At 46.3% G+C, this 119,784-nt stretch overlaps 1 protein-coding gene across 2 annotated transcripts; it reads left to right on the top strand.

The window, feature by feature from the left end:
* The first annotated feature begins 10,626 nt into the window (after nucleotides 1-10,626).
* ARK2C (arkadia (RNF111) C-terminal like ring finger ubiquitin ligase 2C) lies at nucleotides 10,627-101,721 on the top strand. 2 transcript variants are annotated; one of them, XM_083155327.1, is made up of 8 exons: nucleotides 10,627-11,032; nucleotides 63,624-63,933; nucleotides 65,491-65,610; nucleotides 70,585-70,714; nucleotides 77,203-77,307; nucleotides 90,596-90,691; nucleotides 91,887-91,993; nucleotides 94,413-101,721. In XM_083155327.1, the coding sequence occupies exons 1-8, from the start codon at nucleotides 10,834-10,836 to the stop codon at nucleotides 94,528-94,530; spliced, it is 1,185 nt and encodes a 394-aa protein (XP_083011453.1). In that variant the 5' UTR covers nucleotides 10,627-10,833; the 3' UTR covers nucleotides 94,531-101,721. The 2 variants fall into 2 exon arrangements, with proteins under 2 accessions (XP_083011453.1, XP_083011454.1); XM_083155328.1 differs by lacking the exon at nucleotides 77,203-77,307 and having other exon boundaries at nucleotides 10,629-11,032.
* The last annotated feature ends 18,063 nt before the right edge of the window (nucleotides 101,722-119,784 follow it).

The following is a 119,784-nucleotide window of genomic DNA, read 5'->3' as shown; positions in this document are numbered from 1 at the left end:
CTCCGTGTTCGGTATCATTCTATGCAGCTGAGTATAACTGTGTAACCTGATTAGTAACAGCCGTCCGGACCACACCACAGTGCGCCTTCACATGACGCTTCTACAGCGGAGACATCAGATCAGGCTCAGAATTACAACAAGATAGAGCAGGAATCCTGCCGGCCTATAAATATTACTGGACATGTTTCTGCTGATTTAACAATTATCGGGTTTTAGAGCATTATTCTCGGCAATAAGAAATTGATGTTCCATCCAAATGTGTCGAAATACACATGTATTCGCCGACGCTCGGCAAGAGCCCGTCCTATGTGGATCGGAGCGATGTTTGGGGGGAATACGGTCGTAGGTCGACACAACATGTATTGGGTCGACCACAGAAGGACGACATGGCTGAGGTTGACAGGGTTGGAAGGTTGACAAAAGCATTAGGTGGACAATGGCTAGGTCGACAGTCATTAAGGTCGACATGAGTTTTTCACTCATCCTACTGTCCTACTATCCATTAGGGCATGGTAGGAGATTACAATAGTGTGCCTGAAGTATGGCGAGCGTAGAGGTACATGTTTGAGTCCATGTCGACCATGCCGACAGTCAGGAAAGCCGCCGTCGACCTAATGCTTGTGTCCACCTTCCAACCCTGTCAAACTTAGCCATATCGACCTATTTCACGTGTCAACCTAAGCTTTGTCAACCTTCTGTGGTCGACCAATGCATGTCAACCTAATATAGGTTGGACCCATACCCATATGGAGCACATCATTTAGGGGTGTGGATTTCCATTGACTGTTGACAGTGTCTAGGGTGCCAGTCAATAGGCAGCAGGTCGACATGTATTAAGTCGACATGGTTGAAATGTCGACAAGCAAAAGGTCGACATGGAAAAGCTCTCTACTGCTTTATGAGCAATGCTCTACTTTCCAGAGTCAGTGACCCCACCCTTTAGGTGTGTTGTCATGACATCACTGGTTTAGGGGTGGGGCATGCAAATAGCGTGTTGCGGTACTGCACATTCTACCTGTATTATTGCATTGTGCAGCTTTATATCTTTATATATAATTTTTTTTATTTTGTGTATTCTAACGAGATCTTGAAAACAAAACAAAACAAAAAACTTAAATGTAAAACAATGAATGCGAAGCCCCAATCTGGGGCCTGAGTGATATCGTTACCTAGAGAACGCTGAGTAACTCGGAGAAGTGTCGTGAAGGCATTGTAGGAACATTACGTCTTAACACAAGAGAGCAATCAATAACGTTTCCCACTGCACCGTCATCTGGAAACGCTGCAAATGAATTGGAAAGTCTTCAACAGAGAGAAACAAGAAGGAATATTTTACTGAGCGTAGAGGGGGCAGCGTCTGTATGTGCCTTTTGTCACATGACCTTTTCCCCCACCACTGCCCCCCCCCGCACTGTCACCAGTTGTGCCGATCCGGCTACCCCCTCCAGGAAAGGGCAGCCCAGGGGTAAAAAGTAGAGATGTGCAGGCTCTGCTTTACTCTGATTTCAAAGCAGGATCTTATTGGCTATCCCAAATCGCATGACCGCTGTTGACAGTTGATAGCCAATAAGATCCTGCTTTGAAATCAGAGTAAATCGGACCCTGCACATCTCTAGTAAAAAGTGGTCCGGAATGGGGCAAAACTGAGTTCTGTCAGTTGTATTTGGTGGCGAAACGCGTTTCCTTCTCCGCCGGCCCATATTTCCTGCTGTGCCTTCTCAGAGCAACCTTGCATATGCAAGCACCTTCCGCATCTTTCAATGGTCGGCTACTATGGAAAAATGTGGGAGGTTCCCGGTGGCATGCGGATATATGCTTATGTAAAACATCCATTCACAGCCAGTGCGAATGTACGCGACTTGCGAATGGTGGTCTGGCGTACCACCAGTCGCAAGGTGGGATCTGGTTGCGAATTTACATCCAAGCGAATGAGCCAGAATACCCCACTGTGTCATCAATTCAGGATGCTCATGTCACCTGCTGATCAAACCGACCACTCTTCTTCCCCACTGGGCGGCTAAGAGGGGAAGGTGGCCGTCTCTGGAGACTTGCCCACTTTTTTATGGGTGCATCATTTTCAGGGACCTCCTCAGGGGCAGATTTATTAAGCTCAGTGAAGTGATAAAGTGTCTGGTTTTAATCACCGGCCAATCAGCTAAATGATCGATGTAATGGGGCGGGGCGTGCTAGATGTCGGTCAAACTGTGACTTTTTTTTTTAAAGGGGCAATCATTTACAAGACATGGTTTTGCCTTGTTAATAATTGTAATTTGGGATGGCCAGCATCCCGCATGGCGGTCAATTACATCTCGCCCCTAGACATCAACATGGGAAATGCTGATCGTTATTCCTGTGAATTGCACCAGTTTCGTTACAGTTACACACAAAACAGAATAAAACAAGGCTGGGTACTAATAACCCCACAGATGGTAATTGGGCACGCAAGCGTACCCTCTATAGGGCAGATGTGGCAGAACTATGGCATGCTGGCCAATCAGAGTGCAGACTGTAGTGTTGTGCGAGGACTCAGCGGAAGCACAGGACTTGGACGCAGGAGGGGCAAGTAACATAAGGGGGGTTTAAATAAACTAAAGGTGGGGGCTTTGGGCTGGCAGCTATGGGGGGGGGGGGGCTATAGGATGGCACCTAATGCAGGGGACTCTGGGCTGGCTTATAAGGGGGGGAATACCCTTGGCTGGCACATAAGGAGGGGCTCTGAGATGGCACGTAACAAGGGTATTATGGCGTGGCATATTCGGAGTTAGGTCCTAATTTATGTTTGTACACAACAGAATTCTATACCTACCTCGCAGCCTGACAGTGAGCGGCTGTCAGTGTGCTGATTGGTGGATGGCTGGAACCCTGCACCAATCAGAGTACAGTATTATCTACCTGCCTCCCAGCCTGCAGCCTGACAGTGAGTGGCTGTCAATGGGCTGATTGGTGGATGGCTGTAACAATGCACCAACCAGAGTACAGCATTCTCCACCTGCCTCCCAGCCTGCAGCCTGACAGTGAGCGGCTGTTAGTGTGCTGATTGGTGGAGGGCTGGAACCATGCACCAACCAGAGTACAGCATTATCTACCAGCCTCCCAGCCTGCAGCCTGACAGTGAGCGGCTGTCAATGTGCTGATTGGTGGATGGCTATAACTATGCACCAACCAGATTACAGCATTCTCCACCTGCATCCCAGCCTGCAGCCTGACAGTGAGTGGTGATTGGTGGATGGCTGGGATCCCAGTGCATTGCTTTGTCCTTGGCCTACAATGCTGCTAAGATATCTGTGCACGGCTGTCTGGCACATGATGTATTTTATGATTATAACTGAGAGCAAATCCGAAATCCAACATCATTCAAATACAATATTTATTTCAAGATATATTTATTGGTTTTAGTGTTTCTTAGAAAAAAAATAAACAAAACCTGATTGCTGGGAGTCAAAATTGGATGCCCTGCTATGGGGTAACAGCATTATTCGGATGGTACCTGTGGTAATGTATTTTCCTGTCTGTGTCCCTTTAATTCCTAGACATGAGCTGTCAGCGGAAGGGGCTATAGCACCAGCAGCTCCGGGTTCTATTAATGATGTGAGTACAGAACCCTCTGTTCCTTCCTGCATTAATATTCTGACACTGTGGGAGGAGATCTGTCGTCTCTCTACCCACCGGTGCTGTGTTGTGTCTGCTCTGCGATGATGTCACACTCGGCAGCGTGCATGTTGCTGGCACATTGTACCATGCATTCTTATGGTGCTTTGCTTCCTTGACCTTGGATGTGACACTGAACCGGTTGTAAGCTGCTCAGTAGGCCAAGTACTGTATATTGCAGGTGCTATTACAGCAGCGCTGAGTCCCCAATTACAGGGGGTGTGGATAATCTATTAGACCACACTTAGGTTGACAGTCATCAGGTCGACCACCTTGGGTCGACATGAGCCAAGGTCGACATGGGTCAAGGTCGACATGTGTTTAGGTCGACATGGGCCAATGTCGACATGGGTTTATGTCGACAGTTGTTAGGTCGACATGGGTTTTTCGCTGTTTTTTTACCCGAATGTCGACACGGTCGATATGGACACAGTTGGAGGTGAACAGCAGCCCCTCACATCGCTCGCCCTGCTTCGGGCACGGTGCCTCGCTGCGCTCAGCACACTATTTTATTCTCCCACCACGCCCTAGTGCATACCTCCCAACTGTCACGATTCCGTCGGGACAGTCCCGATTTTCGGGTCCTGTCCCGACGTCCCACCCGCGGCAGGCATTGTCCCGCTGCGGGGGGTGGCAGTTGGGAGACCCCCCAATCTAGTAGAATAGACGCTGTGCGCATGCGCACAGCGTCTATTCTCGTATGAAAATGAGGTCGCGCGAGTGTCCCTATTTCATCCGGACACAAGTTGGGAGGTATGCTAGTGGATGGTAGGGCATGAAATACCGCCTGTCGGCACATGTCGGCTCAAAAACAGTGAAAAACCCATGTCGACCTAACGGCTGTCGACCTAAACCCATGTCGACCTTGGCCCATGTCGACCTAAACACATGTCGACCTTAACACATGTCGACCTATAACCCTGTCGACCTTGGCCCATGTCGACCCAACGTGGTCGATCTAATGACTGTCGTAATGTGGTCTAATAGATGACCGTTTCCCATTTCAGGACCTTCCCAGCAACCTCAGCTCTTGTTACGAATTTATCCATAGATATTAGGTATGGCCATCGACTATCGATGTTCCCAAAACATCGATGGTCGGGACCTAGTGCTCGATGTTTTGGGCATCGATAGGGGAGGGTCGAATAGTTTGATGCCATCAATGGATGGCATCCGATGTCGATATATATTTTTTTTACCCTGCTGGCCAGCTGCCCAGCTACTCCGATTCCTAGACTGGAGTGTGACTCACTTTCTGAATTAGAATAATGTCATCATGCGGTGCAGCCACAGCGGCACTGGTCTGGGAGTCGGGACTGTCTCTAGTGGATGGACTCCGGAGCAGGACACAGAGCCAGGAGGAGGAGTCAGCCGAGCCGGCCAGTCTCGATGGTGCCCATCGTCTACTACTTGCGCATGTACAGAGGAAGCCCGGGCCGGGTGGCCTCCGCCAGGTGCGCACATGCGTGATAGAACTAACTAACCTGACGCGCTGATAATAATGTTTTTCTGCACATGTGCACGCCGCCCGAGAGCGGTGGCCACCACGCTCTTCCTCTGTGCATGCGCAGGTACACAATGGTGGGAACCATCGATGGCTGCCGATAGAATGGTTTATAGCCATCGATGGTTCCTTTATAAACTGCGATTGATGGTCACCATCGATGGAAGATGCGTCGATGGCCATCCCTAATAGACATTTAAGCAACCTGTGGCATTGTTGTAGAACTACAAGAACCAGCATACCCTGTCAGCCAGAGTGTAGGGAATGCTGCCAGTTACCAGTCTCGCTCCTCCCAGTCAGCAACTGCTGTCATTGTCAAGGTCGACAAGACAGTGAAAAAGTTGACATGAGTTTTTCACTCTATTCATGAGCTACCCTCCACTAGGGCGTGGTGGCAGAATAAAATAGTGTGCGAGACACCGTGCCCAAAGCTTGGTGAGCGTAGTAGCCAGGCGGTACACTTAGACGGTGTCCATGTCGACTGTGTCGTCATTCTGGACAAAAACATGAAAAACTCGACCTCTTGACTGTCGACCTTGCCATTGTTGACCTAATGTTTGAGTCGACCTTCCAACCCAGTTCACCTTAGCTATGTCAACCTATTTTATAGTCAACATAAGCCCTGAAGACATTCAGTGGTCAACCCAATGACCCATACCAGTCATTTATTCCATGTGCTACAGTTGCCGGCGGCTGTTACCGTCTCTATGGCGGCGATTCTCCTACTTAGAAGCCTGAAATGATTATTCACATGTGTTATTTATACATATTATTCATTCTCTGTTTCTGGCCTTCGGGATTTGCCTGGAGATTTATACGTTACTGACGGCGCTATGTTCTAAAGCATCTTATACTCGGATGGAAACTATTTAATAGCTGGGGCTTTATTGCATATTGAAAGTTAATTCTAATTCATAGCTTAATGTTAATTGCGCCATAAAAGGGCTAATTCAGAGAATGGAGATTATCGGGTCGGGCGAAATACGAATCCACGCAAATTTTGGAGTTGAGGAAATGCAAAAAAAAATGTACACCTTGCTGAAGCCTGTTACATTGCTGATGGGGGCTGATGGCACATGTGCAGAAAGTGACATTTGGGGGCTGTCCAGCGTCTGCGGGCTACATGTAAAAGCAGTCAGTATATTTACACTGCATGCAAATAATAAATGGTGACTCCATTGCATCGCCATGCCCCCAGCGCCACCCAATGGGCCACTACCCCATTACACCCACTCAGTGCCGGCCTCCTTGCACTCCTTGCTTTGCAGCCCGTGTCCCTCCTGTGGGGTCTGGGTCATTGGGTGGACCCAATTTAGGATGACAGGGCTTACTTGTCCAGGACCACTTCAGGGCATCGCATACCTCCCAACAGTCCCGATTTCAGCGGGACAGTCCCGATTATTAGGGCCTGTCCCACTGTCCCTCCCGCGGCCGGCAGTGTCCCGCAGTGAGGGGGGGCTGTTGGGAGCCCCCCCTGTCGGCTGCTAAGCAGCGGGGAATGAACGCTGTGCATCTATTCCCGCAGCCAGGGGGCTGGGGGCATGGCTAGAGGCTCACAGAGCCTCTGGGTCATGCCCCCATAGCGGCAAAATGGGGGCGTGGCCTCGCGGGGGAGCCGCGTGTATAGACCACGCCCCCAAAATTTATCACTATTAGTTGCTTACACATACCCCACATTCTATGACACTTTACACTCTATTACACTTCACAGCTATATTTTATTTATGTGATGCCCTGGGGTGGTTTTGCTGGACTGGTTTGGTGGTGCCCTGCACCCCAGGCATGAACCCCATAGTGCTAGGGACCTGCTCTAATGAGGAGACCTTAACGTGGTGAGCAGGTAGATATCTTTGGCCAAATGTATGCTAACACCCTCATAAATGAAATATAAAAGGAATATATGTTAACATTAATGAGTGTATAGTGCACCTGCAACCCCCCTCTGTTCTGCATATAGCTAAAAATCTCAGCAAGGTAGCGCCTCTCATTACAGGGTGCGCAGTCTAGGTCCCCCTCTTCCTATAAAGGCTTTGGGAGCTAAGTCTGCAACGGAAGGGATGCCTGCACTCTGGAAGCCACAGAGGTAAGAGGACGCCCTGCTGGCCCACTCATCTCCATATAGTGGCGGGCTGCCCGCCCATGCCTCCACTAGCCGGCGGGCATCTGTGCTGCTGACAGGGTGACTGACTCCCTGCTCCCCTCCGAAGGCCGTAAGCAGGGAGATGTGGGGTACCCCAGCCCTTCATGGCTCCCAGCGCACTTTCAGGTCAACAGTAAATCATAATGGCTGACATTTCATTTCTCCTCTCTGGGGGGAACCCAGAGAGGAGACTTTCAGCTGCACTTAGGGGGGCGGAGCCCTGCATCATCAATCCCCACCCCCTTTACAGAGGATTACACGATTCGCAGGTGTACATGGAGGGGGTGAGAAATGACATGATTTGCACCATTTCAGCCCCGCCCGTCCGCGTACACCTGCGAATGCCGGTATTCGACCATCACGGCAGGAACACACCAGAAGCTTGCCCACCCTCCGGACCCCATTTTCGGGAGCCTCCCGCCCATTCCGGGTAGACATATGTCGACGTAGACACTGTCGATATACGGAACAGATACCATTTCCTATGTATCTCTAGCAGTGAAATAAAGAAGACAGGATTCATGAGCGATCTTTCATCCTTGTGGTATACGGTCATTAGGTCGACAGTAAAAAGGTCAAAAGGCCGATCACGATTGGTCGACAGAAGGTTGATAAGGAAAAAGGTCAACATGAGTTCATCGTAATTTTTTTCTTACCGATTTGTTAATCATTTACCATCCAAGTGTCACATAGAGTTAGATTATAATAGTGTTGCCCGTGTCGACTCTTGTTTCATACGTCAGCGGTTTCTTTATGCGGCCCTCACAACGGCAGCCCGGAGCATGGTGTATGCAACGTCAGGACCCTGCAGTCTCCACAAGCTCAGCAGCCGCTCAGTATAACGTTACTAACACTTGGCCCCAGCAGATATAACATTTCTGAGTTGTAAAGATTATAAATAAGTACAGAACGTCTGACACCACCGGCTGGAACCACTGACTGTCCTCGTATCGCCGGTGACAGGCCCAGATCAGCAGCTTGCTGAGAGACTGTACCCAAGTTATGGACAAACCCTACTGATCCGTCTGGCTCTGGACAACTCTACCCAACTATCTGTGTGTGATCTACATGGATTTTATCATTCACGTCCCCCTGCCCAAATCTACAAGGGGGGGGGGGGGGGGGGAGCGGAACCCGGGTCTGTGTAAAAAGTACCCTCTTCCCCCCTCTCGACGCCACTATTTACAGCTATTCCCTGATAACTGGTGTATTCTGGGGGTAATGCGCAAATATCCTATACAATAAAATCCTAACACAGTTACTCACCTCTATGGGGGGAATTCAAGTGGTGTGCACAGGAGCTCACTAGATGGCAACTGATGGAACAGTTCAAGTGTTCCACTGTTTGGGCGCTGATGCTGAGCCGGACATTACTTTTATTTACCCTGCACAGAAACAAATTTGTGTCAACCATTGTGCCGTGGTACACTAGTGTGACTTGAGCGGTTCTCGAGTTGCCCCCAGATCTAGAGATGTCCGCACCAGTTTACAGCCACCACCAGTTCAACTGTTATTCAATGGTCTTTTGTTTTCACCTGAGGGCCAAAGTATTTTATTTTGTTACCTGTGGGGACCAGTGTGATTGTTTTGTTTTCATATGGGGGCCAATGGGTTCATTTTTATTCCTGTGGGGGCCAATGTGTTTTTCCCTGTGGGGGACAGATGGTGTGCCCTGGCATTTTTAAAATCTTGTTTGGTGTGCTGCGAGTTGAAAAAGGTTTTAAAATCAATGGTCTAGATCAGGCATCAAACTAGGACCATCCAGCTGTTGTAAAACTAAAATTCCCATCATGCCTTGCTACAGTTTTGCTATTAGGGAATGTTAAAACTATGGCAAGGCATGCTGGGATGTGTGGTTTCACAACAGCTGGAGGGCCACAGTTTGGACATGCCTGCTCCAGATAGACAGTCAATAGGTCTACCCCAAAAGGTAGACATGCAATACAGCAGGTCAACAGGGTCAAAAGGAGGACAGAGTCAAAAGGTCGACATGGAACAAAAGGTCAACAGGGTCAACACAGGTTGACAGGGTCAAAATGTCAAGAATCGATATGTCGACAGAAACAGGTAGACACATGACAAGGTCCACATGAGTTTTTCATGATTTTTTTTGTTCTTACTTCACCATCTATGTCGGCATAGAGGGAGAATGTAATAGTCGTGCTGGAACCTGGTTGTGACCTGGGTTGAAATGCCAGGTTGCTCGACCAGGGAATTTTGCTATTGGCAGTTTCACATCGCAGCTCAACAGGGGTCGACACAACAATAACCTGGGTCCCAAGGTGCGGTCTGAAAGGGGTATTAGAGTGTTAGCAGTGTCTTGTGTAAGGTATGGGCATATAATGGATATATTTTGTAGATGCGTGTAACATGATTCTGAGACAGACTGAATGTGGGGAACAAAGGACAGGTCACAGTTACGGATGACCCCTACGCAGCGATCCTGTGTGGTACGATTGATTGTTGAGTTCCCAACAGTAAACACCAGAGCTTAGATTATCTCTTCACCGGTCTTAATGCATCTGCCCCATTCTGTCCCATTACACACAACTTTCAACTCATTCAATGGAAGCCAGAGGTGTGTGCTCCAATTCGCCCAGTGCAAAACTGTCCTGGGGACATAGGACATAGGACCCTCTCAGGAGGAGAAGGGCCCAGTTACTCCCCGTCTGCACAGAGCCAAAAGGCCTCTTGACCAGAGGAACAAGCAATGGCTCATTGCCTACTGGGGGCCTCATTAAGACCACCAGCGTACATGAACATCTACGATTGATCTTAGTAAAAGAGCAGAGAACGATTACACACAACGAATGTTATGCCCACATTATTAGGATCAAGGTCTACTTAATATAATTAAAAAGCAGATACTGCAGTCATTTGAGCTGCTGTGACATCACTGGCCCCACCCCTGGATGTGAATCCACCAATCTAATCACTGCATTTCTGCATCACTTGCCCCCCCTCCCCACCACCACACACACACACACACACACACACACACACACACACACACACACACACACAATAAAGTGTAACAATGTATGTAAAAAAAAAAATAGAAGTCAGTAAATGTTTTTGAAAATTGTCAGCAAATGTCATGTTTGCTTATCACTGGGAAGGCACTTTTACATGGCACAATGACAATCTGCCAACCCTGTGATTGACAGGTGTTCTCAAGAGGGTCTGCAGCAGTTCTGGCAGCTGTCCTGGCTCACTGACCTCCCACTGCCCTCTCCATACACACAAAGGGCACATGTCAGGGCTTGTGATGTCATGCTCATGTGCCCAATCAGTGCTGCAGCCTGGCACAGAGGGCATGGTGCCACCAAGCTCAGGGCCACTGACTCTTTGTGTGTCTCCCCTAACAAATAAGGAAAGGCGAGGACTCAGAAGAAGCAAGCTGCCATGCTGCTACCCCCAGACAGGCTGCCAGTAGCCTGCCCTCCCCCCAGCCTGGCACTCATTGGCTGGCCTGCTTTGTCTTAGGGCTGGGAGATAGCTCCATGCCCCCTCCCTTTGTGTCAGGCAGCTGCAGCAGCACATGAATGTATATAGGGGAGGGTGGGGGTGGATGTGGAGGGAACCATCTGTCTCCCAGCCAGCAGTAGCAGCAGGCAGAGTGTCAGCTTTGGGATCAGCCTTCCAGCCAGCCGCAGCCATCAGCGCACTCTCCGCCAGCATGGTGCTAGTACACGTCGGCTACCTTGTTCTTCCAGTCTTCGGCTCTGTACGGAACCGAGGTAGGTGTGGGGGCAGCTGGTGGTGAGCCGGGCACGGGAGGGGGCTGTGGGGTGGGTGGGGAGATTGCAACGTTCTGCTGGGGGGTAGTCCTAGTAATGCAGAACACAACGTTGCAATCGTGTATATACTGCTGCTGTATGGGTGTATCTATATAGGGGTATATTGTAGGGTATGGGTATATCTATATAGCTATATATTGTATACATTGTATATGTACATACAGTCTATATAGGGACACAGTGTACATACAGTCTATATAGGGATACATTGTATATGTACATACAGTCTATATAGGGATACATTGTATATGTACATACAGTCTATATAGGGACACAGTGTACATACAGTCTATATAGGGATACATTGTATATGTACATACAGTCTATATAGGGACACAGTGTACATACAGTCTATATAGGGGATACATTGTATATGTACATACAGTCTATATAGGGACACAGTGTATATGTACATACAGTCTATATAGGGATACAGTGTATATGTACATACAGTCTATATAGGGATACAGTGTATATGTACATACAGTCTATATAGGGATACAGTGTATATGTACATACAGTCTATATAGGTATATATTGTATACATTGTATATGTACATACAGTCGATATAGGGACACAGTGTACATACAGTCTATATAGGGATACATTGTATATGTACATACAGTCTATATAGGCATACAGTGTATATGTACATACAGTCTATATAGGGATACAGTGTATATGTACATACAGTCTATATAGGGACACAGTGTACATACAGTCTATATAGGGATACATTGTATATGTACATACAGTCTATATAGGGACACAGTGTACATACAGTCTATACAGGGATACATTGTATATGTACATACATTCTATATAGGGATACAGTGTATATGTACATACATTCTATATAGGGATACATTGTATATGTACATACATTCTATATAGAGATACAGTGTATATGTACATACAGTCTATATAGGCATACAGTGTATATGTACATACAGTCTATATAGGGATACAGTGTATATGTACATACAGTCTATATAGGGATACAGTGTATATGTGCATACAGTCTATAAAGGGATACAGTGTATATGTACATACAGTCTATGTATAGGGATACAGTGTAAATGTGCATACAGTCTATATAGGGATACATTGTATATGTACATACAGTCTATATAGGAATACAGTGTATATGTACATACAGTCTATATAGGGATACAGTGTATATGTACATACATTCTATATAGGGATACAGTGTATATGTACATACATTCTATATAGGGATACATTGTATATGTACATACAGTCTATATAGGGATACAGTGTAAATGTGCATACAGTCTATATAGGGATACAGTGTTTATGTACATACATTCTATATAGGGATACATTGTATATGTGCATACAGTCTATATAGGGATACATTGTATATGTACATACAGTCTATATAGGGATACAGTGTATATGTACATACAGTCTATATAGGGATACAGTGTATATGTACATACAGTCTATATAGGGATACAGTGTATATGTGCATACAGTCTATATAGGGATACAGTGTATATGTGCATACAGTCTATTTATAGGGATACAGTGTATATGTACATACAGTCTATATAGGGATAAATTGAATATGTACATACAGTCTATATAGGGATACATTGTATATGTGCATACAGTCTATATAGGGATACAGTGTATATGTACATACATTCTATATAGGGATACATTGTATATGTACATACAGTCTATATAGGGATACATTGTATATGTACATACAGTCTATATAGGGATACAGTGTATATGTACATACAGTCTATATAGGGATACAGTGTATATGTACATACAGTCTATATAGGGATACAGTGTATATGTGCATACAGTCTATATAGGGATACAGTGTATATGTGCATACAGTCTATGTATAGGGATACAGTGTATATGTACATACAGTCTATATAGGGATAAATTGAATATGTACATACAGTCTATATAGGGATACATTGTATATGTGCATACAGTCTATATAGGGATACAGTGTATATGTGCATACATTCGATATAGGGATACATTGTATATGTGCATACATTCTATATAGGGATACAGTGTATATGTACATACATTCTATATAGGGATACAGTGTATATGTACATACAGTCTGTATAGGGATACATTGCATGTGTACATACATTCTATATAGGGATACAGTGTATATGTGCATACATTCTATATAGGGATACATTGTATATGTGCATACAGTCTATATAGGAATACAGTGTATATGTACATACATTCTATATAGGGATACAGTGTATATGTACATACAGTCTATATAGGGATACAGTGCATATGTACATACAGTCTGTATAGGGATACATTGTATATGTGCATACAGTCTATAAAGGGATACAGTGTATATGTACATACAGTCTTTATAGGGATACAGTGTATATGTACATACAGTCTATATAGGGATACAGTGTATATGTACATACAGTCTTTATAGGGATACAGTGTATATGTACATACAGTCTGTATAGGGATACATTGTATATGTGCATACATTCTATATAGGGATACATTGTATATGTGCATACAGTCTATATAGGAATACAGTGTATATGTACATACATTCTATATAGGGATACAGTGTATATGTACATACAGTCTATATAGGGATACAGTGCATATGTACATACAGTCTGTATAGGGATACATTGTATATGTGCATACAGTCTATAAAGGGATACAGTGTATATGTACATACAGTCTTTATAGGGATACAGTGTATATGTACATACAGTCTATATAGGGATACAGTGTATATGTACATACAGTCTTTATAGGGATACAGTGTATATGTACATACAGTCTGTATAGGGATACATTGTATATGTGCATACAGTCTATAAAGGGATACAGTGTATATGTACATACAGTCTTTATAGGGATACAGTGTATATGTACATACAGTCTATGTATAGGGATACAGTGTAAATGTGCATACAGTCTATATAGGGATACAGTGTATATGTACATACAGTCTTTATAGGGATACAGTGTATATGTACATACAGTCTATATAGGGATACAGTGTATATGTGCATACAGTCTATAAAGGGATACAGTGTATATGTACATACAGTCTATGTATAGGGATACAGTGTAAATGTGCATACAGTCTATATAGGTATACATTGTATATGTACATACAGTCTATATAGGAATACAGTGTATATGTACATACAGTCTATATAGGGATACAGTGTATATGTACATACATTCTATATAGGGATACAGTGTATATGTACATACAGTCTATATAGGGATACATTGTATATGTACATACAGTCTATATAGGGATACAGTGTAAATGTGCATACAGTCTATATAGGGATACATTGCATATGTGCATACAGTCTATATAGGGATACAGTGTATATGTACATACATTCTATATGGGTATACGGTGTATATGTATATACAGTGTATATAGGGATACATTGTATATGTACACATATTCTATATAGTGATACATTGTATATGCACACACATTCTATAAAGGGATACAGTGTATATGTACATACTGTACATTCAATATAGGGAAACATTTTATATGTACATACAGTGTATATAGGGATACATTGTATATGTACATACAGTGTATATAGGGATACATTGTATATGTACATACAGTGTATATAGCGATACAGAGTATATGTACATACAGTCTATATAGGGATACAGAGTATATGTACATACAGTCTATATATGGATACATTGTATACTGTATCTACTTGCATTCTATTTAGGGATACATTGTATATGTACATACATTCCATATAGGGATACATTGTATATGTACATACAGGCTATACAGGGATACATTATATATATATATATATATATATATATATATATATATATATATATATATATATATATATATATACATACAGTCTATACAGGGATAAATTGTATATATACTTACATTCTATACATGGATATATTGTATATGTATTTACATTCTATATAGGGGTACATTGTATATGTACATACATTCTATATAGGGATACAGTGTAAATATACATACATTCTATATAGGGATACATTGTATATGTACATACATTTTATATAGGGAAACATTTTATATGTACCTACATTCTTTATAGGGATAAATTTTATATGCACATACATTCTATATAGGGATACATTGTGTATATATATATATATATATATATATATATATATATATACACACATACATGCATACATACACAGTCTATATAGGGATACATTGTATATAAACACACACATACATTCTATATAAGGATACAGTGTATATACATACATTTAATATAGGGATACAGTGTATATATACATACATTCTATATAGGGATACATTGTATATATATACACACATACATTCTATATAAGGATACAGTGTATATACATACATACATACATACATTCTATATAGGGATACAGTGTGTGTGTATATGCATACATTCTATATTGATATACATTGTTTATATACATACATTCTATATAGGGATACATTGTATATTAACACACACACACACATACATTGTATATAAGGATACAGTGTATATATACATTCTATATAGGGATACAGTGTGTGTATATATATACATAAATTCTATATAGGGATACATTGTATACACACATATACATTCTATATAAGGATACAGTGTGTGTGTGTGTGTATATATAAATACATTCTAAATAGAGATAGAGTGTGTGTATATATATACAGGATACATTGTATATGTACATCCATTCTATATAGGGATAAATTGTATATGTTCCTACATTTTATATAAGGATACAGTGTATATGTACATACAGTCTATATAGTGAAACATTGTATATGTACATACATTCTATATAGGGATACATTGTATATATGAATACATTCTATATAGGTATACAGTGTATGTGTACATACATTCTATAACGGGATACATTGTTTATGTACATACAGTCTATATAGGGATACAGTGTATATGTACATACATTCTATATAGGGATACAGTGTATATGTGCATACATTTTATATAGGGATATATGGATACAGTGTATATGTACATACAGTCTATATATTGACACATTGTATATGTACATACGGTCTATATAGGGATACATTGTATATGTACATACGGTCTATATAGGGATACATTTTATATATACATACATTCTATATAGGGGTACATTGTATATGTACATACTTTCTATATAGGGGTACATTGTATATGTACATACATTCTATATAGGGATACATTGTATATATGAATACATTATATATAGGGATACAGTGTATGTGTACATACAGTTTATATAGTGACACATTGTATATGTACAATTGTATATGTACATTCTATATAGGGGTACATTGTATATGAACATGTAGTCTATATATAGGGATACAGTGTATATGTACATACATTCTATACAGGGATACATTTTACATATACATACATTCTATATAGGGGTACATTGTATATGTACATACATTCTATATAGGGGTACATTGTATATGTACATACATTCTATATAGGGGTACATTGTATATGTACATACATTATATATAGTGACACATTGTATATGTACATACATTCTATACAGGGATACGGTGTATATGTACATACATTCTATACAGGGATACATTGTATATGTACATACATTCTATACAGGGATACATTGTATATGTACATACATTCTATACAGGGATACATTGTATATGTACATACATTCTATACAGGGATACATTGTATATGTACATACATTCTATACAGGGATACACTGTGTACGGATTCATCCTATACGTAGATACATTGTATACGTAGCTAGTGCTATTGGGGTTGGTCTATGCAGATCTCGTACATTATGGCCTCTATATCCCACCAGCCACCATCCCAAGCAGCAGATATCTGTCTCTATGGTTTTATTTAAGGCAGATCAGCTCCTATTACCCCCCCCCCCCCTTCCCCATCCGTTCCCTTCTCCCCATCATGACATCAGCTGCTGTTTCTGCTACCGATTTCTCCTGCACAAGGTGGCAGCTCCTGGGGGCAGGGGGGTTATTCTAGGAAGGGGTAGTAGGCTGGTTACACCATAGGCTGGTTGCTATGATCTATCAGGTTCTGTAGTATTGCAGTTGACCCATTCACATGTGAAATGTGCAGACAGTACCAGATCCCCCTCTGCAGATGAATGTAGATCTGATACACTTAACCCTTGCTGAGTGGATTTAAAGCCTTGTCATAGCAGGGTATTTGTCACCGAATCACAACCTAATCTCAGCTGGAGACCAGTTTTAGGGGTTAACGGAGAGTGCGGATTTGGGGGGTGGGGGAGGTGTTTGGTCCTGTTGAGATTTGACCCTCTTGTCTTAGGTCACCACAATGCATTAAAACACAGAACTGTCCTTCCTTATTTGGGGGAGATCAGCAAATCATTGCATCTAATTGTTTCCTGGCCTCTGCAGCCGGGGGAGTGCTAGGGAGGTCATTGTTTATGTTTACAGAAGATAATGTAAATATTATGTGTATTAATGTAAATACTATGTGTACATTCCAGTGCTAATATTATATTACATACAGTAGCAGTGTTACTGCCACACATGCACAGACACACACACACATATAAAACCATCTGCCCTCCCAACAATAGGCATTGTCTATCTTGACTGTAAGATATAACATTTTGCATTTATCAATTGTTTTTTTTTTCTTTTTTGTTTTGTTTTCTTCATTGTGTAGCACAGTGAATGAGCCAGCGTGCTGCTCTGTGGTGTGGCCCCTTCTGCCTCCTCTGCATTTAGCTGTATTGTGAAACCCTCTTAACCATTTCCTGTTTCCATCTGAAGAAAAAACATTGGCCTTTATTTAAGCTGCAGTATCCCCTTCTTTCATGGCTGCTCCCCCTTTTGTTTACCAGAAAGGATTACTTTGCGGGTAACCCTTGTGCTTGCATGCAAAAAAAAAAAAAGGCAATTAGACCCCCCTTTTTTGAACGCTTCAACGACACCATCTGGTCCGCTGTCTCATGTTTAGAAATCATTATTAGACTACACGCATATTTTTATTTATTTGTATTTATTTTTTTCACAATTGCACTAGAACGCCCAATGATAGATTTGCAGACCCCTAAGATTAATTGGCCTTTATAGCTGCGGAATCCTGGGTATTACCCTCAAACCACGGCAAGGTCTTCTGCAGATAATATAGCCCTGAAAATAAGAGGATACTGAGGCTTTCCAAATGGATTTCCTAAAATCATATTATTTCTTGTTAAAACTGTAGAGAATGTATCCCTTGAACCTTGTTTTATCTCTCTCTTTCTCTCGTGGTAGTCTCATTGTAGTAACATAGACCAACCATTCAGTAGGCTGTAGACAATAACAGTCATCTCTTGTATCTTCATCTTGTTTAGCTAAGTGCATTACACTGTAAATTTCTGTTAAGTGGATTTATTTTGCTATGGGGGGGGGGGGGGGTCTAATAAGAGATTGCAACAGCACACAATATATGACCATACGCCAAAACCTTTAAAACACAGAGAGGGCGAATTTGGCTTCCCCTTATAGATTACAACCACGGGGGTTAATCTTTTGTCTGTTGGCGGAATCTGGACGTATCCTATGGCGTGCAATAGTGTCTGGTTCCGCGTTAGATTCAATGGTCATTGTTCCACCATTCTAGCCTCATTTAGTGCTGTTCTCGTTTAAAACCAAAATTGATTTTTTTTTTTAAGCTTGTTGGCAAAATGGATTTCCATTTAACAGGAATACTGTTTATTTTCTGCTGTGCTATAAAGTCAACTACTTCTTGTTCTTATTTTTGTGGTTAATACTCTGTATCTTAAAGCCTTTAGTCGTGGGCCCTGCCACTTTTATTTATCCCATGTTCTAGGACTAAAGCATGTTCTCTGTATAATTTTCCATTACCTAGTTTCTGATGTAAATCTTTAGACATTTGCCCTGCTGAAAAATGTACTGTGCTATGAAACATTCACCCATTGTATGCTGCTTGTTTTGTTGTTATTCCCTCCGAATGCATGGTGGGCTTGCCTCTCTGTATTGTGTGCATGGAAGTTTTTTCACTAATACTAATACAACAATCTTTCAATAAAGAAACTAGTTTTCCTATCATTAACCTAGTCTGCCTTTTCTATTGCTGTTTTCCCATTTATTGTACTCCTATCTCTGTTATAGACTCTATACTCCCTCATTACTGTATCACTACTTCCTTCCTGTGAGACCAGAGTGAATGCTTTCACAATCCTTGGCCTATGGGGGTCTTTGTATTGGTATCACAAGCCTTTTTTATTATTATTATTATTATTATTATTATTATTATTTTATTTTACATTTCTACACAATTAAAAAGAAAATAAATCTGCTCCTATCCTGCTGAGATACATTTTCACATCGTATATTCTGCGTTAGAAGGTTCAGTTAAATTAATATATCAAGATATTCTGATTGGGTTCTAGAACGAGGTAGATTTCGAATAAGGTGAATTCCATTGTCCGGTGGTAAAACGGTCACATACACAGCGTCCGTTTTGGTTCCGGCATAAAGAGCACAAAACAGAAGGGTTATATCACGTACACATGGTGGAGGTAGACATTTTGGATATTCGTTAGAACCGGTGACATCACTAGGGTGTTATGTTCCCAAGTGATGTCACCTGCTCCTGACATAGCGATAAGCTGCAGAAGCAGTGATATCACTAAGATACAATATACTTGAGTGTTATCACCGGCTCCTTGTGATAGGCTTAAAAAAATCATTATGTAGTAAAGTTCCCAAGTGATGTCATCAGCTCCACATGAAACTATAAGCATCAGGACCAGTGGCATCAACAGGATATAATGTCCCCATGGGATGTCAACTGCTTCTGTTGATGTAATAGGCTGCAGAACCAGTGACATGAATGGAGGTAATGTTCGGGAGTGATTTCACCATCTCCTCATGAATCCAATGACTACAGAATCAGTGACATCACTAGCACATACAGTAAATGTTGTCGAGTGATGTCACCTATTCCTTTTGAAGCGATAGGCTGCAAATCCAGTGACATCACAGGGATGTAATGTTCCCGTGTGATGTTCTGGGTTTCCCATGAAGCAAAAGGCTGCAGGCCATTGGTCACGTAGCTGGTCATTACAGTTCCTTTGTCACGGGAACCACACCTCCCCATTTATCTGGGCTTGGGACCGGCTATAGTTTCACATAGGCTAGGTTCCCACACGACTGAATGGATGGAAAATAGCATATGATGCACCAAAGAATTAAGTTCAATAAACCAGAACCAGTGACATCACTTGGATTTAATGTTTCCGAGTGATGTCACTTCCTCTTCATGAAGTAATAGGCTATAGAACCAGTGACATCATTAGGATGTAATGTTCCCAAGTGATGTCACTTCCTCATGAAGTAATAGGCTACAGAACCAGTGACATCATTAGGATGTAATATTCCCAAGTGATGTCACTTCCTCATGAAGTAATAGGCTATAGAACCAGTGACATCATTAGGATGTAACGTTCCCAAGTGATGTCACTTCTTACTTATGAAGTCATAGTCTACAGAACTAGTGATATCACAAGGATGTGAGTTCCCAAGTGATGTCACTTCCAACTTATGAAGTAATAGGCTAAAGAACCAGTGATATCACAAGGATGTGATGTTCCTAAGTGATGTCACCTGCTTCTCATGAACGCATAGGCTACAGAACCAGTGATAACACTAGGAAGGTATGTTCCCAATGATGTCACTTCCTCCTTATGAAGCAATAGGCTGCAAAACCAATGACATCACTAGAATGTAATGTTTCCTAGTGATTTGACCAGTCCCTGGTGAAGTGATAGGCAGGGAAATGGAATCAGTAACTTTACTAGGAAGGAATGTTCCCAAGTGATATCATTGTCTCCTTATGAAGGGTTAGACTACTGAACCAGTGACATCACCAGGATGTAATGTGCCCCAGTGATGTCACTGGCTCCTGGTGAAAGAGATAGACTGCAGAACCAGTGACATCATGTGATACACAATGGTGTCACTGGTTATTAGCTAACGGATGAGCTTTATGCTTATAGATATTGGACTGGACCACAATATGGCTGCCTCCACTGTGTTGTTTAAGGATGCTCCTTACCGTACTCACCCATGAGGTACATCACGAATACAGACCTGCTGTGCTATATCGCCCATTACTATAACTTCCAATAAATTATTTCTGTACAGTTCAAAATCTGTCCTCTACATCCGGACATAAATGACAAAAGTCTAAGGGGTTAATTTATCAACAGGCGATAAAACTCTTTGTGAGAGTTAAAACGTGCTGCGTCTGACAAATGGCGCTCCAGTTAATCTGCTCCTGTCATGTGTTTGAATAATGACAGTTGGGAGCTGACTGGCTGGAGTAACCAGATTTTCGAGTGTTATAAAGCATATCACGTGTCCACATTATATAAATTGGTATCTAAAAATAAAATATCAGTAATATATAACACGATGAAATGAGACCAATTTTCTCGTTCTCAAGGCACCTTGAACAACCCACCCTTCTACATACGTGTAACATGATGGCAATGTTTGCAACAGACTGTCTGCTCATATGTAGTATGTAATGCGTATTAGAGGCCTATCCCCTGTGTCTGTCTCTCTCTCTCTCTCTCTGCGTTATGACATGTGCATCCCCTGGGTGTAAACAGTGTACACTCCACCCCCACTCCCATCCCCATTCTGCTCTCTCCATTCTAATCTGGATTTGCAGACTAAGCTGATAGTGGAAACATATGCACACGCACACACACATGCACACGTGTTAGAGGAGGGAGGGACGTGCTTCGCCTTGCATGAATGAAAACATGCATGTCTTATGAGGCTGCTCATTTCAAATGTGATTTTTTTCTTTGTCACAATTATTTTGTTCTCTTCACTTCCATAAAAAAATAATAATAATAAAACACACACAGACACACAGACACACGCACACGCAGACACACACACACATTGTGGTTATTTTCAGAATGCAAAAAGACTCTGGTAGATCATGTGACCGAGCTGTCATGAAGAAGGATTCGTATGTTTTAGGGCCGTGTGCTATAGTGAACCGAATACCAGGCAGTAAAATGTCAAGTAAGAGCCCAGAGAGTTATTTGGGGGCCTGAGAAGTGTTTGGAGGGCTGCCAGTTGGGAGCCGTGTCATATGACTTCTGAAGATGATTCTGTAGACAGACGGTGTCTGCAGAGGGTATCAGTGTTGTCCATACATGTGAAGGTCAGGCGAAGGGCGTTCCGCAGGGCTGTCGCTGGCTGTTGGGAACCATGGTGGGTGGTCAGATGCCCATCGGCTGGCATAGGACGTGGCAAGGTTTGTCCAGCTCATGGTTATACATCATATTTCTGTGTTCCTTCTGTCTGACATATACAGTTTATATAATACCTGGCTACCCACTTGGAATGGCCCGGGAGGTTCCCGAAAATCAGATTCCCCTCCCGGCCCAACGGAAAAGCCTCCTGCATGCCCCCCCATCTCCATTCCGCTGTTTACCGCAATTTCCAGCCCTTCGTGGAGGGGCTAAAAATTATGCGAATCGCAACATTAAGCCCCACCCCTTCCTGCAGAGAGAGATGTTTCCCATAGCAACTGATTAGATTCTAGCTTTTATCCCCTTAGAAGGTTCAAGGCAAATGATCTGATTGGTTGCTGTGGGCAACAACTGTGTCATTTTCAAACACAGCATGTAACATGACAGGAGCTGACTGATTGGTACTTTATCCAGGGTTGCCGACCCTCCTGGATTGGCCGGAGGGTCCCAGAAATCGTGTTCCCCTCCTGCCCCCCCCCCCCGGAAAGCCTCCCAGATTTCACCGGGCCCACCCACTCACCACCTCATCCCATCCTTTAAATTCCCCGACTTGGTGTTTAAATGACGCGATTCGTGGCTTTTTCGGGAGGGGCTGGCTAAAATGACATCATTTTAGCCCCACCCCCTCCTCTGAGACCTGTGAATCCCGGCATTTGCAGGGATATCAGGCCCCGTCCTCCACAGTTCTGCTGACAGTCTCCTCTCTGGGCATCTCCAACATGACTTTATCCCTCTCCGCTTTATCTTTCTCCAAGCTTTGCTAAGTCTGACCCTTGAGGCTCCGCTCCCCCAACATCCTTAGAATCCTGTAAAAAAACAGGATAGAGGGACTATAACCAGGAGAACTAGTCACATATCATATATCATACCCCCAAATCCACCTATACCCCAGTTCCACTGGTTAAAGTTAGGGAATTACATTGATTGGCTGGTTCTGCGTTACAGAACTGGCAGAGTCGGCATCCTCTGATCTAGGGGGGAGGGGGACTTTAGAGTCGGCATCCACTGACCTCGGGGGAGGGGGACTTTAGAGACCTCTTTCTCTACTAGTTGGTAGCACAGCTTTAGGCAATTCCATATGGACCATTTATTGCAGAAGAACATATGACACTATGTAAATGTCGGCCGCTGGGTCACTGTATTGTACTTACACGTGCAAGGCACTTAGGTAATTAGGTGACCAGCTGTGGGGGAAGCTGTATTAGGTGGCATAGCCGGGGGGAAATCCCTTCAGGGTCTTACTTACCCGGCAGATTACACACATTGGGGGGTGTTTAATGTTTTTTTCTGATTTTTTTTTTTAATTTATTGTGGAAATGTGTCGGACCTAGTACAAAGGAGATATTTAAACATACTTAGGCAAGATGTGGAACTGCAAGTCCCAGCAAGCTACCAGCCACTGTAAATGTTACACTCGGAGTGCCACAGGTTGCAGACTTCCCTCCTTGGCTTTGCTGGGTTTGGTTCATTAAGTCAACAGTTAAAAGGTTGACGCTGTTTAGGTCAACGCCAAAAGGTTGACATAAAAACGGTTGACACATGGAAAGGTCATGGTTTTTTTTATATTTTTTTTTTGGGGGGGGGGGGGGGATTTTGATCTTGTAACACATGGACCCCCAATTAGTGTACGTCATCAACATGCATGCTTTGAGCAAGGTTACCGCTCCAAATCGTAGTCCACGTCAGAGGCAATACCACCATTGGTGCAGCAGGGTCAGAGCACCTGGGCCTCTGGGGACTAATACCCCTTTCACATTACAGCTAATGACCGGGTACAAGCCGGTTTCTTGTCGGTTCGACCCGGTAATTAGTGCAATGTGAAAGGGGTTACCGGTTACAGCTAACCAGTAACAACACGGCAATCCGAACCGGGTAAAAGAGTTCTTACCAGTTCATTGCTGTGTTGTTGAGTGACCGTTTCCTGCTTACACTATGGAGGAGGCAGCGGGATTCGGACAGTCATTACCCCGACCCCCATAGAGGGAGAATAAAATATGCCCGCAGCGTGGCAAGCACAGCGAGCCCACAAGGGGCTTCATTGCGGAATCCCAACTCTCACACCCCATGACGTCAGTGGTTGCCGGTTTGCTGCTGCAGTCTGAACAGACCACTCAAGCAGGGTCGCACCAGGACTGAACCGTTTAAAACTCCAGGTACAACCCTGCATTTGCGGTCTGAAAGCAGTACCTGAGGCCTACTGCTGCCCATGTCACCAGATGTATTCCCCTGTCCCACTCTGCCTCTCCCTGTCACTGCCCAGTTGCATATTGTGAACTAACCTGGGTTGGGGTGGAGGAGGGGGGCCCACATGATATTTTTGCACCTAGACCCGCAACCCACAAGTCCCACCACTTGTCCACGTAGATGGTTTATTTAAAAAAGTTCCAAAAAATTTAATACAAATCGTGAGAAAACTCAAGTCGACCATACGCTGAGATGACCAGTGTCATGTCGACCTTTTGACCATGTCGAAATATAACGGTGAACCCGTTGACTGCCGACTATTGAATTTTGCTGACGTTCTAAATTATTATCTTCATGTTTTCTTTTCTTTCAATTAACCATAGTATCACAGAGGCTTATTCTACAAGTGAAAATGGTCCTTTATCATATTACGACTTGCGTACGTCTGTAGGATCCTGCTGCAGCTGCTGCTGATCCATTGTGTAGGGGCGGACGCTATCCGCGCTATTGCCGTAATTACTACCGAGAACTTTCTTACTCTTTGATAGCTCTGAACAACCTACAAAATGTATAAAGCAGTCTTGTATAGCCCCCCCCCCCCCTTTTGTCTCCATGGCAGTAGTGATAGCTCACCCCTCTGAGGCCAGTGACTCAACTATCAGCGCCCAGCCCATATAATTACTCCACACGGCACTGTACAGGGAAATGTGTATTGTATCCGGTTCCAAGGGGGAGATTTTATCAACGCTTGGAGAGAGAGATACAGTCAGGGGTATACGGTCATCCGGTCGGCCCTATTGACTGAAGGTCGACAGGCCTTAGATCGACACCTGAATTAGGTCAACATGGGTGAGGTCGACACCAGCATTAGGTCGACAATGGGACGGTCAACAGTCAAAAGATCAACATTACTTTTTCACGTTTTTTTCTGTGCCGACATGCCGACAGGCTGTATTACAACAGCATGGCGGGGAGAATAAAATTGGGTACTTGTGTACTTTCACGGCTCCCATTTGCATGCCATCGCATGCCATATTGTAGGGCATGTGATGCGATGCGATTTCCCCGTGTTTTCCTGCATTTTTTATAAAATCGCATCGCATGAGATCGCATGTGATCCTGATGCGATGCGATGTCATTTTTTCACAGAAATTATGGACATGAGTTGACATCATGTAAAATGCACCCCAAATGTCATTTTTCACAGCTGTCCGTGTCCCCTCGCTGCGCTCGCCACGCTTCGGGCTCGGTGGCTCGCTGCGCTCTCCACCTCTTCTATTCTCAACTCCACGCCGACATGGAGTTGAAAAGGTCGTAGGACGCGTACCGCCGCCCCTTTCAGGCTCGCTGCGCTCGCCACGCTTCGGGTTTGGCGTTGATAGTGGGGGGTGGTACAGTGTGAAAAATGACATTTGGGGTGCATTTTACATGATGTCAACTCATGTCCATAATTTCAGTGAAAAATGACATCGCATCGCATCAGATCGCATGCGATCGCATGCGATGCGATTTTCCCTGCACGATGCACATCGTGGGAGCCATGAATGTTCACAAGTACCTAAAATTGTGTGCCCGAAGCATGGTGAGCGCAGCAAGCCATACGATTGCATGTGGTACACTAAGACGGTGACCTTAGACGATGTGCCTGTGTCGACATTTGGGTAAATAAATGTGAAAATCTTATTTCAACCTTATGACTGTCACTGTCGACCTTAACTGACTCGATCTAATGTAGTGTCCAACCTTTTTCAACCTATTTCAGGTGTGGACCTTAGGCCTGTCGACCTTCAATGGTCGACCCATTGCATGTCAACCTAAATTTGGTCGACACAATGTCCCATACCCAATCAGGGGAGACTCCAGAGATGGGGCTGTATAGCAGTTCAGAATAGAACAGAACAGGGGAGGTACTTCCGGTGCCACCAACTGCCACTCCAAACTTACTTATTGACAGTTGGTGTGTCTCCCCTATTTTAATTTTGAACTGTGCTGCACCCCCCCCCCCCCCCCCCCCCCCCCCATCCCCGGAGCCGTCACTAGATAAAATACAAACTAATCCGCTCCTAACTGTCACCTTACATTCTATGGACCTTATTCAGGTCCATTTTCGGCGGCGTTGCGTTTGCACGATGTTTGCGTTATTGCGGGCGGAGGCCGGGGTCATTAGCATATGGGAACGCCCAGCGTTTCATGGGCGTTCTCATGCTACTGAAGCCGTGACGGACATGCGGTGGGTGGGCAACTGTCATCACCGGATGTCAGCAGCCCGCCCACTTCCCCCCGAGTGTACACGCATATGTAAGGCTGCTCAGAGGAACCTCACATATGTGCGCACCTTCCACGTCTTTCGATGGTCAGTGATGTGGGATGGTCCCAGTGGCATGGGAACCGATGTTTATGTAAAACATGCATTCGCAGCCAGTGCGAACGTATGCGCCGTATGAATGGTGGGCCGGCGCAGGATCTGGTTCACTCGCAAGGATGTGAATTCACATCTGAGGGAATGAACCAGAATGAACTCCCTATGTCTGAAAAAACACAGGAGCTGATTGGTGGATACATTATGTCTGTCTCTTTTTTTTCAAACACTAGAGGGTTAGCGTTAGGCTGAGAGGAACACTCTAGTCTTGGTGAGTGGCCTGGGGATACTGCGCTCTATAGCTGGTTAGCGTTAGGCTGAGAGGAACACTCTAGTCTCGGTGAATGGCCGGGGGATAGTGCACTCTATAGCTGGTTAGCGTTAGGCTGAGAGGAACACTCTAGTCTTGGTGAATGGCCTGGGGATAGTGCACTCTATAGCTGGTTAGTGTTAGGCTGAGAGGAACACTCTAGTCTCGGTGAATGGCCCGGGGATACTGCGCTCTATAGCTGGTTAGCGTTAGGCTGAGAGGAACACTCTAGTCTTGGTGAATGGCCTACGGATAGTGCGCTCTATAGCTGGTTAGCGTTAGGCTGAGAGGAACACTCTAGTTTTGGTGAATGGCCTGCGGATAGTGCACTCTATAGCTGGTTAGCGTTAGGCTGAGAGGAAGACTCTAGTCTTGGTGAGTGGTCTGGGGATAGTGCGCTCTATAGCTGGTTAGCGTTAGGCTGAGAGGAACACTCTAGTCTTGGTGAATGGCCTACGGATAGTGCACTCTATAGCTGGTTAGCGTTAGGCTGAGAGGAACACTCTAGTCTTTGTGAGTGGCCTGGGGATACTGCGCTCTATAGCTGGTTAGCGTTAGGCTGAAAGGAACACTCTAGTCTCGGTGAATGGCCTGCGGAAAGTGCACTCTATAGCTGGTTAACATTAGGCTGAGAGGAACACTCTAGTCTTGGTGAGTGGCCCGGGGATACTGCGCTCTAAAGCTGGTTAGCGTTAGGCTGAGAGGAACACTCTAGTCTCGGTGAGTGGCCTGGGGATACTGCACTCTATAGCTGGTTAGCGTTAGGCTGAGAGGAACACTCTAGTCTCGGTGAGTGGCCTGGGGATACTGCACTCTATAGCTGGTTAGCGTTAGGCTGAGAGGAACACTCTAGTCTTGGTGAGTGGCCTGGGGATACTGCACTCTATAGCTGGTTAGCATTAGGCTGAGAGGAACACTCTAGTCTTGGTGAATGGCCTACGGATAGTGCGCTCTATAGCTGGTTAGCGTTAGGCTGAGAGGAACACTCTAGTTTTGGTGAATGGCCTACGGATAGTGCGCTCTATAGCTGGTTAGCGTTAGGCTGAGAGGAACACTCTAGTTTTGGTGAATGGCCTGCGGATAGTGCACTCTATAGCTGGTTAGCGTTAGGCTGAGAGGAACACTCTAGTCTTTGTGAGTGGCCTGGGGATACTGCGCTCTATAGCTGGTTAGCGTTAGTCTGAAAGGAACACTCTAGTCTCGGTGAATGGCCTGCGAATAGTGCACTCTATAGCTGGTTAACATTAGGCTGGGAGGAACACTCTAGTCTTGGTGAGTGGCCTGGGGATACTGCACTCTATAGCTGGTTAGCGTTAGGCTAAGAGGAACACTCTAGTCTCGGTTAATGGCCTGCGGATAGTGCACTCTATAGCTGGTTAACGTTAGGCTGAGAGGAACACTCTAGTCTTGGTGAGTGGCCTGGGGATACTGCACTCTATAGCTGGTTAGCGTTAGGCTGAGAGGAACACTCCAGTCTCGGTGAGTGGCCCGGGGATACTGCGCTGTATAGCCGGTTAGCGTTAGGCTGAGAGGAACACTCTAGTCTTAGTAAATGGCCTGCGGATACTGCACTCTATAGCTGGTTAACGTTAGGCTAAAAGGAACACTCTAGTCTCGGTGAATGGCCCGGGGATACTGCACTCTATAGCCGGTTAGCGTTAGGCTGAGAGGAACACTCTAGTCTCGGTGAGTGGCCCGGGATACTGTGCTCTATAGCTGGTTAGCGTTAGGCTGAGAGGAACACTCTAGTCTCGGTGAATGGCCTGGGGATACTGCGCTCTATAGCTGGTTAGCGTTAGGCTGAGAGGAACACTCTAGTCTTGGTGAATGGCCTGGGGATACTGCACTCTATAGCTGGTTAGCGTTAGGCTGAGAGGAACACACTAGTCTTGGTGAGTGGCCCGGGGATAGTGCACTCTATAGCTGGTTAGCGTTAGGCTGAGAGGAACACTCTAGTCTCGGTGAATGGCCTGGGATACTGCACTCTATAGCTGGTTAGCGTTAGGCTGAGAGGAACACTCTAGTCTCGGTGAGTGGCCAGGGATACTGCACTCTATAGCTGGTTAGCGTTAGGCTGAGAGGAACACTCTAGTCTCGGTGAATGGCCTGGGGATACTGCGCTCTATAGCTGGTTAGCGTTAGGCTGAGAGGAACACTCTAGTCTCGGTGAATGGCCCGGGGATACTACGCTCTATAGCTGGTTAGCGTTAGGCTGAGAGGAACACTCTAGTCTTGGTGAGTGGCCTGGGGATACTACACTCTATAGCTGGTTAGCGTTAGGCTGAGAGGAACACTCTAGTCTCGGTGAGTGGCCAGGGATACTGCACTCTATAGCTGGTTAGCGTTAGGCTGAGAGGAACACTCTAGTCTCTGTGAGTGGCCCGGGGATAGTGCACTCTATAGCTGGCTAGCGTTAGGCTGAGAGGAACACTCTAGTCTTGGTGAGTGGCCTGCAGATACTGCGCTCTATAGCTGGTTAGCGTTAGGCTGAGAGGAACACTCTAGTCTTGGTGAGTGGCCTGGGCATACTGCACTCTATAGCTGGTTAGCGTTAGGCTGAGAGGAACACTCTAGTCTTGGTGAGTGGCCCGGGGATACTGCGCTCTATAGCTGGTTAGCGTTAGGCTGAGAGGAACACTCTAGTCTTGGTGAGTGGCCTGGGCATACTGCACTCTATATCTGGTTAGCGTTAGGCTGAGAGGAACACTCTAGTCTTGGTGAGTGGCCCGGGGATACTGCGCTGTATAGCCGGTTAGCGTTAGGCTGAGAGGAACACTCTAGTCTTAGTGAATGGCCTGGGGATACTGCACTCTATAGCTGGTTAACGTTAGGCTGAGAGGAACACTCTAGTCTCGGTGAGTGGCCTGCGGATAATTCACTCTATAGCTGGTTAGCATTAGGCTGAGAGGAACACTCTAGTCTTGGTGAATGGCCCGGGGATACTGCACTCTATAGCTGGTTAGCATTAGGCTGAGAGGAACACTCTAGTCTCAGTGAATGGCCTGGGGATATTGCACTCTATAGCTGGCAAGCGTTAGGCTGAGAGGAACACTCTAGTTTCGGTGAATGGCATGGGGATACTGCGCTCTATAGCTGGTTAGCGTTAGGCTGAGAGGAACACTCTAGTCTTGGTGAGTGGCCTGCGGATAGTGTGCTCTATAGCTGGTTAGCGTTAGGCTGAGAGGAACACTCTAGTCTCAGTGAATGGCCTGGGGATACTGCACTCTATAGCTGGCAAGCGTTAGGCTGAGAGGAACACTCTAGTTTCGGTGAATGGCATGGGGATACTGCGCTCTATAGCTGGTTAGCGTTAGGCTGAGAGGAACACTCTAGTCTTGGTGAGTGGCCTGCGGATAGTGTGCTCTATAGCTGGTTAGCGTTAGGCTGAGAGGAACACTTTAGTCTCGGTGAGTGGCCTGCGGATACTGCACTCTATAGCTGGTTAGTGTTAGGCTGAGAGGAACACTCTAGTCTTGGTGAGTGGCCCGGGGATACTGCACTCTATAGCTGGTTAGCGTTAGGCTGAGAGGAACACTCTAGTCTTGGTGAGTGGCCTGGGGATACTGTGCTCTATAGCTGGTTAGCGTTAGGCTGAGAGGAACACTCTAGTCTCGGTGAGTGGTCAGGGATACTGCACTCTATAGCTGGTTAGCGTTAGGCTGAGAGGAACACTCTAGTCTTGGTGAGTGGCCCGGGGATACTGCGCTCTATAGCTGGTTAGCGTTAGGCTGAGAGGAACACTCTAGTCTTGGTGAGTGGCCTGGGCATACTGCACTCTATAGCTGGTTAGCGTTAGGCTGAGAGGAACACTCTAGTCTTGGTGAGTGGCCCGGGGATACTGCGCTGTATAGCCGGTTAGCGTTAGGCTGAGAGGAACACTCTAGTCTTAGTGAATGGCCTGGGGATACTGCACTCTATAGCTGGTTAAAGTTAGGCTGAGAGGAACACTCTAGTCTTGGTGAGTGGCCTGCGGATAATGCACTCTATAGCTGGTTAGCATTAGGCTGAGAGGAACACTCTGGTCTTGGTGAATGGCCCGGGGATACTGCACTCTATAGCTGGTTAGCATTAGGCTGAGAGGAACACTCTAGTCTCGGTGAATGGCCTGGGGATACTGCACTCTATAGCTGGTTAGCGTTAGGCTGAGAGGAACACTCTAGTCTTGGTGAGTGGCCTGGGGATACTGCGCTCTATAGCTGGTTAGCGTTAGGCTGAGAGGAACACTCTAGTCTTGGTGAGTGGCCTGGGGATACTACACTCTATAGCTGGTTAGCGTTAGGCTGAGAGGAACACTCTAGTCTCGGTGAGTGGTCAGGGATACTGCACTCTATAGCTGGTTAGCGTTAGGCTGAGAGGAACACTCTAGTCTCTGTGAGTGGCCTGCGGATACTGCACTCTATAGCTGGTTAGTGTTAGGCTGAGAGGAACACACTAGTCTTGGTGAGTGGCCCGGGGATAGTGCACTCTATAGCTGGCTAGCGTTAGGCTGAGAGGAACACTCTAGTCTTGGTGAGTGGCCTGCAGATACTGCGCTCTATAGCTGGTTAGCGTTAGGCTGAGAGGAACACTCTAGTCTTGGTGAGTGGCCTGGGCATACTGCACTCTATAGCTGGTTAGCGTTAGGCTGAGAGGAACACTCTAGTCTTGGTGAGTGGCCCGGGGATACTGCGCTCTATAGCTGGTTAGCGTTAGGCTGAGAGGAACACTCTAGTCTTGGTAAATGGCCTGGGGATACTGCACTCTATAGCTGGTTAACGTTAGGCTGAGAGGAACACTCTAGTCTCGGTGAGTGGCCTGCGGATAATGCACTCTATAGCTGGTTAGCATTAGGCTGAGAGGAACACTCTAGTCTTGGTGAATGGCCCGGGGATACTGCACTCTATAGCTGGTTAGCATTAGGCTGAGAGGAACACTCTAGTCTCGGTGAATGGCCTGGGGATACTGCACTCTATAGCTGGTTAGCGTTAGGCTGAGAGGAACACTCTAGTCTCAGTGAATGGCCTGGGGATACTGCACTCTATAGCTGGCAAGCGTTAGGCTGAGAGGAACACTCTAGTTTCGGTGAATGGCATGGGGATACTGCGCTCTATAGCTGGTTAGCGTTAGGCTGAGAGGAACACTCTAGTCTCGGTGAGTGGCCTGCGGATACTGCACTCTATAGCTGGTTAGTGTTAGGCTGAGAAGAACACTCTAGTCTTGGTGAGTGGCCCGGGGATACTGCACTCTATAGCTGGTTAGCGTTAGGCTGAGAGGAACACTCTAGTCTTGGTGAGTGGCCTGGGGATACTGTGCTCTATAGCTGGTTAGCGTTAGGCTGAGAGGAACACTCTAGTCTCGGGAGTGGCCTGGGGATACTGCACTCTATAGCTGGTTAGCGTTAGGCTGAGAGGAACACTCTAGTCTCGGTGAATGGCCTGGGGATACTGCACTCTATAGCTGGTTAGTGTTAGGCTGAGAGGAACACACTAGTCTTGGTGAGTGGCCCGGGGATAGTGCACTCTATAGCTGGCTAGCGTTAGGCTGAGAGGAACACTCTAGTCTTGGTGAGTGGCCTGCAGATACTGCGCTCTATAGCTGGTTAGCGTTAGGCTGAGAGGAACACTCTAGTCTTGGTGAGTGGCCTGGGCATACTGCACTCTATAGCTGGTTAGCGTTAGGCTGAGAGGAACACTCTAGTCTTGGTGAGTGGCCCGGGGATACTGCGCTCTATAGCTGGTTAGCGTTAGGCTGAGAGGAACACTCTAGTCTTGGTGAGTGGCCTGGGCATACTGCACTCTATAGCTGGTTAGCGTTAGGCTGAGAGGAACACTCTAGTCTTGGTGAGTGGCCCGGGGATACTGCGCTGTATAGCCGGTTAGCGTTAGGCTGAGAGGAACACTCTAGTCTTAGTGAATGGCCTGGGGATACTGCACTCTATAGCTGGTTAAAGTTAGGCTGAGAGGAACACTCTAGTCTTGGTGAGTGGCCTGCGGATAATGCACTCTATAGCTGGTTAGCATTAGGCTGAGAGGAACACTCTGGTCTTGGTGAATGGCCCGGGGATACTGCACTCTATAGCTGGTTAGCATTAGGCTGAGAGGAACACTCTAGTCTCGGTGAATGGCCTGGGGATACTGCACTCTATAGCTGGTTAGCGTTAGGCTGAGAGGAACACTCTAGTCTCAGTGAATGGCCTGGGGATACTGCACTCTATAGCTGGCAAGCGTTAGGCTGAGAGGAACACTCTAGTTTCGGTGAATGGCATGGGGATACTGCGCTCTATAGCTGGTTAGCGTTAGGCTGAGAGGAACACTCTAGTCTTGGTGAGTGGCCTGCGGATAGTGTGCTCTATAGCTGGTTAGCGTTAGGCTGAGAGGAACACTCTAGTCTCGGTGAGTGGCCTGCGGATACTGCACTCTATAGCTGGTTAGTGTTAGGCTGAGAGGAACACTCTAGTCTTGGTGAGTGGCCCGGGGGTACTGCACTCTATAGCTGGTTAGCGTTAGGCTGAGAGGAACACTCTAGTCTTGGTGAGTGGCCTGGGGATACTGCACTCTATAGCTGGTTAGCATTAGGCTGAGAGGAACACTCTAGTCTTGGTGAGTGGCCTGGGGATACTGCACTCTATAGCTGGTTAGCTTTAGGCTGAGAGGAACACTCTAGTCTTGGTGAATGGCCTGGGGATAGTGCACTCTATAGCTGGTTAGCGTTAGGCTGAGAGGAACACTCTAGTCTTGGTGAGTGGCCTGGGGATACTGCGCTCTTTAGCTGGTTAGTGTTAGGCTGAGAGAAACACTCTAGTCTCGGTGAATGGCCCGGGGATACTGCACTCTATAGCTGGTTACCGTTAGGCTGAGAGGAACACTCTAGTCTTGGTGAATGGCCTGGGGATACTGCGCTCTATAGCTGGCTAGCGTTAGGCTGAGAGGAACACTCTAGTCTTGGTGAGTGGCCTGGGGATACTGCACTCTATAGCTGGCAAGCGTTAGGCTGAGAGGAACACTCTAGTCTCGGTGAATGGCCTGGGGATACTGCGCTCTATAGCTGGCTAGCGTTAGGCTGAGAGGAACACTCTTGTCTTGGTGAATGGCCCGGGGATACTGCACTCTATAGCTGGTTAGCGTTAGGCTGAGAGGAACACTCTAGTCTTAGTGAATGGCCTGGGGATAGTGCACTCTATAGCTGGTTAGCGTTAGGCTGAGAGGAACACTCTAGTCTCGGTGAGTGGCCTGGGGATACTGCACTCTATAGCTGGTTAGCGTTAGGCTGAGAGGAACACTCTAGTCTCGGTGAATGACCTGGGGATACTGCACTCTATAGCTGGTTAGCGTTAGGCTGAGAGGAACACTCTGGTCTCAGTGAATGGCCTGGGGATACTGCACTCTATAGCTGGTTAGCGTTAGGCTGAGAGGAACACTCTAGTCTTGGTGAGTGGCCTGGGGATACTGCGCTCTATAGCTGGTTAGCGTTAGGCTGAGAGGAACACTCTAGTCTCAGTAAATGGCCTGGGATACTGCGCTCTATAGCTGGTTAGCGTTAGGCTGAGAGGAACACTCTAGTCTCGGTGAGTGGCCCGGGGATACTGCGCTGTATAGCTGGTTAGCATTAGGCTGAGAGGAACACTCTAGTCTTGGTGAGTGGCCCGGGGATACTGCACTCTATAGCTGGTTAGCGTTAGGCTGAGAGGAACACTCTAGTCTTGGTGAGTGGCCCGGGGATACTGCACTCTATAGCTGGTTAGCGATAGGCTGAGAGGAACACTCTAGTCTTTGTGAGTGGCCTGGGGATACTGCACTCTATAGCTGGTTAGCGTTAGGCTGAGAGGAACACTCTAGTCTTGGTGAGTGGCCCGGGGATACTGCACTCTATAGCTGGTTAGCATTAGGCTGAGAGGAACACTCTAGTCTTGGTGAGTGGCCTGGGAATACTGCACTCTATAGCTGGTTAGCGATAGGCTGAGAGGAACACTCTAGTCTTGGTGAGTGGCCCGGGGATACTGCACTCTATAGCAGGTTAGCGTTAGGCTGAGAGGAACACTCTAGTCTTGGTGAGTGGCCTGGGGATACTGCGCTCTATAGCTGGTTAGCGTTAGGCTGAGAGGAACACTCTAGTCTTGGTGAGTGGCCTGCGGATAGTGCGCTCTATAGCTGGTTAGCGTTAGGCTGAGAGGAACACTCTAGTCTCGGTGAGTGGCCCAGGGATACTGCACTCTATAGCTGGTTAGCGTTAGGCTGAGAGGAACACTCTAGTCTCGGTGAGTGGCCTGGGGATACTGCACTCTATAGCTGGGTTCCCACCTGAGTCACATGTCTGCCCTTTAATAAATCCTGAAAGGGGAGTTTCCCACTGACTGCTGCTGAGGACAATGTGTGTCCATGCCTCTGTCTGCTCCTTTGTCCTGCGGCCACCTGTCAGCGGTCCGCCTAAGAAAAGGATTTATTTTTCCCTGTATTGTGCCAGCCTGACCGAGCTGAGACCCTTTCTATGTGTCGTGGGAACCGTCTGCTTATATATATTAGTGCGATGGAGCAGAGAGCCCAGCCCCCACCAGGATTTACACAGCAAAAAGGACTGGGGTGTCCCCAAAACGTCATAGTACGGCATAACTGGTATTACAGGTCATGGGTTTTATTAGCCAGAGAGTCTTAAGGTGCATACACACTGGACAATATACCGATTGAATGTCTGATATATCGACGGACCATCGGCTAGTGTGTACCATTGATATATCTGTGAACAGAGTCTTTTATAGATATACCATGTCGACTGTGCATCAAAGAACAGAAAGTGAAAGCAATTTTTGCAGGGACACTGATCTGTTTCAATCTTGCTGGTTATGGAGAGAGGGGGCTGGGAAGACAGATTGGAGGTAGGAGCCGATGGGGACTAAGGTGGGGTGGAGAGTTTGTGTGCTCAAAACTGTCACAGCTCAAAGTGAAAGAAAAAAACTGTCACAGCTCAAAGTGAAAGAACATGGCAGAAGCCGTAATGTAAAGTGATTGTTCCATTGTTTTGGAATGACAGCTAGATTATAGGAGCAAAGCACGTATGATGGGAGATGGCGGTTGAACCACTGATGATGTCATCATGATGTGATATCATCATCACTGGCATGAGGGACTTCCCTAGCTCTCCAGGAAGCCACGGAGGACTTCCATGTTTTCAGGTAGTCTCTGGTAGTCATTAATTATGTCATTCATATAAATAATTGTTTGGATGACTTGAGGGTAATTAATCGGACACGCAAAAGCCAAATACATACACAGTAAAAGCATCAGTGCCACTATCACAAAAAGCACAAGGATACCCAGTGTGTTATTGTGAAGGATCTGGGTGCTTAAATGTGTCAGTAATATCAGCATTCCTTGTGCCACAATGATGTCATCGTGTCACGCCCTGGACTGTCTTCTCTACTCAGTCCCGCCTCCCATAGGCACCAATTCACGAAAAATGTTAAGCACTTACCAGGCCCCTCAGCACGTCAGACAAGACAGCGCAGGGCGTAAGGGAGCGCGTGCTGATGTCAAACCGCTCAGAAGTACAGCCTGTACAGGGCAGAGCGCAGCGGGATGTCGGGAGGGAGGTAGCTGACCTCACACCGTGAGCAGAAGTACAGGGCAGAGTGCGGCGGGAGATATCACTGTATTGGTATTATTTTGTGGCCACACCCATTCCCCATATCACTATATTGGTATGCCCCTTCCCCATGAAACCACTCCCCTATATTTTTGGCTTGAGCACCCACCAGCAAAAACATAATTTGGCACCTATGCCGTCTCATCTGCACCGCTCTCTGTTGCACCTCAGTGGGCATGTGCAAAAAAAAGCAAGGTGTGCGTAGGAAAACACAACCATTAACCATTTTAGGGGAGGGTGTGTGACTTCAGCAGCAAGCAGAATACACCTGTTTTTCATGGCAACCACGGATTACGTCTATGGGTACTCTGAGCCTGAGATGACTGGTGAGCGATGGTGTGCCAGTTATGATGGGTTTTGACCATATGTGCACCACTGTGTCTCGATTCGCAGCCGCACACATTGGGATTTAAAATGCTCAAAAAAAAAAACAGCCCATAGCAATCAAAATAAGCTCTTAAAACACAATGTAATGATGTCTCTACATATCTATGTACTATTTAATATGCAGTTTTTTTAGCATGCAAAAAAGGGCCACAGTAATATGCAGCTATTTATCTGCATGTCGCTGCCCACAGAATTGTACAGCAGCTTTGTAAAGTGATGTATTTCATACTCAAGGATGTACTTGTACAGCAGCTTTGTGAAGTGATGTATTTTAGACTGAAGGCATGTGAATACCTTCTGTTATAAGGGGGATGTTTCTGCATTAAATAATCACTGGTAAACATAAGGGTCCCAGCTGCTGCGAGTAGCAGGTGGAAGCAGCCATGTTGGTCCCCCCATCATTCCCAGGGTGCGCAGACAGATGGTGCAAACCATCTTTCTCTCTAATCTTCCCAAGAGCCAGAAGGGAGAATTTGCTTCACAGCACAAATTCTTTTAGTGACCTACTAATGTCCCCAGTCCCTCTATTGTCCTTCGTAGAGAAGTGATGACGCTCCGAACTTGCTAAAGCCTCTGTGAATGGCTTTATATATCTCTTTTGAGACTTATCAGGACCGCCAGATGGCTAATGGTACCCTGTAATGCTAGGCCTCATTGTGAAGCATCTTATCCTGGAGGCAGCCCTCGCAGACAGCAGATGTTCACTTTGTGTAAAGCGACTCACTACTAGACGCTGGTGCACCCTCAGCAATAGTGAAACTCACTTATTCTTAGACTTTTGTTGCGGCGTTCCTCCTGTATCACGTTCGTGGCGCACGTTGGGTGAATAATTAATGAAGATGAAAAGAAAATCAAAGTAATTACTGGGGGATTCAATAATTGCAATTTGCAACCTTTAAAGCAAAGTTCTACTGAAAGGGGAAAACGTCTGAAGAATACCGTAATAGGGCGACGGCGGAAGGAGGTGAAAGGACATGTTTTGTTTACAGTCTCAGTGTCATGGGACTATTTCCGATAGTTTATAATCCGCACCATCTCATACCTTTTTTTCGGAATAACTGAAATGATATATGAGGACGATTTATATAAACTTGGAGAGAGATAAAGTGGGAAGAGATAAACTATCGGCTTCTGCCTTGTTACTGACTGTGGGGCAGATGTTTGTCCGGCCCCAGAAATACTCACCACTGAAGCTGCAGCCCCTGATCTTCTGCAGCAGCACTTGCTTCCCTGGGGATGCTGCTGCCGCACCAGCCAATCAGCTGTGTTTGAGAAATGACAGTAAGGTGCGTTATCACCTTCCACTTTATCAGAGTCCCCAACTGTCCCACCCAGGGATGGCAGTTTCCCACAGTGGGGGGGGGCAGTTGGGAGCCCCCCCCCCCCCCCTGCCTGGCGCTGCTCTGCTGAGAACTGACAAGGCATAGGAAGCATATGCTGTGTATGAAGCAGCCTCGCTGTAGCCTGGAACTGATTCAGCAACAGCTGGGCTCGGGCCTGTGGGGACAGATAATTGCTGGGTAGCAGGATGTACAATACACCTGCTTTGTTCTTACAGAAGGGGACACTGGCCACACACGTCGGCATTTCCAAGCTGCAAAATCCAGTACAGTTACATCACGTTTAATCGACTGTAGCAACCCCTCACCCCACTCTCCCCAAACAGAAGTTCTGTAGTTAAAATTTCAGTTGATATTGGCGTGCAGGTGGTGGGAGGGGGCAGCAGGTGGTGGGAGGGGGCAGCAGGTGGTGGGAGGGAGCAGCAGGTGGTAGGAGGGGGCAGCAGGTGGAGGGAGCAGCAGGTGGTGGGAGGAGGCAGCAGGTGGAGGGACCAGCAGATGGTGGGAGGGAGCAGCAGGTGGTGGGAGGGAGCAGCAGATGGTGGGAGGGAGCAGCAGGTGGAGGGAGAGAGCAGCAGGTGGTAGGAGGGGGCAGCAGGTGGAGGTGGAGGTAGCAGCAGGTGATGGGAGGGGGCACCAGGTAGAGGGAGGAGGCAGCAGGTGGTGGGAGGAGGCAGCAGGTGGAGGGAGCAGCAGGTGCTGGGAAAGAGCAGCAGATGGTGGGAGGGAGCAGCAGGTGGTGGGAGGGAGCAGCAGGTGGAGGGAGGGAGCAGCAGGTGGAGGGAGGGAGCAGCAGTTGGTAGGAGGGGGCAGCAGGTGGAGGTGGAGGGAGCAGCAGGTGATGGGAGGGGGCACCAGGTAGAGGGAGGAGGCAGCAGGTGGTGGGAGGGGTCAGCAGGTGGTGGGAGGGAGGGAGCAGCGAGCTGAATTTTTGTCTAGGTTGCCGGAACACCAGCCCCAGTGAGAAAGGGTATGGATCATTGGGTCAAAGATGGTCGACAGTCATTAGGTCGACACCGTTGGGTCGACATACTGCAAGGTCGACATGGGACAAGAACGACATGACATTAGGTCGACACAAGCATTAGGTCGACATGGTCTAGATTGACAGTTAAAAGGTTGACATGGGGTTTACCCGAATGTCGAGACAGTCGACATAGACACTGGATTAAGTGCTCCGCATCCCCTCGCATGGCTTGCTGTGCTCGCCCTGCTTCAGGAACGGTGCCTTGCTACGCTCGGCACACTATTTTATTCTCCCACCATGCCCTAGTGGATGGTAGGGCATGAAATACCGCCTGTCGCCACATGCTGGCTCAAAAAACTGTGAAAAAACCCCTTTTGACTGTCGACCTAGACCATGTTGACCTACTGCTTGTGTCGACCTAATGTGATGTCACCCTTGACATTAACCTTATAGATGGTCTATAGTATAGGCTGTATCAAGCATTTAAATAATATTAATAAGTGGTCAGGAAAAGGTAGCAATACCATAATAAAAAACTACACAAATAGCGAGAACAGTACTGTACTTTCTAAGATCATATTTCTCCCACCTCGTGGAAAGGCTACTGTCCCTTCTTCCTGGCAGATGCTCTCTGGTCCAGTGCACTGTCCCTTACACTGCATGATGTATTATATACCATTGTAATTGTTGTCATCATTTGAACCACTAGCCAAAAGGGGGGGGGGGGGGTTCCAGGGCAGAAGATGCTCCCACTCAGGGCCCAAATAAATCTTTACATCGCTGTATCCAGTTTCAAAGCACGAGACGCTTGGGCAAAAATCAATATTAATTCTGTGAAAGAGAAATTAGCGCAGGGCGGCGCGGTGCTCATCTCCCGGGAGGTAACCGAGTGAATTATTTGCAATCTATTAATGCAAAAAGTAAAGCCTTCAGCAAAAGAGCCACAATGAGGTTCTGAGAACTGCAAACCTACAAGGGGGGGGGGGTCAATAAAATCACAGTGCTGCAATATATCGCACGTTAATATCGGTTTAAATATATATTTACTAAAGCTTCTATAAATGAAAGAGATGTTGCCGATAGCAACCAACCAGATTCTGTCATTTCCCTATTGCAGCGTAAAAAAATAATAAGACAGAATTTGATTGGTTGCTATAGCAACGTCACCTCTTAATTTTTGGAAGCTTTGTTCAGATTACAACCGGAGCTGATGCAATATTTACATTTTGCATAGATGAAACGCAGATGATGCGCCATCGCGGCACGGTGATTGGACAGTCACCTTATTTGTCACAGAATAGACCGCTGCCATATAATAACCAGAAGGATTTCCAGTTATCTAGTCCGGAGAGTGCTTTCTCCATTGCAGGGTCTGGTATGTGGCGTGGAACGGAATGGGGGTTACTGTCTGTCACTAGACGCCCTGATCCTGTTAATTGTCAAGTACGTCAGACCCCAGATTAGACGCAGTGAATCATGGCTCTCGTCTCTCCTCCGTCGCAAAATAACCACAGCCTGGCTTCTAGCCTCCCCAACTGTGTAATTTGTCTTTTGTCTTCCCGCCAATCTATATATTTAGCCTGCGTGCACATGAAGCGTGTCCTGAGGGAATGTGTGGCGTGTTCTCCTTCTGAGATGATGTCCCACATCTGAGCCACAGGGGACCCAGCGCATAGCACAGAGCACCGCTGCTAATTCGCGCGCCGGCTGACATGACACTCTGGTTTTATAAGCAGAGACGAGGGCCTCACAGACGCAGAGAAGAACAGTGAAACAGCGAAACAGTCGCCTGGTCAGGTCGCTGGCATTATTACCAAGAGAAGATTTACCAGCGATATATATGCTTTAACCGAGTGTTGTGCTTACAAATGGTGTCCAAGATGCACTAAGCTTCAAAAGTGATAAAATGGAGAGTGATACACAGCCAGCCAATCAGCTGCTACCTGCCATGTCACAGACTGTGTTGGAAATATATCAGGTAGGAGCTGATTGGTTGGTTGTTTATCACTCTCCATTTGATCACTTTTTAAGCTTAGTGCATCTGGTGCGGTATCTGATAACATCATTGTAAACCTCTAATGACCAGAAAATCTCTAGTTACTCCATGCACGCTGCTGAGTGACTTGAATCAGGGTTGCCTACTTTTAAAGTCTCTTCTCCGGGAGAAGCCTAGAGAGGAGACTGTCAGCAGCACTTTGGGGAGGGGGGGAGTTCTGGGGGGGGAAGGGGGGGGCGGGACTGATGTAGATGTCATCAAAACCCGCCCCCCAGTACTGCAAATCCTTGTGGGTCTTCAAGGAGGGTGCGGGGCTGAAATGATGCGATTTGCATCTTTTGCCCTGCCCCTCCCCTGAAAAGCCGGCTTCTGCAATGTTCTTTCACTTTGAGCTGTGACAGTTTTTACTTTCATTTTAAGCTGTGACAGTTTTTAGCCCACACTCTCCACCCCATCCCCAGTCCCTATCTGCTCCTTCCTCCAATCTCTGTCCCTCCTCTCCATATCAGGCAAGTTTAAAACAGATCAGTGCAGAGTTGGCTGGGAAGGTCCCCAAAATCGGGCATCCCGGAAAAGGGGGGCAATCCTACAGAAGAGTCTTCCATGACCCACTGCTCGGCAGGGGGGTCTGTGTGTGAAATAATGCAGATTGCGTCATTTTAGCCCCGCCCACCACGGCGCAATCCCTGAAATACTGGCATTGCACGGTGGGGTGTGTGGCTAAAATGATGTGATCACTCTGGCCATGCCCCCAAACAAGTTGCCCCTCCCATGGCTCCGCCCCCCTGCTTCACTGGGAAAGTAGGCAAGCATGGATCAGTGTCCCTGCAAAAAATACTTTAATTTCTGTTATGACATCTTTTAGCACAGCCTTTTATAGATAGATAGATAGATAGATAGATAGATAGATAGATAGATAGATAGATAGATAGATAGATAGATAGATAATAAAATGTAAGGTACAAACCTTCTAACTCGGCTTTAGCTTTTCAGTTCGTGTAATGTTTCATTCTGTGTACAATGTATTGTTCTAATGTGTGCCCTATGTATGGCGCTGCCAACCACTTGTGGCACCTTAGAAATAAAACATAAACAATATATATATATTCCTCCCCCCACCTCTATCTCCTATATCAGCACCACCCCCTCCCCTTGGATGCTTTAGGGGGACATACTGGTCTCGTATCAGACATGTTAGATAAGGGTGGAGAATGGGTGGTGGAACTGACCCCCAAGGACCACCTACAGTGTACACAACTCAATGTCTCTGCCAGAAATATCTTCCTCCACATCTTGTACTGTACATGTAACTTCCTCCCAGCACAACTATCAGAACAGAGATTTTGAGGTTAGTGTCACTTAAACTGTAATTAAAATAATTGCAGCAGGTACTATTTACTAATTACACAGATTGCAGATCATTGTATTATATCACTATTTTTGTTGTAGTCCTTAATAACAAAATAGTTTGCCTGATATAAGCTGCCTGCAGGTCACTCACGGGGGCCAGATTGCAGCACGGTTTCTCTCAGAGGGTGGGATGTACTAAACTGATAACAGGGTTTTTACCGCATTTTCATATGCATTAAAGCGCCACCACCGGGGTTTCACTGCACTTGTTGGCGTAACCCCATAGAAGCCTATGGACTTCTATTCACATACCCCACCGCCCTGCGCTGACCCCCAACACCCAGCACCGGTGCCCGGGCAGCCTCCTGCTATGCTGTATTTAAGCTGGAATGTGTACTGATCTGTGGCGCTCTTTATTTGTACTCTACTTTTGTAATTTATTCAATGTTATGCCAAGTTTTGTCTCCCTGTATTGTTCCTTTGTACGGCGCTGCAAAACACTTGTGGCGCCTTATAAATAAAATTATAATAATAATAATAATGCTGGCCAGACCAGTGACCTCCTCCTCCTCTCTGCACCTCTTCCGGGTGAAGGGAGGAAGAGGAGGAGCCTGGCAGTCCCTGCAGCTATCTGAGCAAAGGGACCCACTCACCCCCGCAAAGGGCAGCTCTTATCGCAAGTGCTGCCCTTTGCAATACTAATCGCATATGTTAGTACATATGCAATTAGTATGATTGCGATGTGTGGCGGGTTGTGCCGCAACTGTTTGGCACATCCTGCCCAGAATGCGGCATGGGTTCTCTCAGATTGCGGCCTGGTTACTCTCAGATTGCAGCCTGGTTACTTTCAGATTGCGGCCTGGTTTCTCTCAGATTGCGGCCTGGTTTCTCTCAGAGTGCGGCCTGGTTTCTCTCAGAGTTCGGCGTAGTTTCTCTCAGATTGCAGCCTGGTTACTCTTATGGCCCCCATACACTATACGATTTTGGGACGATTTCATCCGATTTCGGCACTTTGGGCCGATAACCAGATGAAATCGCCCCAAAATCGCAGGTGTGTGATATATGATCCGATGCGCGGTCCCGTGCGCATCGGACCGGATCAGGGAGGTCGGACGGTCAGCACATAAGATCATCCGACCTCCCTGTATGCTATGCATATGCCTGCCCACCTGTCAGGCATATGCATGCAGACACCGGGGGGCGGGGGTGCACGGCGGGCAGACACACTGACCTGGCCGGCTGTGATCACAAATAGCAGCGGCAGTAGTAGGGGCGGGCGGCAGCTCACAAATAAGTTCCCGGCGGGTGATGCTGACCTGGCCGGCATGCTGTGGTCTCAAATACAGTAGTAGCGCTGCCGCTGCGGGACGCACAGTGGCGGCTATTAGATTTTCAAAATAGCTGTCAAATGACCGGCCGTTCTGGTTTCCTTCCGATTTCTTTCAGATTGCTGGCGTGGTTTATCTCAGATTGTGGCGTAGTTTCTCTCAGATTGTGGTGTAGTTTCTCTCAGATTGTGGCCTGGTTTCCCTCAGATTGTGGCCTGGTTTCCCTCAGATTGTGGCGTGGTTTCTATAGAGGCTTCTGTGCAGTGGATAACGGAAACTATTACTGGTGTTACTCTATAGAGGCTTCTATGCAGTGAATAATGGAAACTATTGCTGGTGTTACTCTATAGAGGCTTCTATGCAGTGGATAATGGAAACTATTGCTGGTGTTACTCTATAGAGGCTTCTGTGCAGTGGATAACGGAAACTATTACTGGTGTTAGTCTATAGAGGCTTCTGTGCAGTGGATAACGGGAACTATTACTGGTGTTACTCTATAGAGGCTTCTGTGCAGAAGATAACACAGAAACTATTACTGGTGTTACTCTATAGAGGCTTCTGTGCAGTGGATAACGGAAACTATTGCTGGTGTTACTCTATAGAGGCTTCTGTGCAGTGGATACCGGAAACTATTGTGGGTGTTACTCGGTAGAGACTTTTGGGCTTCTTCCTTTCTAATCGGATCCCTCCCAGTATGCCCGCCGCATCTGAGTATGCGAAGGAATAGGTGGCAGCGTAACTATGAATTGGGCGAGAGAATACGAGGCGTAACGCGCACGGCGGTGGAGAGGTCTCACCTCAGCTTGTCTGAAGTACGATTATACAGTCCTGAAGCTTTTCGTACATTAATAAAAGATTAACTGGAACTTGTAAACAGGTTAATTTCTCATGCAAGATCAAAAGAGACTGGAAGCGGAGTCTGTCGGTGTTCTAGAACGTGTACAATTCCCACCGGCACCAGGTCGATGAGTCTCGTACTCCTGCAGTAGTACTGCGGTGGTTCATTCACTCTAACAGCGAACATTTTAATTATGCCATATTGGAACCTCTCATCAAACCACCGCCAGCTCTCGCATACTGCGCCCCGGCTAATTAATCCGAGCCCCACCAGTCCAGTGTGAATCAATGGGTTATATTACGGCAGGCCTCGTCTGCTAACACAGGCCTCGCCCTCCCTCACAGACGGGGTCATTCCAGACTACAGGCCCTTCTGCAGAATGCAATTCTTAAGGCGCCCTGGGAAGCCTTTGTCCTCTGTCAGACAGCCGGCTTCTCTGTACTACAACATGACCTTGTTCTGCAAGGTCCCGGATGGGAAGACGTTCACAAGGAAGCGTTGCCCCAGGTGCTAAAAAGCATAAACTACATACTGCACTTGCAGTCATGCACATAGGGGGAAATATTCACCATCAAATGGATTACTCCCTGTTCTCAGCCACCGACAGTCTAGACCTGGGGTAGCCAATTTCAGTCCTCGAGAGCTACCAACAGTGCATGTTTTCCATATCTCCTCACAGATTCACAAGTAAAGTAATTAGCTCCACCTGTGGATCTTTTAAAATGTGCTAGTGAGTAATGAGTGCACCTGTTCAGCAGCTAGGTTGTCTGGAAAATGTGAACTGTAGCTCTCGAGGACTGGAGTTGGCTACCACTGGTCTAGACTGACTGGCAACATCGGCCCTCCCTCCCAGTGGCCGGTCAACACATGAGGTTTCCGGGGCACTCCCCTAACGCCCAGCACCTTTCAGTCACCTTGCGTACGACTGGATATGGAAGGTCGACATGCATCAAGATCAACACACCTGAAGGTCGAAATGGGGTAAGGTAGACAGGGACATTAGGTTGACACATGCATTAGGTCGACATGGGCTAGGACGACAGTCAAACGTCGACATGGGGTTTTTCACTTTTTTTTATCCTGAATGTCGACACTAAAACAGTGCACCACGTCCGGTTGCATGGCTCGCTGCCCTCGCCATGCTTCGGGCACGGTGCCTCACTACGCTTGGCACACTTTTTTATTCTCCCACCATGCCCTAGTGGATGGTAGGGCATGAAATACCATCTGTCGGCAGGTCGACTCTAAAAAAATTGAAACAACCCATGTCGACCTTTTCACTGTTGACCTACCCCATGCCAACCTAATATATATGTTGACATAATATCCCTGTCGACCTAACCCCATGTCAACCTTCAGATGTGTCGACATTGATGCGCGTCGACCTTTGATGCATGTTGACCTTCCTATTGTCAACCTAACGACCGCATACCGTATGACCAGCAAAGGCTAGCCTGGGCATGGTCCGTTCGCAAGGGGACCCTGGTCATTCAATAATAGGATTCACAGCAGCTGAATCAGCCCCTATGTAAGATCTATTGAAGATGAGATGTTGCCCATCGCAACCAATCAGAATCTCTTATTTATTTCTAAAATACATTAGATAGAAATTGATTGGTCACCCATAGCAACATCCCAACTTCAATAGACCTCCCATGGCAGTCAATAATCCCCAGACAGTGTCCAGGTCAACAGCCTTTAGGTCGACATCAATAGGTCGGTACGGACTGGGGCGACATTAACAAAAATCCGCCACGCTGTTTTATTTAACAATACATTGACCCGGGAGGGTGCGGTGCAGCTCACGGGCAATGCCTAGGTCGACAGCAAGAGGTCGAGATTGACAAAAGGATAACACAAGAAAAAGGTTGACACATGAAAAGGTCGACATGCATTTTTCATGGGTTTTTTGTGTTAATTTAGACACCTGAGCACACAGAGCCCAAATTAGTGCACCGCGTTGGTTCGACGTGCTACGCAAGGTAAGGTACGAAAAAAAGTCCAAAAAATTAATACATGAAAAACTCATATCGACATTTTTATGTGTCGACCTTTTGTTTGTGTCGATCTCTATCACAAATAGACACATACTGCTGCAGTACTAATCCGAGCTGCATTCTAGAGTGCAGCATCATTGGGCTGCGCAAACGGCACGTCGCAAACCCTGGCCCTCATCCCTCGCCCCAAACAGAGGCACCTCCGCCCCATCGCAGCCCCAGATGCAGTTACTTCTCCTCACACAGTAACCCTGGCCCGGTAATGTGCCCCCCCCCCCCCCCGCACACAGTAACACCCCCCTGCCTTGTGCAGTTGTGGTGAAACTGATCCGGCAGCTGTTGGCACACGCGGAGATGGCAGCTGGGTGATAACCGGAGGTGACCCTCTGACATGGCGCCACTATGTGTATACTGGTTCTGGGGCTATTTTTAGGTTATTAGTATACTGGTTCTGGGGCTATTTTTAGGTCATTAGTATACTGGTTTCAGGGTTATTTTTTATGTTACCATTATGCTGGTTGTGTGGATATTTTTAGGTTATTAGTATACTGGTTCCAGTTTTTTTTTTAGGTTATTAGTATACTGGTTGTGGGGTTATTTTTAGGTTACTGGTATACTGGTTATGGGATTATTTTTAGGATGCCATTATGCTGGTTCAGGAGTTATTTTTAGGTTATTAGTATACTGGTTGTGGGGTTATTTTAGGTGACACGTATACTGTTTCCAGGGTTATTTTTGGGTTATTAGTGGTCATGGGGATGTTTTTTAAGTTACTGGTATACAGGTTTCGGGGTTAATTTTAGGTAATTAGTATACTGGTTGTGGAGTTATTTTTAGGTTACTGGTACACTGGTTTTAGGGATATTTTTAGGTTGCCATTATGCTGTTTCTGGGGTTATTTTTAGGTTATTAGTACACTGGTTGTGGGGTTATTTTTAAGTTATTGGTATACTGATTCCCGGGTTAATTTGAGGTTTTTGGTATACTGGTTCCAGGATTATTTTTAGGTTATTATTATACTGGTTGTGCGGTATTTGTAGGTTATCAATATACTGGTTATTACAGGGTTATGTTTACATTACTGGTATACTGGTTCTGGGGCTATTTTTAGGATGCCATTATGCTGGTTCAGGAGTTATTTTTAGGTTATTAGTATACTGGTTGTGGGGTTATTTTAGGTGACACGTATACTGTTTCCAGGGTTATTTTTGGGTTATTAGTGGTCATGGGGATGTTTTTTAAGTTACTGGTATACAGGTTTCGGGGTTAATTTTAGGTAATTAGTATACTGGTTGTGGAGTTATTTTTAGGTTACTGGTACACTGGTTTTAGGGATATTTTTAGGTTGCCATTATGCTGTTTCTGGGGTTATTTTTAGGTTATTAGTACACTGGTTGTGGGGTTATTTTTAAGTTATTGGTATACTGATTTCCGGGTTAATTTGAGGTTTTTGGTATACTGGTTCCAGGATTATTTTTAGGTTATTATTATACTGGTTGTGCGGTATTTGTAGGTTATCAATATACTGGTTATTACAGGGTTATTTTTACATTACTGGTATACTGGTTCTGGGGCTATTTTTAGGTTGCCATTATGCTGGTTGTGGTGTTCTTTTTAGGTTACTGGTATACTGGTTCTGGGGCTATTTTTAGGTTGCCATTATGCTGGTTGTGGTGTTATTCTTAGGTTACTGGTTCTGTGGCTATTTTTAGGTTGCCATTATGCTGGTTGTGGTGTTATTCTTAGGTTACTGGTATACTGGTTCTGGGGCTACTTTTAGGTTGCTATTATGCTGGTTGTGGTGTTATTCTTAGGTTACTGGTATACTGGTTCTGGGGCTATTTTTAGGTTGCCATTATGCTGGTTGTGGTGTTATTTTTAGGTTACTGGTATACTGGTTCTGGGGCTACTTTTAGGTTGCTATTATGCTGGTTGTGGTGTTCTTTTTAGGTTACTGGTATACTGGTTCTGGGGCTACTTTTAGGTTGCTATTATGCTGGTTGTGGTGTTCTTTTTAGGTTACTGGTATACTGGTTCTGGGGCTACTTTTAGGTTGCTATTATGCTGGTTGTGGTGTTCTTTTTAGGTTACTGGTATACTGGTTCTGGGGCTATTTTTAGGTTGCTATTATGCTGGTTGTGGTGTTATTCTTAGGTTACTGGTATACTGGTTCTGGGGCTATTTTTAGGTTGCCATGATGCTGCCATGTTGCCATGATGCTGGTTGTGGGGTTATTTTCAGGCTGTGAGTCAGAAGGCTAGTGATATGCGAGTTAGCTAATGTCTCACTTACCGGTGGCATATCGTGGCAAGCTGGTTTTCTCGACCAATACGTGATCTGACAATCTATGGTCACAAGAGCCGGTGTGTAAGGTCATTGGCCAGTGAGGAAACGTTGGAACCATTAGGTTGGACTAGACAGCAGATCGTGATCTCGTGGTTATTAGGTTCTGGATTAAAGCATCCACAGTGTCTAGATAATCAATAGGTCAACACCAAAAGTTTGACCTGCACAAGGTTGACAGTGAGAAAAGGTCCACATTTACAAGGTCGGCATTGGCAAAAAGTAGACATGCACAAGGTCAAAACTGACACATTTTTCAAAAAATCCCTAAATACTCATGTCAACATTTCGCTTGTGTCAACCTTTTGTCAAAATAGCGGTTATAATGGATACAACCAATCAGACCATCCTGTATAATAAAAGAATAACACTGCTCCTCAACCCTATGGGGGGGATTTCAAGCATTTTGCATGTTGAAGTCCACTAGATGGCGCCAGAACTGAGCAATTTATTTGTTGCTCCGTTAGGGTGTGCACAGCCACCGTTGCTGATTTTACTGTTATGCTATTCTGTCCATCTGATTATGCGCAGATTCGCTGTGATGTCACTGTGTCGGCGCAATGGTCTACCTGCGTATGACAGTGTCTCAATATAAGAAGCCTCAATGACACGACCAGTCCTGGGAAGCCGCAGTCCGCTCTCGCCTCTCTGTGTAATGTAAATAGACGAGGATGGAAATAATGAGGCAGGTATACCGACAATGACTGATTGGCGGGTAAATGAGATGGTAACAAAGAGCAGGAGATGGGAATCAGGAACGCAATTCCCAGCTATAAAGGCCGCGGTGCTGAGGTGTCAGTATGCTCTGCCCTGATTGCTGTACATCAGTTCTGACTGCAGGGGCGGGAAGCTGGAATCTCTCATCAAAGCCTCTTCTGGCTCCTGAGGCTGAGAACCAGCTCCTGTACAGCAATTATTCTGCAGCCACCAGAATGGCAGCTAATAGCATTTACATTGTTCAGGGAGGCAATCATGCAATTATGTCAGTAGCAGACTTAAGGGGTGTACACACAGGGAGATATTGACTAATTGCCAATTTTGACTAAGCAATATAGAGAGAGATTTTGGCTAGATGCGCTTGAGATTATGACTAAGCGATTTTATCTATGTAATGATAGTCTATGATCTAGTCAAAATTGCCTTGCCTGCGCAGTCAATCTATGGTAAGCAATCTATGCTAGACAATTTTGACAAAGCAGGAGAAAAATCGGGAGATTTTGGCTAACCTTCTAGGAGATTTTGACAATCTAGTCAAAATCTCCTGCCAAAATCTCACAGTGTGCACACCCCCTTATCTCTCCCACACTTACCTCTCCCACATTTACCTCTCCTGCACTTACCTCTCCCGCACATACCTCTCCCTTACATACCTCTCCCACACCTACTTCTCCTGCTCTTACCTCTTCCACACTTACCTCTCCCACATCTACCTCTCCCACACCTACCTCTCCTGCACCTACTTCTCCTGCACTTACCTCTCCAGCACTTACCTCTCCTGCATTTACCTTTCCCGCATTTACCTCTCACGCACTAACCTCTCCTGCAGTTACCTCACCTGCACTTACCTCCCACCACACTTAGAGCCACCACATTTACCTCTATCACTTCCCTCTCCCGTATTTACCTCACTTTCACTAACCTTTCTCATACTTACCTCTCTAAACACTTACCTCTCCTATACCTACTTCTGCACCTACCTCTCCCACACTTACCTCTCCCGCATTTATCTCTCCCGCACTTACCTCTCCCGCATTTATCTCCCTCTCACTTACCTCTCTTGAACTTACCTCTCACACTTACCTTTCCCACACTTACCTCTCCCGCACCAACTTCTCCTGCACTTACCTCTCTCTCTCACTTATCTCTCCCACACTTATCTGGCCTGCACTAACCTCTTCTGCACCTACCTCTCCCACACTTACCTCTCCCCACACATCTCCGGCAGATCTTTCTGAGACAACACATTTAATATACAGGGACAAAATATCCTGCCTTCATGAATAGTTTCGCCACAGGCCTGAGACAGGTTCCCTGAAATGTATTTCCCTGTACTATTTAATGTTAAGGAGACTGACGCTCATGACAATACGGAAATCTACCCACAGTCTGACATGTAGCCGCAAGACGGTTCTAGCCTCAGTCTGAAGGTTGAAACAAGCGCATATATGAAACTATATTCACTGTAAGTCTGTAATACTGACAACCATATTTACATTGGAAGGCATCCATAGTGACTACATAATTGCCGTCTCTCGTGTGACTTGCCGTCTCTTTCCATACTTTACCCGGCGGTCGACGTTCTCCGCTTCAAATGTTCCTGATTTACTATAAATTCCTGGAAGCCTCTCTCATCTCATGGTTCCTTTTTATAGCGCATCCCTTATACTTAGAAAGCAGAAGCGGCAGACCGAGCCTGAAACCACAGAGGGTTTCTTAAAATAGACAATCAAGCCGTAATTTTGGTAAGAATGAGGCGAAGCTGAGATTTTAGAAGAAATGTTAGATGGAAATCAGGCAAAAATGGAGTCGGGGTTTTGTGTCACTGTCCGCACCTGGGGCCTCGCTCGCTGTTGGAGTCCATGTGGATGTTGAAGTATAACAAAGTCCACAAAATTAAGAGAAAAAAAACGTATATCGACCTTTCCGTGTGTTGACCATTGCTGCGTTGGCCCTTTGTCAGTGTCAACACCAGTCAGTGTTAAACTTTCGACTATGTCAACCTTTTGACAATGATAAGCTTGCGTCTACTGGGAAACTCCCAGTGTAAATGCTGCGTGTTCCCAGGTGCCACCCCTTGCACCAACCCCCCCCCCCCCCTTGAATTGCCCCAAAATTTGTAGTACTGAGTATAGCAACAGATGGAGACTAGAACAGATAACAAATCGTTGTAAATTAGGAGATAGACACACAGGTAAGGTCCAACGCAGTTTTATTTGGACATGTAATGAAACACAAGCACGGCCCCTGGGCCGTTGGCGTCCAAAGGCCGTGTTTGTGTATTTTTGTGACCGAGTGCCGCCGCATACTGTATACATTGGGACTACCTTATGCATTGAGGGAAATCCATCGGAGGGCACCGGACGCATGGCCCCTGGGCCTCTCTCTCTCTCTCTCTCTCTCGCTCTATATATATATATATATATATATATATATATATATATATATATATATATATATTTATGAGCCTTTAATGAGCATTTTGTTTTGTGCTTCCATCACTTGTACACTGTGGGGCAGCCATTTTGGTGGATGAACATTCACAGGAGCCAATACTGGCTCAGTCAGTAAAATGGCCGCCTCGGCCCGGGGGGAGGTGACTGACGTACATTGAAGTCTGAGGGGATATAGTATATGGTGATGGAGCATTGTAGCCGCAGCGAGAGGCGGTCTGTCCCGGTGCAGCAATTAGGATGGTCGCACAAAGAACGTTCATGATACCGGGAAGTAAGGAGAGGCCGTCCCAGCGGTTTAATTACACAATATGTTCTGCACACGCCATCACTTTGTACAAAACTTGCTGGGCTCATCTTTACTCATGTGTCCCCTAGTGACGGGCAAGTAGTGGTTAATCATTAGCCAATTACTGTATCACATCCGTCATCGTTACGGAGATCATCCGGTGTCTGCTGGTGTCATAGTAATGCAGGGAAAGCAATACCTATATATTGCCACTGGATGGCAGTCCTCAGCTGGGCCTACCAGCCCCTGTATAAATACATAGGAGGTGTATGGTAAGCTTATCAGCTATATATATGTCTAGTGCCCGTTTGTGTGTCTCCAAAACATTGCCATCTGTTGGCAGCAAATTAAACAACATCTCTTTCTCTCTCACACATACACAAGCACATAGGCATTCACAAGGTAGCAGACTAGCTTTCGAAGCATTTGCTTTGAACGGGCTTACTCGTGGTCTATATGTAATGCCCCACATCCTCCCATCCTTCTTACTGAAAAGAGGCCCAGAACGCAAAGAGGCACCCATTTGGATCACTCCGCCTCGACCGGACTACTTTAAGTGTGTAAAATGTAACTGCCTGCCAATATAAACTTCCGATTTATCAAATCTTGGCGAGAGATAAAGTAGAAAAGTTGCCCACAGCAACCAGTCAGCTTCTAAGTGTCATTTTACAGGCTCTGCTAAAAAAAAGTCAGCTTTCAAATGGTTGTTATGAGCAACGCCTTCCCTTTATCTCTCTCTGAGGCATTTAAAGAAACACAGGATACTAAATAAAACTTACAGGAAAAGCATACCTCTCAAGTGCCTCTGGCCATGCCCCCACAGTGGCAAAAACAGGGCGTGGCCTTGCTGAAGTACAGCAAGGATAAGCACACATCGTTAACGATATAGTAGGTAAATACTGAAGGAAACGCACAATGATATTATTAACAGCATCTTTATCGTGCATATCCTTGGTGAAAATCGTATATTGGGCCTGATTCAGTCAGTTGTACTTTTTGCTAAAGTTCTCAAAATTCAAACGGTCGGCGCTCGGCTGGGGGTGTGGGGGGCACCCAGTACAGGTCAAGGCTGCCCTGCTTGCCAGGTCTCTCCACGGGATGTCACGGTGAAAAATTTCCGGCCACATTGCTGAAGTGCAAAGGCACTGCCAGACCTCCCTTCCACTGTACATGCCCACTGTGGTCCGATATGGGACAGCGTCAGTGCAATTTCATGACACCCATTCATCTGGGCAAAATCAATATGCAATAGGCGTTCTCATAAACCACACCCCTTTCACGGTCTGCCAATCAGGGACAGTTTGTTCTTTAAAGTATGATTTAAAAATCAACTTGTCAATCTTGTGCACGTTGGCCATATTGTGTCTACCGATGATCCGGATCCTGTGTAAGAACCCCGCAGCATTATATACTGTATTAGGCAGGTCGCGTATATAGTTATTATCGCTCACGGTGCACCGGAGGCCCTGGAGAAGCGTCTCTCATCTCACATTCCTCTCATCTGACATCAGAGATATAAAGATTATTTGGTGCCTTTTAACTTAAGTTGATGGATCAATAAGGATTGGGATACTCAGCAGTCATCAGGCAATCCACGGAAGGGAGAAGGGATCCGAATGATACGTCAGCCAAAGCTGATAAATAATTCCTTTAGTGAATCGCCTCTCCGCGCTGTACGCTATCCCTGGCTGGACATTGAAAGAGAAATAAAACTATATATATATATATATATATATATATATATATATATATATATATATATATATATATATATAATACCCCATTTAATTGACTATTAAAACATTTTAATCAGTCTCTCTGTCCCCCTGGGAGGAGAATTATGTCAGTCCTATGACGCAGTCAGGCAGTCAGTTAGGGGGCTGCTAAATCTTAAAATTGTACTTGCCAAACAAAGCAATGCATATTTTTCTATTTTTACTTATGTAGGGGATCAGTTGGGCTGATAGTGTAAGTGTGTACATTCCCACATGACACTAGCCACACCTACACAGAACTGGTCACACCCACGCTGAACTGGACACACCTATGCAGAACTGGTTACACCCACGCTGAACTGGACACACCTATGCAGAACTGGTCACACCCATGCAAAACTGTTCATAACATATGTCTGTACTAGTGGCTGTGAAGGTCCGTTCTAGCGATTAGGAGAGGCAGAGAGATAATTTCTGCCGACACATGCAAAATGAGGGGTTTCCAACTGCGTTCAAGCAGGTTCGCAGCAGTGCCGCATTCCAGCCGCACAGTTCTGCAGTTCCACCAGTTGTGCAAGTGGTTACAAAGCGATGGTCACCTCATCCTGCTGTATAGGGCTCGGATAGGACCGGGAACACTTAGGGGTACATTCACTAAAGGTTCCAAAATGAAAAGAGGTGATGTTACACATAGCAGGACCCTTTATTGTGCTTGTGAGTCGCAGGAAATTTAAAAGCGACTCTTCTCCACCACACAGCCACCCACCCGACGCACCCCCTACATCATAGCAACATATCAATTACCCGCCCAGGGTTTATTAAACTGTGACGGTAATTATCCTTAATATAAAACATATAATGGTTGTCATAACTTACACGCATTAAGGCTTTGGTAGGAGCCACGTGTGTTAGGATGCCTGACATAAAAGATTAATCATGTCCAATTTCACTGCTCGGCAAAGTCAACTTTAATTATCCGCCAGCGACAATAGTGTGCAAACATTTGTAAAGTGAGCAGTTAATGAATTGCCCTCAACGCAGTGATGCTCCGAGGTGGGAACTTGTGACCTACGGGCAGTGTATGGATGAACGGAGGGGGGAATAATAACATACTTCTATGGCAATAAACTGTGTAAAAGTAATTGCTTGGGGGGGGGGGGGGAGGAGTGGAGATTATCGTCAGACTATTTGAACAATAACTCCGCCCCCACCTTAGGCGCTGTCAGTTACTGTAGTTTGTCAGCGTAATTCCCCGCCATAATCTCCAGGTTTCGCACTGCTCACCTATTCTGTTTTACCTTAGTACCGTGGGGATGTGCAACATTTATAACCCCAGACTATATAACCCCAGTTCCCCCCCATCCGGAAAATACCTATTCCCCTATCTAAAGTCGATAGTAATGCTGGGTACACACCAGAACGATTTGGCCTCAATTCCCCCATTTTCGATGCAATTTCGACCGATCTTATTTAGTAAAAGCAGAATCGGGCATGTTTTCAATGCGATTGCGATCCGGTGTGCGTCCCCGCTGGTCATTTGGTAGTTTTGGAATTTTACCCGCTGTAGTAAGGATTTGTCAATCTCCCTTCGACTGGGCACAGATCGTGTGCCGATTCTGTGCTCCAACTGATTGTGCGACCATCGTACGATTTCAAGGAAATAGTCGCACGATCATGGTCGTTCGGGTGTGTACCCAACATAACTTTTGGGAGAAGCCCTGCCCCTTTTCCCTCTGTACATCCGCAACCTGGGATGGTTTGGAGGCATGTGGAATCTCCAGATCAATGCTTTTCACCTTTAATCGTCTAGTAACCTGAACAGGCCATGTTTTCAGAATTTCTCTCTGTTTAAACATATTGATATAATTACTGACTTACAAAAAAAGATGAAAGAACTTCAGAAAACATGGCCTGTTGTAGTAGATCTCTGTTTTGTGTTTTATTAACTAGTCAAATTAACATATTTTTCTCTCTCTGATAATTAATCTCCCCAATATATTTAGATTGCACTCAGTGATGGGTCAGTGTTACTAAACATTTTAAAATCATTGATATTACTATTTTCTTCTGCCTTATGGTTGAAATACAGCATGTATTAACCTTTACCTCATCTCCTGATACACTCTGTGCTGCTCTCGTCTCCTGATACACTCTGTGCTGCTCTTATCTCCTGATACCTTCTGTGCTGCTCTCATCTCCCGGTACACTCTGTGCTGCTCTTATTCTCTGCACTTCTCATCTCCTGATATACTCTGTGCTGCTCTCGTCTGATACACTCTGTGCTGCTGTGGACCCTGCTTCCTGCACCTTCCATCTCTCTCTGTGGCTTCCTCCATTCTACTCCTCATTACACGCTCTCCTGTCCTTACTAACATGGTCGCACGTCTGTGCAAGTCATTGCCTTCCGCAACACGAACCCAGGACTGTCTCGCTGATATGGGGACAGTTTGAAGGTACGTCTCTTTCTCTCTTCTTCATACAGTACAACACCTTCTGCATTGTGTGTTCTTGTGCCGGCATCCATCCTGGCGGGGCATTAGGGAGAGATGTTTGTGTTAATGGACAAACTGCATTGTGTCAGCGTGTAAAAGCTTTGCAACGAGCACCTTTTGTAGTGCTGGACTGTAAGTGCTGTGTGTTAGTGGAGTGACTTATACAATGCATCCAGACATGTACTACAAATATTATTATTATTCTTTATTTATGTGGGATCTGCGCCACCCAATATACATCTGGGACAGCCTGGGAAGTGGGAGAAGCAATTCACCACTTTAATCGAGAGTTGGGTCTTGGTTTATTTACTAGATATTCCCAAAGTCGAAATTCATTTGGTCGCCATTAGAATGCGGACTTGGTTGTCACAAAAAATGTCGATATTTTCATAATTTCGATATTGACTATGTATTTCTGACCCTAACAACAGTAGCTGCAACGCTACTAACCCCAACAGTAACCCTAAACCTAACGGTAACCCCATCCTTAATGGTATACAGCCAGTGGCGTAACTAAAATTTGTGCGCCCCCCCCAAAATTGTTCAAACCCCCCCCTCCTCCTCTCACCGCTAAAGAGACCACTGCCATCGCCAGGTCTGTTGCTGCCCCTGCGCCACTGCCTCACAGCGGACTGCCGCCTCCCTCCTATACTCAATAACTGTCTGCTGTAGGGGAGCAGCCATTTTGTTAGGGGCATTTATAATGGAAACAGGAGGAGGACTGTCACTGCAGATAGGAAGATCTGCTGGTCCCAGCGGTCCGGCAGCAGAGCAGTAACAGACCCAGCAATGGCAGCGGTCCCATTAACGGAGCAGCAATAGCCCCCCCAGACCCCCCCGTGCCCAAACTGAGCTATTGTTACGCCCAGGGCTATTTTTGTGCAGGCTCCAGCAGGAACTGAGGCCCTTATTCTAGTTCACTCTTTCAGACAAAATATTTCTTAGATGGACAAAACCATGTGAACTGCAGGTGAGGCAGGTGTTACTTGTGCAGAGATAATTAGATTTGGGTGGAGTTTTACACCTGCCTCACCTGCAGTGCGCATGGTTTTGTCCATCTAAGAAATATTTTGTCAGAAAGAGTGAACTAGAATAAGGGCCTCAGTTCCTGCTGGAGCCTGCACAAAAATAGCCCTGGTTACGCCACTGTATCCAGCTGATACAGTACTAACCTTCAGGGCTACCATCAGGGGGGAATGGAGTCCTGGGCCCAGGCAGAAACAGGGTTACGGTTAAAATACTCAGGATTTTGAACATTGGGTTGCCGCTGTTGGCATCCTGGCCGCCAGGATCTAGACTGCTAACCCCCGCACACAGATGTTTTGTGGTAATATTTATGTATGACTTCTATGCCCGCGCCTATCAGGTAGATACAGGAGGTGCAGCTGGAGAGAGGGGCCAGCATTACTAATATATACACACCTGTGAGCTGCCGACAGCCAGTAAGGGACGACACAGCTGTCTGACGCATTGCCCCAGCTTCCTCATACAAACAGCTGGGCCTCACTACAGCCCAAGGAGAGAGGAAAGGGTCCTTTTATTTATTTTAAATGTGTTATTAAATGTGGGTGGGTGTCAGAGGGGTACTGTAGACCTGTTTTTATTTATTAGCTCTATTTTGATCTAGGTGGTGACCGGTGCTTCTCATGGGGCACGCGTCAGTCACCCAGAGATCCGGCCCAGGGGACAGTTAACGCCACCAGTGTTTTTAATGCTTAGCAACTTAGCTGCTGCTGTACCTGGACCGGCAGAGGGAAGCATGTGGTGTGGTTTGCATTGTTGTGCCATAGACGTGGAGGCCAGGTACAGCCCCCCCCCCCCCCCCCCCTTCCCTTCCCTATACTGTCTATTGTCTCACAGACTGCAGGAGGCCTCTGTGGCTGGTCTCCCAACAGCTGCCCCAGTGTAGGACTACAGGCCTCACCTCACACCCTGCAGCTAATCCTGATTTACTGTACATGTATTATACCAGTGACTGCTATGCAGCCTTATGTTCTCGCTGCACAATCCCTCAGTGGATCTGCGGAGCGTCAGCTGTGTAACCAAAACAAAGCAACCAATTGTTAACCGTCCAAGTGAGCCTTATATGATTTCTCACTGTGGGCCAGATGCACTAAGCTTCAAAACTGATAAATTGGAGAGTGATTAACAGCCAGCCAATCAGCTCCTGCCTAACATGTCACAGACTGTGTTTGAAAAATATGGAAAACAGATACTTTGAATATCTGAAAAGGGCGCCTGTATGTAGCTGCAAAGGGGGAGTCACCCCCTTTACAAGTAAAACAATGGATAAACAAGGATAGATGCGCTAAACAATAAAATCAGTTAATGCAATAATTTAGGAAAATTAATAAAATAACGTAATTTATTTTAAGATAACACTTTTTACTTTAAAAATAAACTGGCTAAAATAGCCTTTGGGTAAATGTAGGTAAAATAGCTGCTGCAAATTGTGCAATATATTTTTATACATGTGTATATATATATATATATATATATATATATATATATATATATATATATATATATATATATATATATATATATATATATATATAGTTCTTTCACAGTCACCTCATCTCCTTTTGAGACCTTTCCTTTTTTGGGCCCAAAAAGGTGCAATTAGTCCCGATGTGGGGGGTTATGTGATGTCCCATCAAGATACTTCCTCCAGTCAGGATAGGGGGGTGGCTTTCCTACACAGTGATGGAATATCTGATGTCTGGGGGTTCCCTTGATTTTTCAGCAGGCAAATTAGAGAGGTGGCGTTCCTCCACAGCTGTCAGCGTTGCCTGTTTGAGGGTCCGGCGTTCCGGGACAGCTCAGATGGATATGGCTGTCACTGTAGTTTGAGTGAGGCACTTGGAGAGAGGTGAATAGTAGCAGCAGTTCAGGTGTACCAATAGTGTACCAATTTGAAAAATGTCAGACAGAAGCTGATTGGCTGACTGTTTATCACTCTTCGTTTTATCACTTTTGAAGCTTAGTGCATCTGGCCCTGTGAGGGCACAGAGTGGAATGAAGCGTAAGGAAAATATAAAATGATTCTAATATTCAGTAACGGAAGCAGGTGATTTGTTGTGTGCATTGGAAAATAAATTAACCTGTAACTTCTGACACATATTTGGATTCGCTTGTCGCCCCTGTTTTCGGGGAGTGAAGAAGCCCGAGTCTGCGTCTAGTGATACATGTCCTGCTGGGTTGTAACTAGACATTTTGGTGCTGTGGACCAAAAAGGGAATTGGTGCTCACATACTGTGGAAATGTAGGGGCGTGGCTTCACATTGAAGGGGCGTGGCCACATATTAGTACCAATTCACATTACATCATACAGCAGCATACCTCCCAACTTTTGTATTTCACAAAGCTGGACCGGCTAAGGGACGGATGGGCGCGACCTCGGTTATTGGGGGTGGGGCCTAGCACCATGACCCATTTTCGGGGGCGTGCCCTAGCAGTAGTGACTATGATAGTGCCATACTAAAGCCTGAAGGTGCCCATACACGTTACAATTATTGTATACAATATAGCATCTCGCATGCAGCACATACTTTTTGTACTAGATCTCAAATCATCGCAAAACTGAGATGCGATGAGATGCGATATTGTATACAATAATTGTACCCTGTATGGGCACCTTTATAGACAACAGCAATCTAGTTTCCATATCATATTGTTAGTCATTGGTGTATATCAGTATAAAGAATTGACATCTCCTTCAGTCTACAATCTGTAAATCTTGGAATAATAGCTGTCAGAGACAATGGAATCACTGAGTCTGGGACTATGAAGGAGATCCCATTATAGTGTCACAGACTCAGGAAGCGCCTGGCAAATCCTTGGCTGTTTGTTTTCCCGAGCCTGGGGGGGGGGGGGGGGGTTGTCACAGTTAGACCCTGCGCCCACCGCGTGTCTGATTTCATCTCTAGGAGCGCACATGAAGGCGCTGGAGAGGGCGGGAAATGTTTAATGAAAACAGAAAACCCTGTCTATCCTATACGGGTGGAAATCTGAGTGATTTCATCTTCCCGGCTGCAGCACACAGGCGAGATCAGTGCAGGATACATTACAGCAGTGACTGCAGCTCAAGTGGGATCAGATCCTAGGGTTGGACAATCAGAAGTCTAAATGGGGGGTATTTGCACCCCGGGGTCTGCTTTTAGAGTTGGCACAACAACTGTGATGAATCCGCGATGTGCAGCCTATAAGCTACAATGTGCTACCTCTATATTTAGGGGGGGGGGTCATTAGGTTGACTATTAATGTATTGAGTCAACTACTGAAGGCCGACAGGTCGATACCATAAATATTTCGACATGATTAAGTTTGACACGGTTGAAAGGGTGGCACAAGCATTAGGTCGACAATGGCAAGGTCGACAGTCAAAATGTTGAGACGACATGTGCCGGCAGGCAGTATCTTATGCTCTACCATCCACTAGGGCGTGGGGGGAGAATAGAATAGTACATGAAATATGACAAGCGCAGAAAGCCATGCGAGGGGACGCGGTACACTTTGATGGTGTCCATGTCGACCGTGTCGACAGTCAGGACAATTTTATTTAAAAACTCAACCTTTTGACTGTCGACCTTGCCATTGTCCACCTAATGTTTGTGCCGACCTTATCCATGTCAACCTAAGGCCTGTCGACCTAAAGTGGTGGACCCAATGCATGTCGACCTAAATTGAGTCAACATCATGACCCATACCCATTTGGGGGCCACGTTGGTCAACCTGCCAGATGTTGATGAACTACACATTCCAGCATGCCTTGCATCAGTTTCAGCATGGCCACATAGCAAAACTAATGCAAAGCATCCTGGGATGTGTAGTTCATCAACATCTGGAGGGGCCGGTGTTGCCCAGCCCTGCTGCAGAGCCTCAGCCACCCATTCCCAGTATCATCACCCCATCCTAGGGGGTAAACGCAAGATCCGTAGATTGGGAAAGAATGATTCCTTGTATATATGTATGTACGGAAGTGTGCATATATGTGTGTGCGTGTGTGTGCGCGTGTGAACCTGGATAATGTAGATAGATAAATGCTGCAGGATATCATTTAAGGGGCAGGCTCAGACATTTGCATCACTATTTGGGCACCTTTGGGGAGCGGGCGTGAAAAAATGATACGATTCTCATAGAATCACATCCACTTGGCTCCACCCCTAACCACAGGCCTGGGATTCTTGGCGTAATGTCGCAAGGTGGCGGTGTACAATCGCGGGCCATGGTCGTGGTCCACCATAAGAAGTTTCTGGATATTCGGAAAGACTCCTTGAATGCGCCACTGCATCCACCACATCACTAGGAAGTTGCCAGGGGGGTTCAGGTTTTGGGATGAATCAATATCTGCATCATTCCCGCCCTTCTGTCCTCGATGGGTCAATTAGAACCAGCACAATGATGTCCCCTTCTCATTAAGGAGAACAGCAGGATCAAGGGCAGCGCAACTGAGGCGATTGCCGCGGACCCCAAGTTGTTAATGCTGCAATTAGAATATCAATGAGATGAAGGATTATCTCCCAGCTTGTCGCCAATGAGACGAGTTCCCTGTTATTTAAAAGTTGTCCAACCCCCACCGCCATCAGCAAAAGGGGCCACTGAGTGCTTGACTTAAAGGCTATTTATATCTTACAGACCCGCGGCACAAGTGTACTTAACCCTTTAATGACTGATGATACTTTACAGTGTAATTTATTAATCAGAGCTCCGATCAGGATTGACATTTCTGGTACACTTAGTTAAATAGAGAGGAACGTTACTTTCAGTGAATGGAGGTGGAAGGTTCATTTCATAATTGGGGGTTTTAAACTTATTTAATAATATTTGTAAAGGGAAATTTACTAACATGTGAGTATGGGATGTTGCTACGGGCAACCAATCAGAATCTACTACTTATATTTTTAGCACCTTCTAGAAAATAATAGATAGTATCTGATTGGTTACCCATAGCAACATCCCAACTGAAATAGAACTCTTCGTAATTTCCCCCAGAGTTTGTAGCAGAATTAACAGGAGCATTTGGGGGTAAATGGGGTAACAAGGAGGTGGTGGTGGTGGTGGGGGGGGGGGGGTAATTGGCCGAATTTTCAAAAACTGAGACACCCACTCATTTGACGGGGAGTGAATTTAAATATTTTTTTCCCCTCTGCACACAGCCGTTCACAGCTGTGCACAGGGGCGGGATTTCACTCTGGCTGGGAGGAGCCTAACTCATCGGTGGGGTGCAAAAAAGTTACAACACTGCGAACAGGTTTCGTTTGAATCTGCCCAATATCAGGTCATGGGTGGCCCTGCTTGTCCCTTTTCCCCTGAAATGTGATAAAGTGGAGAGTGGTTAAATGCTGATTGGCTGGTACTTTATCTCTCTCCACCATAACTTTGCAAGTTACATCTGCCCCACGGTGTCCCGCTACCCTCACGCTGATTGCATTGTAAATAAACCTTTGTCAACTGTCATCTCTAACTCTGCCCTGTGTTGCGTTCCAGGTGCCCCATTTCAGCGCTCCCAGCATGCCCACGCTACCTCCTGCCGTCACTTTCATCTGAGCCCTCAGCCTCAGCTCTCCGACTTCCCTCTCCACCATCATCCGGTACAGCCGCAGCAAGGAATGGCTTCCCACATGGCCACGGCACACCAGCATAATGGGGCACTGCACCAGCCCCTGCCACCACTGACTGGTCTACAGTTCCAGGAGGTGGCAGGACCCTCCTTCCTACCTCAGGCGCTACACCAGCAATACCTCCTCCAGCAGCAGCTTCTAGAGGCACAGCACCGCAGACTCGTTCCTCACCCCAGGTGAGTCACGGCAGCTTCTACCTGCCATGTTACAGGCTGGGTTTGAAAAATGACAGGTAGGAGCTGATTGGCTGGTGGTTTATCACTCTCCATTTTATCAATTTTCAAGCTTAGTACATCTGGGAGAATGGTGACACTTCCTCTGGGACTCCTGATGCCAAGGCTATTGGAATAAGTACACACTTAGGCGTAAGGCATACATTTGGTCCTTGTACACATGGGATAGTCTACCCCGGCCCCCGTCTGTTGGGGGGCCCCCGGCCAGAGCACAGTGACATCACTTATAAAATAGTTGTCTTAAAATTCTTTTATTTTAAGTCAAATCGTTCAACACAGGTGACACCAATAATATATTATGAGGGAAGTCCAGATAGAAATCACACGGGGCCTAATTCAGACCTGATTGCAGAGCAAATTTTGTTTCAAATTGGACAAAACCATGCTGCACAGCGGGTGGGGCAGATGTAACATGTGCAGAGAGAGTTAGATTTGAGCGGGTTATTCTTACACAGCAATTTAAGTTTCCGTTTGAACACACTCCACCCAAATCTAACTCATGTTACATCTGCCTCACTGCAGCGCGGCATGGTTTTGTACATTTAAAAAAAAAAGGGCCCTATTCAGGATTTCTCTTGACTTCACAAATAGACTATGCAAGTTGCCGAAGCCGTTCGCAAAGGGGGGCTGCACATAATAGGGTATCCGGACTATTGTTAGACAGCACTTACATCGACAGCCATTACATCGACACCATTAGTTCGACAGCTCAATAGGTCGGCATGGTTTTAGGTCGACATACCATTAGGTCGACATGTCATTAGGTCGACAGCTCATTAGGTCGACAGCTCATTAGGTCGACATGTTTTTAGGTCGACACTACCATTAGGTCGACAGTGTCTATGTCGACAGTCAAAAGGTCGACATGGGTTTTTTCACTGTTTTTTGAGCTGACATGTGCCGACAGGCGGTATTTCATGCCCTACTATCCACTAGGGCGTGGTGGGAGAATAAAATAGTGTGCTGAGCGCAGCGAGGCACCGTGCCCGAAGCATTGCGAGCGAAGCGAGCGATGCGAGGGGCTGCGGTACACTTCAAACTGTGTCCATGTCGACTGTGTCGACATTTCGGCCAAAAAACAGTGAAAAAACCCATGTCGACCTTTTGACTGTCGACATAGACACTGTCGATCTAATGGTAGTGTCGACCTAAAAACATGTCGACCTAATGAGCTGTCGACCTAATGAGCTGTCGACCTAATGACATGTCGACCTAATGGTATGTCGACCTAAAACCATGTCGACCTATTGAGCTGTTGAACTAATGGTGTCGATGTAATGGCTGTCAATGTAAGTGCTGTCTAATATCCGTCCCAGACCCACATAATAGACCGTGCACATGCGCAGTTCCCAAATCATCGGGATGGGGCCAAACTCGCTATATTGCGTCAACCAGAATTACCCCCAAAATGTGAGGTAACGTTCTACAAAAGAAAAAAGTGGTTTGTGGAAACGTTAGTCCATCTCTGCGCTGTCTCTGACCATGTTCTATTTCCCGCAGGCGGACTCAGGAGCGAATGTCTGTCCATCCACACCGGTTACGTCCCGGCATTGACTTCAATCAGCAAGTTCAGATGTCCCAGACGTTGGGTCCTAGGTACTTGGCTGAAGGTACAGACTGGTAAGTGGTGGCCGCAGGACACTGTCCCTACAAGTCCCAGAGATCAATACATCTATAGGCTGTGGATCCAGGTTTGGCCCCATCGCCGATGGTCGAGGTTAGCGCTGTTCGCTCAATGGTGGGCGAGAAGGGGGCGGTAGCAGCAGAACACCAGTGTTTTATCGGTATACCCATAAAAATGCTGGGCGTTGGGCAGGGCGGCGTTTACCTGTACAAGGGTACATTTACTAAAGCTTCTAAGAATGAAGAGTGGTGGTGTTGCCCGTAGCAACCAACCGGATTCTGTCTATAGTTTTCTAAGATACAATAGAGAAATGCTAGACAGGATTGGTTGCTATCGGCAACATCACCTCTTATTATTTTACAAAGCTTTAGTAAATTTACCTCAGTACCCTAATGGTAGTGTTTCCCAATCCTCAGGCGCCCCTAGCAGTGCACGTTTTCCAGATCTCCTAGTTGTTGCACAGGTGTATTGGGGGATAATTATATTTCTGGGGATTATCATAACTATAAATCTATGAAAACCTATCTGCGATGTTGCCAGAGTTTATCGCTGTCCCATCGTCATGGCGACTGTGCGGGATTTATCCATGGGCACATTATTGTAGGTTACCTGCAGTATCTGTGCTTAAGCATGGACATGTTAGTGGATGCTGAGGATGTAATTTGGGAAACGGGGGGAACAGTCACAGGCGTCTATGGGACAGGTGGATGCGCACGTTCCTCTGGGCTTGTTTCTGTTAAATAAAAGCAGATGGAGTTTGTGCTGCAAAGATGATTTACTGGGAGCAGCTGTTCTCACCGTGCCGGACGCGATACAGGGACAATGTAGGACACTCCCACAGTCCTTGTTCTAGAACTCAGGGTGATACAGTATGTACAGAGGGAACACAATGTAATACAGGCATGTCCAAAGTCCGGCCCGGGGGCCAATTGCGGCCCATGATGTCACTTTAAGTGGCCCGCAGCCTCCAGCCAGAAGCAGGCTAAGCATTAGAAGCAGGACGCCCTGCCCGGGCTCCACTCCATCTTCCATCTGCAATCTCTCCTCCTGCTCGTGATCACAGTATCCCGGGAGGAAGGAGCAGCATGCAGAGCAGACTCAGCAGAGGAGGGTGATGGCGGGAGCAGGGAGCACAGGCCTCTGACTCCTCTCCTTGTGGTGCCTGCTTGTCCTCTCCATCCTCTGGCTTACAGAAGGGGCCATACAGAGAAGGAGGGTCAGGCAGGGGGAATATACTGTGAAGGAGCAGGCTGGGGGAAATACACTGAAGGGGGGCAGAGTGGGGGACATGCAGAGAAGCAGGGAGCAGGCTGGGGGAAATACACTGAAGGGGGCAGAGTGGGGGACATGCAGAGAAGGGGGGAGCAGGCTGGGGAAAATACACTGAAGGGGGCAGAGTGGGGGACATGCAGAGAAGGGGGGAGTAGGCTGGGGGGAAATACACTGAATGGGGGCAGAGTGAGGGACATGCAGAGAAGGGGGGAGCAGGCTGGGGTAAATACACTGAATGGGGGCAGAGTGGGGGACATGCAGATAAGGGGGGGAGCAGGCTGGGGGAAATAGATTGAATGAGGGCAGAATGGGGGACATGCAAGGAGCAGGCTGGGGGAAATACACTGAATGGGGCAGAGTGGGGGACATGCAGGGAAGGGGGGAGCAGGCTGGGGGAAATAGATTGAATAGGGCAGAGTGGGGGACATACAGAGAAGGGGGGAGCAGGCTGGGGGAAATAGATTGAATAGGGCAGAGTGGGGGACATACAGAGAAGGGGGGAGCAGGCTGGGGGAAATACACTGAATGGGGCAGAGTGGGGACATGCAGGGAAGGGGGGAGCAGGCTGGGGGAAATAGATTGAATAGGGCAGAGTGGGGGACATACAGAGAAAGGGGGAGCACACCTGTACTATTTACTGCAGTTAAGATCTCAGTATCATCCTTCACACTAGAGCTGGTAAGACAAGTTATTTGTTTCGTCTTCTGATGTGATTCATGGTTCAGGCTGAATTGTCGGGCCCCACACATTTTCACCTCACCAAATCTGGCCCTCTTTGCAAAAAGTTTGGACACCCCTGATGTAATAACTCCCCACTGGCGATCCAAATGTTCACTCACTGGTCATATCTCTCTCTCTCTCTCTTAGGGCGAGATGTATCAAATGGAAAATGCGGTAAAACCCTGGTTTTACCGCATTTTCCAATGTATCAAAAATGATACCGCAGTGTAGGGTATCGCCACCCAAAGGTGGCGATACCCTATAGAAGCCTATGGGCTTCTTTTCGCCGCCCGCCTACGCAAACCCGCCGCCTCGCCGACCCCCCCTCTCGCTTACCTTCCTGAAGGGTCCTCCTGGACCCTGGAAGGTAAACCCCTCCGCCACCTAGTGACGCAGCCGGACGTCCTTCCGGCTGCAGGGGGGAGGAGGAGGTGCCGGGGACAGCTTGCTTTGCTGTCCCTGGCGTGAGGGATGCAGGAGCCAGCTGGGAGGTGACGGAGACCCCCCGCACACCACATTCCAGGTATCACGGGGGGCCTCCGTCACCGCATCGCGATGCCAGCCGCATATGTTAGTACATATGCGGCGGCATCGCGGCGGGGGGGCCGCGAAGGGCGGTGATGTATTTTAATACATCCCGCCCTTACTCTCTCTCTCTCTGACTCTCTCTCTGTCTCTCTATCTCTGACTCTCTCTCTCTCTGTCTCTATCTCTGACTCTCGCTCTCTCTGACTCTCTTTGTCTCTCTCTCTGTCTCTCTATCTCTGACTCTCTCTCTCTGACTCTCTCTCTGTCTCTCAATCTCTGATTCTCTATCTCTGTCTCTCTCTCTGACTCTCTCTCTGACTCTCTCTCTGTCTCTCTATCTGACTCTCTCTCTCTCTCTCTGTCTCTATCTCTGACTCTCTATCTCTGACTCTCTTTCTCTGTCTCTATCTCTGTCTCTCTATCTGACTCTCTCTATCTCTGACTCTCTCTGTCTCTGACTCTCTCTGTCTCTATCTCTGACTCTCTCTCTCTGTCTATATCTCTGTCTCTCTATCTGACTCTCTCTATCTCTGACTCTCTCTCTCTCTGACTCTCTCTATCTCTGACTCTCTCTGTCTCTATCTCTGACTCTCTCTCTCTGTCTCTCTATCTGACTCTCTATCTCTGACTCTCTATCTCTGACTCTCTCTCTCTGTCTCTATCTCTGACTCTCTCTGTCTCTATCTCTGACTCTCTTTCTCTGTCTCTATCTCTGACTCTCTATCTCTGACTCTCTCTCTCTCTGTCTCTCTATCGCTCTCTGACTCTATCTCTCCCTCTCTCTGACTCTCTCTTTCTTTCTTTCTTTCTTTCTCTCGTCTGTCCATTCTTGTTGTCAGGGGTTACATACTCGCTGTAGGGTGTTTCATGCTCATTGCAGGAGGATTATATGCCTGTTGCCAGGTGGTTTCTATGCTTGCTGACATTCTGACAAGGGGTTACATGCTCACTGCCAGGGGTTACATGCTCACTGCCAGGGGTTTCATACTTGTTTCCAGGGGTTTCATGCTCACCCCAAGATGTTACACCCCGGCAATGTACATGTAACCCCCATGTAAATTTCCAGGGGGTTACATGTACATTGCCGAGCGGTAACATCTTAGTTGCCAGGGGTTACATGCTCATTGCCAGGGGGTTTCTTGCTCGTTGACAGGGGTTTCTTGCTCGTTGCCAGGGGTTTCATGCTTATTGCCAGGGGTTATATGTTAAGTTCCAGGGGGTCACATGTACATTAACGGGCGATAACATCTTAGTTGCCAGGGGTTTCTTGCTAGTTGCCAAAGGTTACATGTTCATTGCCATGGGATTACATGTTCGTTGCCATGGGGTTACATGTTTGTTGCCATGGGTTTCTTGCTCGTTGCCAGGGTTTTCATGCTTGTTGCCAGGGGTTACAAGTTAATTTCCAGGGGGTTACATGTACATTGCCGGCCGGTAACATCTTAGTTGCCAGGGGTTTCTTGCTCACTGTCAGGGGTTTCATTCTAGTTGCCAAAGGTTACATGTTCACTGCCAGGGGGTTACATGTTTGTTGCCAGGGGGTTACATGTTTGTTGCCATGGGTTTCTTGCTTGTTGCAAGGGGGTTACATGCTCTTTACCAGAGGGTTACATGATCATTGCCAAGGGTTTCAAGCTTGTTGCCTGGTGGTTTCATGCTCATTACCAGGGATTTCTATGCTCGTTGCCAGTGGGTTACATGCTCACTGCCAGTAGAACCTGTCTCCAACAATGCGGCGGCCATTTCTGCAGGGCCGCATTGTTGGAGACAGGTTCTACTGGCCGGTACGCATAGAATCTGTACAGAGTAGACCCTGCACCCTCTCAGCACCAGCTTCTCCTGCCACCGCTTGGGCTGCTGTGACCTAGCTACGCCACTGCTATATATTTATCATTGGTACTCGGGCATTTGGCGACCCCCTGCAAAATATAAATTGACACCTTCCTACAAATATATTTGTAACCCCACCACCTAATATATTTATTGGTTTTCTACTCCCTTATCTATACACCTTTTCTCATTGACCTTGTCTGACTGGGGTGGGCTGCGTTCAGCTCAGTCCACCCAGAGCCCCAGCATTGTCAGGTAGCGTCTCTAGAACCCAGCCTCCCGCTCCTCCTCGCCTCCTTGGGATGACACAACGTCTCATCTTACAGTGACGCTGGTGAATGTGGCGTTCTACGCGCTCTGTACCCTGGGGCAGAAAATGGGAGCCTGGAAGGGGTGGGGGCGTTTTATAGGCAATATGCAGTTGAACATTGCAAACGGTCCAGTTAGCGCTGTGCGTCCTACAGCGATGGCGATTAGCACGTCACGTCTGGGATTGCCCAATGACAAAACTAGGCCCTATGACCGATATCAAAATGCACCCATAGAGTTTAGTTCCAAAGCTCAAACTGAAAACATTGTTTAGTAAATAACCTGTCACCTTTGTGTCCTTCTTTTCCCAGGGACCTCAGTGTGGACGCCGGGCTGACGCACGCCCAGTTCCAGGTCAGACCCGTCCCTCAGCACTATCAGCATTATCTAACAAGTCACCGATTGCACCATTTCCCGAGGACCACGTCACTAACGCAAATGGTGAGTTCCCTTCCCCGCAGCACCGCTCAGAACTTCTCTTTACCTTGGACTGCCGCCCCTAATACATAGCTAGATGAGCCAAAGGGCAGATAGAGCTACAGCCCCAGACCTCCACATAAAAATAGTCCCATCATCACGGCAGCGGGACCAGCTGACCACATGGGCAGCCTTAAATCATAAGTATCAAAGTTGTATTTTTTAGTTTTCTTATAAAATTTTGCAATATTTTTATGTATTTTTGAGAGACAGCAGGGCCAATAGGGTAAGGGCCCTGCAGTCACTGGCTCCTCCTATGTGCCACTGGCCACACCTGTGTATCGCTGGCCACCCCCACACAGATCTGAGATCTGGTCACAGCTCCTCCCCTTTCCGTTATAGGACCTTGAACATTTTGGCTGTTTAGCGCCAGCATATTCCGTTGCACTTTATAACTGGAAACAATACAGTAATACGAGGTATGAGGGCCCTGCACAAAGGCTTACAATCTATAGGATGCTGGGCATTCCATACATGAGGCTATGTGTGACTTATTGCATATTGCTAGGGTAACATTGCATCTCAGGCAGTATGACCCCATCCCGCAGTAATAGAATAACAAGTAGGCATACCAGTTGGTGGCAATACCTCAATATGATGCACCAGTGGAAATGAAATTCTGTTGCTCAGCTGCAAAGGGGCCCCCTGGTGGTCAGGTCGAGATGGAAAAAAGTCAACAAGAATTGTTTATACTTTACCATCCCACTGGGCATTGAGGGAGGATATAACAGGGGTGCCCACAGCTACATCAGGAAGAGTATAGGGCAGAAACTCACGCTGATGTGGCCTAAAAAGCACCAAAAACTTGTGTCGGCCTGTTTTGTGTCGACAATGGCAGTTGGTAGCAGTTGCTGCGCCTCCCCTATTTGAATGTTGATCTATCCTGCAGCCCCAACTGTAGACCCTCCCCTGGCCCCACCCTACGAAGGCCGATGCTTATTTCTGGTGTTATTATTCATTGTGAATGGAGACCTGTCAGGGAACAGATTGAGACAAGGAATTTTAAGTTTCACGGCGCGGCGCTGAGACGTCTGTCACCCGCAGGGGGGTGATCTGCTCCCCGCCGCTATCGCCCTAGCTTGATCGATCTCACTTACATCTTTCTTTAGCAACTGGGGATCTGACTACCAGGCAGCAAACAATTAATAATACAGAAGGAGAAAAACTCCGTAAGACGTGTGTGACATCGCTAAATGAGAATTACTGCAACGATGGTCGCGCCATGCACCGTAATTAATTATCCCGGCTGTCGGCGGCAATTGGATGTCTCAGACTCAGTAGGGATTACTTAATAAAATTGTCATGTAGAACATGTGCTGCAATCCCAACACCCCGATCAGATATAACATTCTATTAGTTGGACTGAGCTAGATTTGATGTTAACTTATTAAATGAGCCCTTATCACAGACGTCTTGGACAACGCGTAGTAAGCGACCCACGGCCATTCAGCTGCTGCGGAACTATACATACCAGCATGCCCTATTTGCTGCTAGACCCTGCTTAAACTGGGGCAAGGCATGCTGGGATGTGTAGTTCCCCACCACTGGAGTCCCACAGGTTGCCTATCCCTCCTGGCCTCTTAGCAGCAGTAAGACAGGTGCAGGATAAGTGCAACTTCAAGTTTGGAAACAATTTTGACCAAAAAAATCTGGCCCACAGGGGTACAGAGTACACCACACTTGGCCCCACTGCCTAAGGGCCCGCCTCTACGTCTAGGGATCAGGTTGCAGACTATGAACTTGAATTATACATTATACTTATGTAAGTTAACAATATACTGCACAGGACTATGATGTATTTTAGGCCATTCCAGTTATTAATCTGGGCACTGTATTATGGCACAATATGCACTGGAGGCTGCTGTAATGTGGCACAGTATGAATTGGAGGGCACTTGAATGTGTTATAATCTGATCTGCTCATTGCAATATGAGGGCACCACAATGTTAGGTACTTGTGTATTATCACGGCGCCCACGATTTCCATCGCAGGGCATTGTACAATGAAAAATGGCGTCGCGTCGCATCGCATGCGATATGATCACATGCGATGCGATGCAACGCAATTTTACCCAATTTTTAATTGTATGGCTTCTGACCATGTTAAATGCCCCCCCAGACCTGATTTTTAATTGTATACCCACCCTCATGGCTCATGAGTATGCGAAATGCCCCCCCATTGTTAACGCCACCCCACTATCAACGTCAACCCGAAGCGTGGCGAGCGGCGGCGCTCCGACCTTTTCATACCCCCACTATCCACGTCGGCGTGGAGTTGATTTAGTGGAGTTGATATAATGTCATTATAATGGCATGCGATGCGACGCAATATTAAAATTGTATACACAGCCCCGGGAAAAGGCTGAAATTGGGTCCATTGCCATCGCATACCTTAATTAGTGGCATGCGATGCGATGGGCGCCGTGATAATACACAAGTACCCAATGTTATATAACAAAAACTTGGGCACTGTAATGTTACACAATCTAAATGGAGGCACTATAGTGTGGTATAATATGAACTGGGACACTAATGTGGTATAATTTGAACTGGGGGCTCTATAGTGTGGCATATTTTAAACTGAAGGCACTCTAATGTGGCACAGTATGAACAGGGAGCATTGTACTGTGGCATAATATGAAGGGGGGCACTGTATTGTGGCACAGTATGAACAGGGAACATTGTACTGTGGCAGAATATGAAGGGGGCACTGTATTGTGGCACAGTATGAACAGGCAGCATTGTACTGTGGCATAATATGAAGGGGGGCACTGTATTGTGGCACAGTATGAACAGGGAACATTGTACTGTGGCAGAATATAAAGGGGGGCACTGTATTGTGGCACAGTATGAACAGGGAGCATTGTACTGTGGCATAATATGAAGGGGGGCACTGTATGACATAATGTGAATTGGGGATACCGTGTAGCATAATGTGTACTGGCAGCTGTACAATGTCATATCGTGTAAACTAGGAAACTACGATGGTTAATAAATCTAGGGCACTACTATGGTTCTGAAGATGATGTAGGGCACTATTATGGGCATGAAAATATTACGATCTGCATAGAGGGGAAGAATTGGGACAGGTGACTGTGCCCCAATATATTGCTATGGGGCCCACACTCCTGCATGCATTGTCAGTGTGTATATATATATATATATATATATATATATATATATATATATATATATATATATATATATAGGTAGAACAGAGGAAAGGAAGAGGGCGCTTCCAGGTGCATTAAAAGAGATTTTATTTTAGAAAATAAGGAGTGACAAACTCCAGGGTACTTCACGGTGATGCTCGTACCAATAGTAAAAGCTCTGTGGGCTTGTTACCACAAGATTCAAAACACATTCAAATAGGCAATAACAGCTCACGCGAATCCTTGCTGGTGTCTATCGGGGCGTTGTGGGTGCGCACGCTGGATTGCGTCGCATAGACAGGGAGTCCCGAAGAACAGAGCAGCCGTCCGGTGAGTGACAAGGTGTACGTAGCAGGTCACTGCGGACTTCGTCAGAGGGCGTGGCTACTGCTTACGTACAACATCTTTAAATAGTGAGCTGCTGTCAATCAGGGGCACGGGGGCTCGACTGAGGTTAGCCAATCATTGGACCTGGCAGACCGTCAGGATTCCTATTGGATATTTTTAGTCAGTCTGATACATAGATCAAGACTAAGAAGTTAGCACTAAGTAATTTACCTCTAATAAGCACTAAATCCATGCAGCGTATATACTCACTACACAGGGCGGCATATAAATATATCAAGCCGAAAGACAGAAACTCACTTTACAACGGAACAATCTTAAAAATATTGCACAAATATTTACATAATAAATTAATAGAGACATGAATAATCATAAAAAATTCATCTAATAAAAAATTCATCGTATTCAAAAAATTCAGAAAAATAGACATATGTTAACTCTATACATACATATATATATATATATATATATATATATATATATATAAAAAACGGTAATTCAAAACCAATGGATGGTATGTTAACACATCTCTTGCTGAAAAGGGCTATTAGTTTAGAAACGGAGTGATCTCGTACCCTTCGTTGAGACCAGCGGGGATGAGGGTGTTAAGGGTCAAGACGCCTGGAGTGCTGTATTTCTCCCCCCCCCCCTGCCTTCTATTTATGCTTTGGAGCGGGCACCCGGCGCAGACCAGCCAAATACAGGGAGAGCCGGATCAACCCCATTTAACTCTATATATCTATATATATATATATCCTGACCCCAGACCATGACTATGTAGACTTGGATCAGGAAGACTCGCCAGTATCCAGTCTCCATTTACCCTTCTGAGAATTATTAATTTGCAATAAGTGAATTCTAAACACTATAAATAAAATATAATTTGTGTTGTGGCGTCAGTAATATACTGTAACATTCATTTCCTTATTGAGAAACGTCTATGTGACCTTTGTCAGTTACTATTCTAATACTGTATGTATATGTACGTGCATCAGACTTGTGGCTGGACCTATTGATAATGGTGGTTTGATGAGGTCATTGGGAGCACACGTATGATGTCATCGCCCTGGGGCCAATGGAGCTACGGATCTTTCTGTGGCAATGATTATTTCTTTGTGGAAATTGCACTATATAGATAAGTCTACTTGGTCATATACGGTTCCGATGTCTTACACGTCAGTATTGCTCAACTGATAATAATTCAGTTTAAACATCTCCAACTTTCAGAACCAAAGAGTTATTTACAGTATATGGGTATCTTTGTGCGTAGCGGAGGGTGTTTAGTTATTGACCATTAAGTATGATCCAGAAGCACCGGCAGATAGGGGACGTCATGCATGGGTTGTTGTTTTTTTCACCAATGGTTTTACATAAAATTTGAGTGCGTCAGGATTGGGGCATCTGTGGGGGCCGGGGTGCGCCATTTTGTGTCTTCTGCTTGTAGGACCTGGATAGAGCTTGGTGGATAAAATCAGGGCTAGATTACCAATGGGGTGGATGGGGCTACAGCCCCAGGCCTTAAAAAAAAATAGGCCCATCATGATGACAGCATGACAGTGACCAGACCCCCAACTGGCCATCCAAGTATTCATTTGTATTTTTAGTTCTACATATATGTATTCAGGGTGACATTGGGGCAAGGCAAGGAGTGTGTGCGTAGTGGGGGGGGGGGGGGGCGAAGAGCGTCATTCCGTCATAGATTTGTGGATGAACATATATCGGTACTTGTGTAGTTTCACGGCGCCACCTAATAGTACGCTGTCAGTGTAGCCCAACGGCAGCCCAGCGTAGTCACCGTACTCTCCCCGCGAGCTGCAGCTCTGTCCCCGGCGTCCCTGACAAGCATAATGAGCACCTCTCACACAGTGCCGGTAACCGCCAGATCCTCTGCGGTGGGGTATGCCGGCGGAGAGGTGATCTTGCAGGCGCCGACGGAGAGGCGCTCCATCTGCCTAAGACGCACGAGCGTCTCATATGCCTGTGCATCTCAGTAATTCTTGTGGCAGGGTACGGCAACCCTGCCTGTGTCCTCTCGGGGCTCGCTGCGCTCGTCACGCTTCAGGCTCGGTGGATCGCTGCGATCGCCACACTTTATAAAAGCAACTCCACGCCGATGTGGATAGTGGGGGTATGAACAGGTCGGGAGGACGCGTACCGCACTTCGGGCTGACGTGGATAGTGGGAGTGTTTCAGGAACACATTCACACATGTCATGTCAAGCAAGTTTAAAATGGTCAATGGTTCCCACACAATGTAATAAGCGCTAACACAACGCTGACTAACTACGCTAACTGCGTAACGCTGACTAACTGCGTAACGCTGACTAACTGCGTAAGCTCTGGTTAGGCGCGAACGTACACACAGTCGCAGACACAAGCTGACTACACTCTGACTAGGCTGGCTGCGGGAACATGACGCTGATGCTGACAGGGACGCTGACTATGCTGGCCGCGGGAACGCTACGCTGATGCTGACAGGGACGCTGACTACGCTGGCCGAGGGAACACTACGCTGATGCTGACAGGGACGCTGACTACGCTGGCCGTGGGAACACTACGCTGATGCTGACAGGGACGCTGACTATACGCTGGCCGCGGGAACACTACGCTGATGCTGACAGGGACGCTACGCTGACTACATAAGTGGCCCCGTGAAACTACACAAGTACCCAAATATCTTCTCTGTGAGTTTTTGCATGTGTATGAGGATGTCATATCAGCCAACATGGCCGCTCCGGATTGGCTATTTGCGAATCATTGCAGAATTATACTTATTGGCTCTGATTGGTATTGGTAAGAATACCTGGCGCCAATCATTGTTCAGGGGCACAGGGGCGAAAGGGACTATACTGGGGCACTGCATAAGTCGTTCAGGTGCAAATAACTGGGCATTCATTGTCAGGCTGGATGCAACATGTTCTCAGTGAATTAACTGTCTCTCTTGTCTGTTTTATAAGGTTGTCCATGAGATCAGAAATTACCCTTATCCGCAGCTCCACCTCCTGGCCCTCCAGGGTCTCAGTCCAGCGCGGCATACGTCTGCTGTGAGGGAAAGCTATGAAGTGAGTAAGCTTCGTGCTTTAAATGAAATGATCAGGATCATTATGGGGTTCCGAAAACAAAATCATAGTACAAAGTCCATCTAACATCTGACTATACGTCCGAAAGGCCATGAAACTGAACGTCGTACTGTGGGGGTTATTCTGATTCACTTGCAAAAGGCACCATCACTCTCTAATGGACAAAACCATGTGCACTGCAGGTGGGGCAGATGTAACATGTGCACAGAGAGAGTTAGATTTGGGTGGGGTTTCTGCTTCAAACTGATACCTATATTGCAGTGTAAAAATAAAGCAGCCAGTATTTACCCTGCACACAAACAATAAAACACCCAAATCTAACTCTCTCTGCACATGTTACATCAGCCCCACCTGCAGTACATATGGTTTTGTCCATTAGACATTCGCAATCACTCACTAGTAAAACTTATCCTCCCAGAAAATGTCTGGTCCCGTCTGCATTTGGCCTTGTCACTCCCAGGAAATGGCCAGGTGCCATCCGCAAACGCCGTCCACCTGTCCATCTACAATCCGTGCGCATGCTCATTTGCTTGATAATTGTAAGCTTGCGAGCAGGGTCCTCCTACCTTTTGACTGTCTGTGAATACCCAGTTTGTTGTATCACTGTCTCCTTTGTAAAGAGCAACGGAATCTGCTGCTATATAAGAAACTGGTAATAAATAAATAAATAATTGCCCGGGCTGCAAATTCTGAATCAGGCCCAAAGAAAAAGCACGCTGGCGCAAGTTCAGTCTACTTCTGTGTGTAATGTGACTTCAGGGCTATGCGCATAGTTGAACATAGACAACCGTTCCTGGAATGAATTTTGCGTTCCTGGAATGAATTTTGCGTTCCTGGAATGAATTAGGGTGTAACGGGGCGTTTTCACGTAGGAAAAATTTCAATGAGGGCGCAAAATAAGCAGGTTAGATTAGGTGCCACCTGGTCAGAAAATGATCAAGAGCATAGTATGAGAAATGGAGGAGGCGTAGCCTATGTGGGGTGGGTGTGGCCAATTCTATGTGGGTGTGTCCTCAACCGCAATATTGGCTCCAAATACCTAATACACATCATTCTGTAATACAGTTTTCATGCTGATGATTTGTCGCTGGTCATAGTTATTCTGTTATGGTGTTGGGCCTATTTTTATGTGGGGGCCTGATAATCCCATCTGCCCCACAGCTCATCTGGATGTGAATGTGTTCTCTGCATTTTTAAACACTTTTCTAGAGATGCAGCTGCTCCGAACCCAAGAAGCACGCCCCCCCCGTATACGGAAATATTAGGATTTTTTTCCCACTGTACCACCGCCTGTAAAATTGCTCGCTCTTCACCCCTTCACCTCATGTCAATCATCTTGCTCTGCAAAATCAGTTGGCGTAATACTAGGCAGGGATTCTCCCCTGGCAACACAGCTGTTTCTGTCTCGCCATACGCTTCCGGCTTACGTCATAAACCGGTGGACTTTGGTGGAGCTCTATACCCATCTGTCCAACCGGAGCTGCACGAAATTCTTTTTGGTTTTGCGCTGTATAAACGAGGCCCAGTGTATCTAGTCCTCATAACCTGTAAGTATCTGAGTTACGCTTCTCTTTCGGAAATGAGACTATTAGAATGTAATAAAATAGTATTATTGCCACTGGTCTGTAATGGGGTACTGGTCATATGGTCCGACAGTAATTAGCTCTATTGAAAAAGGTTGACATGTGTTAGGTGGACATGGTCAAAAAGTCGACATGAGCAATAGATCAACATGGTAAAGGTGGACATGAAAAAGTTGGACTAGTTTTTCATGTTTTTTGGGTGTCTATGTCAACATGGGCACCCTATAAGTGTACTGCGCCCGCTTGCCATGCGATGGGCCCGATTCAGGGGCATTTTCATGTCGACCTTTTCCACGTCGCGCTATTGCTTGTGTCTATAGCTCAGCTGACTGGTCATGTCAGTGGCCCATCCCCTTCTTTATGACGTCACAAGTGCTGGGTTTGGAGAAGGAAGAGGGCGCATTATTGGTCTGTTAGAGCTCCGTGGTCATGTGTCCATTTCCAACCATGGCTCCATCTGTGTGGAGTCTGTATGTTCTCCTCCTGTTTTGTTTGGGGTTCCTCTGGTGCCTCCTCTATTTTCCTCCCACACTCCAAAAAACCTACTTGGGAGCTGGTAAAACGTGTATGTGTGAGTGATGTTACTAAGTAGATAAATGTTCTGTGTGCGACACTGTGTAACATGCTGGCAAGAGAGAAATACAAGATAATAAATATGTAATATACTGAGGTTACTGTGGGGTAATGCTAATTTGTAAAAAAAAAAAAATAGTTTGAATCTTGGTAGACAGTGTTGCACTGCATGTGGGGCAGATGTAACCTGGGCAGAGCGAGTCAGGCAGATGGGGCAGATGTAAACTGTGCAGAGCGAGTAAGGCTGGTGGGGCAGATGTAACCTGGGCAGAGCAAGTCAGGCTGGGTTCACATCCGGAAGATATATCATCTGCAGCCTGATCCGCTGAAAGATATGGCAATTCTTGTAAGCATATAGAAATACCAATTGGACACTTAGGAGGAAAGTTACTAAGATGTGTGTTCTACTTCCCATGTGATGTTGCTATGGGCAACCAATCAGAATCTACGGTACTTGTTTCCTAGCACGGCCACAATGCCCCCGATTTTCCCATTGAAATGCATTGAAAATAGTCAAAATCGCGTCGGTCGCGTCGTATGCGGCTAAAAAAGCCTTAAATGGTCCAGACGCGATGCCCACGATTTCCCCATAGGAAACAATGTTAAATGGCTCAATGTACCCGCGATGCCCCCGATTTCTCATAGGGAACAATGTTAAATACCTCAATTTCACCAAATCATCATAGGGAACAATGGTAAATGGGCCAGAAAGCCCCAAAAAACACCCCAGAACAGTGAAATGTCCCCCCAAAAGTACTTTACGCCACCCCACGATCAACGCGAAACCGAAGCGTGGTGAGCGCAGCGAGCCTGCGAGGGGCGGCGGTACGCGTCCTCCGACCTTTTCATACCCCCACTATCCACGTCGGCGTGGAGTTGAGAATAGAATAGTGTGGCGAGCGTAGCGAGCCACCGAGCCCGAAGCGTAGCGAGCCCCGCGAGGGGACGCGGATACCTTCACAGGTAAACGCGTCCCTTCGCGGGCTTCACAGGTATCCGCGTCCGCTCGCCACGCTTCGGGCTCGGTGGCTCGCTGCGCTCGCCACACTATTCTATTCTCAACTCCACGCCGACGTGGATAGTGGGGGTATGAAAAGGTCGGAGGACGCGTACCGCCGCCCCTCGCGGGCTCGCTGCGCTCGCCACGCTTCGGGTTCGCGTTGATCGTGGGGTGCCGTTAAATACTTTTGGGGGGACATTTCACTGTTCAGGGGTGTTTTGGGGGGTTTATGGCCCATTTAACATTGTTCCCTATGATGATTTGGGTAAATTGACCCATTTAACATTGTTTCCTATGGGAAATCGGGGGCATCGCGGCTAAATTGAGGCATTTAACATTGTTCCCTATGGGGAAATCGCGGGCATCGCGTCGCGACCATCGCACCCGATTTTTTAGTGCTTGCGATGGCCGTGATGCCCCCGATTTTTCCTCACGATGCCCACGATCATGATCGTTGTGGCCGTGCTAGGAAACAAGTAACGAATCTACTTCTTATACCGCTTTCACACTGCCAAAACATTTAAAGAACCGGTATTTTTAAACAGTATTTAAAACGGGTCTGAGCCTTCACATTGCAGTAGATTAACATTTTAAATACCGTTTAAGTACCATTCACATCAGTCAACCCGTTTAATCCGCTGAAGACGTTTCAAGGCAAAACGCAGGGGACAGCCTATCACAGGTCTGTAATCTGTTTTTACTAAATACCGTTTCAGAGCCATTCTCACTGCATAAAAAGCGGCTCTGAAACGTGTAGGACTCTGCTTTTTAAACGTGTTGAAATACCGGTTATCTTTAACCGGTAAATCAACTCTGGCTCTTTCCCACTGCAGCCTTAAACGTTTTAAAATGGAAAAAAAAATGGCAATATACCGTTTAACAAGTGCGGTGTGAAAGGGGTATTACTTACCTCTAGAAGATAGTAGACAGGATCTGATTGGTTGCAAATAGCAACATCACATGTGAAGTAGAATATACAGTACATCTTAGTACATTTCCCCACTAATATCTTGCTCCATACATTACAACTGGGTGGGCATTTCAATTCAAATGAGCAAAAGTCTATATATATCAGGTTGGTATATACAATCTCAGGTGCCAGCAACTTGGATTTAGTGTTAGGGGCCCACCAGATGAAGCCACCATGATGTTTTGGGCCAAAAAGGTTTTTGCTCTGCTTGATTGCAGTGTTCCTTATAATTTATTGGTAGTTAGGAGGTGATTCAGGTTGGAATTCGAAAGCAAACTCCTTCTTTAATGGACTAAACCATGCTGCGCTGCGCTGGGGCTGATTTAACAAGCAAACCAACCTGAATCACCCCCTTGGTACAATAGACTTTGTATTATGTTTTCTGTCTGTGTGATACCATACTCAGAGCGTTGTCATTCCACGCTGATCAATGAATGCAAGGGGAACTACTGTAGTAAATGCTTAATTCTCTCCCAAAAAGCAGCAGGCAAAGTTAATAACACGTTGCAGGTAATCTTATTATCGGTTGGGGGTGGGCATTTAAAACCCCTTTCATCTAATGAGTGTCTCCCCGTGGGCGCCAGTGTGTATTTGCCGTACAGTGGTATAATGCAACCTTGCACAATTCCTAGTTCCAAACAAGTGACAGTATTTATGTTGCCGGTTCCAGTTCCCAGAGGGCAGAGATTGGCGATCTCAGTGACGGTCAGGGGCGGCTTCTGGTATATTCCCCATAATATGCGTATTAGGGCATTAAATAAAGTGGGGCATTTGTAATGAGAATTATGTAGGGCTTTATGTGTATACGTACATTTAATAATGTGGGGCATGTGTAAGGCGTTTTATCTGTGTTATTGTGTGTATAAGGGCATTTTGCACCTTGAGTGCAATCGCATCAAGGTGCGATTGCACCTTGATAAAGGGGCCACTTGGCTCTGAAACGTTGGCTTGTAACTGTGCCTGGTGTCCTCTTGTTTGCAATTGCCACCGATTTATAAAACTTCTACATTTGGTCAGTAACACCACGTTATTTAGTTTGAAATACAACATTTCTTTGCCTGCTTGGAGTGCCGCCCCACAGACTTGTATATATATATATATAAACAATAGTCACTGGTGGCAGTATCTTGGATACTGTCTCTGGTGCCTCTGCGGAGCGCCGGCACTCGGATTAATAATCAGCCAGACACGCAGTCTAGGATCCTGAATTTGCTAACGATGAGTTACTAATCAATGTAAATTTACAATTAGCGGCTAACAAGCTATAAACCTCTCTCTCTTGACATTACTTTGCTGGAGTTGTCTCTATGTTGCTGTATGTGCTGAGATGTAAGCCGTATCCTACACTGATGAGCCCCTGCACTCACTTGGCCTCATGTCTACAGTGGTGCTGTGCAGAGACTGCTTTGGTAATGGCTGCAGCTTGTACGCAGGCGCCACAATACGGCATCCTGATTATTGCACAAAGGGCCCGATTCAGCCTGTTAGCTAGGCTGGTAAACGCCAACCCTGCCCTTCCGAATGTCACCCCCCCCTGAATCCGTCCGCATACACATCCCCTCACATGCACCTGAACAGGAGAGAACTCATTTTGTGGTCAAATGATTTCTCCACTGTTCGCTGAAGCCTGGACTGACTTTTCCAGCGAACGCTATCAGCCAAATCCATCCGCCGCTCGCCCCAAACAGGCATCAACACACCTGCATCCACAAGGGTATGTTCCCATGCTTCTGACCCTCCTGGAGGGACCGGCCCGCGTTCGCTCCCAGGATTTGTGTTTTCTCATATTCGTGCATGAGAAAACCCCGACCATTGGGGCCTTGGACGAATTCGGGCCGTTATGAACTGGGCTGAATTGGCCCCAAAGTACTATTCTTATTCTAATCCAGGGGTGGCCAACCGGTCAGAGGTAAAGAGACGAAAAATATCTTTAGCCAACAAAATGTGCCAAAAAAGGGGCGTGGTCTATTTGGACCCCTGCGGTGGGTGTAATACACATATGCCTCCAATAGTGCCAGATACACATATGCTCCCATGGTGCCGAGTATGCTCCCATGGTGCCAGAAAGCTGCTATGCCCCCACAGTGCCACCATCTGCATTGCCCCCACAGTTCCAAAAAGATGCTATGCCCCCACAGTGCCACTGTCTGCATTGCCCCCACAGTGCCACCATCTGCATTGCCCCCACAGTGCCACCATCTGCATTGCCCCCACAGTGCCACCATTTGCATTGCCCCCACAGTGCCAAAAAGATGCTATGCCCCCACAGTGCCACCGTCTGCATTGCCCCCACAGTGCCACCATCTGCATTGCCCCCACAGTGCCACCATCTGCATTGCCACCACAGTGCCAAAAAGATGCTATGCCCCCACAGTGCCACCATCTGCATTGCCCCCACAGTGCTAATTTACCAGCAGCAGCACTCACCGTTGTTGCTGCTGCTGCCGGGGAGAGGACAGACTTGCGTCCCCCTGCAACCTTGTCCACGAGGGGAGGAGAGCACAGCACAGCACACCGCGCGTCTCCTTCCCCCCTCACTTCCCTGTGACTGGGCCATCCGTCAATCAAAGCTCGCGGGCCGGCTCCTGATTGGATGCCGGCCCGAGAGCTCTGATTGGCGGACGGCGCAGTCACAAGGATGCACAGTGAGGGGTAGGAGAGATGCGCGATGCGCGCTCTCCTCCCCTCAGGACAAGGGAAGTTGGGGACGGGGGACAGGGGGGACGGACGGCGGGCAGCAGGAGAGCCGCACTTCAGCAGGGGGCGAGCCGCATGCGGCTCCAGAGGCGCGGGTTGGCCAACCCTGTTCTAATCGCATAATGATACCCTTGGATATGTCACATGTTCCTAGGTAGCAACCAATCAGATCCTGTCTGCCATTTTCTAGGATGCAATAGAGAATTATAGACCAGGAGGCCTCCTGAGTTGGGTACTTGTGTATCATGTATAGAATACATATAGATAAAATGTCATTGGTTGCTATGGGCAACATCGGATCTCTTCATATTTTTTTTAGAAGTTTTAGTAAATTTAGAAAGTTTGGTAAATAACCCCTCCCTTGCCCCCATCCATGTCCTAGAAGAGGCCTTGGTAGAAGTTGCAGAAACCGTGATATGAGGACAGTTCCCACTTTATACAACAACGTCCAATGAATAAAGGTGCGGGGCCCCCCTAACGGTGTGCTGGGGTGCGCCGGCCCATTGTAGCAGCAGTGCCCCAGCAGACAGACAGCAGCCAGCACAAGCAGTAATATTTACGGTACTTGTGTATTTTGGCGGCGCCCATCGCATCGCATACCATAAGGCATACGATGGTATGCAATGCGACGCGATATCGCGCGATATTGTACAATGCCATACAATTTTAAAATTGTATGACATTGTGTATGACATTGTATATGGCATACAATGCCATACAATGCGATGCGATGCGATGCGATAAAACGTCCTCCGACCTTTTCATACCCCCACTATCCATGTCGGCGTGGAGTCGAGAATAGAAAGTGTGGCGAGCGCAGCGAGCCACCGAGCCCGAAGCGTGGCGAGCGCAGCGAGCCCAGCAAGGGGACGCGGATACCTGTGAAGGCCGCGAGGGGACTCCGATACCTGTGAAGGTATCCGCGTCCCCTCGCCACGCTTCGGGCTCGGTGGCTCGCTGCACTCGCCACACTTTCTATTCTCAACTCCACGCCGACGTGGATAGTGGGGGTATGAAAAGGTCGGAGGACGCCTACCGCCGCCCCTCGCGGGCTCGCTGCGCTTGCCACGCTTCGGGTTCACGTTTATAGTGGGGGGGTGGCGTGGGGGTGCATTTAACATTGTAAGCATCCATTAGGGTGCTTAAAAGCACCCTTTAGGGTGCTTATACAATCTTTCATTGTATAGGGGGCAAAAATCGCGTCGCATTGCATCGCATGCCATCGGGTGCATGGCATGCGATGCGATGCGATTAAAACATTGCACGATGGAAATCGGGGGCGCCGCCAAAATACATAAGTACCATAATTACTTTGTAGTAGTGTTAGGGGGGTATCACCGGAGTCAGGAGGTCCCGGTGACAATAATGCAGATTGTTATTGTAGTGATTGAAGTTAGCATCAGCTGTGATCAGACATTCCGCGCACAGCTGGCGCAGACACAAGATTAATGAGGATGTTTATACAGCTCTGATATAATCCCAGGTGGAGCACTCACCTCTCCCCACCGATATATACACACTGATAAGGAATTGCTGTACTTAGTGTGACTTTGGCCCAGAAAGTGCCCATTGTCCGCATAGTGGGGCTGATTCGGAGCGGGCTGAATTTGGCCGCATGTCCGATGGTTTGCACTTGCGCGTTTATGCCAATAAGTTGATGCTGACAAAATGTCAACATGTGTTAAATTGACATTGACAAACGGTCGACACAAGCAAAAGATGAACATGGCAATGGATGACACATGAAAGGTTTGAGTTTTTTTTATCCTTTTTTATATTTTTTTGGGGGGGGGGGGGATTTTTGGAAAAACACATATCAACGGTTTCCTATGTTAACCTTTACCGGGTCGACTGTTGTCTGTGTTGACTTTTTCATCATGTACATTCAGCTAAATTGCATTTGGAACATACTGAGCATCCTACGTGATCCTGACACCATGTTACCCTTCAGGGCCAGTGTATTAGAGGTTGCCAGACTTCAACCAGTCCTTAATAGAACGTATATAAGGAGCACCATGAGCATGCCCCTGCTGGTATGTGGGCTGGTCAGACTGAGGAGTGACTGGAGGCTGCAACAGACTGAGAGTTATATAGTGGGAGGAGCAGGGTCCCCAGCAGCACAGAGTATATCAGGAGATGGGTGATGTGTCAGTGAGGACAGGGCTGCATGTGACAGGGGCAGTGACATGATGTGAGGAGGGGAATGGTGACAGCAGGAAGCCACAGACTGAGAGTTATATAGTGGGAGGAGCAGGGTCCCCAGCAGCACAGAGTATATCAGGAGATGAGTGACGTGTCAGTGAGGACAGGGCTGCATGTGACAGGGGCAGTGACATGATGTGAGGAGGGGAATGGGGGCAGCAGGAAGACACAGACTGAGAGTTATATAGTGGGAGGAGCAGGGTCCCCAGCAGCACAGAGTATATCAGGAGATGAGTGATGTGTCAGTGAGGACAGGGCTGCATGTGACAGGGGCAGTGACATGATGTGAGGAGGGGAATGGGGGCAGCAGGAAGACACAGACTGAGAGTTATATAGTGGGAGGAGCAGGGTCCCCAGCAGCACAGAGTATATCAGGAGATGAGTGATGTGTCAGTGAGGACAGGGCTGCATGTGACAGGGGCAGTGACATGATGTGAGGAGGGGAATGGGGGCAGCAGGAAGCCACAGACTGAGAGTTATATAGTGGGAGGAGCAGGGTCCCCAGCAGCACAGAGTATATCAGGAGATGAGTGATGTGTCAGTGAGGACAGGGCTGCATGTGACAGGGGCAGTGACATGATGTGAGGAGGGGAATGGGGGCAGCAGGAAGACACAGACTGAGAGTTATATAGTGGGAGGAGCAGGGTCCCCAGCAGCACAGAGTATATCAGGAGATGAGTGATGTGTCAGTGAGGACAGGGCTGCATGTGACAGGGGCAGTGACATGATGTGAGGAGGGGAATGGGGGCAGCAGGAAGCCACAGACTGAGAGTTATATAGTGGGAGGAGCAGGGTACCCAGCAGCACAGAGTATATCAGAAGATGGGTGATGTGTCAGTGAGGACAGGGCTGCATGTGACAGGGATAGCGACATGATATGAGGAGGGAAATGGGGGCAGTAGGAAGCCACAGACTGAGAGTTATATAGTGGGAGGAGCAGGGTCCCCAGCAGCACAGAGTATATCAGGAGATGAGTGATGTGTCAGTGAGGACAGGGCTGCATGTGACAGGGGCAGTGACATGATGTGAGGAGGGGAATGGAGGCAGCAGGAAGCCACAGACTGAGAGTTATATAGTGGGAGGAGCAGGGTCCCCAGCAGCACAGATTATATCAGGAGATGAGTGATGTGTAAGTAAGGACAGGGCTGCATGTGACAGGGGCAGTGACATGATGTGAGGAGGGGAATGGGGGCAGCAGGACGCCACAGACTGAAAGTTATATAGTGGGAGAAGCAGGGTCCCCAGCAGCACAGATTATATCAGGAGATGAGTGATGTGTAAGTAAGGACAGGGCTGCATGTGACAGGGGCAGTGACATGATGTGAGGAGGGGAATGGGGGCAGCAGGAAGCCACAGACTGAGAGTTATATAGTGGGAGGAGCAGGGTCCCCAGCAGCACAGAGTATATCAGGAGATGAGTGATGTGTCAGTGAGGACAGGGCTGCATGTGACAGGGGCAGTGACATGATGTGAGGAGGGGAATGGAGGCAGCAGGAAGCCACAGACTGAGAGTTATATAGTGGGAGGAGCAGGGTCACCAGCAGCACAGAGTATATCAGGAGATGAGTTATGTGTCAGTGAGGACAGGGCTGCATGTGACAGGGGCAGTGACATGATGTGAGGAGGGGAACGGGGGCAGCAGGAAGCCACAGACTGAGAGTTATAGTGTGAGAGGAGCAGGGTCCCCAGCAGCACAGAGTATATCAGGAGATGAGTGATGTGTCAGTGAGGACAGGGCTGCATGTGACAGGGGCAGTGACATGATGTGATGAGGGGAATGGAGGCAGCAGGAAGCCACAGACTGAGAGTTATATAGTGGGAGGAGCAGGGTCCCCAGCAGCACATAGTATATCAGGAGATGGGTGATGTGTCAGTGAGGACAGGGCTGCATGTGACAGAGCAGTGACATGATGTGAGGAGGGGAATGGAGGCAGCAGGAAGCCACAGACTGAGAGTTATATAGTGGGAGGAGCAGGATCCCCAGCAGCACAGAGTATATCAGGAGATGAGTGATGTGTCAGTGAGGACAGGGCTGCATGTGACAGGGGCATTGACATTATGTGAGGAGGGGAATGGAGGCAGCAGGAAGTCACAGACTGAGAGTTATATAGTGGGAGGAGCAGGGTCCCCAGCAGCACAGAGTATATCAGGAGATCAGTGATGTGTCAGTGAGGACAGGGCTGCATGTGACAGGGGCAGTGACATGATGTGAGGAGGGGAATGGAGGCAGCAGGACGCCACAGACTGTGAGTTATATAGTGGGAGGAGCAGGGCCCCCAGCAGCACAGAGTATATCAGGAGATGAGGGATGTGTCAGTGGGTGAGGGGGTAGGGGTGGAGACTACAGGACTCCACAGACTGGGAGTTATATAGTGGAACAGTAATAGAAGACTAATGCTGATGTTAAATAAACTTCTGTAAATGTGACTAAGCACACATATCCAATTGCACCTTTTTATAGCTGGTATATAGACGATTGGTAACCAACATATAAACTGTGGATTTAGAAGAAAAATAACTTTACACCTTTATCACAAATGTCATATCATGTCTGTATATCTACATAATGTGCAATTGTTAGATAACGGGAAGAACCAGGATGAAGTTTTTGGCCTTATAATAAAGATGCTGGAAGTTTCAGAAATGTTTGACCACAAAATGTAGAATGTTTCAGTGTCGGGATTTGTCACGAAGTGTTATCTGTACAACCGTGACCACAGCAGCACACAGCAAGCTGATCTGACCATCATGATGTAGATACATAGACTATAAGACACAGTGGGATTGGTGAGGCAAAAGCAGAACTTGGGGACTGTGCAAGGAACTGTCAAAACTTCTAAGGAGTGGAGAAGTAGAGGAGTTTCTATTAGCAACCCAGCACCTTCTACCTAGCTAGAAGCTGATTGGTTGTCTACTTCTGCACTCTGTAGAGGGTTTGATACCTCTCCCCCTGTATCCGTGTGTCTTTGCATCTCCACCAGAGAAACTCCATTAGTGCGATAAGTTCCACAGCCACATAACCGTTATTACACAATGTTGTGCTGCCGGTGTCGTATGCACACAGTGTTATTCAGGGCTGCTATCAGTAATTTAGGGGCCCGGGACTCATTTCCAGTCCGGGCCCCAGGCCTCCACTCCCCCTCCTCCCCCCCCCTCCTCACTTGACTTACTGTATCCCGGCTCCTGCTCCACCATCTCCTCTTCCACTGAACTGCAGCCCGGAGCGCAGGCATATTCAACCCAGCATGCCGGTGGCCAATTAAAATGCAGCACTGGCTGGTGAGCCAAGCAGAACTCGCATACCGGTAGCCGTTCTGATTGGCTGCCAGTACGCAAGCTCTGATTGGCTCAAAAGCTGGTGCAGCATTTTAATTGGCCGCCGGCATCCTGGGTTGAATAAGGCTGCGTTTCGGGACCTGCTTTGTTCAGCGCACTGATTTCAGCGCAGCAGAGGCAGTCAGGGGGTTGCGGTGGGCAAATGAGGTGCCTGGGCCCTTCCAGAAGCTGGGGTTCTGGACAGCTGTACCCACAGCACCCCCCTATTGGCGGCCCTGGTGGTATTTACCCTAGCAACTGAGCATAGGTGCTGTCTTTGTACAATATTATATTATATTTATATATCACCTGTCATATCTGTAACTTGCCCAGACGCATCTTGCGTATCGATTACTTTACACATACAGTAAATAGCCAATGAGATCGAAGAAGATTTCAGATAACATCAACCATTGATTTCCTTGTTGTCTGTGCAAAACCCATCACATATTGATACATCGATGTTTCAAAGCCGATGAGCTTCTCCTGTTCTCTCTTTGGGGGAAATTTACTAAAGTGTGAGCTTTTGAAAATGAGAGCTGTTGCCCATAGCAACTAATCTGATCTATTATCAGTTATCTAGCGCCTTCTAGAGCAGTGATTCCCAACCCTGGTCCTCAAGTACCCCCAACAGTGCGCGTTTTCCAGGTCACCCGGCAGGTGCACTCATTATTCAGGCACATTTTAAAAGATTTACAGGTGGAGCTAATTATTTTGCCTGTGATTCAGTGTGGAGACCTGGAAAATGTGCACTGTTGTAGGTACTTGAGGACCAGGGTTGGGAACCACTGTTCTAGAGGATAAGAGCCAGAATCTGAATGGTTGCTATGGTTACCATCTCTCACATCTAAAATGTCACAATGTACATGTGATCTCAATCATGTCAGTGGGACACAGGAAGAATGACGGTGTCTCTCCCACTCATTTTAGGAACTGCTGCAGTTAGAAGACAGACTTGGAAGTGTGACGCGGGGAGCGGTGCAGAACATCATAGAAAGGTGCACCTTCCCGCACAAGTACAAGAAGGTAAGAACAAAGGCATTTCCCATCCATGCACTTCACACACACGCATTTCACATCCATGCATTTCACACACACGCATTTCACACACACGCATTTTCAACACACGCATTTCACACACACGCATTTCACACACACGCATTTCACATCCATGCATTTCACACACACGCATTTCACATCCATGCATTTTCAACACACGCATTCCACACACACACATTTTAAACACACGCATTCCACACACACGCATTCCACACACACGCATTTCTCAGCCATACATTTCACACATACGCATTTCCGACACACGCATTTCACATCCATGTATTTCACACACACGCATTCAAAACACACGCATTCCACACACACGGATTTCAAACATACACATTTCCTACACACGCATTTCACATCCATGTATTTCACACACACACACACGCAATTCTTACACATGCATTCCACACACACACGTATTTCAAACATGCACATTTCACACACACACATTTCACACACACACATTTCCTACACATGCATTTCACATCCATTTATTTCACACACGCATTTCATACACATGCATTTCTCACCCATGCATTTCTCACCCACGCATTTCTCACCCACGCATTTCTCACCCATGCATTTCTCACCCATGCATTTCTTACACACGCATTTCTCACCCATGCTTTTCTCACCCACGCATTTCTCACCCATGCATTTCTTACCCACGCACTTCTCACCCATACATTTCTTACCCACGCACTTCTCACCCATACATTTCACTCACACACAAATTTCACTCACACACACATTTCTCACCCACACATTTCACTCCACGCTTTTCGCTCACACGCATTTCACACTCAAGCATTCTGAATTGGTGCACCATAGCAACCAATCAGTTTTCGCCTCATTTTATTGGCTGTCAGATAAATGACAGTTACAAGTTGAATGGTGGCTGTGGTCAACTTAACCACTTTATCTGTCTAGATGGTTTGATACAACTCCCCCATGGTCACAATATATTTAGAATTTAGTCTCAATGATCACTGTAATGATATAGCACCAGTTCTGACTTTGCCATCCTGTAACCAGGCTTCCACACCTATTATTTAATTTTCCCTTTTCATCATGCTATCTATCCTTACCTCGCTCCTTTCACCTCTCCCAGATGCTTGTTCCATGTATAACCCTCACGCTGTCTATTGTACAACAGAGAATACCGCATGAAGGCAAAGACTCCAAGGAGGACGAGGAGGAGGCCGACACAGACGAGAAGTGCACAATCTGCCTGTCTATGCTTGAAGACGGAGAGGATGTGAGGTGGGTAGCGGCCAGCCTCCAGAGTCCTGGGTATTGGAGCTGAAGTTCAGTGCACTCTTCAGTGCCGATATTCTCAGGATACTAGTGACATTGGATAATGGCATTCATTAGCAGCTTCCCCTGACTCCTTACCTCTTGGGGAACCACAAGTCTCAGGAAGTCCTGCCAGTTTTCTGCTGTCAGTGAAGTTGGAAGAGCAATATTTCTATGAGCTGTGCGCAGGTGGCACCTTGTGTCACTGCACATACAAGACCCTATGGCTTTAAGAGGATGAAAGCGAATGGTTGTTGCTAGGGGCAACCAATCGGATACTATCTATTATCTTCTAGAAGCTGCTAAATAAATAAGAGGTAGATTCTGATCGGTTGCTATGGGCAACATCCTGTCTTAGATAGAACTCCCATCTTAGTTAATATACTCCTGTGACTGTAGCCTACAGTATGGCTTATTTCAGGACCCTGGACAGCGACCAGTAATATTATACAGCAATTGTCAGCAAAATCTGTTTTAAAAAATGATCATGATCTTTTAAAAAGCATAACTATCATTCTCTGCGCCCGATTCAGAACTGATCATTGCTGAGACAATCAGCAGAGGCCAGCGATCAGGTAGACATTGCCCCGCTATCGGGAAATCCCGCCTTATGAATCTATGTGCGAATAAATGTGTACGTTTAGCAAGGAATTTGCAGATGAGCAAAAATTACCAAAATTCTGTGCACCAGTCATCGCCGACTCTGATTAGCCAGGGACTTACTCAGCGCCTGTGATGAATATCCGGCCTGAAGCTGATGTCACACACCCTCCCCTAACCGCTGGGGCCCGCCTAGCGGTTTCCCAGACACTCATAGCGGTTTTTCTATGAAACGACCCCCAAACGCCTACTTCCTGTCAATCACTTTGCAGATGGCTTGTAAATAGAAAAAGTAGCAGGACTTAATCCCTGGTCAGCGTTGCGCATTACGGCCCATACGCATGTGCACTTCATCGATAATCAACCGCTGTGCAAATTCCCAGCCGTGTGATCAATAAACTGAATAGGCCCCTACAACATTCCCCTGCTCTCTAGTGTGTTCCAGTCTCTGGAGAACATTAGATTTGGCTCCTCTGTACAATCTAATCATTCAGTCTGATTGTTTGATTGACTGTTCAAAAGGCAGCTTCTGACAATGGACTCAAAATATGAGTAATTGCACATTTTGCAATCAATAAACTTACCTAAAAATCAATTGCAATCAAATAATATAAATAAATTAAAAAAACATTACATTCTGATGCCACTTCCATACTGAAAATATGTCAGCAACTATAGCATACTAGCCCAATCTACCAGAAAGGCCGGCCTGCTCCCAAAAATCGGGTGGCCAGCACTCCCTGTGAATTAGGGAAGCAGGCAAGACTCCTAGAGCTGGCTTACACCTGCCACCGTCCCCTGCAACCACCCTCACCTTCTGATTTGGCTGCCTGCTCACCCCTGAAGCCACCACATACAGAGGAAAAGTGGGCGGGGCGATGATGGGATTCACACTGCATTGCATCAATGTAGCCCTGCCCCCCCCCCCCCACACTTTTCAATGGGAACTGGGGGCACTACTATCTGGCATAATGAAAACTGTGGGTTTACTATGTGTCATAATGTGAACTGGGAACACTACTATGTGGCATAATGTGAGCTGGGTACTACTATGTGCCATATGGTGAAATAGTGGCACTACAATGTGGCATACTGTGAATGGGGGCACTATTATGTGGCATAAAATGAACTGGAGCACATCTGTGGGCATAATGTAAACTGGAGGCACTATAATGTGGCATAAAATTAACTAGGGTAATTCTATGTGGTATAAAAATAACTAGGGCACTACTATGGGGCATAATATGAACAACTACTGAGAAGAGAATTCTCTATTAAAAAGTATTGGGGACCCCATCATAAATTTTACTTATTATTTATTAACAGTTTCTTATATAGCGCACACATATTCCGCAGCGCTGTACAGAGAATATTTAAACATTCCCATCAGTCCCTGTCCCTGCCCCTATATTCCCTACCACACAGACATTCTAGGGTTCATTTTGTTGGGAGCCAATTAGCCTACCAGAATACTTTTGGATTGTGGGAGGAAACCGGAGTACCCGGAGGAAACCCACACAAGTACGGGGAGAATATACAAACTCCGCACAGTTAGGGTCATGGTGGGAATCAAATCCATGACCTCAGCGCTGTGAGGCAGTAATGCTAACCATTGCACCATCCATACTGCCCCAATGTTTTTATGGGATCCGTAAAGTTCAAGCCATTACTCCACAAGGTGCTCTTCTTTTTTTTTTTGTTGGGAGTGAAACGTTTTATCTTATTTAAACAAAACCTGTGTTTGCTTAACTGTTCCCTGAATCTTACTTTATATCCCCCCTCCCAGGAGATTACCCTGTATGCATCTCTTCCACCAAGTCTGCGTGGACCAATGGTTAGTCACCAGTAAGAAGTGCCCTATCTGCAGGGTGGACATTGAAACTCAACTTGGAGAAGACAGTTGAGAGTTGAGGGACCTTCATCAGGATTCCCATGTTCCCTACCAGGTCATGTGGCCATTGCCTGCAGCAAAAACTTTGCCTTCTGAGCCATTTGAATTAGAGGACAGCCTGCAAGCACATTTTCTGTAGATGAATTGTGGGCATGCAACATTATTGGAGGATCCTAACAGCCATAACGCCCTACTGGAAGCTGGCCTTCCTAGAGCCAAAACAGGGGCCGATCGCTGGAGATGAAGACTAGCTCACGAAGGTACTAGTGTGGTAGTCGTCTGGCTTGCCAATCCTGCACCTCAAAGGATTGTATATATACCTCTCAAATAAGTAGAATCAAGTAGGGGTACATGTAGCTGCAGTATTTGTATGTGGATGGCATCTGGAGCATGTTCGCTTATTACAAAAAAATGTTCTGTGTTTGATGCCCTAGTCATCTCGTGGTGGACATTGTTGCTATTAACCTAATTTTGCACCAAATATTATTTCTTACATTTTTGTTTTTATTTATATAATTTTTTTTTTTTTTTAACTTTTTTTTTTTTGGGTTGTTGTTTTGGTGCTTGGATGAGCCATTAAGGTCAATACATCGAAAATTTCCCAACTTCCAAAATACGAGGCCAAGAAGAAGATCCTGTTTACAGATAAAAAGGATGACATTTTTAGCCTCGACTTTGTTATTTTACTTTGCATAAATAATTTATTTATTACTCTTCAATTATGTTTACAGAAGGTTATATAAAGGGCGGAGAAGGCGGAGGTTACGAATACTTTGGTTTAGTCTGCTGCTGCTGCTGGGCAAATTCTTACTACACGCAATGTCGTCCGTTCTCCAAGTTGTTGTATTTCAGGGTCTGTGTGAGAGTATTAGTAAGAATAGGGAGTGTGGAAATACAGCCATAGTTATTCTGGGGCTTTCCGTTTTTTGGTACGCAGCTGTTATGATATTGCTGCTAGCACAAGCCCCATTAAATACTAACGGCACAAATTAATATGGGACCCCCTGCTATAGCACAATATGAATGTGAGAATGGGACCCACTGAATTTATGCGCATTACGGCAACAGTTACGGCTCGAACATATAAAGAAATTCCACTAAATACATAATTACTGTATTTTGGTAGTTTTACCGTTACCGTTTGGTGGATTTAAGAATCAGTATATAAATAGGGAGTCAATTAGTAACCTTTAATTTTTAAAGTGAAAAATTCCTTGTGGAAAAAAAAGGATACGTTTTCGTAAAGGGTGTTCTTGCTGTGTCTTTTGCTTAAATGTAACTGATATCATCCATAAACTTTATAATAGTCTAACTTTTATTTCAAAAGTTTTCATTATTATGATTATTATTAGAACTGAACAAATATCAGTAGCCACAATGCCTCTAAATTTCCTGGTCCATGATAACCCCCAGGATGAGGCCAATTGGCCAAAGTCTACATTTCCCCTAAGAAGAATTAACATGCACAGCCATGGCTCACTCTTACGGTGCTGGAACGTTTTAGTGAATATCGCGGACATTATATATTGATCTTGTTAATTAAGCTGAAGCCAGTCAATAGCTCCGTCCTCCTCTATTAACCTCACTTTCAATTTGTCAAAAATTCTGTGACATTACCAATGCTTGGCCAAAGCTCCGCAGGGATCCCAAGAGCTGACGTTCAGTGACTGAAAAGAACGAATGCCATTAAAAGCCTTCACTAAGAGCACAATTTACTTAATGTTAAAACAGATGGACCGCTATTTGCTTGTAAGCAGTTCACTGGAGAATAGGGAATTGCCATTGTGATACTCGAGAAGGGAACTTTGCGGAACCGCCATGGGCTCCGGCATCCAGCATCAGCAGATCAAACCATTTCCACAGGTGTAAAAAATGCTCTATTAATTGTGATCTTTGTATGATATACCCCTTAGCTTGGAAAGACGCTTCCTTAAGTGCACGGTAGGTAGCCTTCAGCATTTAGGTTCTGAAAAGTATTAAATTATTGCCTAACGAACAAGCACATTTTTTTCTAAAAACGTAAAGTTTTTATCAAGCTGTATTTGTGTGTATGAACCCTAAAAACAGTGATCTGTAATGTCCCAGGTTGTATTGGTGTGTAATGGGTATCACGTGTTTAATATCTTGTGCGAATAGAAAGCTTCTAGAGAGATTTTCGAGTCTGTAGGAATCAACTGTTGATAGTTTACAGGGTTTCGTGAGTTTAAATGCCTTATATTTAACAATCATAATTTATGACTAACTTGTAGATTTTTTTGTGGGTTCTTATTTAATTATTTTTATAGTTGTTTTGGCCTTTTTAATTATAATTTATTTATTTAGAGATGATACTAATTTTTTTTATATATAAATATATATATAACTCCTATTACCTCATTTTCTGCATTGTTCTGGACTGGAATGCTCTGCATGTGAAAGTAATTTTAAACAAATGATATCTTGTAAAAAAAAAAATGAATAATATTAATTCAGGGTGTGTGATTATGAACTGTATTTCTGTGGTGCTGTTACCTTGGATACATTCCTTACGAATGCAAACTTTCTGTATGCTGTGACCTAGTGGATAACTGCAATATAGTGGCCGTGTTTAGCACATATAAATATTATTTGCACTCATAATCAAACCGAGATGACCTTTTTCACTTTACTCAGCGTCTATTAAATGATTCTTGCTTGGAAAAACTTGAAGCCAAATAGAACATTAGTCTGCCAGGGTGAGGAATCGGCAACAAACCAGATTCCGTCATTAATCTGTGTAGTGACCTATAGGTGGCACCACTGCGTAGCTTTTGAATACCAGGAGAGTGAAATGCGTCGCTGCTTATAATATTCAATGGAAGACGTTCTCTTTTGTTATACAAATTATTGAATGTTATTGAACTTAAGTTGCTTACCATGACTGATTTTACTGCCAATCAGTAAATAAAAAATACAGATAAATAATAAAAAGTAGTAAAAAGCATACCCAATTGTCAATAATAAATAAATGCAAATATAATTGAATTAAAATACTGATTTCCTTTTTTTTGCATATAGTGCTTGCGATAATGCATAAAGATAGATCAGTATCATTTTTTTTTTATAGAGTTTAAAGTTCAAGGTTTGTCGGTCCAGCTTCTAAATGTTTACTTAATGCTGAATTTTAAAAGCTGGTATCAGAGTGGTTAAAATCATTTTTGACGCGTTTCGCATCATACTAAATTCCCATTCTGGGTGTTGCAGAAACCAAACTTTTGATTTTGCAGATGTTTTAAAGGCTGCGCCCACTATTTACCTGTATTTATAAAGTATCTGGTTATTTAAAGGAAAATTATACCTACATTAAAAGTTTAATTCGCGATGGAGCAGGTTGCAATATTAGTAAATATATATATATAGAAAATGTCCTATTAAATTTTCTGAACCGCTTGTTATACAGTGGTTAGATGTTTTTTGAATTTTACAAGCAATATTCCCAATATAGCTGCTGCCACTTATGCAAATACTTAAAGTTTATATGCACAATCTGTACAAATATAACTTACATTATATCCAAACATATATTTGCTCTTTAAAAAGCAAAGGAAAGCTGTCTATGAGCAAGTTATATTTTTCCTTTAAGGACCAAAGAGTCAGCCTGCCGTAATATGACACATTTATTCATTATTTGTGCAACCTAGCGGAAAATGTAATAATCTCATATTTAAGTAACGAGGAGGAAAATTAATGAAAAATATCCAACTATTTCATTTTAATCTCAAAGTCGCACAGGGTATTTTTTTATAAAGGGCCTCTTCAGTAAGATACGATAAGCACACAGTCTACTGTCCTATAATCTCCGGTGATGGGTGTTAACTGAAACTTTGTTACAAGTATATCAGAAGCTTAGAGGTCTGTCCAATTTTAGTTTTGCTTAAAATCACCTGGATTTGAAGTGATGGGCTTCCATTATGAGTGGGGATTCCTTATACGGAGGCTCATTTTGGGCTCAGCTACACAGCCACTTATTATCAACATTTCAGAGTTTGTACTCTTTCATCAGATCCTGAGGAAAGAAGATACATGCTGAAATGTTGAAAGTGATTGTTTATTTGTTTATTTATTTTTATGTTTGCTGTGTGCAATTACAATCGTTATATCAGCAATTTCAGTCCATCATAGAAGTTAGGATATTTCATAATTTGGGAAAATACTGTATTAAATTATAAGATGGAGTTATGCTGCTGGGCACATAACTTATCATTACAGGATCCTAATATTACAGAGTTTATTTTCAGCCTCTATGGAGTGAGAGGTAAACTCTGTTGGGCTGAGTTTAAAGTTTGACTATCTTGGTTAAATCTCCTACTACGGTAAGGTCTATTTGTGGTGGGTGCTAGCTCCCGCTCACCACAAATAGGCCACAAATAGAACGTAAGGTGGACTTTCTTTACAGAATCGGAATAACTTCATCTCCCAAACCGTGTCCTCAGCTGCCAACAGATCAAACTCATCCACAAAATTCAGCTGAGAACACAAGCGTCCCGAGGGCGCCGACTGTGCCGTACCCCACAATTAGGCCGTGATGAAACGTGCTATGTCTGGCGGTAATTTTGTCAGGCTGGCCACACTCAGCACTGAGACGAGTAAATGGAATTGACCTACTCATGGCGGTCATTGTTTCATCTATAGTGCTAATGGATAGTCTCCGGCACATTTTCATTATGAAAGATGTTACATACAGCGGGTAAACTGGCATTACAATTCTATGTGAAGAGCAAGCGGCACAAATTGTGAGGAGGATTTCTGAACACGCCGGGAGCGGAGGTGACGAGAGGAAAGCATCAGGAGCTTTCAATTACTATATGCAAATGAATTCTATGCATAAACAGCCACGTAACTGCCATCTGAGCATTAGATTCACTTACTCATCGCACTGTTAGATAACAGGACAACCATAAATAGTCATTAGGCGACAAGAGCCAGAGACAGGCGGAGGCAGTATGGGCAAACGCCCCGTGTGCGCGCATTTATTAAGGAAGAAAAAGGGAAAACGCTTGTGCACCAAATATTTTATTAAGTTCACCCATCACTGTGCAGAGGAGAGCAGACATTGGCTGGCCTGAAGCAATACCCAAGAAAACCGCCGCCTATCAATTCATAAGGCGTGCGGCGCAACAGACATCCGGTTGCTCATTATTAACAGCTTACCGGGACTTTACCCCAAAGCGACCACTAATATGTTAGCTTGCATAAGTCACACTTACACTAGATGGATCAAAGCTCTGATTGGTTGATATTGGCTATGCAAATGATAGATTTTATGGTAAATATAAATAAAACTATTTGAAGTGTGAGAGAACAAATATTGGATATTTTTCATTACTGTCGTATCTCATTTGCTGCTAAATGAAATAATAAATATTCAAATAAAGGTATAATATTATGTGGGTTTTAAATAACCTGAGACATTATCATGGGTTCGGTATGATTTACCTACAATCAAAATCCCCACGGTCAAAATACCGACATGGTCAAAACACCTACATCTAAAATAGAGACAGGTCAAAAAGTAGACACGTTTCTCATATATTTTGGGGTCTGTATGTTGACATAGGTCGACATGAACCCTGTGCTTCGGGCATGGTGCCTCGCTGCACTCGGCACACTATTATATATTATTTTCCCCCTCCATGTCCACTGGGATGGTAAAGTATGTACAAGTCGGTTTCAATGAAAAAAATCATTACAGTATTTTGACCTTGTCGGTATTTTGACCTTGTCGGTCAATGGTTGTCGGTATTTTGACCGTCGGGTTTTTTATTGTAGGTAAATTGACCGCATCCCATATATACTGTACATACATACACACATAGGGGGTTGTGTAATATGTTCCGAGATAACAGAGCCGTCTTGATTTTGTCGAGATCAATGCTAAATTTAAAGCGGCAATCGGTTATTTGTTTAGTTATGCTTTATAACCGATCGCCACTTTAAGCAGACTTCATAATCCCTGAACCTATTACAGAACCTCCGCAATCTGGTTTCAGTGCATAAATATATGATTTGGGAACTCCAAGGGTTCTGTATTCTCCTAGTTTGGGAAGACACTGAGGAGTAGTTTTACTAAAACTTCTAAAAAGGGACAAGAAGGTGTGTTTTCCGTGTCATCCAATCAGATTCTATTAATCATTTACCTAGAACAGTCTATAAAATGATAGCTAGAATTTCATTGGATGACTTGGGGAACATTGCCCACTTTTCCTGTTCTTTAGACGTTTTAGTGAATTTAATCCCAAATCCTGGCCTTTTATACTCTCTGAAAAGTTTGCCCAGTGAGTAACCACATTGCTGGAGGAGCCAAAGGGCCTGATTCACACTTGACTTAGCGGCCCAGCGATCAGGCAAATGTCGCACCACCAGAGGGAAATTCATTAGCAATCAGTCACCATCGAGTTAATTGCCCCCATATTCGCAGCTGCTGTGTAAGTCTGCAGGTGCTGCGATGGCCGTGGGGACATGGAGGCCGCTGCTGAAGTCAGCTAAAGAGTTTTGTAGTGTGTATCGTAACATTAAAGCATGCAAATGGACAAAAGCATGCTGCGCTGCGGGTGGGGCAGATGTAACAAGTGCAGAGAGATTAGATTTGTGGGGGGTGGATCCAAACTGAAATCCAAATTGCTGTGTGAAAAAAAAAGCTAACATTTGTGGTCTACATGCGAAAGCAGTCAGTATTTACCCTGCGCAGAAATAACATTAATATATTTGCTCCCCTTTTGCATTGCAATATGGTTTGTTCCAGAGGCAAAGTGACTTGCTTTTGAACCTGGCCCCTGGTGCGTATATATATATATATATATATATATATATATCTCACAATTCTCCGTGCCAATTAACTTTTAAGAAATAGGGAAACAAAAAATAAATAAAAAAATAAAAATGAAGCAATCTCGGAATTAGTTGTTTAATGACGCGAGTGAGGGAAAAGGTCTTTCTCGGTTCTGTAATCTCTACTGCTGTCTGATGTGCTGTGGTGCAACATTTTGTTACATATAGATTATTTTATAGTAAAAAAAAAAAAATGGTCAAAAAATAAGAATAAAAAATGCTAGATTATTTATTATCAATATGAAAGCAATAGTGCATTACAAATGAGACATTAGAAATTGTGTACTGGCTTCAATTCACATTTTGTGGACTTTTTTTGTACTTTATTTATAACTAATAAATTAAATTGCATTGCTAACGATTTCGCTTCTGATGGTTTATTTTGTGTTAGTTTGTGGCTCTGTGTACAGCTCTCACACACACTGTCATTCACAGCGACATGGGGAAGGTCGACAGTGAAAGATTTTTCCCTTTTTTTTGTCCGGAGTGTCGACACAGTCGTCATGGACACCGTATCGGTGCACCGCATCCCGTCGCATGGCTCGCTGCACATAGCACACTATTATTCTCCCTCCAGGCCCTAGTGGATGGTAGGGCATGAAATACTGCCTGTCGACACATGTCGTCTTAAAAAAAAGTGAAAAACCCATGTCGTCTCTTTGACCGTCGACCTGCAAATATTATTACTGTATTCCACAAAGTATTCAGGGGGTTATTTCTGGTTCACTTGGCACAATCACTCTCCAAAGGACAAAACCATGTGCGCTGCAGATTTGGGTGAGTTATTTTGTTTCTGTGCAGGGAAAATACTGACTGCTTTATTTTTACACTGCAATATAGATCTCACTTCGAAGTAAAACCCCACCCAAATCTAATTCTCTCTGCACATGTTACATCTACCCCACCTGCAGTGAACATGGTTTTTTCCATTAGAGAGTGATTGTGCCTTTCCGAGTGAATCAGAATAACCCACAGAGTGTATAAAAAGCCTAATGTTTGCTCGCTAGGTTCTTCTACCACTCCCCCAGTGACTCCCGCCCTTGCTCCTGTTCTACCTAGTGGGAGATTAATTATGGACTGCATTTGGAAACCCCTCTCTAGAAATCCTGCGTTTGCCACTGTGCTAGAACATATTTAGATATTAAGTCACAGCTTTCACAGGCAGATTGCTGAAAGATGCATAATTGTCCGTGTAATCAAGCGCTACACTGTGTACCATTAATAAATGACTAAATCTATGGCGCACTGTGACACCTCCTCCTGCTGCTTAATCTATGGATCTCTCCCTTTCTGCCTCTGATCTGCCTCTCAGACATTTCCCAGTGTTCTGTAATCCAGGAAGAACTCTCTGGAGCCGCGCAGCAGAACCTTCCTGCAGGATACAGAGCTATATTCTGTCTCCCGGGTCAGCTGTTACGGGTATTTCAGATAAAAATATATATTTTTAAAAATGACTCCAAAGTAAAGTAACTTCCCTGAGACATCAGGCCGACCCCAGTGCTCTGTAGGATGAGGCCCCTTGTGGGGTCACAGTTGCACCCCCACTCACCATTTTTTGCACCGATACAAATGTTGGTTGACCCTAGCAACTGAAAGATGGGCCTACGTAATCTGTATACAACACACACAATAAAAACATCAACCCTCAAAAGATTGTCCAGATTCCCAAGCGTTGGTATAAAGGACTTGGTGGAAACTCAAGTGAAGACTTTTTCTTTAATAAGAGGGGAGACTGTTTACCACTGGATAATAATGCAGGGTTGCCTACCCTCCCGGAATGGCTGGGAGGGTCCTGGAAATCGGGTCCCCCTCCTGGCCCCCCGTAAAGAGGGGCAACCCTCCCGCAAAGCCGCCCGGCTCCCGCGATCCCCCCCTTACACCCTCGTCCTCCCCTCGGCGGGGCGATCCACGGGTCAAATTACGCGAATCGCGCCATTTTAGCCCCACCCACCTTGTACAATGCATTAAAAATGGCACTGCATGTCGGGGGGGGGGGCACGATCACTCAGTACACGCCCCCAAACAAATAGCCACTAGTGTGGCTCCGCCCCTGCCCCACCCCGTTTCTCTCCCCGCAACATCTGGGTTCGGGAGTATATGGCTGCAGGAGCACGGGGCCATTGGTCACCAAACAGTTCTTCTAGACCCGACGGCAAGAACCAAGAATGATCACTGTTCGGCTACATCGAACATGTGATTGTCCTATGTAGGGATGGCCATCGACCACCGATGATTCTCAAACATTGATGGTTTACAACTGATGTCAAATGAATGGATCTGCCATCAATGGGAGAGAACCAGATGTTTTCCCTCCGTCAATGGCACAGAATCATTTTTTATTTTTACAAGGTGTCAGGACACAGAGGATAGCCCTGCCCCCAACACCCGTGAAGACAGCCACCCAGGCTGTGATTGGCCTGTGGTCATCACTGTTCTTTCAGGGGGTGTGGCAGGCCGGCCTCTCTATACAGTTCACATATGACTATGGATGGCAATCAGTGTACTCACTATTGATGGTTGCCATCAATTGTGAATCCACGAGTGGCCATCCATAGAGAGGCTGGCCTGCCACACCCCCTGTGTGTAAGCCACACCCCTCTCAGTAATGCATTCTGCCTATAGCATGCCTCCTGTGCCAGTGTGTATTAGTGTATCCTATGCCAGTGTGACTTTGTGTCTCCCATGTGCCTGTGTGTCTCCTGTGCCAGTTAGTCTCCTGTACCAGTTTAAAACCCCTGTGCCAGCGCTTGCACCTATGCCAGTGTTATCTCCTGTGCCAGTGTGTGCTCTCCTATGTGCCACTGTTTGTTCTCATTGTAAATCTGCCTGTGCCAGGGTCCCCTTCCATGCCCATGTGCCTTCCTGTGCCAGTGTTTGCAGTGTGATTTCCTGTGCCAGTGTTTCCTCCTGTGCCATTGTGTGCCCTCTTGTCAGTTGTGGAGCTACTGTGGCTGCAAAGGGTGACCTGCGGTGAAGCACGCTGTACTGCGAGTCTGGTTTTAGGTTAGAGGCAGAACTAGCAGCGGTGCAGCTGGTATATTGCACCCGCTTGTGCGATTATCTGCTAGGGGGCAACAACAAATTCTGGCCTAGGGCATCAAATTGGTTAGTGCCGTCTCTGCTGGAGAGGCTCTCGGCTTTGTGCATCCTTGAGTGTTGGTGGAGAGGAGTCAAGTCCAGACATACAGAGGTGCCATTGGTAGCCATTGCGGTTGAGTGCACCACCCCTCCTGCCTAGGTCACCACGTTGTCCAGAACCTTCCCTCTGCCTGTGCCAATTCTGCTCTGCGTCCTGGTGGGAATCTGATGTGCTGAGATGAGGGTGCAGAGCAGGTCCCTATCGCAGTCCATTTCCAGTTCAGATGCAGCACCAGGAAATCACCTCCTGCACAGGCCGGAGCCTGATACTGCCGTGATCAGCAACACTGCGGACAATTAGCTGCTTCCCCTACAGCTGGGAATTCCTGCTCCCGCCACGACGCGCTCTGGAGCCAATTACAGGCGAGATCAATACTTATAGCAGAATGAGAAGCCGGCGGGCAGAGACGATTACATAGTGTAATATTACATAGTACAGCTCTCGTCTATCGGACTATTACTATTATAATTATTTATAAGGACTCCGGATAATTCCGCAATGCAGCACAAAGGGAGGAAGTGAAACACAGCAAAGAAGCACAGATGTTATCATTATATATATGGGACAAGTGCCTTTAGGTAACGTCTCATTCTGGTTTTCAATTTATAATCCCTGTTGTGAGTTACATGTTGCCATGGTTACTGCATAAATGTGCATAATTGCTCATCCAGCCCATTTCATGGTACACATCCCCACTTTTGGGGGGTCTGCAAATACATTTATTTATATAGCGCACACATATTCCGCAGCGCTGCACAGAGAATATTTGAACAGTCACATCTGTCCCTGTCCCAGTGGAGCTTACAATCTATATTCCCTACCACATGTACACGCACACATTCTAGGGTTAATTTTGTTAGGAGCCAAATATTTTCAGATCTTTGGGATGAAGAAGACCAAGGAGTCCTTAAAGAGATGACATGGCCGCAGAGTCCTGATCTCAGCATCACCGAGTCCGTCTGGGATTACATGAAGAGACAGAAGGATTCATGCGTGATCAGTCACAGAGTATTTTGGGAAAGAACTACCCTGATAAATGTGGGGGGAGGCTGCTGCACACCTGAGCTGGCAATGCCAGTCTGCAAGGTGCCCATGCCCCCTATTTCTAGCACTGCCTTGGTGATCTGTATATTCCTTAAGTCTGATTGTAAGCGTGCGAGCAGGGCCCTCCTACCTCTATGTTGGTTTGTTACTACCCAGTTTGTTTTATCACTGTTTCCTTTTGTAAAGTGCAATGGAATCTGCTGCTCTATAAGAAACTGTAAATAAATAATAAATAAATTGGCCCTTCCTTCTGTCTGTTGCTTTCTTGTCTGTCTCTTGTTAGGGTCCGGGGACTCTCTTGCCACCCCTACCTCCGTTGCCTCAAACCGGAATTGGCGGACGTGTGCAGAGGGCTAGGCTTCACCAATAATATCCGCGTTCGTGAGAGCCCGTTAGTCAGGCTCCCACCTCGATGCCACCTGGTCTTACGTAGGGACAACACGGCCGCCAAGGCTAGTGGAGAGCAAGGGTAAAACTATCTAAACCCACAGAAGGCAAGGAGGCCCCGGATACCCACGGGGTAGCCACGCAAGGAACAAGACAGATCCAAGGGGTATACCAGACGTAACAATACGTAAAGGCGGAATAACTGTATAACAGTGGTAATAATGGCAACAATGCCCAGAGGATGGAATAAAACAATACAAGGTACTAGCAACAATGCTGACAAGATGGAATATAATAATACAAGATACAAGCAACAATGCTGACAAGATGGAATATAATAATACGAGATACAAGCAACAATGCTGACAAGATGGAATATAATCAAAGAACAAAATGTAAAGACTTACCCGAATCACAGCAAGGATCACGGCACGGGGCACTGTAATGAAGCTGCTGGAACCAGGAACACAAAGGCTGCGGGGCACACCAAAGCTATAACCGGCGTCTGTTCCCAGCAGACGCCGGCTATTTATTTGAATTTTCCGCCTGTGACTGTGCGGACGTCAGCTGCGCTGACGCCGCACGCTGCCTGGAGACTCGGGGACGTTGCCCAGCAACGCCCCGATGCCTAGCAGCCGGAGCAACAGAGCCGGAAGCTCGGGGCGTTGCTAGGCAACGCCCCCGACGCTCCCCCGGCGCTCCATCTCCGCCGCCCGTCCCGGACGTGACAGAACGCAGTGACGCTCTGGGACGGCGGCGGCTGACAGTACCCCCCCCTTGAGGAGAGGTCAACCGACCTCCAAGTCCTGGCTTCAACGGATTTTGCCTATGAAATAACTCTTTTAAGGATGGGGCATGAAGGTCCTTGTCCAGAACCCAGGACCTTTCCTCAGGTCCATAGCCCTTCCAATGGACAAGAAAAAATAAACGACCGCGGGTGATTTTCGAATCAAGAATACTATCAATCACAAACTCCTTGATGCCTTGCCGAATGACCGGTGCTGGCCTGTAAGCACAAGGCCGATGGGCAGGTTTAAGTAAAGAGGCATGGAACGTGGGATTGACCTTCAGAGAGCGTGGAATCTGGAGTCGGAAGGCCACAGGATTGATCCTCCTAACGATCTTGTAGGGACCAATAAAGCGAGGACCCAACTTCTTGGATGCCTGGTGGATATTGATATTTCTGGTGGATAACCACACCCAATCTCCGACTTTAAACGAACAAGGTCTCCTGTGACGGTCGGAAAAGCGCCTTGCGGCCGTGGTCGCAGAGAGGAGAGCCCTATGGACCATAGCCCAGGTGCCCCTCCTACTGGTCACCCACCTGGGATTACCTGTTCTGGCGGGAACAGGATCAAAATAATTAGCCCGAGGGTGGAAACCATAGTTACAGAAAAAAGGAGACATCTTGGTGGCAGAATGCCAGCCGTTGTTATAGGCGAATTCTGCGAATGGTAGGTTCTCCACCCAATCCTGTTGGGACTTAGATACGTAACACCGCAGGAACTGCTCGAGTGTCTGATTCACACGTTCCGTCTGCCCATTGGTTTGCGGGTGATAGGCCGAAGATGGACTGAGCTTAATCTGTAACGCAGAGCAAACAGACCTCCAAAACTTGGCCACAAATTGAACGCCCCTATCTGACACAATATCTGTAGGAAGGCCATGCAAGCGAAAAATGTGGCATACAAACAAAGAGGCCAACCTTTCCGCGGAAGGTAAACCGGTCAAGGGGACAAAATGTGCCATTTTACTAAACCGGTCTACCACCACCCAGATAGAGTCACAACCCCGAGATTGTGGTAGATCGGTTATAAAATCCATGGAGATATGTGACCATGGCCTCCTGGATATCGACAAGGGAACCAACTGACCAATCGGAGAACAACGGGGAGTTTTATTTCTGGCACAGACGTCGCAGGCAGACACCCATTCCTTGACATCTCTCCTCATGGTGGACCACCAGACAGCTCTTGATAACAAAGATAACGTCTTATCAATGCCCGGATGTCCCGCCGATCTACATTGATGAAACTCAAAAAAACTTTTTTTGCGGAGCTCTAAAGGCACAAAAAGTCTACCCTCTGGAATGGCCTTAGGAGCCGAGGCTTGTGCCAAAATGACTTGGTCCATAAGGCTGTGAGTAAAACCGGCAATAATACAAGAGGCAGGAATAATAGGCTGCAGCTGTAAATGAGGGTCTTGGACAGCAGAAAAGCTTCTCGAAAGAGCATCGGCAACGACATTCTTTGACCCTGGCCTGTAAGTGATAATAAAATTAAATCGGGCAAAGAATAAAGTCCACCTCGCCTGCCTAGCATTGACTCTTTTGGCTGATTGGAGGTATGCCAGATTTTTATGATCTGTTATGATAGTAACCTGGAACCTAGCCCCCTCCAGCCAATGTCGCCATTCCTCTAAGGCTGCTTTAATGGCGAGAAGCTCCCGATTGCCGACGTCATAATTACATTCCGCTGAGGAAAACTTCCGAGAAAAAAAAGCACATGGATGTAAGAAACCGTCCTGCCCATCCACCTGTGAAAGGACTGCCCCAATCCCTACCTCTGAGGCATCCACCTCAACGACAAAGGGCAATTCAGGATTGGGATGCAGCAAAACCCCGGCGGAGAGAAAGGCTGCCTTCAACTTAGTAAAGGCTTTGACAGCGGCGTCGGACCAGACCGAAGGATTGGCGTCCTTTTTGGTTAATGCAACTATGGGGGCCACAATATCGGAGAAGAATGGAATGAATCTCCTATAATAGTTGGCAAACCCCAAAAACCTCTGGGTGGACTTGAGGTTTGATGGTTGTACCCAATCCTTAATGGCCTGAAGCTTTCCTGGGTCCATTTGAAAACCCCGAGGGGAAATAATGTATCCCAGAAAAGAAATGCTCTCCACCTCAAACTCGCATTTTTCCAACTTAGCATATAAATTGTTCTCCCTCAATTTTTTGAGAACTGCGCATACATGCAAGCGGTGTTGCTCCAGTGATGGGGAGAAGATCAAGATATCATCCAGATACACTACGACAAAAACTCCCAAAAACTCCCTTAAGACGTCATTAATAAAATCCTGGAACACAGCAGGTGCATTAGCGAGACCAAACGGCATTACCAGATACTCATAGTGTCCAGAATGCGTATTGAACGCCGTTTTCCACTCATCACCTGCTTTTATGCGAATTAAATTGTACGCCCCCCTCAAATCAATTTTAGAAAAAATGGATGCCTTACGTAGCTGATCGAAGAGGACAGATATGAGTGGAAGAGGATACGAATTTTTTACTGTAATGGCATTAAGCTGTCTAAAATCAATACACGGGCGTAAGGAGCCGTCTTTTTTCCCCCCGAAAAAGAATCCGGCTCCAACGGGTGACTTTGAGGGCCTAATGAACCCTTTTTTGAGGTTTTCCTCAATATACTCCTCCATCGCCTTCTCTTCAGGGAGAGACAAGGAGTATAGTCGCCCCTTGGGAAGTTTGGCCTCAGGAATGAGATTAATGGCGCAATCATAAGGTCTACGAGGAGGCAAGACGTCTGCTATCTTTTTGGAAAACACATCAGAGAATGACCAATAAGGTTCAGGTACCCCAGAAACTGAGGGAGTCACCATGCGGACTGGAAGAGCCAGACAATTATGAGGACATTGCTCACCCCAACTTACAAGTTCTCCTGATTGCCAATCAAAACGTGGGTTGTGCAATTTGAGCCATGGCAATCCCAGTACTACGGGTGTAACAGGACTACGAAAAATAAAAAAAGATAAGAGCTCAGAATGGGTGACCCCAACCTGGACCTGTAGGGGGACGGTGCGCTGTGTAATAACCCCACTGGGCAAGCGATTGCCATCTAAGCCATAGACCGAAATCTCTGGAGATACTGGTATGAGAGCAATCCCCTGTTCCTGAGCTAACTGGGAGTCCAGAAAATTACCCGCAGCCCCACTATCAATAAATGCCTGGCCATCCCACCTATGAATCTCAGAAAAAATACATATGGGAACTAATAAAGAATTACTGGGAGATATAAGAGATAGGCCTGACAGGATGTCTCCCTGCATCCTCAGGCCTTGGCATTTCCCGGACGCTCAGGACAAGAATTCACCAAGTGTCCCCGGACCCCGCAGTAGAGACAGAGGCCCTGGGAACGCCGTCTCGCCTTCTCCTGTGGAGATAAGCGAGCTGCGCCCAGCTGCATGGGTTCCCCAAGGTCGACGGCGGAGTCCTCGGGGACACTGGGCAATGGCGCCAAACCTGCCCCCCGTTCTGAACGTCTCTCACGGAGCCGGCGATCCACCCTGATAACCAGCTGCATAAGATCGTCCAGGGACGTCGGTGTGGGATACTGAACCAGAGAATCCTTTATTTGGTCAGACAGCCCCACCCTAAATTGGGAGCGTAAAGCTGGATCATTCCACCCCGAATCATTGGCGTATCGCCGGAATTCAGAGCAATAAGCTTCTGCCACCTGGCGACCCTGTTTAAGAGATCTAAGATGAGCCTCTGCTGCGGCTGCCTTATCTGGGTCATCATATAAAATCCCCATTGCCTGGAAAAAGGACTCCACAGACCGAAGAGCCGGACTGTCTGCCTTCAGCCCAAAAGCCCATGTCTGTGGATCCCCCTGGAGCAGGGAAATCACCAACCCCACTCTCTGTAGTTCAGACCCGGAGGAAAGGGGCCGTAACCGGAAATATAATTTGCAGCTCTCCCTGAAATTAAAGAACTGATGTCGATCCCCAGAGAACCGATCGGGAAGACTCATTTTAGGTTCCTTAACCGACACAGCCATTGGAGGAGCTGCTCTGCGAACTTCCTCCTGAGACTCTACCCTGAGAGTAAGATCCTGCAACTGCTGAGTGAGGTGGTGTAACTGATCAGCAAAAACCTGGGCCGGAACCCCCGCATTGGGATCCATGCTAAACCAAGAAACACACAACCACTGTAGAGGGAATATGGTTGTGTTACTACTTTTTTTTTTTTTTTTTCGGCCGGTTATAATGTTAGGGTCCGGGGACTCTCTTGCCACCCCTACCTCCGTTGCCTCAAACCGGAATTGGCGGACGTGTGCAGAGGGCTAGGCTTCACCAATAATAGCCGCGTTCGTGAGAGCCCGTTAGTCAGGCTCCCACCTCGATGCCACCTGGTCTTACATAGGGACAACACGGCCGCCAAGGCTAGTGGAGAGCAAGGGTAAAACTATCTAAACCCACAGAAGGCAAGGAGGCCCCGGATACCCACGGGGTAGCCACGCAAGGAACAAGACAGATCCAAGGGGTATACCAGACGTAACAATACGTAAAGGCGGAATAACTGTATAACAGTGGTAATAATGGCAACAATGCCCAGAGGGTGGAATAAAACAATACAAGGTACTAGCAACAATGCTGACAAGATGGAATATAATAATACAAGATACAAGCAACAATGCTGACAAGATGGAATATAATAATACGAGATACAAGCAACAATGCTGACAAGATGGAATATAATCAAAGAACAAAATGTAAAGACTTATCCGAATCACAGCAAGGATCACGGCATGGGGCACTGTAATGAAGCTGCTGGAACCAGGAACACAAAGGCTGCGGGGCACACCAAAGCTATAACCGGCGTCTGTTCCCAGCAGACGCCGGCTATTTATTTGAATTTGCCGTCTGTGACTGTGCGGACGTCAGCTGCGCTGACGCCGCACGCTGCCTGGAGACTCGGGGACGTTGCCCAGCAACGCCCCGATGCCTAGCAGCCGGAGCAACAGAGCCGGAAGCTCGGGGCGTTGCTAGGCAACGCCCCCGACGCTCCCCCGGCGCTCCATCTCCGCCGCCCGTCCCGGACGTGACAGAACGCAGTGACGCTCTGGGACGGCGTCGGCTGACATCTCTCCTCTCTCTGCCCTTTTTCTCATTCCTTTGTTTCTGTCTTGTACCTCTGCATTTGTCTCTCCCACATATGACATGTGTTTGTCTGTCTCTCCAACCTCTGTTTCTCTTTCATCTGTCTGTCTCTCCTCCCTTCAGTCTCTTTCCTCTATCTGTCTCTCTCCTCCCTCTGTTTCTATTTCCTCTGTCTGTCTCTCCTCCCTTTGTCTCTGTCGTCTGTCTGTTCACCTCTGTCTCTGTCCTCTGTCTGTCTCTCCATCCTCTCTCTTTCCTCCCTCTGTTTCTCTTTCCTCTGTCTGTCTCTCCTCCCTCTGTCTCTCTCCTCTGTCTGTCTCTCCTCCCTCTGTCTGTCTCTCCTCCCTCTGTCTCTTTCCTCTGTCTGTCTCTCCTTCCTCTGTCTCTCCTCCCTCTGTCTCTTTCCTCTGTCTGTCTGTCCTCCCTCTGGCTCTTTTCTCTGTCTGTTTGCCTGTTTCTCCTCCCTCTGTCTGTCTGCCTGTCTCTCCTCCTTCTGTCTGTCTCTCCTGAGATGAATGCTGTTTCCCCATATTACAGAGCTGTAATTACCAGTTTAATTGATGTGAAATAAACACATAAATTGTATGCATCCAGTTGCTTAATGACGATCTGACCTTGAATTTAATTAGAGATATTCTACTTAGTTGTATATGTTGCTGTTGATATGTCGCTATATTATTATTATCATTTTATTTATAAGGCGCCACAAGGATATATATATATTGCTGTATATGTTACTATGTTGCTGTCTATATAGCTGTATATCACTGTATATGCTGTTTTCACAGTATACACACAGATAATTCGTAATCATTGGTAGTACAGCTATAGACAGGTACTTGGTAGTACCACCTACTGCAATAACAGCCAGTGGACACTGTGATGTGGGAGGCTGCCACCAGGTGGAGCCACAGAATGCTTGAAGGAGACAAGTGCCAGCCTCACTGAATATCAGATGACCAAGTGCTGAGAACCACAGTAGAGATGCCAGCAGTCTGAGAGGAATGTCAGCACTGGGAGCCACAGCATAGACCTATGGAGACTGTTTAAGGGAGATGTCTCTATTGAGAGAGTATAAGTATTATGAAGTAAAACTATAATACCTGCAAGAGTCTGAGAGATTAGATGCTGTCAATGTGATATATGTGTTGATTGAACTAGTGAACTGAGTCTCTCAGTCTAAAATGAGAAAAGCCTTATTGTGAGAAAGACTGATATAAGAGCTAAAAGTGCACTTGGAACTGAAATATAGATATTATTGAGTGCTGAAGATAACTGTGCTGCTAAAAACGGAACTGTATATATTGTTCTTTATAATTCTAGAACCAAAGCTATTGTTCTCTGGAATCAAAAAAGATCAGCATTAGATGCTAATTGTGTTACCATTTCCTATAGTAAAGTACAAGTAATTGTATGTTATAGGACAATGACCACCTAGCAAGAAGGTACAACAATGAAGGACCTGAGTTCACTTTAGAGTAAATGACTGTCTGGGATCTTACTAATCTTCTGGTAGGTAAAGTTGTGCTATTTCACTAGTAGAGAGCATTATTGCCTATTTACTACCATATTGCAAACTATTGTCTTATATCCTTACATAGTATAAAGTCCCTGAAGCACGTCTGTCTGTCTGCAATAATCTTGAAAACTGCTGTGCAAATATTTGTGCGGTTATCACTTTTATGTAGTGCAGTCCTCCCGAAAGGTTTATGTATATTCACCATTGCCCTATCCCATTTGTGAGCCGAAAAAAAATTATTTTATCATAATCAACCAATCAGCATGCACTATACATATTGAGCGACTGGAAACATCAAAGCTGGGCAGTCTACCCACTTACTCAGCAAACAGTGCTGCTGAGAGGCTGGCCGGTCACTGGGAACATTTTAGGGGCGTGGTCTAATTGCTGGAGCTTAAAAAAAAATTGAAGCAGGGGGAGCCTCTCTGTTATGGCCAGCGGAGCGGTAGCAGCCTCTGTAGTACAGCATACTCCAGCATGTGCTGTGCTGCCCAGGAGGGAGGGGGGGTGGGTGGATCAGACCAAGGCCCCCACCATGCCCCTCCATCGGGACCAGGTAATTAGAACCCGGCCCCCTACCTTTCGACGGTCATGCCAGCAAGTGGCAGCAAAGACAGGACCACAAAGATGCCCAGAGCAGCGCGTGATCTCACCACCACCCGCTGCACAGGGGCAACTGCCAGGCAGCTGCAACAATGACAGCAATTATGGGCACCTCATTGTCATACACCTAGGAGGAGGCAGCACGTACTTGCATCTGGCAAACAGCATCACCGGTTAGGTGTCTTGTGCTGTGCACAGTGCATGAAGAAAGCCCCGATAATCCCTGTAACCCGACGCTGCAGCGTTGTGCCACAGAGATGCATCATGCAGGTTCCGGGGCCGCTTCTCTCCTCCTACTTCTGCCTCGCTCAGTGCTGTGGATCTCCAGCCCACGCTTATAATAACATCCCACGCACAGCTGTCAGTGGTACTTCCCAGCTCGGAACGGGACTGGACAGAGGCCTGGGGCCCAGCACAGGCTGGCAGCTCTGCTTAGGGATCCAGTATGAGATCCAGCAGGAGACTTGCAGCTGTGGGTGGTAACCAGCTTGGACCCCAGGGGCCTCAGGGGCTGTGGGGGGATTGGACCTGAGTTCGCCATTGGAAGCCAGCTAGGGCAGTTTTCGCATGTGTCCGGTGGGAGCAGCATAGACGTGAGGAGGAGATTGGTGGGGGGAATGAGATACTGTGTCAGGGGTATGGGAAGGTGTGTGCAGAGGGGATTTGTGGTGCAGTGGGAGGAGGCCAGTGTGTGTGCTGACACAAAGGGCAGAGGAGTATGTGACTAGGGGTGGGGGGCAGCTCAGGAGCACATTGTGTTCTGGGGGCATAAGGAGGCACTGAGGCTGAATGTTGGGGTGTGTGATGGGGAGTAGGGAGCTTGCAGCGGGTTGGCTGGGGCAGGGATATGGGTCACGGGCAGGGCCGGTGCGAGGTACGGCAGCACCCCAGGCAGGAAGGGGGCCCTGCCCACCCACCTGCTACTCACCTGCTCCGGGGTGTGTGTGTTTGATGTGGCCGCTGAGTCGCTCCATGACAGGGGGAGAGAGGAGGAGAGTTGTGGTGGGGATGCAGCCGCTGCTGCCGAGGCGCTCCACGAGGGGCAAGGTGTGCGGATGGTGCGGACGCCGCTGCACTCACCAGACTCCACGGGGGTTGGGGATGAAGCGGGCGCCGTTGCACTCAACTGGCTGCATGAGGGGGCTCCCAAGTGCCGCCCTCCAATGGTTGGCACCATTGGCAAATGCCTAAAGCTGCCTAGTGGTGGCGGCGGCCCTGGTTATGGAAAGCAGGGGGTGTGAAGTGGGATGGCTGGGGTAGGGGGTGTGTGATGGTAGCAGGGGTCCTACAGTGGGGTGGCTGAGGCAGGGGACATAGAGTGGGGTGGCTGAGGCAGGGGACATAGAGTGGGGTGGCTGAGGCAGGGGACATAAAGTGGGGTGGCTGAGGCAGGGGACATAGAGTAGGGTGGCTGAGGCAGGGGACATAAAGTGGGGTGGCTGAGGCAGGGGACATAGAGTGGGGTGGCTGAGGCAGGGGGTGTGTGATGGGTAGCAGGGGGCATAGAGTGGGGTGGCTGAGGCACTGGGTATGCGATGGGTAGCAGGGGGCATAGAGTGGGTGTGTGATGGGTAGCAGGGGGAAAGTAATAGGACAGGAATGCAAATTAAAACTGAAAAACTTTCTCATTGAGTGTAATATTCTTACTGGCTGTGGAACTGGAGAAACTGTTTAATACCCAAAATCCCGATGGTTCCCTCATATTTACCATTTAATCTCTGGGAATATAACAGAGTGACTGGCTCAGGTCTGCTATAATGGGGACCACGGAAGAGGTTAGTTGTGATGTGGTAATTACTGAGACAGCGCTTTTACCTACGCACACCTCTCCTCCCCGCGCACATGTAAATAACACGCTGTCAAGTGCGGCAGGATGGCTGGAGGCGGTGATATCACTTGTAATTCAGCACAGACGCACCAGGCAACTGATAAGTACATGGATCTATCTCTGACTGAGTCACATCAAGGTTACACTGTACCAGCAGCAGCGCAACATGATCTCCATATTAAGCAGCGCACACACCAGCCCGCTCCGGAGACGGAGAGACGCCTGTTTACAAAGCACCACATATATATATATATATTTATATATACAAAAGTATACACGAGCACACACACACACACACGATGTACTTGCCACCTTTTAAAAATTAGAATCAGGGAGATTACATTAGCGAGGGGGCATGTTACGCTCACCTTAAAGGGCGTCTAGCTCCACATATGGGTGTGTCTAGCTCCACATATGGGCGTGTCTAGCTTCACATATGGGCGTGTCTACCTCCACATATGGGCGTGTCTGCCTAAATGCAGTTATTACAAGAGATTTCCATATAACATTAGTAACAATATAGTCTGGGAAGTTCTGCAAGTATCGATACTAACACTGCTGCCTGCAATATGAGGTTTCTTGATTCCCGCTATATATTCCCTTGGATATTTCTTTTATTCTCACTCAGCACAGTATACATGATTAATGTGATGCCTGTGCAATAATTTCCAAATGCAATTTGACCTTGTGGAAACTCATCCCTAAGCATATGAGTATGTTTTCCATGGTATAAGACAGGCATGTCCAAACTGTGGCCCTCCAGCTGTTGTGAAACTACACATCCCAGCATGCCTTGGCATAGTTTTAGCATTCCCTAATAGTAAAACTGTGGCAAGGCATGATGGGACTTGTAGTTTCACAACGGCTGGAGGGCCATAGTTTGGACATGCCTGGTATAAGATGTTTTTTGTTTTTTTTCTTGCGAACACTGGAGTGCCTTCATCTTGTAGGCACTATTTATTAATAATATGTATTAATATTTATTGGGTGGGTTGGTTTCCATAACGTTGTAGCATTACGGACACCAGACACTCTAATTAAACAAATGTGTTTAACTACAGAAAGATTACTAGCAAAATCTTACCCTGTGACTCAATAACAGAAGCAGCAGTACACTATGGATGAGTGCACACCAGCACAGATAAGGGGATCATGGGTTTGAGAATCAAAAAATGAGAGATTTTTCTCATTCTCAGTTACATGGAAAAATCAACCCATGTCAATGATTCCTGCTTTAAAAAAAATGGGTATACTCTCCCAAAATCTCTCACTTTATGATTCTCACACCAGATTACAGCACATCTCTGTCCTTTCAAAGACATTTCTGGCAGAATCTGCAGAATCCGGGAGATTAGGAGTGCAATGCAGGACAGCAGGAGGCTCATGGCAAAAACAGGAGCCTCCTGCAGGATGCAGGAGGGTCGGGAACTGTCAACTATGATATGGGAGTGGAAGGAAAACTTTTTCAGGTATGTTGCCAGTATGGTAGCCCTCCTGAAGTCAGGGCTATCTCTTCTGATGCAACTCTACTTTTTTAATTGGGAAGGAAGTCATGAAGAATTTCATCTCAAATTATAACTTTTCTTTTGCAGGTATTTTATGTTAAAAATCAAGAAAAAAAAACCTTTATCTTCTAATCTTGGTCCGAGAGCACTTTGAGGTTACATACAGGAACGCCATTATGACCCACACATTTCACCAAATTTTTTTTTAGTGCAATCATTACATTCCATTCTTTTTGGACCGGCACAGTGCAATTACTCTGAGTTCTACATCAGTCTAACCGGCAACAGTGAACATGTCGACAGTCACAATGCTGACATTACAGGGTTATATTTAGGTTGAGCCTGGGTTAGGGTCATGGTTACAAAAACATTATATCAACTTGCCAACTGTTGTAATGCCCAATAGGAGAATTCCATGCATATCAACAGTCTGATGATTATTGTCTGTGTTCTGACAGTGTAATATTCTCCCATGCAGTTTGCGGCCAGTAATGACAAGTGCGAGGGGCTCCCCTGTCTAAAGTGCCCCGGGCCCCCCGAAGGCTTAATCTGGCACTGCAGCCCCATGATCAAGCATCGTATGGCCCACCTAAAACATCTACACAGGACAGGTATGGGTCATTCGTTCGACTCAATGTAGATCAACCTTTTGACTGCTTGTGTCGACCATCTGACCCTGTCGACATTAGCCTTGTTGACCTATTTCAGGGGTCGTACTAATTGCTGTCAACTTTCAGTGATCGACCCAATGCATGTTTGACTGCATAGGGTCGTCATGGTGACCACATTCCCACAGGACACACTTTATATAATGGGGGGGGGGGGGGGGGGGGGGGAGATATACCACAATCGGGCAATAACACGTGGGTTAATGTGATATTGCCGGTCTGAAGGGCTGCTTATCGGGGAATTATTCTTTGCGTACCTGATAATAACCGATAAGTTCTGACATCGGGGGGATTGGCACACCTTATTAATAGGAAATAAGATAGTCCCTGTGGCATACTTGCCCACTTTTGAAAACTAGTTTCAGGGAGATTATAGTTGGTAATAGAATTTTGCACAGAGCCCTATTGAGGGGGCGTGTCAGGCCCCACCCAAAGGGCGTGTCTAATTCCATATATTGAGAGATTGTGAAAAGAGATTGTGAATGTGGCACCTAGAAGCGTGGGTGTGTACTGCTACATCTGAGAGGAATCTTGTAAAATTGCTTATATCCAAATGTAGATGAGCCCCAAAGCAGTTAGTAAGAGCTACTATACTGATATCCATTGCTGATTTGGTAGGTTGGTAGTCTGGTATTTTACAGACAAATTATATTTCTTATTTGTACCCATGGATGTTTTTCTCCAGTAAATGTTTGTCCAACTTTGCCTTGAACGCATTTAATGAGCCAGCCGTTACCACCTCTCTGGGAAGAGAGTTCCAGAGTTTGACTGTTCTGACCGTAAAGAAATTCTTTCTACTAGCTGAATGAAATCTAGGGAGATTGCTAGACTAATGAGGGAGAGAGGGAGATTGCTAGACTAATGAGGGAGAGAGGGAGATTGCTGCTATGTCAGGGAGTCTCCTGCAGAATGCAGGAGGGGAGGTAACTATGGTGTAACAGTGTAATGTGGGCTAGGTGACATGAGGGAGATTTCTAGACTAATGAGGGAGAGAGGGAGATTGCTGCTATGTCAGGGAGTCTCCTGTAGAATGCAGGAGGGGAGGTAACTATGGTGTAACAGTGTAATGTGGGCTAGGTGACATGAGGGAGATTGCTAGACTAATGAGGGAGAGAGGGAGATTGCTGCTATATCAGGGAGTCTCCTGCAGAATGCAGGAGGGGAGGTAACTATGATGTAACAGTGTAATGTGGGCTAGGTGACATGAGGGAGATTGCTAGACTAATGAGGGAGAGAGGGAGATTGCTGCTATGTCAGGGAATCTCCTGCAGAATGCAGGAGGGGAGGTAACTATGGTGTAACAGTGTAATGTGGGCTAGGTGACATGAGGGAGATTGCTAGACTAATGAGGGAGAGAGGGAGATTGCTGCTATGTCAGGGAGTCTCCTGCAGAATGCAGGAGGGGAGGTAACTATGGTGTAACAGTGTAATGTGGGCTAGGTGACATGAGGGAGATTGCTAGACTAATGAGGGAGAGAGGGAGATACATGCTATGTCAGGGAGTCTCCTGCAGAATGCAGGAGGGGAGGTAACTATGGTGTAACAGTGTAATGTGGGCTAGGTGACATGAGGGAGATTGCTAGACTAATGAGGGAGAGAGGGAGATACATGCTATGTCAGGGAGTCTCCTGCAGAATGCAGGAGGGGAGGTAACTATGGTGTAACAGTGTAATGTGGGCTAGGTGACGAGGGAGATTGCTAGACTAATGAGGGAGAGAGGGAGATACATGCTATGTCAGGGAGTCTCCTGCAGGAGGGGAGGTAACTATGGTGTAACAGTGTAATGTGGGCTAGGTGACATGAGGGAGATTGCTAGACTAATGAGGGAGAGAG

This window comes from Crinia signifera, chromosome 1 (genome assembly GCF_055691185.1).
Source record: "Crinia signifera chromosome 1, ASM5569118v1, whole genome shotgun sequence".
NCBI lineage: Eukaryota > Metazoa > Chordata > Amphibia > Anura > Myobatrachidae > Crinia > Crinia signifera.
The sequence above is the reverse complement of the archived record's forward strand: the minus strand, read 5'-3'. Positions and strand labels throughout refer to the sequence as shown.

Coding starts and splice junctions, on each gene's coding strand:
- ARK2C (XM_083155327.1), top strand. CDS start 10,834: ATGAATGTATATAGGGGAGGGTGGGGGTGGATGTGGAGGGAACCATCT. Junction 77,308..90,595: donor CTGTGAGGGAAAGCTATGAA/GTGAGTAAGCTT, acceptor CACTCATTTTAG/GAACTGCTGCAGTTAGAAGA. Junction 91,994..94,412: donor GAAGACGGAGAGGATGTGAG/GTGGGTAGCGGC, acceptor CCCCCCTCCCAG/GAGATTACCCTGTATGCATC.